Here is a 121,896-nt window from a genome sequence, read left to right on the forward strand (position 1 = left end):
TTGAAGTTTGGGGTATCTCCTGAGATCTTCATACAATTGGGGTTATTTGGATTCAAATAAGAATCTAAATAATCTTTTGTTTAAAAAAATCTCTTCCTCTTTGGGCTATGTACTCAGTTAACAATATGATATAGCTAAATATTTACATATCAGATGTGATATTCTGCATTTTTCAGGATCAATTTCATTTCTATCAAATGACCCTCTTTTTGAGTGATGTTACTCATTTTAGTTCAAGGGTACCCACATTCCACACAAAACTCTCCCCTTTCACTTTTATTTCTTAAAAACAATTTGCAGTAGAAATTAAAACTTGTGGAACAAAGGTTATGGAAACTTATTTGTGCTAAGGGAATTAATCTCACAGCATGTTCAGTTTCCTGCAGGAATGCTTTTTTGTGAGTTCTTCACTTTGGATCTTTGTTACATGTTGCATCCCACATTTGGGTCTTGGCTGGTTGAGGTATGATCAAATGTACTATTGTACCTGTTAAAATAATCTTAAAATAAAGAGTGTTATTTTTTACCTACTTTTTTAAACAAAAGTTGCACAATATGGGTAACACGAGATTGTAGTAAGTAGAACTAAATTTATACACACTGAATTCAGTTGGACTACTCACATGTATAAGTCTTTACAAGATTGCGGCCTATACCATCTCTCTAGCTGTAGCATTTGTAAAGTGCAAATCATTGTATTATTTACTCTAGGGTGCTGATCTACCCAAGCACTTTACCATGTGAGTTGTCCCATAGAAATGAATGTAGCTATTCACATGCTTATGTGCTTGGCTGGATCGGGGCCTAGACCTGAGATGAAAAAAATCTAATTTCAGGTTCTTTCTGAAACACGTTTTTCCTACCTCTAGCCTTGGTACTCTCTCTTATGGACAATTTGGAGGATTTACATATTGTTATTTAGTAGGTGTAGTGGGAAAGGTGGTTTTTTTTTGTTTTTTTTGTTTTAAATGAGGCAACTGGCAGCCTAAATAGCATAGTTTGACAAATAATTACAAAAACTAGAAAGTGAGGTAACTGATTACACATATTTTTATGTGAAAATTAAAGTCCAGCCCTCTGCTGCCTTTGCTCATTGAGTTTAGTTTTTGCTCACTTACACAGTTTTCAGGGGTAAACAGGGTTTAATGTATTCACTGGAAAGTTGCATGTTGTGTAAAGTGTGTTCCCCCCCTACCCCCTTCCTTTCACTGCCTTGCCTGAGACAAATTGTCGAATGCTTTTTCTGCCATGCAGAGTGCATGGTCTCGCGGTTCATGGTGTGCTCTCTTGTGGCTGAAAGGCCACCTCTCTATTACGAACCTGAAGAGAAAAATTGGCAAAAAGTAAGTGCCATGGGATTTCGCTAGAGTAATTACCCTAGTCTTCAATATTAATGAGCAATTAGAGTACTGTCCATGAAGCAGTCCACTGATCCTACGGCTCAAACGATGACAGTCCTGTGGCTTTGCCATTAAGAGCTTAACTATTTGTCTAAGTGGGAAAGCCCTGGGACTGTTGTGGTTACTGCTGCTGTATCACAGGACTGCTCCCAGTCTGTCACTGAACCACAGCAAGCAGGCTCGCTCTGATATAGCATATTTCTCGTCATTGCTTGAGGGAAGGAAGGCCAGGGGAGCCAAAGTCTAATCCTCCACTAGTGTTATTTGGAGGGAAGGGAGAAATTCCTCCTTTTTTTAAAAAAAAGAATATTTAGTCATTTTAAAAAATGATTCTAGACATTGGGTGGGATTTTCAAAAGTGCCCGAATGACTTCAGAGCACACGTCTTTTTATTGGGCATGCATTCCTAAGTCAATTTGGGTATGTCTACAAGGCAAAAAAAGACCTGCGGCAGTGTCTCAGAGCCCAGATGAACTGATTCGGGCTCATGGGGCTTGTGCTACAGGGTTAAAAATAGCAATGTAGATGTTCCTGCTTCGACTGGACCCCAGGCTCTGAACACCGGCAGGGGAAGGGGGGGGAGAAAGAGAAGTTCAGAGCCCAGACTGTATCCCAAGCCTGAATGTCTACCTTGAGGCTACTCTAATTTGTGCCATTTGGATATGATTCCCTAGGGAAAATAATGAATTTGAAGAATCTGGGGTTCATAAAAAGATATGCAAATATCCTCAGTATCATCAAAGTTTTATTTAGAAGAAAAATGGGGGGAAATTCAAATATTTTTGTAATTTTTTTCTCCTTATTTGCCAGCCAACTGTGCTGACGACACAGCAGCCCAAAAAATCTCAAATCTTCTCAAGGGATCTCAGATACCTTGGCCTGTTTCTTTGCCTCATCCACAGCCACAGGATAGGAATGCAGAAGTTCTTTGGACTCCTAGCTGTTCTCCCGCAACCAGCATTGCTACCATGCTGTTTCGTTTGTGCCCCAGGCAATAGAACTAGTAAGTAAACAAATAAATAATGTTTGCAATGAAAAATGGCTTTTCAACCAAAACACAAATTTTTGCGGGGAATTTTTGTTTGGTCAAAATTTCAGTTATTCAATTAAAAAAAACCAATTTTTGGTCAGGTTTTCAGTATCAGGGTTTTTGTTTCTCTACCTCTCCCTTGTCTTCCTTTATTCTGCTCCTCTGAATGGGGGGAAAAGTGAGGGAAAACCATCAACATTTAAAATATTTCATGATGTTTTGAAATGAACCAAAATTCATTTTTCTCAAGAAAAGAAAAATCAGTCCATGAAAAATGTTGTAACAAAATGAATATTTTTGGTTTCTTTCAAAATTCTGTGCAGAAAATACTTCTTATTTTTGACCAGCCTTACCAGATAAAGCTTGGAGAGTAAACATCTAGATTCCATGCCATCAGTGTTCATGGACAGCTCAGTTCAGTTCACACACAAAGTCATCAATTCTGAAAAGAAAGAAATGACATTGAAAGTACAGCAATCACAGATGATGGCAAAAATCAGTTTCCGTGACAACATGACCAGTCTGTAGCCTGTTTTTTTTAAAAAAACAAAAACAAATGAGGTTTGAAACATACCATGTTGAAATAGATCCAAAAATATATTCAGACATAATGTTTTCTCCTATCTTCAGTGCTTAATTGATGCTTGAGTGTGAAATGGAGCACTCCCAACAATTGTGTTGTGTGTATTTGACTCTGTGTCATAGAAATATATTTTGATATCTAGGCTACATTTCCTTTTTGCCTGTAGAAAGTCAGCCACCAGGCTGAGGCTGCTCTCTGGTAATTAAACTATGTTCCACTAAAAACCTGCAGTGCAAATACATGTTAGCAGAGCATGTTCTGTGTACCGTTCCCTCTCATGTGATAAGCGGTGCATTTCTTCAATGGATGCACATTGCTTACATTTTTAGAGCTATTAAGCTGGGATAATTATGGAACAATCTAGGCAATGTTCAGTAGCCCATGCAGATGCCTGACAGGGCATGTTGTCTCTTAATTAGGAATTTGAATGCCTAATGCTTGTATATTAACTGAAATAATTGGATAGATGTTTTACATTTTCTTCAGTTTTACTGACAACTGAGCAAGGGACTGCACAAATCCACGCATCTTTCTAAACCAGCTCATTTTATTTGCACATTCTAGGTGATCTAATGTGGTGGTTAAGTGCGGCTTTTAGGAGAATTGATTCTGACTATTGTGTAAACGTACTTTGTGATGTTTTTTAGTAAGCCTAACATTTTAAATCTGGCATTTTACTGCTTGAAATAGTTGCCATGCAGTATTCAGAATAACTGCCACTCTGCACCCTTTTAGTTACTTGGAATTTAAGTTAAATCATCATCATCATCATCATTATTATTATCATTATTTATTGCTAAGTGCTGACAGTGGGCTCTGCATTGTTAAAAAAAAAAATACGGAGGTTGCAATCTGAAAGCCTGATCCTGTCAACCTTACACACACAAGTAATTCTCATTTCCCATTCACTTCAATGGGACTGCTTCCATGAACAAAGGACTACTCATAGAGTAAGGGCTTGCTGGATTGAACTCTAAAGCTCGGATAAAGAAAGCAGCTCTGCATGTGTAGGCCCATGCCCCTGCACAGGGCCCTGCTGAAGCCAAGCAGGGCTGCTCAGGTTCAGGCCCTAAATGATCTGTCTTATTATTCCTGAGAGACAAAATGGATGAAGTAATATCTTTTATTGGAGCAACTTCTGTTGGTGAGAGAGACAAGCTCTCGATCTCTTTTGAAACAGAAACCACAGTCCTAACTCTATCAACACTTAGGCTATGTCTACACTGGCAATTGAACAACAAAACTTTTGTCTTTCAGAGGTGTTAAAAAAAAAACAACAACCCTGAAAGACAAAAGTTTTGCCGATGCCAAGCACCAGCAAGCCCATCGATAGCAATTCCGAGCCCCAGGGCAGAACAGTCAATGGGCCCCTTAGAAAGGGCTCGCTGAGGTTTTTGGGCGGTGCTGCACCTGCACTGGCTGGTACCCAGCTAGCTGTTGCTGGCTGCACTGCTGGGCACGCTCTTCCGGCATGGCCCGGGCTTCCACATGCCCGCCCAGCTGCCTTCACCGCCGCCGGTACCACCCTGAATGGGCGGCGGGTATGGATGGAAGGGGGAGGCTGTGCCTCCCCCAACAGCCTTGCTTGGCCCTGCCTATGCTCCACACCCAGGCCTCTTCCTGCTTCCCAGGCTGTGCTGCAGGGGGCTCTCCCCCGCCCCATGGCTGGGGCCCCAGATTGAGGCTGGGGGAGATAATGGAGGCCACCCGGCATTCCAGGGCTGGGAAGCCGTGCCACCCACTCAACCTACTGGCATTCTTTCACCCTCCTGGTGTTCAGGGACTGGAGGGGACCATACCGCCTGCTCACCCGCCCAGTGTTCCGGGGCTGGCGGCACTCAGGCAACCTGGAGATGTGTGTGTGTGGAGAGGAGGGTGGGTCTCTGGTGGGAGAGGTGGGGCCATGGGAAGCAGGGGTGGTCTGGGCCAGGGGCTAGCCTCCCTGAGCCCGGGGTTCAGCCACTGCTATTATAGCAGCGGCAGTAGTCGGGGGCCCCCGGGCCCTTTTAAATCGCCCAGGCTCCTGGGCAATTGGCCTCTTTCCCTCCCCTTCCACTACCTGAGCAACAGCGTGAATAGCCCTTTGTCGGCAAGAGCATTCTCCTGCTGACAATGCAAACGCCACTCATTGGGGGTGGAAATATTTTGTCGGCAGGAGAGCAGACAAACAGCAGCTACACTGTGCAACTTTTAGCGGCACGGCTGTAGCAACACAGCCATGTCGCTAAAAGCTGTGTAGTGTAGACATAGCCTTTAGATATGTGAGAAGTCCTGAGGATCCTATTCATGTGCATAGAGTTAGATACATTTACAGGATCAGAGCCCAGTCCCACTCCCTTTGACATCAATAGGAAAATTCCCATTGGCTTCAATGGAAGCAGGATTGGGCCCTGTATAATTAGCTTATTTAATCTCCTCTGCTATATGTGCGAGGAGGTACCAGGCACAGCAGTATATACATTGTTTATATTTAGGATACTTGATAAATATGTGTTTATTCACTACTATTAGTATAAAAGCTCCTTTAAAAGCAACAAATTGCTCTCTATTAGTAATGTGCATAATGACCTATTTCCATAAACATTTTTAGTAAGAGAAATTTGAATGTGAAAAACCCTGCAGACATTTTATGGAAATTAGACTGTATTGTGCAGAAGTACATCATAGTTGTATTTTGTTGTTTAATATTTTGTTTTGAGAGGTGAATTACTTTCTTCCTGAAATATAGTGTGAAAGAGGCAACCCAGTATTGAACAAGGGAAAAATGACTCTTAATATGTTTTTCTCTTCCTAATGTTTATTCACTTGATTGATGTAAGCATGTTTTTGCAGAAAATATACAGGTTATTTATTTATTTCATATTCATTTAAAAAAATGTGTTGGTCATTTAAAAAAAGCCCCAGAAATCTAGTCATTAGGAAAAAAATAAAGGGATGTCCTTTATAGGCAAAATGATGGAAACAACCTCTGAATCTGTAGCTATGGTATTGTTTTTCTATTTACCTGATCTGTGTATCTCCACGTGATTTCCATACCGAAATACTGGTTAAGTATGCAAAAATGTGTTCATATAATACTGTGGTGAAGTTTAGAGGCTGGTTTAGAAATTTAGCCCCAGGAGTTAAATTTGCTTTAACTATGTGTTTTGGGTTGAAAGGCATGCAAGCATATCAATTAGTATTGTGTATAGCCCAAACAGCAGTGCCCTGTGTTTTGTACAGTATGTAGACCTTGCAGCAGAAGAGTTTTTATATAACTCACTTTAACTTTGTTTGGAGTAAATAAGGTTTTTCTTCTTCACCAAAGGGCTTTTAAATTCTGAAATACTAATGACCCATCCTGTATTCTGTAAAAATAATACACATGTGGGATGGGGGGGTCAGATGATCATCTTATCCATATAAGCAGTTTCACTGAGGTTATGCAAGTAAAGTGGACAACATTTGATCCTGAATTAGGTTAACAGCATAACCAACAAACTAGGTAATAGACGGAAATGCCAATACATCTAATGCTAAAAGACTGAGCAATGTTTCAATTGTGTGTGAAATAAATTTTTTTTTTCAAAAGAAACATTAAATTAAAGGTCTAGATATTAGGAATTCGAGTTCTATTCCAGTAATACTGACAAATTTTGTGAACTTGGGAAGGTCACTTAGGTACAATTTTTAAAGGAATTTAGGCTTCTAAGTCACTTAGGTGCATTTTGAAATTTTTACCTATCTAGCTGTGCCTCCGTTTGCCCATCTGTAGAAATATGGCTGATAATTAGAGCCCGGGGAAATTTTCAGCTGAACTTCTTTTCAGTGAAAAATGCAGATTCAGTGACACCAATATATTATGCAAGTTTGTACAATTTTCCCAAAATTATTTGTGTTAAAAAATTCCAAAAATGTTGAAACAAATCTTTTTGATTTTTTGTTTCCAAGTGACTTTTTGTTTCAAAATTTCCTTCAATTTTATTTTGTAAATACATCAGAAATGTTAAACACTCAAAATCAAAATTATTATTATTGTTTCACTTTTTGATTCACTGAACATTTTGGGGAAAAGTGTTTTTGCTTCAATTCAAAACATTATTTTTTATTTTTCAAAATTGTTATTCACACAGTTCTAATGATAATGCTTGCTCCAGCTTGTAAAACTCTCTGAGATCAATAGATAAAACATGCTACATAAGCTTTCAGCTCTATTGAAGATTAAATATTTGTAATGCTATCGAAGAGAAAAGTATATTCTTATATTTCTAATTCTGTGTTACAAAACTGATATGTAGCCGCTATTTTTGTTCCTAAAAATGCATCTGGCAATTGAATGTGTTATATTCATGTATTTGTTTCATTTAAAAATTTGAACTACATAGTTGAGTTGGAGAAATCTTAATTAAAATGGAGATTAATGAGAAGGTGTGTGAAATGTATACATTGTGGACCTGATTCAGTAAAACTTTAACTTTAAGCATGTGCCATTGATTTTAGTTGCATTGAAGCATACATTTAGGCACATGTTTAAGAGCTCTGCTATACTGGGGCCTGAATGTAGAGCTGGACATTACTATTACTATGGAGGATTGAACCAAGGGCACACAGTTTTTAAGCTGTAATAAATAGAGATATCTTTAACCCTCCTGATGTGTGGCCTCCTGCAAAGTGCTGTTGAATGTCTAATCCTCCAACAACCAAGCCAGTTGTAGTATCAACCCATATATTATAGCTCTATCTTTCTCCCATTTTGGTGGGTGGCCAAGCTCCAGTTGACATTAATGGCAGCAGGACTGGCCTTTATGAAGGTAGGATTTTCTTTGCTATTTTAATTAGGCATTCATTAAATACATAGAGGCAAGTATCAGTACCCTGCCATCATTATTGCTGCATACTAAACACAGGGAATAGAAATAAAACCTTAAAAACAGCAACAAAATGGAATCTGAGATGCTGAATTAGTCAAGTGAATTAATGTACATGATCATTTACTTACTGGTAATTTTGCTAAAAGGTAGAGCAGAATGAGCCTGAAAAGTAATTCAAGGTTTTTTTATGTGGGGGTTGTCAAACTGTCTGGAATAGCTCACAACTGTGAGTGCCTACCTTAGGGCAGCCTGTCAGAAAACAAGGGCAGACACCCCAAACTGGTGGTATGTTCTATAGTTAAATTTCACCAACCCAGTTACAAATGTGAACTTCTGGATCACTATACCAGTCTTAACATGGAGTCACAGATGATCCTCTACTCTCCAGTCTATCTTGCCACCCAGACAAACTGAACTTTGTGATAAAAGGTTACTCAAACCTAAAATCACACCACATTTCTCCCAGTTTCTCCCAGTCCCAACAGACCAGTCACTCACCCCAGATCGATTGATACTCCAGATCTTACACCAAAGACAACGCTGGCAGCCAATTCTGTAGTAAATGAACTATAGGTTTATTAAGGAAAAAGAATTAAAGTTATTGAGAGGTTAAAGTGGGTAAAATATATTAACAGGTAAATCACAGTTTGTAACTCTAACGATATAATAATCTGCCAGTTTCCTAAAAGTCTTTCAGGGCTACCAGGAGTAACTCTGGGGATCTCTGTCTTCTCGTTCAGTTATTCTGCCCTGCTAGAATCCAAACAGTCCAGAGAAACAGGATCTTACTTTGAACCCATATTTATATCTTCTCACAGAAAACAAGCTGGCAATCTCTCTACCCACCTGGGCTTTCCCTTTAATAACAGTGAGTGAGGAATATATTTAGTCTTTTGACCTCCGATCATGTACATAATGGCCACTTGCTTTGAAATTAGCATTTTCTGTTAAAGTCCTTAAGTCCTTCATTAGCATTTCATAAAATTTCTTTGATGGGTAATTTAGTTACAAGGTATACATAACATAAATATTTGCTGTTACGTTATAACAGAAATAGATAAGCAAGAACAATACAAGTAAGGACCCATTACTTTTCATGAAGTTTAAACACAGGACCTATTAGTTTTCATTAAGTTTAAATCTGAATACACACATATACATTAACAATTGTTTTGATCTACACTAATACAAGTGAATTGACCTGTGGCCCTGGGCCTGACCAGGTTTCCCAGAGTCACAGCGGTAGCTTATGTTGAATCTAAAAAACCCCAAAAGAGTAAGAAGACGTTTAAGTTATTAGCATTAGCAAAAGAGAAACTGTTCAGTGCTCAGCACTTCTTCCACTTAACAGAACAAAAGTCAAGTCCTATTAATATAGTCAACTGTGCCATAGTGACTCATCAGATGGTATCTGTTGTTTTATGCTTACTATTTTGTTGAAATAGAATTATAAGGTTTTGCTGACAATACTTTTGCATGGCATGCCCTTTTTCCTGAATTATCTACACCCTCCATTTTAATCCTCCTTTATAGTTTAGACACAAACACTTACATTAAGGCCAGAATGAGAAGCCACTCAGTGAGAGAGCATGATTTTCATCAGTTCATGTTGGTACAATAAGTCTGCTTTCCTCATCTCCCCTCCCATGTGAAAAGAATAGGTATTTTTAATAATAATAAAAAGAGATAATCACTTAATGCAGAATTGTCCATTGCACCCGAACAGCAAATCCAGTTAAATGGAAATTTACACAAAGAATTATTTATAGGAATCAATCATAATTACGTTTAATGCATGCTGCAGCTGTTTATAATTGTGGTTTTCCCAAGGTTATTCCCCTCCCACCCTCCACCCCCACACACATGAAATTTGTTTCTGTGGAAATGCTTAGGAAGAATTATAATTTTCCTGTAACTGTTGTAAGGCAGACTAGATCCTGGATGTCACCAAAAGAAAGAGCAGGCTTTTTTTTTTTTTTTTTTTTGACTTACAAAAGAGTTTTATAGAAGCTTAATTAGCAACACCTAATAGGAGAAAATATTTTCCATGCAATTTTGTTGTCTATTTACTGTTGGCTAAAACAAACTGGAGCCCTTTAACATAAGTTAAAAGGGTAATTTTAGGGAAGGATAATTTCCTGACACTGTGGGCCAAATTGAGAAGTGATAAAGTGAATTTCTTTAAAAAGCTCTGTTCTAGGTATTATTTTGGGAAAGTTCTGTGGCCTGTGTTGTACAGGAGGTCAGATTAAATTATCACAATGGTCCCTTCTGGCCTTGGAATCTACAAACTTAGACTCCCTAACATTGTGCCAGATCCCTTGGAGCTATTTACTCTAGAACTGATTGGAAAATGAATTCTAAACAGTTGTAAGTTTCGACATTTCATTAAAAAACAAAAAACGTTAAGAAGTTTTGATTTGAGGCTGTCTGGTTTTCCAATGAAAGCAAATACTTTCTGCAAAATAAATTTGGTTATCTGACAAACCAATTTTCCATCAAAAATGTTTGCCCAGCTCTAATTTATAATACCCTTTATACTTACATGTAAGGAAGTCTTGCCTTCATCTGTAGCATGGGCTGTGGATCACTTCCTAGGATCATCAGGATATCTCTCACTTAATCATTTTCCTGCCATTGGAGGGGCTTCGGGTGTTAGTGCACCTCGGTCCCTCTGTTCTCTCCCTGTGACACACAATAGTTTAGTCTCCTGAGGGCTGTAATACTCAGGACCGCCTGGGGGGGGGGCAAATGGGGCAATTTTCCCCAGGCCCTGGGCCCCTCAGGGCCCCCCGGCTCCCCCCCCCGCCTTCCCCCATCCCCCGGCGCCTCAGCACGCCGCGTTAGGAGCGGCTCTGGACAGTGCTGCAGTGGCCTGGCTCCGGCAGGGCCTGAGCTCCTCCCACTGAGTCAAAGCCACATGGTAAGGGACTGGGGCTGTGAGCTCCGGTCTCGCTGGAACCACGCCGCTGCAGCACTGTCCAGGGGCCAGGGCAGCTCCTGGACATGGCACGCTGAGGCTCCGAGAGAGGGGAGAGGCGGTGGTAACCCAGGAGCGGCCCTGGACAGTGCTGCTGGGGGTGCGGGGGCAGTCAGGGAATGGGGAATGGGGGATTGGATCGTGGGCATTCTGGGGGTCTGTCAGGACTCGGTGGAGGGGTGGATAAGGGTCGGGGCAGTCAGGAGACGGGGGGGTTGGTGGCGGCTGGGGTCCTGAGGTGGTGGTTGTGGGGGCAGTGAGGGGACAAGGAGCAGGATGGGTCGGGGATTCTGAGGGGGGCAGGAAGTGGGTAGGGGACGGATAGGGGGCAGGGCCAGGCTGTTTGGGGAGGCACAAACTTCTCTACCCTAAAGTTCATTCAGCAGTTTGAGGCTTGCAGACAGCTATTTAACACAATGAGCCAAGCTGTTATCTTTTCCCTTAGGGCTACCATCCCTTTCACTTCTCAAAAGTCTACATTTAATTTCAGTGCCATAGGGAGATTCATGTCAGGGGAGGGTAGCTTCATTTAAAATTAGCCACTTTAGATTAACAGTGCTAGAGCCAAGATAGCCATGGGGGAGGGATCACATGAGAAGAGCAATGTCATACACCACCTACCTCCTTCCCAACCCTACCAAGGGAGATCCCCCCCCTGCATTCCCCAAGGCTCCAGAGGGGTTAATTCAGTGGTTCTCAAACTTTTGTACTGGTGACCCCTTTCACATAGCAAACCTCTAAGTGCGACCCCCCCCTTATAAATTAAAAACACTTTTTTATATATTTAACACTATTATATATGCTGGAGGCAAAGCAGGGTTTGAGGTGGAGGCTGACAGCTGGCTACCCCCAGTAATAACCTTGTGACCTCCTGAGGGGTCCCGACCCCCAGTTTGAGAACCCCTGGGTTAATTTAATTTTAGCACCCTATGTCCATTCACATGCATGTGCTATTTTGAGCATTTCAGTTTTCACAACACAGGCTCGTCCCAGATTCTGGAACAAGCTCAAATGCTCAGTTTGTGGAGTATGTACATAAGCTATACTAAAGACAAACCCACAGTAACCGTCTCTAGTTTGTGAGGGACCCCATGGAGCCAGTCTCTAGGAAACAGATAAATTCATGGAGGTTAAGTCCATTAATGGCTATTAACCGGATGGGTAAAAAGTGGTGTCCCTAGCCTCTGTTTGTCAGAGGGTGGAGATGTACAGCAGGCGAGAAATCACTTGATCATTACCTGTTAGGTTCACTCTTTCTGGGGCACTTGGTATTGGTCACTGTCTGTAGACAGGATACTGGGCTGGATGGACCTTTGGTCTGACCCAGTATGGCCGTTCTTATGTTCTAACCTAAATGAACCCAAAGTTATGGAGACAGATATGAGTCAAGGAAGCCAGCAGCGTATCAGAAACCTGGAAAAATCTCTGACTGGATGGGCTCAGGAGTTTGGTCACAAGCTGAGGTGGTTCAAAAGTTTTGGATTTTTTTTAAGCAGAATTTTTTTATTGTTTCTTTAAATAATCAAACACAGCAAGCAGCAAATATTTGGCCACACACTTCAGAAACCCCAAACCATGTTCAGGTTTTGGCAGACTAATTTCAGCTTTTCAATTTAAAAAAACACAACAAATTTTGAAGGAAAGCAGACATTGTCCGTGATTTTTTCTGCTTTTTAAAAACCCCTAGTTTTCGATCCAAAAAAAGTTTTGTCAGAAAATATTTGTCCAACCCTTTTAATGAGCTTTAGTGCCTTTTAGCACTAGCTGATGCTGAGAACCAGTGATACCTTGTAAAGGTGACTTGAAAAGAAGTTTTCTCAAAACTGGGTTTGTGCCGAGATGCGGAAGGTTTTTAAATGTTTATTTTTCCCAGGGCCGCCGTGGGGGAAGAGGAGGCGGGGGCAAGTGGGGCAATTTGCCCTGGGGCCGCAGGGGCCCCCACGAGAATATAGTATTCTATAGTATTGCAACTTTTTTTATGGAAGGGGCCCCCAAAATTGCTTTTCCCCAGGCCCCCTGAATCCTCTGACCTTAAATTCTATGACTCAATGGATATGTCTACACTGCAGTATAAGCTTAAGGTTAGTGGAACTCAAGTCTGTGGACCCTGGATTAGAGAACCTGGGGCTTGAGCATCTACACTGATTGTCAACCCTAGGTTAAGAATGTTCTAACTGGGCCCAAACCTGGGGCTCCAGCATCCACACTGCAGTACACAAACCTGAGTCCAGCCAACCAGGGCCGGCTCTAGGCACCAGCAAAACAAGCTGGTGCTTGGGGCGGCACATTTTTAGGGGCGGCATGGCCGGCGCCAGAATGCCGCCCCTAAAAATGTGCCCTGGCCGCCCTAGCTCACCTCCGCTACTGCTGCCATGGCGTGCGAAACAGCTGATTTGCGCGCCGCTACTCGCCCTTGCCCTCCCTCCCAGGCTTTCAAGCCTGGGAGGGAGGGGAAGCAGCGGCGCGCAAATCAGCTGTTTCACGCACCGTGGCGGCTCGGGGTCTCCCCCTCCCTCCCAGGCTCTCAAACCTGGGAGGGAGGGGGAGATCCCGAGTGGCCGTTTCGCGCGCCGCTGCTCCCCCTCCCTCCCAGGCTTGGGAGCCTGGGAGGGAGGGGGAGAAGCGGTGCCCACGCCGCGGCCACTCGGAGTCTCCCCCTCCCTCCCAGGCTCTCAAACCCCTCCCTCCCTCCCTCCTAGGCTTGAGAGCCTGAGGGGAGGAGGCAGGGCTGCGGACGTGGGAAGGGGCGGAGTTGAGGCGGGGCAGGGGTGGGGTAATTAAAGAACGGGGGCGGGGGGGGCGGCCAAAATTGTTTTTGCTTTGGGCGGCAAAAATCCTAGAGCCGGCCCTGCAGCCAACCATATCCCATATTTCCTAGCGCCCTCCCAAAATGTGGTTGCTCTAGCCCTTTGTTCATGATAGTGTGGAAAAACTTGACTGTTCACCAAACTTGACTCTCCAGAAGACAAAGAAAGTTGGCCTATGGGATCGTGGGATACTTCTAATGGACTCGCAAAGCAAGAATCCAGTGGGGCTGTGTCTATACTGCAAAACAATAGGTCTTGAAACCTGGGTCCCAGCTTGACCCAGGCTAGGACCCTCAACCCCCCTGGGGTCCTGTGACCCTGGTTCAACATGATTTTGGGTAAACAGAAAGGGGTTAGGCTTGATCCTGAGTTTGAATCCTGGTTTATATTGCAGTGTAGACAAACTCTATGACTGCAAGTCAATCTAATTTACGTGCCGAGGAGTCTGAAGAAGGCATAAGTCACCATATCCCACATTCTATTATAACTTGCACATTCTCACACATTCTTCCAGCTCTTCAGCCCATAAATTAAACCATTGTAGATTCCATCACATTTGGATAGAATGGCTGTGCTTTTAAGTAGATCTAGGGGAGTCTAGCTGAAGGTGGGCTAAGTTACACTATCTCATGCATCCCTTCTGAGTTGTGCCCTGTTACTCCAATTTTCGGGTGCCTACGTTAAAGCATCCGGATCGGCACTCTCCAGTGCCCAAATACTACGGATAGGGAAAGTCTAAAGCTCCAGACCTGAACTTTCCTGAGCTTTGAGAATAGTTGAAATTTAAACAACTTTGGAATTTTTTTGGTATAGGTATATCTCTACTAAATATGCATCTTTGCACTCAGATGTGAAACTGGGTAACAAACCTCAGATGTCCTATTATGGAACTCAAGTTTGAAAATTGGGCTCACTGTCTTTCATCAGTGTCATGAATATCATCACATCATATTGCAAAAAAAACCAAAAAACAGTAGCAGGATTTGTCTCAATGGTGCACAATGGAATTTTCTGAAGGTAAAGATAGTACACCCCTTGGGGTGGTTTTATTAACTCATTTCCATTTTATTCAGAGGCACTCTACACTGTACATCAGTCAGGAGGAGAGCACTGACACCCTCCTTCTTCTTATACATATTCCCTGACACACATGGTTAAACTTTGATGTAGGTTATGAGTTATTCGTGGTTAGAGGTTAATCTGGGGTGAAATCCTGACCCCATTGAAATCAAGGGGAATTTTACCATTCATTTCAATAGCTGTCAGGCCCTGCCACCCTTGAACCCAGGTTCATGGGGGCCCAAGGAGGCCTCTCACACCAATCCTCACCCAGCAGCTGGGTGCAGGGTCCCTGAAGCCCAACTGGCACACAAGCCCCACCCTACATTCTGACTGGCAGAGCACCAAATCTTCTCTTTGGGCCATAGCCCCTATTCAAGCCAGAGGTGGAAACAGGAAGTTGTCTGTTCAACTGGGTTTCAGCCTGCCATGGACTGCTGGTCTGGTCTGGTCTGGTCTGGTTTTTACCTGTTTCTGCCTTCTGATCCTGACCTCCAGCTATCTTGACTCTTCGTTGCTGACTTTTGACCTTTGGTTTGTTTCTTTATTCTGATCTTCTGGCTTTCTAAACTGGCCTGATTCCTGGTAATTCACTTCCAGACCCTTGGCCTGCACCTGATGCTAATCCATAGGCCAAGCTGCCCTGTCCCTGGCAGTGGGACCAAGATTTCACTCCTGGACTTTTGGAACATATTTCAAATAGATACAGAGAGATTCAAAAGATTCTGGGTAGAATTTTAAAACTACTAAGGCCTAGATTTATAAAGGAACATAGGCATTGCTGTGCTCAGTGTTGCAATGCCTAACTGATTTAGGAGCCTGGTCCTCATTTTCAAAAGGGATTTAGGAACTTAGGAGTTTAAATCCCACCAATTGTCAGTTGGTTTTTGGCTCCTAAGTATCTAAAAAACCCATTGACAGGAATATAAATCTTACCAAGTGCCTAAATCCCTCTTGAAAATGAGGGTCAGACTCCTAAATCAGTTAGGCATTGCAACAAATGCCTATGTACCTTTATAGATATAGGTCTAAGTGACTTAAGAGCACAAATTCCATTGAAAATCAATGGAACTTGTGCTCCTAAATAACTCAGGAGGTTTTGAAAATCCCATCCTCTATTTCTACAGTCTTTCAAAACTTTTGGCATAGAAACAGGCTCAGACACTTTCCAGCTCAATCCATTTTCTTTCTATTTGTGCTTTTATTTCCTCCCATGTCACTAGAAGCACAGAGTTTAACTATACAGCTCTGAGATACAAAATAAATAAATAACCGCAGGGAGCAATAATAATGGCAATAAGCCTATAACTGTGATACTCTAGTATTTAACATTCTGGGTCAAACTCTGCCCTGACTTACACTCCTTGCAATCCCGCTGAGGGCAGTAGGATTTAATGGGGTATAAATCAGGCAGAATGAGGCTATTTTAGTGCAGGTGAAACTGCTGATGTAACTGCCCCATCTTAAAAAGACTTTTGCAAAAAGAAGCGAGACAAAGCAAGATATTTAAAAATTAGCTTGGAGAGTTTTAAATATATATATATTTTTTCCTTGTGATATGGGTATGGACTTGCTATTTGATAGGGTGGGGGTAAATGGACGGATTCACTGTATCAGTAGCTGTCTAAAATGTTTTACAAAATAAGTGCTTGGGCTGTTTCCATTGACTAGCACTCTACCTGAATTAAAAAATGGTCTGTCTAGTATATCTCTAGATACCAGCTATTAGGAACATTTCTCCTCAGCATCCATGACTGACCAATTTTATAGCAGCATAAGCAATTTAGCATTGACTATAGCTATAGGCAATATGCCTTGAAGAGCTAGGGATAAAATACGTGTAAATACTTAAAGTACAGTTTATGGGCCTGATTTTGCTGAGTGCCGCCTCCCCTGGTGACGAGCACCCTGCAGTGCAATTGATTCTGAGGAGCTGCTCAACACTAGACCAGTAGAAAGAAAATGCCAATTAATTTTTGTGGGATTTTTTTTATTTAAAAAAAGATTTCTTCTAAATTTCATATGCAAATTTTATTTTAATAAAATGCCCAAAGTAAAAAACTGAAACTTTCTGTATTAAAAAAAAATAATAAGTAACTAAATAAGTTCACATAATAACTAAATAAGAAATAATTCACATAATAAGTAACTAAAAATAAAATGTTGGTTTTCAGTTAAAAAATGTCAACTGAATTGAATATTTCACTTGAAAATTTTTCAGTTTGATCGAAAGGCCATTTTTTGTCAAAAAAAAGGGAGAAATTTCAACCGTATCTACTTGACTCCTACTAGTATTTATGTAATGGATCCATTTCCAGCCAACTGATAGAGTTATTAGATGAATTCCCACTCCCCTTTTTTCCCCACTACATGCACCCACAAGTTGAGATTAAAAACCTATTGTTTCCCCCCAAAATAAGCTTCTGCCACTTAAATTGAGTGCCAGTAGAAGTAATAGGTTCCTTATCTTCTCTGAGGGCCAACGTTATAGGGCAACCTCACATACAGACCTGCATAGCTAATACATTGCATCCCTTCTTCTGTGGGGTTCCACATTTTCCCTCCCAATCGAAAGTTGGTCTTTTTTTCTCCTTAGCTCACCAGTCCAGCAAATTCTACTGGACATGGATCTGCAACTTGTGCTGTGTCCCTTCAGCCTTGTACATCTTCACCAGTATTGAAGTTTCTGCCACTGGAATTTATAGTAGTTGACAATTTTGTTGATGATCCATGAGGCAGAAAAAAATTCCCCTGCTCATTCTTCCACAGCTGCACTGGCTATGCAGGGATACCAGAAGAAGACAAATTATCGTAGGCCTTACTTCTCCATTGCCCTGCACTTTGTGTAGTAGTTTCTACCTCTGCAAAGAAGGTTTAAAACCTTATCCAATGAAAATGATAGCATTTTTGTACCCGCTTTGCATTAATTAATTGACTACACACCATGCAGAGCTGTGGAGATTCAGGCCCTTATTGTCAACAAAGTTACGCAAATAGCTATGTCACAGACACACATATATGTTGAGTAAGAAGTGGCCCATTTTATATGGACACTTTTTGACCATTAGCACACTAAATTAACTATTCAAAGAGAATGTTATATTTTGTTCAGAATGTCAAAAATATTCAATATTGCAATGTACTCAGAATTCTAAAGGAAGCATCTCCTAAGTGTGTGGGGGTGGGGGCTTGCAAAAATGACTCTCCTTTTAGTGCAACACTATATTTTAAGAATTAAAAAAGAAGAGCGCTGAAGCCACCTGTCCTATCTTATTGAAAAATGATGCACAATGTTAGAAGGGTCAGATTCCAATAGCTGATATAGTGAAGCCTTCTACCTGAACAATTGTAGTCCAATATTAAAATGATCTCCTCATTTTACATCAATGGCATGCTTATGGGCTTTAGGGTACACATAGGCACATGGCACGTGGCGACCGTAGGTAGAAACTTTTGCTCTCCTGTTTGTAAAAACAGTAGGACAATGGAACAGACTGCCTAGGGCGGTTGTGGAAGCTCCTTCACTGGAGGTTTTCAAAAGGAGGCTGGATAGCCATCTGTCTTGGATGGTTTAACCACAACAAATCCTGCATCTTGGCAGGGGGTTGGACTAGATGACCCTGGTGATCCCTTCTCACCCTGTGATTCCTTGGGACCTGCAGATTTCAGCCTGCAAGTCTTCCGTGACCAGAGCTGCAGAGGGGGATTCTTGGGAAACACCTGGAATCTGTGATTTAGCCTGGATGTAGTTTAGACTTCAACTCCTCTGAGTTACCCAGAACATTTCTAATGCATATGACTCCTGTCACTGGCAAGAATAGTGCGTGTCGTGTCCTTTATGTCAGCAGTGGTTGGTCTGACTGAGTTCTGTAGCAGCATGAGTGTGCATCCGTGTCTGGTGTTAAATAGGGGCCTGAATTTGGCCATGTATTTAGCACTTTATGAACATTTCAGTTTCACTGGGAAAAGGGCAATTTGCACCTCCCTTTACCAAAAGAGCTGCACTGCAGGGGCATTCATTTCTGGCAGAGATCAGATTGTCTTTGTATTACTCTCCTTCATAGAGATTCTGCCAGGGGTAAGCCTTGCTTATAGAAGCTGCCAAGTTCATTCCCACATAAATTTAGGAGAATAGGCTATACCAGTATAAACACCTTTTATACATCCATACAGGGGTGTTTGTACCACATTAACTATTTTGGTTTCTAAACCCATATAGTTATAGTGCTACAAAAACTGTGTAGACAAAGCCTAAAGATACACTAGCCTCTTCCCTTCCCCAGCCAGCCCAACCCATTTTGGGGGCTGTACTGTTTTGCTTCAGGGTCCTGACAGAGTGGGGATTATGGTACCTTCCAACACTGCAATTCCCTTCTTGGTGGACCTTCTGCTGTTGGGGGCCCACAACCATGGTTAAGCCTGGTGCTAAATCAGTTCCAGTCAGTTTGTTGTTAGGTATCTAAAGACATTGGTAATGATTAAGAAGTTGTGGCTGTCCATAAAGATTTTCAAATCTTTGACATGTCTCGTCAAAGAACTTGCTGTGTCTGGGAACTGTCCCCATTGAAGAGCTTGACTTTCTCACCATGTCCTCCTGAAAGAATGTCTAATCCTGGGAGCCTCTACAAAGGATCCCAGCTCATTGGGATGCCCTTATTATCCGAGATGTTGCCCTTTGAGAGAATATAACTCTTCCCCCCCCCCCAAACTTAAAGGTAAGCATTCACTCAAAGGCCAGCATCCTCAAGGAATTTTAACCCAATATGAAAAAAAATCTACCTTGTGTGGGTCATTATAAATGTTATAAACAGACAGCTCCTTTTGTTTGAGAGCATCAAGGCATGGTAAATTATTTATTAATTTGCCCCCCTACAGACAAGTAATCCATACCTCAGCAGGGAGAGGTGGTTAAAATTGAGGTTATGGGTAAAATTTTTAAAAGCATCTAAGTGATATAGGACCCTAAGTCCCATTCTCGACAGAACCAGATTTTCAAATTATTTGGGTGCCCAAAAATACAGACGGAGTTAGGCACCTAACTTTGAAAATCCAACAAGATGCTTATCGGCATCTTTAGTCACCTAAATATCTTTTAAAAGCTGTCCCTTAGTGCCTCCTAAGCAGGGCCAGTGCAAGGAAGTTTCACGCTCTAGGCAAAACTTCCACTTTGCGCCCCCCCCAGCCCTGCGGCAGCTCCCCGCCCCCCCTCTCCACCCTGAGGCACCCCCCCTGTGCAGCTCCCCCCCCCTGCCCTGAGGCGCCCCCCCCCGGCAGCTCCCCACCCCAGCTCACCTCTGCTCTGCCTCCTCCCCGAGCACGCCACCCCCGATCTAATTCTCCTCCCAGACTTGTGGCGCCAAACGCTGTAAAAAAAATTGGGGGCACTGCTTTTTGGTGCCCCCAAATCTTGGTGCCCTAGGCAACCGCCTTAATGGTAGCACCGGCCCTGATCCTAGGTCAGCTAGGCATTTTTGAAAATGTTGCCTTAAATGACTTGTGTCATGGTATATCTACACAGCAAAAACTTAGGCAGTACAGGCCTGGCATAGACCCTGGGTGCATACTTGACTTTCAAGCCCACACTGTTTTTACTGCTAGTGTAACCCATGCAAGCTGGATTCAAGCTAGTTTGGGTAGGCTAGCCCATCTACAACACTTGCTGTGTAGGCATACTCTTGTCAGGAGGTGTGTCAGTGGTAGAACAAGAATAGAACCTAGCCATTATGATTCTCAAATCCTTTTTACAACCACTTTTTATAACTATTTGCTTTGGTTAAAGGAATATTTGAGGTAATAGCCTGTAAGACTGACACTTTTGTGCCTTTGAGGTCTAGGATGGACAAATCCTGCTCTCCTTACTCATGTATTTCATGTGAGTAAATCAAATAGGATTTGGTTTTGAATTTATTTGCAAATGTTCCGCTATGGGAAACAATTTCACATGCAAATTTTGCTGGCAAGTAGAAATGCCCAGTGGAAATTCTTACAAATTCTCACAAAAATTCTGTAGCTCATCAGTAAAAAGGTTCTAATTCACATTTAATGAGATTATTACCTTAATAGAAGACAGGTTGCTTTCCCTTAGATATAAAAGATAAACTCTTTGTTTGGTGATGGACTTATTTTTCCTAAGCAGTGAAAGCTGTGCCAAAAAGTCTCTCAGTCTCAGCATATCCAAGACCAAGGCTGGAAGCTATAAGAATTAGCTGCAGGTGCTTAGAGTTTAGAAACTGCTGAAGGGACGAAAGACCAAGGTGTTGGCTCCAGGTTAGTTCTTATGATCAACTATTCTTTTTATCTTCCCATAAGACCACCTCTGTCTTTTGTTGGAAAGGGGGAGGAGTAGAAAGGGGGGCCAAAGAAGGAGTTTGAATGTTTTATTTCAAATAACAGGTAGAATTCCTCAGAAGATGAGCCTGTAGCAATCAGGATATTCAGATTAAGTGAAGCAGACTTGGGGAGGGAAAAGGGGGGGTGAATTTATTCATGTAATTTAGAGCATTAACAGTAAACTGAGAAGGTGGTCTGTTCTGTGTTTAGACCTATACAAATTCTGCCCCCTTTTCAACACGTTTTTTCCCTTTGTTTATCTCCTGAGAGATGCCCACATGTGTACAATACAAAGAAGCAAGTCATAAAAGCACAGGCCTGTCAGCCTCCCTGAGGACCAATTAATGGTGTTCCAAATCTTGTGGGCAGGCAGATAAAAAGGATACAGAGAGAGAAGGGGAGGTAGATGAATACTCAACTAGAGCTAGGCAGGTTTTTTTAGATGTTGGTAGGAACTTCTTTAGGTATTCTTATCTAACTTATTTGGGATTTGGCTTTCTCTCGCTCGCATCTATGGTCCCCTGGTCATAACAGAAACATAGGGAAAAGTAACACTTCAAAATATCAATTAGGCTTTCATCCAAACCAATAACAGCATGATTCCAGTTTGGAGAGAGGAGAGAAAAAAGGCCATTTAGAATTTTTCTGTCCCTCCTTTCATATATTGGCAGTTTTATTGATAGGTGCTTGAGTTTATATTACTATTTGTATCTCCAAGCTGGATATTACTCTGAATGCAACGGCCTTTGTAGTGCAACCTTTTACTCCAATCTCACCCCCCTACGAGTCCAAAGGCCTTTGAACAGCAACTGAGTGATACTTTGAAATCAGGAGTTGAAAGTGTTTGACATGGAAAGGGGAGCATGAAAGTCTTGCTCTTTGAACCTTTTCTTTTCAAAATCCCACAGAAAATACAGGCAGGACAATAATGGACAGGCTGGGGGCTCTCTGGGTGAAGAGGGGATATGTGGTAATGAGGTTTTAAGTGTTTCGGCAGCCGTTCTATCCTTGCTGTTGCCAGTGAATTAAATCTGCCTCAAGATAGCACTGAAAATTTTAGATAGCCATAGATACTCCCCAATTTAATTAACTGCTTGCTAAACTTCTATAGAGGAAATTGTGCTGATGGAAATGAGAGAGAATGGTCAAAATTCTCCTTAGGTTGCGCCGTAACCTGAAGTAGATCAATTGTACTTATTTGTTTTGTTTTCTAATTAAACAAAGCCAGATGTTCAGGTAAATACAAGTTATTGCATCAAAGATTGGATTCAGACTTCTCCAGACTCGCTTGCAAGCGCACTGTCTCTAAACTGTTAGGGTCAAAAGGGTGAATTAGTAAACCTTCCAGCCGCTAAGATTTGCTTCAGTTGTTTTACGTGAATGTTAGACCAGTTAGAGGAGAGAGAGACTTTGATGCCAGGAAATAAAATGTCTAATTTAAGTGCTTAATTATATTTAAGAAAAGAGGATTTACCAGTCTAGATTCCCAGGCCATGAGATCCAGGATCTTGCCTTTGAGTCTTCAGAGGAAGGCAAGAAAAAAACAAACAAAAACCTGCCATATATGTGCCTTCCCAATTGTACAGTCCTGTACCTGGGAAGAAAATTTCCTTCCCAAACTATATAGCAATCATTTTACACTCTCAAGCGTGAAATTTCATCACCATTATCTTAGCTTGGATGACTGTACAGATGTTATTTGGTCATAAAATAACAGCCCTTTTTAAAATCCAGCCACGAGTATCTGATTTGATGACCTCCTGCAGCAGTTAGTTTCACAGGTTGGCTATATTTTGTGAGAGAGATTTCCTTTTATTCGTTATCATTTTAGCCTGTGATAAGAGAACTAAAAACATGGGTGGGATCAAAGTCATTAAAAGTGAAAGTGGAAATACGTTAATCAATGAAAACCCCAGATTGCTTTGAAAGGCTTATGAATCAAGAGAACCATGCTATCTGATAAAATCAGATCAGGGTCTGGTGGCACCAGTGCTAGAAGTTTCAGAAGCATCGAACAACATGACAGATAAGAAACCTCTTAGTCCTGATACCAGCAGATTATGGATGCGCCTGGGGCAAGTAGGCGTGAAAATATGTACATGTCAACACAACTATTTAATTTCATCATAAGGTTTTGGAAGATGCCTGGAGAAAGAACATGTTAGTACCAATGGTAAAGAGAAAACGAGACATACAAAACTGTAGTAATTATTGCAGTATTAAACTCATGAGTCACATTATGAAGATCTGGGAGAAAATTATTGATAAGAGACTACAAAGAGAAGTTAAGGTCAGTGACAATCTGTCTGGATTCTTGCCAGGCAAATCAACAATGGATGCTATCTTCACATTAAAATTGCTTGTGGAAAAAATATAGAGAAAAGAGGAAAGCCCTACACATAGTATTCATTGATGTTGAGAAAGTTTGACCATGTTCTGAGAAAAAGTCATTTGACAGAGTATGAGAATGAAACAGATATCTGAACACTATATCAGACTCATCCAGGATGCGTATAAGGGTGCTGTTACCACCGTTAGAAGACTTTGTGGAGAAAATGAACAGTTTTTCTAGTAAGAGTTGAAGTACATCAAGGCATAGCACTATGCCCCTTTTCATTCACATTGGTCCTGGATGCACTCACAGAAAACATCCAGAGAGTGACACCCTGGTACATGCTTTTTGCAGGTGATGTAGTGCTCATGTGGGAGAGCAAAGAGGAAGACGATTTAGCAGGATAGAGGTACATACTTGAAAGAAATGGCTGAAAATCAGCAGAAATAGTTCAGAGTATATCATCTGTAGATTCGACTATATCTTGCAGAAAGACAACAAGCCTGTAAGTCTGAGGGGCCAGCCTCTACCAAAGGTGCAGAAGTTCAAGTACCTAGGTTCAATAATACAGGATAATGGTGAAGCCAACAATGAATTTAGCAGCAGACTAGGAAAGTCATGGATTAAATGGAAAGAAGTGAGTGGAGTGATCTGGAACAGGAGAATGCCTATCAAATTGAAAAGTAAAATCTACAAAACGGTAATCAGGCTTGCATTTTCATATGACTCTGAATGCTGGGCACTGAAAAAGAGAGAGGAGCAGATCTTGACAGTGGAAATTAAACTGTTAAGATGGATGCTTGGAGTTACAAGGATGAACTATGTTCAGAAGTGTGACAGTGGTACCAATTATAGAAAAGCTGAAGGAATCCAGGCTTAGATGGTTTGGGCCCATGAAAGGAAGAATGGTAGAATATATAGGAAACAGAGTGTTGAATTTAGAAGTGGAGGGTAAGAGAAGACCCAGAACTAGATGGATGGATGTTATACAAAAGGAAATGATTAGCTGCAGAGTTTCTGAGGAATTGCTATGTTAGTGGCACTGGAATGGAGAAGGACTCAAAGAGCCAACCTCTCATAGATGGGACTAAGGCTAGAAGAAGAAAAAAAAGTTATCAATTTAGCCATTGTAAGAGAGAGAGTTGAATGAAAACTCCCCAGATTCCTGAACCCACTCTTGCTCTGATGTGTTCTCTAATCTATGTACATTCTTATGACATATGCTGCACCCCACACTCTTGGGTGTTATAAATGTGAACCTGGAACGAGATCCAGATTTGGTAAATATTCCCTACCTCTAAAACAGTTTAAATCAAAATCTTACATCCAAGCACCCAGTGTCTAAAATCTGGATCCAGATATGAATATTGCATCTGGAGCCCATTGAGAGGGCCTGTTTTTCTTCCTTATATGTGGCAGTGTGTGGAGTAGTCTGATTTAGTCCTTCATTATTTTAAATATCTTAATCTAATCTAGTGCAATAATAATAATCATCGTACTTTTCATTGGGTGTGTACTGTTTCAACCGGCACTATGTTAAAGTGCACTAGAGAACGATTAGTGTGCACCAGCAGGGGCTACACAGACCAATTAATATGCAACACATTAATGCACTTTAAAAATCATCCCCGCACCCCCATAAAACCCATTACCCCAACAGGGAGCCCTAAGACCCTGAACCTCCAATGAGCTATGCACAGACAGACTCCTATATCCACATAGACCCTCACTGACTTCATGGGAGCTCCACAGTAGTGCACGGTCCACCTGTGTGTAGCTTCTTGCAGGACTGGAGCCTGACTGAGAGGCAGGTTAAAAAATTATTATCCCCATTTGGAGCTGTCCTTTGAGAGCCCATGTACATGAGCAACCCTAAAATAAGGATTAGAAAGGTAAAAGAGAATCTCAGCTTCTATTTTAAAAAAATATGGTTCTAGCCCATTTCTTTGCAAAATTAGTCTTAAAATGTTAAGCAGTACAAACCTATGAAAATCAACCTCTAGAACTGAAAGGTTGATGCCAATTACAGATTAAAGCTGCCCATGGGTGGCTTTTGGGGACAGATCTCTCTCTTAATTTAAAAGGACCCTATATCAGTTGTTGTCTGTGAAAAAGCAGTGCTGTTCAGGTTGTACTTGGAGCACTAGAGGTTCCACATTCTCCCTACCAGCCAACTGCATGCTAAGCAGCCGGTATGATTTCTGGTCACAAGGAGGTGCACAATTCAAAAGCAGGAGAAGCAGTGTGGTCTTGTCTAATGGACTAGGACGAGAGATGGTTATGACTGTTATGTTGTAGTCCTAGTGCGGATAATAACTTCCTCTCTGGCCTTAGTCAAATCACTTAACGTTTCAGCCTTAGATTCTCCAGCTGTAAACTAGGGCTAATAATGCTTACTTACCTCATAAGCGTGGGTATATTCATAAAGTAATTAGTGTTTGTAAAGTTATCTATATATAACTCTCTCTCTCTCTCTCTCTCTCTCTGTATACACAGATACAAACTAACCATCTCACATAAACACACATCAGTTCTCTAGTGCTCAAACAAAGCTTATTTGATTAGATGACTATTCCAAGGTTTTATAAGCCTAAAATATAATTTACATTCAGAATGTAGTGCTTTCTTTTTGTAAGGAGAACTACAGTAACTACATATTACTGCATTTAAAGTGACAGAATTAAGCCTAATAACCCTAATTCCTCACACAATCACTTTTGACTTTGGAATGCTTCATTTTTCAGTGGTTTTCTCAAATGAGTTCATTCCTTGACATGTTTAAAATCTGAACACTTGAAAATGAAATGACCAGAAATATATCTGTGCTAGTATTCTTTAAATCATGTATATTTGGCATTTAAATAATGAAGGACACATAATAACTTTCAATGAATTGCAATAATAGCAACAGTGTTTCATGCAGTATTTACCATCATGATGAAAAATTGAGTAAAAAAAGAACTAAGAAAATGTAATAAGATGTGAATTCTGTTTGTTGAACATTGACACGTGAAGACTAGAGTATGAGGGAACATAGCTGTTTCTAATTGCCTCATTGGATGTATGGAGATACACTTCTTTCTCTGATTGGTATAGTTTCCATCCAAAGATCTCAAAGCTCTTTACAAAAAGTAATGAAATAATCAGAACATTGTTATTATCACAGTGTTGCAGATGAACAACTGAGACAAAAAGAAGTTAATGCTAGGGCTGGTCAAAAATATTTTTTCCATGGAAAATTTATATTTTTGGTGGAAATCTGAAAACTACAAAAATTAACTGAAAATTTTCAATTTGGAAATGGTGTAGCAGTGCCTCCTGGGATTTGTAGTTTGGGTACTACAAGCTTCCATTCTCCTCTATAGGCCAGACTCCCTATAGGATTAAATTTTCAGTGATACACTATGATCTTACCTCTTGTCTGGAGAAGATGCAGAGCATCATGAGAGTCCCTAGCTATGGTGCATCATGGCAGATCTAATCTGGCTAGGGACCTTGGCTCAGAGAGGACAATGGGAACATATGACAACTGAACTGCAAGTCCCATAGGACATGACAGTAGCATTTCCAAATAAAAGTATTTTGGGTTTTAGTTTAAATATTTCCATTTCTGGGCATTCTGTTTTTCAACAAAAAATGGAATTTTCCTGCAGAAAGCAGACACATTTTCCATGAAAAAATTTGTTTAGTCAAATTTAGCCATTGAAAAATAGTTTTGACAGAAAATTTTCAACCAGCCCTTGCTAGCGCACAAATTTTCAAACCAAATTTTGGGTGCTTCATTTTCTGAGTGTCCAACTTAAGACATCTTAAGATGTCTCAAAATGGAACTAAAATTAGGCTCAGATTTTCACAAGCATTCTCTAATGCCCAGATTTTTAAAGGTATTTAGGAATTGCTGCACTTAGCATCACAATACCTAAATGACCTAGGAGCCTAAATCTCATTTGCAAAAGCGCGTTAGGAGTCTAAATCCCATTGATTGCATACAGCTGTGACAGTCCCATATCCTCCATGGACTGACCAGTGGGTTCTACGTATCTGGGGAATGAGGCCGGCCTGGCTCATCTTCAAATGCAAGGGGAGAGGTACTATGGGATCTGAGCTCTGCTATACTCAGACTGTACAAAGACCCCCAAATTCTGCCCTCATCCATGCCCTTGGTTCTGCTGCTAGGGGACACTCTGCATCTGTTTGTATTGTGTACCTGAAAAGTGACTTGATAACATAGTACAGTTATAAGTTGTGTGACATGAATTGGTTGGTGATGAAGAACTTGCATGGGAGTATCCTCCATAAGAAATTCTTTTAAAAATGTGCAATACTTGGCACAACGTGCTAAAAGTTTGCAATTCATTTGCTGATCTCTAGGGATCAATGTCATCTCCCTCAGAGCTGCTTTAGCAGTTTCCAAGGGGAGGTGTACACTCCATCAGAGGCAAAGAAATCACCAAATCTCGCTTCATTTGAGTAGCAGACTTGTAACAAGGGGCTCCCAAGAGCCCCCTGCAGCACATCTTTGGACTAGTTTTAAATGTCCCAAGCAATAGGACTTCCACTCATTGGATACTGTACATTCCACATCCCATTGGGAACTTGTTCTGTAGTCCTACAGATCTCACTGTCAGGAAGATTTTTCTTGGTATTAATTTAGCTTACATTTTCTCTCGCTTGCCTATATCTAATTACTGCTAGTTTAAACCCCTGTCTCCCACCCTAAATCATTCCTCTCCATCCTTGACAGAAGACTAAGGATACATATGGATTTTTAGCATATATCCTCCTTTAATTACCTCCTAGCTGAACCATACATATTTAGCTCTTTTTATCTTTCCTCATATGTAAATTCCTCTAGTCCCCTGGCCATTTTTATTTCTCTTCTCTGAACTCCATCCAATTTGTCAATAACTTTCTGCTAATTATATGCCTAGAACTAAATGCAAGATCCCATGTGCTGTTGCACCAAAGCCAAATAGATTTTCAAAACAGGTCAGCCTACCACCCTCACCAATCAGAGGCAGATTTTCAAAAGTTCTTTGGATGTTGAGATCTTTTGAAAATCTGGTCATAAGTATCATAACAAGAGATGCTGAATGAGGAGCAATTTTGAAAATATTATTTATTTCAGTGTCTCAAGGGGCCAGGGGCTCCTTTGAAAATCTGGCTCCAGTTGTGGGGTCTAAACACTTGGAAATCTGTCCTGGATCTCTTTTTGGGAAACCTGTACCTGTGATGGGGTGAATAAACCCTGTTCTGCAACAGCCACTAAGGAGTTAATGGACAGAGTTGCTACCTCTCTAGCTGTGGCTAATTGGTTGACCAGCAACAGCTAGGTTAAGAGGCTGCAGCCCAGGCAGAAAGGGGGGGCTGCCAGAGAGACTGAGGTCTATGGCTGAGTTAGCAGCACAATATCAGGAAGCTGCCAAGGAGCAAGACCTGACGTTCCCTGAGAACTGAGGTGAGACTGCAGGGAGCGGAAACTCCAGCCTAAGTGGGCTGGAGAAAGACTGGACTCCTGAAGGTTCTGCTACCATGCTGGGTTCGCCGCTCCAGGCCAATGGGGGCTGCAGGAAGCAGCGGCTGGCACATCCCTCAGCCCATCATAAAAGTCATAAAATAATTTTTTTGAAACAATTTTGGAATCTCGACACTTTTTTAAAACTTTTTTTTTTAATTCCCATTAATAGGAAATTTCAAAAATATTTGTTTTCGCTTTGATATGGACCAAAACCACATTTTGATGTCAAAATTTCCTGTGAACCAGAAATTCCCGGTGTTGGCCAACTCTAATACCCTGTTCTCCTGCAGTACAGACAGTGTAATTATTTTTATCTTAGTAGGACCCGATCTTGCAGTTGTTCCATGCACACACAATGCACAGACAAGTGTGGCATTTTCCTTTCTAATAGCTAACCCATACAGGGGAAAAGTGACTGATTCACATTTACATTAAGGCCTCTTTTACACTGTGGATGCAAATTACATTTCCATCCACCTTAAAGTCCTTTTATTGTTACCACCTGTAGCTGGAATTGGAGAAACCTGTGCTTTGGTGCTGAAGGCCCTGGGTTCAGCGCTTGTTGGTGACTTATGTGGGGTTTGTTCTACAAAGCATTCCTATTGAACTCAATTGCAAGAGCAGGTTTGTCATAGAGTTAAATCTTGCACCTAGACTGTGTTGAGTGTAGCAGAATGGATGTTGGTCAGTAGAACTGAGCAAATAATTCAGAAAGAATAACTTTTTATTCAACTTTTTCTGTTTATGAATGATCAGTTTTTTAGAAATCTATAGAACTTGTCTTTTTTTTTTAATTGAGAAACCACTTCTTTTTTTCTAAGTGTTTTTTACATCAAAAAATGGAAGTTCTTTCAAAATCTTTCTTTCTTTTGAATCTTGGAAATGTAGAGATGGAAGGGACGTCAAGAGCAGGACCGGCTCTAGGCACCAGCATACCAAGCATGTGCTTGGGGAGGCACAATTCCAGGGGCGGCATTCTGGCCATTCTTTTTTTTTTTTTTTTTTTGATTCGGCAGTTGCACTCTCAGAGGTTGTTGTTTTTTTTGTTTGTATGTTTTTGGTTTTATTGCTTGGGGCGGCAAAAAACCTAGAGCCGGCCCTGGTCAAGAGGTCATCCTGTCCAGCGCCTCCTCCGTGCTTCTTAAGTAGGATTAAGTATACCTAGACCATCCCTGACAAGTGTTTCTCTAACTTATCCAATGAATCTCTAGTGAAAAGGATACCTCAGCCTCCTGTTCCAGTGTTTAACTGTCATTATTATTAGGAAGTTATTACCAAAATCTAACCTAAATTGCCTTTGCTGCAAACTAAGATGATAATGTCTTGTTCTACCTTGGGTGGCCATGGAGAACAATTGTTCACCATTATCATTATAACAGCCTTTTATGTATTTGAAGGCTGTTATCATATCCCCCCTCAGCCTTCTTTTCTCTAGATTATACATGCCCAATTCTTTCAACTTCTCATTGTACGTCAGGTTTTCTACATCTCTGGTCATTTTGTGGCTCTCCTCCCTCCAATTTTATCCATAACTTTCTTACAGTATGATGCTTTTTGTTCTTCCATACAAAAATTGAAAACCAAATGTCTGGTTTTCAGAAAACAGTTGTTTTTTTTAACCAACCCACACACACAATTTTTCAGTTTTCAATAATTAAAAACCCTTTAAAATGGTATGGTTTGAACCATCTCTATTTGTTTGTTTTTAAATGCTATTCGTCACATAATTTCTATGTACAATTTTTGGCCTCTGACTTGTAGCTCTTTGCAAGATTTCAGTGTTTAGATTTCAGTCTCTTTGGATAGGATGCATAGGTCATACATGATTTTTTGTTGTTCACTCACTGGATAAGAGCAGTACTTGAACCAGGTTTACAGTACGAATACTCACATGTACCAGTTTGAATGTGTTATTCACAAGTATTCTGCAATATTAGCTTAGAATTTGCTGTTTCAACAAACATGGAAAGTAAACACTGCCAAAGTGGATTTGTTTAAGAATAGTTGCAGAAAATGTTCTGCAGCTTTTCCCCAGCTGTACTGGTTGGTGAGGGTCAGCAGACCCACAAATTCTGCTGGTCACAGCAGAATTACAAAGGAGGAGTTGGACTGGAGGGACAATCAGTGGGGTGAAGCCTTCTGGTTCTTTGGGATTTGATCATGCCTGCACATAAGTAATTTTGCAAGACCAAGCTTTAGTGTAATTGTTTGGAAGGTCAGGTGCTTGAAGAGAAGAAGCATGTACCCCTGTTTGCCAGGCCTGCAAAGGCCTTATATTCAACTCTGACATCTTTCTGTCTGTGTGTAACATCATCAGTTTTGAATGTCCCATCTAATCAATTTGAAAACTTCAGAGAATGTTCCAGGCCTCAATGGCCAGCACCCTATTAATTTTGGGGGAAATCAGAACACTGAAAGGGAGAAAATGAGAAATCCATGAAGCCCCTGGCAGGTCTTCAGCATCTCTGCAATCATCTATATATATCAAACAACTGGTATAAAAATACCACATCGCATCTCTGCTCATCCTCCCAACACTTTAACACGGTGATGTCCTGAAAGAGTTAAATCCCAAACAAATAATAAAGGTGGTGGTGGAAAGAGGGAATGAGGGCATTCACACAGCCCCTGACACTGGGGGAGAGAGGGGAGAGAATGGGGCACACACAGAACCCTTGGAAAAGGGGAGACTGAAGGACCCTGGCATGGGGCAGGAGGGCATGCAGAGCCTTTGGCATGGGGAAAAGATGGGATTTGGGGGCACACAAAGCCTGTGCCCTGGGGGCAGGGGGAATGGAGGGCATCAGAGGGAAGTGAGAATGGAGGTGCACACAGAGTTGCTGGCAGGGGAGAAGAAAAATGGGGACCTTAATATGGAGGGAATTGAGTGGAGTTGCAGGGAGTCCTTGAAATAGTCGGATGAGAGGATGGCATACAGGAAGTGTAGTGCGGGGACAGGGGTGCAAGGAGCCCCTGATGCATGCAACAAGCTGCAAAGCAAGCTACCCCATAGTTAGTTCATGGTAAGGATGACAGTCTGTGTGCAAACTGGCCATGCTTTATAGTGTTCAATCTACTTTCCCTTCATGCTGGGTTATGCTGGTTACATAAGAGTAAGTTCAATTCTCTTGAGCACCAAGTTGAAATTCTACTTGTCTTCTTTCTGGGAGTCGGGGGGAGAAGGGGGAGAGCCTCACCCATGTATCTGCATAGCAGAGGGCAGAATCTGGACCATGGGATTTTGTTGTTGTTGTTGTTTTAAGAATAAAATATTGGTTCATGATGTGGAAGTTCCTCATTATACTCTAACAAACCATTCTGGCCCCCAGCAGAATTCCTTTAAATATTTCTCTTAATAATCTTGGTATTTCATTGCCTTGGGGTTTTTCTGTTTGTCTTGTTTCGGGATTTAAAAAAAAAAACAAATAATTGCATTATTTTAAAAGATCAGTTTAAATAATCTGTCTCCTTTTCCACTCTATCAGTAAACATTCACTAGGCCAGTCTAAAAAAAAATTGTTTATGATGTACCTAATAGAGCCATTCTGGTAAATCAGTTAAATATGTATTCACAATTTTTAAAAGGGATATTATTTACCCAGAAGACTGGAAAGTTTCTAAAAAGAGTTTTTCCAGTGCATCATGTAAATATGTATTTAGGACAAGTGCTGTGTGTTCAGTATTAAAAAAAAATCCTTCTGAAAATCCCTTTGAAAAGTTATTACATACGTCCACTGCAGCAGTGCAGTTTTAAATATTAATATCTCAGCTGTTTCCATTTTCAAATTTTTCAGTTTGGTTAGAACTCATTGTGGCTGATGGGCTCTACCAGTGCTTGATATGTTGAACTTCAGATAATAAGTGAGGCCTCAAAGGTTTGTGCATACTAGGGCTACTTGTGTATAGAGTTACATGGGCTAAAATCTTTGCAGAATCAGGGCCTTAGTTTTATTGTGTGAACCTAAACTCTATACCCAAGGCTAGTAAAGAATCTTTCTTAGATAGCCATCTTTCACTTCTTCCCTGCTTGTCTCTTCCAAGATTTGCACATCAAGGAGAGTCTCCATGTTTGGATTTCCTTCTCCACCCTGCATGGAAGGGGCTCATCTCAATCCTCTCTCTACAGCACCCACCCACCTCCTCCTGATCCTGCAGAGACTGCTTCCAGCATTCACAGTCCCTGGTGAGGGCGGGGGCTGAAGGTGCTTGCATTGTTCACCCCCTCTGCCCCACTGAGATTTCTGAGGTGTCTTTTCCACAGAGCTCCACCCAATGAGTTCATAGGCTGCTCTGGGTAGAGGGGAGGCCTTTGTCGAGCAGCTCCAGTGGAGTCAAACTGAAAGGGAGTGCGGGAGAACAGAGAGCCAGGGGTAGAGGTGGTCTTGCATATATGGCTGTGGGCTCCCGCAGATTTCTCAGGATCTGTGGAGACCTACCAGGTGTTGGTTTAGGCAGAAGCTGGTCAGGAAACTGAATTCCACTTCTATGGGGAAAAAAATCCTCCTGAATGGAGACGAAAAGCCAAAATATCTACATTTTTCATGGAAGTTGAAATTCTATAGTATTTAGTTTCAGAACACTGAAATGTTCCAGCGGGGGGAATGTATTGCTGTTTCTGAAACAAAATATGCTCCCCAGGATCCCGGAAGCCCCTGCGGGTTCTCCAGCAAGCAGGCAGTTGAGGAGCCACAGAGGTGAGCTAGCTGGCAGGAAACCAGGCAGGTGTCGGAAATCTGCCTGGATTCCATTGGAAGCTTCATCAAATTCAACACATTCCTGTGGAATGTCTCGAGTTTGATTTGTAATTTTCTAACAGAAAAATATTCCACCCGAAAATTTACATCCAGTTGTAGTGTAGGCCTCATGATCCTGTAAGGAGAGCATGATCGCTGCCCTCCCAGAGTGGAAAGACTGGAACTCTGCTTTGCCCTTTCATGGACCATGCATGGCAGGGAAACTGCTCCCCATACTGTGCATTCACTTAAAGGTCAGGCAGAATCTTCTTAGGAGAATCGTTCCAAAATTGTTTAGGTGAAATGAAGTCCTCTATAAGGAGACATATAGGCACTGAGGCTGTTGCTTTGGGTTTTGGTTTAGATTTTTATGATCTTGTTAGGTTGGTTATTCAAAATTGTTTGAATGGTAACTTTAATCAATAATTATTGATGCTGAGAGTTGGGGGTGGGGAGGATCAGGCTTGATTCTCTCTTGTATTACACCTTGTGTAGTCATTCACACCCGTGTAAACAACTACCAAATCAAAATACTGTAGTAATGTTTTGTGCTGACTCTGCACAGGTGTAATTGATGATGCAAAGTGTGAGGTGATGGAGAGTCAAGCTCATCATGTATAGAAAATTGTTTTCTCAAGGAATATCAATAGCTGACACGAGAACAAATCAACTGCCTTTTATAAGGTCTAATTGCACTGTATTTGAGGAAGATGCCTTTTAAAATATACTTTAGGTTTTATGAGATTTTTGTTTGGGTGGTTTTAGACTTTTTGTTTTTGTTTTTGTTTTTAATCTGTGGATTGCTTTGATTTATGGACACAGCATGTGGAGGGTTCACCCTTCTACTCTTTGCCCCTGCAGGAGAACCATCTTTTTCTCTTTTCATTAGTTTTTGGTGGTGGTGGTTCTGACTAAAGATGATCTTTAACTAGAAAGTTTGGATAGCTATCTGAAGTTCTTCCAAGTTTAGGGCTTTGGAGATCCAAGCTTTTGATGTGGGCCCATCTCTAATTTTTGTCAGATATAAGCACATATGTAGAACGGATTGAAACTGATTTTTTTTATTCCAGCAAGCACTCATGCAACAGTGGCAGCCATTTTGTTATTGTAGCCAACACTCAAGATGCAAAGAAACGCCTTTTTTCTTTTTTGCATCATCTTTGTATTCTTGAGCGCCCTCAGTGGTGTAGGTAGAGTTGGGCTGGAAAATTATGTCTTCCTTTGAAATTTCCTTTGAGTGGAAATGTTCTGACCTGATAGAGGTATAGGTAAGATAAAAGTAACTGTACTCTACCTTCAAATGGAGAGGGTCTCCATTCCTACTGCCACTTTCAGTATCATAGAGTATTATATCATAAAATAGAGAATATTACTGAATTAGTCACTGTATTCTCTCTTCCCTCTCCCCTTTCCCAGTGCCAAATCCTTGGCTAATGTAATTATCACAGCCCTCCTGATCTCAATGCAGGTACACTCAATTTTTAGACCACTTGAGAAGTAACACACACATGTGCTAACCCCTCACAGAGAGATTACATTTCATAATTGGTTCTTTCTATTTCTTGTTGTTCCTTAATCTGAAACAAAGTATATCTAAAATGAAAAAAAAATGTATTTTTACTCTTTGTGTATGGCAAAGTGTAACCCCCTCCAGTCCACTGATATTCAGTGTTTACTGAAATTTTCTCACTGAACTGCTGTGTTGACTTAAGGCCAAATCCGCCATTCACATGTAAAAAGTTACCAAATGGAAGGTATAGGCAATAGAGGGATTTACCTTTGAGAAGTGGCCATATCTTCCATAAAAAGAACAGGAGTACTTGTGGCACCTTAGAGACTAACAAATTTATTAGAGCATAAGCTTTCGTGGACTACAGCCCACTTCTTCGGATGCATACAGAGTGGAATAAATATTGAGGATATATATAAGGACAGTCTTATCAAACTGTCTGTACTGGGCTATCTTGATTATCACTTCAAAAGTTTTTTTTTCTCTTACTTAATTGGCCTCTCAGAGTTGGTAAGACAACTCCCACCTGTTGATGCTCTCTGTATGTGTGTATATATATCTCCTCAATATTTATTCCACTCTGTATGCATCCGAAGAAGTGGGCTGTAGTCCACAAAAGCTTATGCTCTAATAAATTTGTTAGTCTCTAAGGTGCCACAAGTACTCCTGTTCTTTTTGCGGATACAGACTAACACGGCTGCTACTCTGAAACATATTTTCCATGTGTTTTGTTTGTTTGTTTGTTTTTGAGAGAGCAGTTAGTTGGAGTGTGGAAAAATTTGGTGGTAATGCTCTAATAGTGGATCCATGGGACATTCGAAGTCCAATTTTGTGGATCTTGGGCCATTGGTATGCAGTCTTGATGTTCTCCCTGACCTTTCTTCACAACAGTTCTAGCAAAATTGTGCAAGACTGCCATTCCAGGTTGTACATGCATACCCTACTCCTGTGGGAATTCTGCGCCACTGGGTACATGCATAATTAATATGCCACGCATACTTATTTTCCCTGCAGAAAATCACTTCTGCAGAAAAGTTTGCTGAAGTTCCACCTTTTGCCCACTAGTGGACACTGTGGTGCTAGAACAGAGCAGCTGCTCTGTTAGGGCGGGGACTTCACTTCCTGCCGCCCGGTGATTGCAGGGCGGGCCCAACCCCCCCACTCATGGGGCAGTGGGAAGTGGGGTGACCCGGCCCCAGCCCGCTCCACTCTGCTTCCCTGGCTCCCAGCCTTGGGACTGGGGGGTGGGAGGAACTGCCCCTCAGCACTCACCGGTGGCACAGAGTGGGCTGGGGCCGAGCCGCTCCACTTCCCGCCGTCCGGTTAGTGCAGGGCACATCCGACCCCTGCTGCAGTCCCCTGGGACGTTGCTCAGGGGAAAGCGTGGAGCAGGGGCAGGGCTGCGGTGGAGCAAGGGGTGGGAAGAGGTGGTGTGGGGGCGGAGCAGGAGTGGGGGCTTTGGAGAGGAGGCGGGGCAAAGGTGGAGCAGGGGTGGGCGCAGCTTTCCTGGTCGGCTCAGTCAGCCGGAGGATCAGACTGGCCGGGGCCTCTTCTGACTCTGGGCCCGGCGCCATGGTAAACCCAGTACTGTCTAGGTGTAAGAGACCAATCCTTTTAAAAAGCAACAGAGGGTCCTGTGGCACGTTTTTTTACAGATTCAGACTAACACGGCTACCCCTCTGATACTTCAGTCCTTTTAAGATGACAAAGCCAGAAGGGGAGTGGGTGCTACAATGTTTATGGTAGGCAGTCTCCATGTTTGATAAGTTATTTTACTTAATAGTTTTCTTGTAAAATAGCCCAGTGGGCTAGATCCTCAGCTGGTGTAAACGAGCATGGCAGCATTACAATCAGTGGAGCTACACCAGTTTACTTACTAGCAGAGGAATCTGGCACAATGGTTCTCGCCTCCTGGTTGGATGCAATAAAAGGTCTGTGTGTGAACACTCGTTCTGATGTCTTGAGCCTATTCTACAGCACTGCTTCACCTGCTACCTGGTGTTTATAATTGTAAATAAAAACTGGAAATGGGCCAGACCTGCAAAGAGCAGATGTGGATCCAAAATTTCACACAGTCCAACGCTCTTCAGATCCAGAGTTTTGGCTTGGACCCATCTCTATTTAGAGATAGAACTGGTCATTTTGGGTCAAACAAAACATTTTTACATTTCTGTTTTGCTGAAAAAAAGTCAAACAATTTTCCTTTCGGGTTGACTCAAAATATGTGTGTGCGCGCACGAGCTTTTCTCTGCAGTGAACTGAAAAATCAGCTACTCTCACAACTCAAATTCTGGCTATGTAATCTTCATTTGCTCTTTCATTAGAATTAATGGTAGCTGTAGCTGCATCACTGTAGCTACATCACTCATGTTTTCTTGTCCACTGTGACATACCAATGTAGAGGAAGGATGGTCTTGTGGTTAGAGTTCTAACCTAGAAGTTGGGAGGCCTGGATTCAAGTCCCTGCTCTACCACAGAATTCCTGTGTGACCTTGGCCAGTCTCTTAGCCTTTCTGTGCCTCAGTTCCCTCATCTATAAAATGAGGATAATAGCACTTCCCCACCTCTCAGGGGTGTTCAGAGAATAAATGAGATTGTGAGGCACTTAAATACTGTGATAATGGGCACCATATAAGTACCTAAGATACGGAGAGTTTGGTTTGGTTTCTGCAGATCGGTGCTAAATGCCTCATCCCAGGTTTTGCAACCAATTGGTAATAAGCAATGCTTGTTAAGCACTTAGGGCGATGCATCCAAGCACAAGCAAAGCTCTGGTTGTGTTGTAAGTTTCAGGTCTTCCATTCAATACATTTTTGCCTAGTATAGATAGAGTCTCTGAGTTTGCTTGTAGTTGGATTTTCTGTTCGCATATCTAAATGTTTATTTTCCAGCCACTTCACTCACATTGCATGTTTCTTTGTTCTGGTGATTATTTCAATCATTAATTTTTATGATGGGGATTATTAATAATGCTCTTAGCATCTTTGGGTCTTAATATTTTCATAGCCCTTTAAACCTTTATCATTGTTTTAACAATTAATATTTCAACTGTGTAATCCTCTTTTGTGGCTTTTGTCATGCATCTAGTTGTGTTCTCCTCCATGCTTTTCTGAAAGAGGAACCTACAGTAATTTCAAGAAGGTGATGGAGACTGCTTAAGCACAAATATATTGCCCTGTTTATCCAGTTTATCAACCTTGGTTTTTAACCTTAACAGCTGTTGCAAGTAGCCATAGAATATATTAAATCATTTCAGGAGAATATTATACACATAGGACACTAGTTCAGATCCAGATCTGGTTAATCATGGCTGAAAATTGTTTCCATCTGATGGTAAATCTTTCAAGTGGATGGGGTTGTCTGACCAGATATACAGTAAAAAACTTCTCTCTATTAAGATGTGAAGGTTGCCTTTAACATCCATGGGGGCCTGCTCCCAGAACTATTCCATTCAATGCCAAAACTATTTATTTCAGTGGAAATAGAATCAGGATCCTGTTGACAATGAAGATGGAGGTGTATCTTATTGTTATCAGTAGCTTATTTAATTTAGAATGTAATTTACCATTGGTTGACTTGTTCTATGGGACACATGCCTCATTTAAAGTGTTCTACTCTGAAAGCTGACATTGTTAAAAAGGCACAATGACACAGGTTTATTCTCTCACAATTATCCCTGTATAAAATGTCCTCAGTTTACAAGTCAACCCCCTCCTCTCCCCGCAACTGTGTCACAAAGTCAAACTGGACTCTGAAAGGCTCTTTCCATTTTACAAATCCTCTATCAACAATGAGGTTCTACAGGCCAATTTGGTCCTCCCACTGACACCTGAATAATTCCATTTTCTGCTTCATTTTAATATCACTAGTGGCAGCACTGTAACCTCCTTGCATTTAATGGTTTTGTAGAGGTCTAGATTTGAAAACATGTTGTCAAAGGTGCCCAACGTGGAGCAGAATCCAGTTTCTTCATTCAGTCATAGATGAGCTGGTTCTATAGCATTAGAAAGATTAAAAAGGAGTATCCCCAATCTGATAAATGCCCAGGGATTTTTTTTTCTGAAAAAAAGAGAAGAACAAAACAGGCTAGTTATCTTAGGTGCCTGTACATGAACACAAGAAGCCTGGGAAACAAGCAGGAAGAATTGGAAGTCCTGGCACAGTCAAAGAACTATGATGTGATGGGAATAACAGAGACTTGGTGGAGTAACTCACATGACTGGAGCATTGTCATCGATGGGTATAAACTGTTCAGGAAGGACAGGCGGGGGAGAAAAGGTGGAGGAGTTGCACTGTATGTAAGAGAGCAGTATGATTGCTCAGAGCTCCAGTATGAAACTGGAGAAAAACCTGTTGAGTCTTTGGGTTAAGTTTAGAGGCGAGAGCAACAATGGTGATGTTGTGATGGGCGTCTGGTATAGACCACCAGACCAGGATGATGAGGTAGACGAGGCTTTTTTAGGACAACTAACAGAAATTTCCAGATCACAGGCCCTGGTTCTCATGGGGGACTTCAATCACACTGGCATCTGCTGGGAGAGCAATACAGCATTGCACAGACAATCCAGGAAGTTTTTGGAGAGTGTTGGTGTGACACTGTGTACCTTGGGGAACACCCTATACCCCATGTTCATCTTTATAAAATGCATTGGATACCACACAATCAACGTTTGTCATGTTTGGTGTCTTTGGAAGGGTCATGATGCAATGAACATTGTTGTTACAGTAATGTTATAGGTTATAATTTCATGTATGTAGTTATGATGCTGAAAATGTATCCTTGTGGCTTAAAATAAGCCCAGGCAAAAACTCTGCAAGAGCAGAGAGGTAGTTCATACCTCATCAGGGCAGGTATGGGACAAACCCAGCCAAGCCTCACAGGAACAAAGGACGCTAGCCTCGGCAGCAACAAAGGATGTGTTAGACTCTTGAGGGAGTCACCCCCCCTTCCTTTGGTCAGTTTGGAATTGCGATGAGGTAATGCTCACCTAACTCTGAAGGGGAGTGGGGCAAAGCCAAGAGGGAAGAAAGGACATGATAGAGGAAGAGCATGGCAAATGTTTCTCCCTTTTCTCTTCCACCTACATCTACAGACACTACATCAAGCAACTGAAGTGCTGATCAAAGGGGAGAGCCTGGCTGAAGGGCAACCAGACAGCCTGTGGTGAGAAGCATCTAAGTTTGTAAGGGCATTGAAAGTGTTACGATCAGCTTAGAATGTATTTTGCTTTTATTTCATTTGACCAAATCTGACTTGTTATGTTTTGACTTATAATCACTTAAAATCTATTTTTATAGTTGATAAATTTGTTTGTTTATTCTACCTGAAGTAGTGCATTTGGTTTGAAGCATATCAGAGGCTCCCCTTGGGATAACAAGCCTGGTACATATCAATTTCTTTGTTAAATTGACAAACTCATATAAGCTTCCAGGGTCCAGCAGGCATAACTGGGCACTGCAAGATGGAGCTTCCTAGGATTGTGTCTGGGACTGGAGATATTGGCTAGTGTTATTCAGTTGCACAATCCAAGGAGCAGCTTACATGCCAGAGGCTGTGTGTGAACAACCCAGGAGTGGGGGTTCTCACAGCAAAGCAGGGTAAGGCTGGCTCCCAGAGTCAAGGATTGGAGTGACCTAGCAGATCTCTGGTCCAGACAACAGCAGAGGGGAACGTCACAGTTGGGGACAACTTCCTGGCGCAAGTTCTGGAGGAACCAGGGGCTGTGCTCTTCTTGACCTGGTGCTCACAAACAGGGAGGAATTGGTAGGGGAAGTAGAAGTGGGTGGCAACCTGGGCAGCAGTGACCATGAGATGGTCAAGTTCAGGATCCTAACAAAAGGAAGAAAGGAGAGCAGAAGAATACGGACCCTGGACTTCAGAAAAACAGACTTTGACACCCTCAGGGATGGGCAGGATCCCCTGGGACGCTAATATGAGGGGGAAAGGAGAGCTGGCTGTATTTTAAAGAAGCCTTATTGAGGGCAAAGGAACAAACCATCCTGATGTGCAGAAAGAATAGTAAATATGGCAGGCAACCCACTTGGCTTAACAGAGGATCTTCGTTGACCTTAAACACAAAAAGGAAGCTTACAAGAAGTAGAAACTTGGAGAGATGACTAGGGAGGAGTATAAAAATATTACTTGAGCATGCAGGGGTGTAATCAGGAAGGCCAAAACACAATTGGAGTTGCAGCTAGCAAGGGATGTGAAGGGTAACAAGAAGGGTTTCTACAGGTATGTTAGCAACAAGAAAAAGTCAGGGAAAGTGTGGGACCCTTAATGAATGGGGGAGGCAACCTAGTGACAGATGATGTGGAAAAAGCTGAAGTACTCAATGCTTTTTTTGCCTTGGTCTTCACAAACAAAGTCAGCTCCCAGACTGCTGCACTGGGCAGCACAATATGGAGACGGGGTGAGCAGCCATCAGTGGTGAAAGAACAGGTTAAGAACTATTTAGGAAAGCTGGACATGCACAAGTCCATGGGTACGGGTGCAATGCATCCGAGGGTACTGAGGGAGTTGGCTGATGTGATTGCAGAGCCATTGGCCATTATCTTTGAAAACTCGTGGTGATTGGGGGAGGTCCCGGATGATTGGAAAAAGACAAATATAGTGCCCATCTTTAAAAAAGGGAAGAAGGAGGATCCAGGGAACTACAGACTGGTCAGCCTCACCTCAGTCCCTGGAAAAATCATGGAGCAGGTCCTCAAGGAATCCATTTTGAAGCACTTGGAGGAGAGGAAGGTGATCAGGAAAAGTCAACATTGATTCACCAAGGGCAAATCATGCCTGACCAACCTGATTGTCTTCTATGATGAGATAACTGGCTCTGTGGATATGGGGAAAGTGGTGGACATGATATACCTTAACTTTAGCGAAGCTTTTGATACGGTCTCCCACAGTATTCTGGCCAGCAAGTTAAAGAAGTATGGGCTGGATGAATGGACTATAAGGTGGATAGAAAGCTGACTAGATTGTTGGGCTCAACGGGTAGTGATCAACGGCTTGATGTCTAGTTGGCAGCCGGTATCAAGTAGAGTGCCCCAGGGGTCGGTCCTGTGGCTGGTTTTGTTCAACATCTTCATCAATGATCTGGATGATGGGATGGATTGCACTCTTAGCAAGTTCACAGATGATACTAAGCTGGGGGGAGTGGTAGATATGTTGGAGGGTAGGGATAGGGGATAGGGATAGGATAGGAGATAGGGATAGTGACCTAGACAAATTGGAGGATTGGGCCAAAAGAAATCTGATGAGGTTCAACAAGGACAAGTGCAGAGTCCTGCACTTAGGATGGAAAAATCCCATGCACTGCTGCAGGCTGCAGACCGACTGGCTAAGCAGCAGTTCTGCAGAAAAGGACCTGGGGATTACAGTGGATGAGAAGCTGGATATGAGTCTACAGAGTGCCCTTATTGCCAAGAAGGCTAACAGCATATTAGGCTGCATTAGTAGGACCATTACCAGCAGATCAAGGGAAGTGATTATTCCCTTCTACTCGGCACTGGTGAGGCCGCATCTGGAGTATTGCACCCAGTTTTGTGCCCACCCCCACTACAGAAAGGATGTTGACAAATTGGAGACAGCAGAGGGCAACGAAAATGATTAGGGGGCTGGGGCACATGACTTATGAGGAGAAGCTGAGAGAACTGTGCTTATTTAGTCTGCAGAAGAGACGAGTGAGGGGGGGATTTGATAGCAGCCTTCAACTACCTGAAGAGGGGTTCCAAAGAGGATGGAGCTCGGCTCTTCTCAGTGGTGGCAGATGACAGAACAAGGTTGCAGTGGGGGAGGTCTAGGTTGGACATTAGGAAAAACTTTTTCACTAGGAGGGTGGTGAAGCACTGGAATGGGTTACCTAGGGAGGTGGTGGAATCTCCATCCTTAGAAGTATTTAAGGCCTGGCTTGACAAAGCCCTGACTGGGATGATTTAGGTGTAGATGATTTGGTCCTGCTTTGAGCAGGGGGTTGGTTCTATGAAAAGATTTTTATTAAATGAAACACTTAACATATAGTGTGCAGTTCACTTTGACAGCATGTCTAGTCCTCAGCCATAAAAAAGCGATGCATTTTGTACAAAAGAAAAAGCTTGTCATTCTCTAAGTAAAACAAATATACAATAATAGTGTGTCAAGTCTAGTTAGGCCTACCACTCATTTGTACCTGCCTTTAGATACCAATACACTTTTACAAACTTGATTGGTCAGTGCACTGTAACAGATTCTGAAAAACCAATGTAAATGCAGTTTAAAAACACAGTACAATTATGCTTAGTTTACTGAACAGGTATGCAGATCTTAGAAAAATCAGGAATGCTGAATTCAAAATTTTTCTCTTCCATGATTTTGCACTACATTGATGCAAAGATTAATGGTAAAATATTCTCCTCAAGCATAGATTTGAGGTAGAAATCTTGTTCTTCAATTTTAGACTTCAGCTTCCAATTCTGGGCTCAGCCTATGACGTTTGTATGTGAATCAGTCATGCTGGCAAAGTAATGGAAAGGTTCCATACCTTCTGAGTCATTTTTTACTGTTCTTGTGCAGTTTCAGTTCTTTGTTGTTAATTAGATCAAGCCAGCTTTCCACTGAGACTGTAACTGTAGTGTCAGCAGCCTGCAATCTGTCAAGTCCCCCTAAAATCTCTTTCAATTGCTTTTGTAGGTTTAGTGCTTCTTTATAAAGTCCCTTGGATAAAATGCCTGCTGTGTTTTGACAAAGCTCTTAACATGCTCAGTGTAAATTTCAACCATTGCATGGTAACCTAATGCACATGTAGAGACATCTTCCTGAGAGATCCAGCAAGTATCATTAGGAGTGGGGTATCTGGGGCATCCATTATCCATTTTCAATCAACCAATCATAAGACTAGCTGATGATGGTTGTGGAAGAACTTTTGTACTTCTGCAATGTGCTTTAGGGTCTGTATTCAGAGTTGCTTCTTTCTCAGCAATGTGCTGAAGTCTGGGATAACTGTATTTGAGAAATTCTCTCATCTTTTTTATTTTTATTGTTTACATAAATAGCAAGGATCTCCTTATTGTGCTCTTTGCTTCCTTCTTGAATGGCATCTTCAACACCTCAGATGCAATATACTACCAATTTTCTTTTCAAACATAGATCAGTAGCATTAAGGAAGCACTTAGATTATCGTAATTACATTTTAATCACAATGGTGGTACCAAGATGTCTCATTTGCGGAATCACCAGACTTGCCAATGTTCTGCTCTTCCGTTTCAATAAAGAAAATTTCATTCAATAGACAATTTAACTTTGAAGAACCTGAAACTCATTTTCTGTGCTCTTTAAAATGATCCTGAATCCTTTTATTCTTGTTATTTAAGCATATATAATGCTTAAATTTTACTTTAGATTAATTATCTCTTTCCCTTACTTAAATCCATTCAATAGCCTGTTTCTTACCATCCCTTCTGAGAAACACTGTGTTGAGTAAATTAATAAACTGGGATTTGGAAATCACTGAATGCTAATCATCCTTTTGAATTGTGCCAGGAGTAGAGATGGCTGGAAAATGTTTTCTTCATTTTCATGAGACTCTTCTGTGTGTGAGAGAGAGAAATCAAATTGAAATATTTTAGCTGAAAACCAAAACATTTTTTGATTTAGAAATGTTGCTGCTGCAGTTCCTTGTGGGAGTTGTAGTTTGGTGCCTCATGCTCCCAATCTCCTCTACCGGCCTAACTCCCTGGTCTGACTATATCTCCTATGATACACCATAGTCTTGCTACTTGGGAGAGGAGAGGAAGTGCATCAGGTGCAAGCCCAGCCCATACAGAAGAATGGGGACGTGAGGCAACTGAACTACTACCATGGGGCACTATGGTGGCATATTTGAATTGAAATATCTCAGATTTTGACCCCAAACTGAAAACGGGGTTTTCAGGCATTCAGAGTTTTTTGATTAATCAAAAATTTCCTGCTTCCCACAGATATTTTTCATGAAAAACTGTTTAGTTGAAAACACAATTTTCCATTGGGAAAACAATATCAATGGAAAACCTTTCTAGACATGCTTAATTAGGAGCTATCACCTTTACAACTTGTTAGAGATGAGAATCCACCTAGTAATTCCAATCTTTCAGCCTGCAGTGAAATTTGATTCTCTTACTAGATTTACCCCTCTCTTCAGTAGTTCAACTCATTCCTTTTCCCCGTAGGCTTTTACATGGTGCTATAATTTATTTCCTAACAGACATAGCAAGAATCTTGATGTTTTATCACTTCCCATTCAACTTTTTAAAAGTTAGTTTTCATTCACAGCTTGCAATAAGAACCTAGTGTTTCTAGAATCAAAACCTTTCAAAGATACATTATGTTCATAGACACTTCAGAACATCATACAAGTTCAAAATATGAAGGGGAAAAAAAGTTGGATGCTCTTTCCTCTTAACCTCTCCCTGCCCGCAAACAAACATGCTTCTCACAACCCCGATGGCAGTCCAAACTTATATGTCTCACTATCTTAATTAAATTAATAGATTTTAAGGCCAGAAGGGTCCACTGTGATTATCTAGCCTCCCTTCCTGTGTAACACAGGCCATAGAACTTCTCCAAATTACTTCCTAGAGCAGATCTATTAGAAAAACATCATATCTTCATTTAAAAATGGCTAGTGATATAACCCCGATTGCACAAAGGAACTTATCTGTGTCTTTTTTTACATAGTCGCTTTACTGAGTAGAGTTGCACTTTGTTTTCCAGTTTTTATTATCTTATCATTCACCATATCCATTAATCTTTTGTTTGAAACACGTCTGAGGTTTTTTTTATCCCAAATTAACCCTTATGCCATCATTGCTTATCATCTTAGCTTATGTATTACCACTGAAACACTCGCAAGTGTTGCAGCTACCTCTAGCTTCTCACTTAATTCAAGCAGTAGGTTTGCAGCTCTTCATAATATTTTAATATTTTTCTCCAGTTCAGTTTTGGGTAGACCTCATTTTTATTTGTATTACTTTAGTGCATAGGAGCCCTAATCATGGACCAGGACCCCATTGTGCTAGGGGCTATACAAATACTGAATGAAAAAGACTCTCAGTCAAACAAAACATGATCCAGTTGTTAAGGTGGAAGCCTGGGACTTGGGAGACTCACATTCAGTTCCTTGTACTGCTATAGACTCCTTATGTCTCCTGAACCAAGTCACTTAGGCCCAGATCCTCAAAGGTATTGAGGTGCTGAACTCACATTGATTTGTAGAGTAGACCAGCAATCCATGTCTTATGATGCACCATGCTCTCACCTCTTGGTGAGGTGAGGTAGTGTAATATAGGAGTCTCATGCTGATGATTGGTGTCAATGGGAATTAGGCACATAAATACTTGTGAGGATCTGGGTCTCAGTTTTCCATCTGTATAATGGGCATAATACTTTCCTATCTCACAGGGGTATTGGGGATAAATACATTCATTAAATATTATATTGTGCTTAGATCGTAATTAGGTCATATAAGTATTTAAGATAGGAGATACGGCCTTGAAGAAAGTACTAGCATATGCAGATTATTCCAGTAGACTCCAAGATATAGCTGAGTAAATATAGCCAAAAACCATTAGTCTTGTGAATAAAATCCACCAATTTACTTTGCTGGTGTTTATGAGCCATTTTATCATTTGGCAGGAATTTTCAGCTTTCATTCACAAGAATGTTTTGTAAAACAAAAAAAAGGAATCAGAAATACCAGCACAAATATTTATGTAATCTTATTCACCAGCAGTGTTCTTTCAGCCTTTTAGAAAGTTTTTCAAACTTTATTTGCAAAAGACTTTAACTGAACAATTCTAGGTAACATGTGGAAAAGTTTGACAGTAATATGCCAACAGAAAAAGGACTGATTCTTCATGTCCCAATAAGGGACATGATATTGCATAGCTTAACATACATACCACAGATACCTGATCTCACAGTGCAAGTAATGAATAGCAAGTACTCAGTGACCAGTTTGTGAACAAAACATAGACTAACATTTGTTTGCACAACTATTCACTGAATAATTGTGACTACCTAAAAATAAAAATTGCAACTAGTATTTCGATAATTCACAAGCAGAAAAAAGAGTGAAATTAATCACAATGGATAAGTTGACAAGCTCCACTCCATCTACTCATTCCTCTTAGTTTCTAATGCTTAGTGTGTGTTGCTTTCAGTTATAGGACCCGTAGCTAGATTCCAAAACTTAGTTGGTCAACAGAAATCAGTAAAGAACCAGTTAATTTTTTTAAAATGTAGTTTCCCTTAGTCAACGTGTGGAATTTCTTTCAATAGATGGGCCTAGAGAGTTAAACAGTAAGTGAATTTTTAAGAAGTCTAACTTCATGATCACTTGTAGTAGTTCCAGTCCTGCATTCATTGTGAACCCAACATTCCCACTGACTTCACCAGGAGAGAATGGGGGAAAAAAAGAAAAAAAAAAAAAAGAAACAGGTTGGACTCATCCTTTGTTACTCTCCCACCTAAAACAGTAAGGGAGTGCTGACCTCACTTCAGGCTATAAAGTCATGTAGGATTATTTTTTCCTTTTTGCGATTGGTTTAGATAGATTATAGGGCTGTTTTTGCTTCCTCTGTAAAATCAGGTATTGGCCACAGCTGGAGGTAAATCATTAAGACAAGATGTCTGATCAGCTATGACAAATTCTGTATTACTTGAAATGGTTTGATTTGGGGATAGCCCCACTTCCTCCACTTATTCTATTTACAAATAACATAAAATCCACCACCAATGTTAAACCCTGTTGTTTTTTCCTTTCTAATCTTAGATTCAATATTTTTTCTTTCTTAAATTCAGTGAATGAGATCATATCTCTCTAACCCCTGCACACTATTGTCTCTGTGCCAGAAGGTGATAAGTCATGGAGAAATGACCTATACTATGACTTACAAAGCAGTGCAAAAAAAAGTACAAGTATCCAGGCTTATAACAAAACTGTATTGTCCCGCGGCATTTTGTTCATTCTGACAAGTTTGCATGTCTGGCCGTCTATCTAATGGAGTGCACAGTTGATAAAGTGTTTGGTCATACTAAAAGTCAAAGAGCTCTCATAAGCACAGGACCTTCACTGAACCAGCTTCTTATAAAATTTCTACTGACAAGACTGCAAGGCTTGAGAGTATTGGATACTAACAGCACAGTTTAAAATGACTTTACTGCACAACTGTTAGGGTTTTGTTTTGTTAACCATTGACAAGTGGAATCTGTGAATGCTTAGCAAACCCCTTTTTGTCAGCCACAGGAAAGTACTGCAAACAGGTTTGGTTTGATATTTACAAGAAATCTCCCTTTGGTTTCTGTAACAAGACACATATATTCAAATCCACCCACCTGATCCTTCGCATTATATGCCCTGAATCAGTAAGTAGTATAATAAAACTGCATTAATTTACATTTCACCTATCTGCATGTCCTATACCTCTCACACGAAGAACAATGGTTTCTTTCTCATTTCTCAGCAAAGATTTAATAGCAGACACAGTGCTTGTGTGAGGTCTCACATTACTAAGACTTAATTACTTTTATAAAATATATTACTGAACATTTACGAGTATACTACAGTGTAAAGTATGGATGTAAATAATTAAATCTAAACTGCATTTGTCAAATGAATGTTTTGTGATGCAGAAGCCTTGGTTTTGTGTGAGTGTTGGGAAACCAAGTCACAAGTCCACCCAATTTAGGCTTAATCAACAATCGCCTTTATTTATACAATTTCAGACAGAATTACTGTCATTTATTATGTCTGGACACACATTTATGCCAGACCAATAATAACACACTAGATGGAATTCCTAAATGGGCCCAAGTTGCCACGTTCTGGGGCATCGAGCAGTCCTTCCTCTTTCCACAACAGTCATCACCTTTTCTGATCCCTTCATCTGGTCCTTCAGTCCGATTCTTCAGTTTCTGGTCCGGTGTTTCTCCAACTTTGGCTCATGTTCACTTAGGTCTTTTATACATTGCTACATTACACATTAAGCAATCTCTATTCATTTGGCTTTTAACCAGGCCTGCCGACTGGGGCGAGGGCAACAGGGGCAATTGCCCAGGGGCCCAGGCGATTTAAAAGGCCCAGGCGGGGTGGTACAGGTAGTAGCGAAGGCAGCCGGGCGAGCATGTGGAAGCCCTGAACGTCGTAGGCACCGAGTTTCTAATCTGCCGGGTAGTGCTCACCCCGACTCCACCCAGGCCCTGCCCCCACATCACCCCTACCCCAAAGCCCACCCCCACCCTGTTTCGTCCCAACCCCGATCTGCCTCGCCTCTTCCTGCCCCACCCCTTCCCCACCCAGTTCCGCCCCCTCCCCCAAGCAAGCTGCGCCCTCCCTCCTCCCCTTTACCCCCCCCCAGTGACTCCAGATACTGTGAAACAGCTGATCTGTGGCAGGCTGTAGGTGCTGGGGGGAGGGAGAGGCGTTAATGGGGGCTGTCAGTGGGTGCATAGCATAGCACCCACCATTTTTTCCCATGGGTGCTCCAGCCCTGGAGCACTGACAGACTCGGCACCTGTGTTGGCTGTGCCGGAAGAGCACGCCCAGCAGCGCAGTTGGCAGCAGCTTGCTGGGCACCAGCCTGCGCAGAAGCAGCACCGCTCAAATATCAGGTGCACCACATCTGTGGCTTGTGCATGCACCAAGTCCGCACTTATGTGGTGACACCACGCCGGACCAGCAGCAGTGTGGGGCCCGGCTCCAGCCCACCCTGCACGAATCAAACCTCACCCATCCCTTTCTCAGGGGCCCATTGACCTTTCTGCCCTGGGGCCCGGAATTGCTGTCGGCGGGCCTGCTTTTAATACATCAGTCTTTTAGGTTTTTTGTAACCTGTACATTATGCATGTGCAAGTTTCAATTACCCAATTTCTGCATTTTGCCTCCTAGTTTTGCAATTTCTGGATCACGTCATTTTATGTCACCCTGCTCTGGGTTTTCCTAGAAAAAGTTATTTGTTACAGGTTTGTATGTTTTTACCTCAAAACATCCAGCACACTAATTTACCTTTATTCTGTCAGCAATAACATCATTTTAAGGAGATCAATAATTCTATGTAAACAACCAAACTTATGCCAGCAAGGCCTTGGCATAAGTGTTACCTCATCTGTACTCATCACTGTCTATAATTACAAATAATTAAAATGTAACTAACAAAGCTTTTAATTTTACCATTTAGCAATCCTTCATTTTTATATTTCGGTGCCCTAAATCAGTCTATATTATCCCTTTAATCTATTTGGGGAGGGGAGTTTGAAGAGAACGCCATGATTCTGTAATGTCAACAATTCTTATTTTCTTTAAAGGTGGGTTTTTCATTCAAAGTCCAGTTTTATTTGTGAATCATTACAAGGAAACGTCATTAGATGTTTTCCTGTGAATGCATTTTGAGGAGTAAGTCAATTTTAAACGTAGGTATTCATTTACTTTTAATGGTATGCCAACGTGTGTGTTCACTTGTTCTCCAGTTTAACAAATTCTGTCAGCTACAGTGGATCTTCCAGTGCAAAATTTTCACAAGTGACTTAGGCTCTCAAGAGACTTGGGGGTATGTCTCCACTGTGGTTTCAAAACTTGTGGCAGTGAGGCTCTGAGAGCCTGGGTCTACCGACTTGGGCTTGTGCTCTGGTGCCAGCAACAGCAGTGTAGGTGTTGTATTTGAGCTGGAGCTTGAGCTCTGAAGCCCACCATTTTCCCTGGGCTTCAGAGACCAAGCTCCAGCCGGTGCCCATATGTCTATGCAGATGTTTTAGAGCCATAGCGCAAGCCTCAGTCTGTAGAGCTGGGCTCTGGGACTCACTGCTGCAGGTTTGAAAATGCAATGTAGACATACCCTTAGACTACTTAAAATATTTACCCCCCAGTCGATAGGACAAATTAGTGAGGCTTTGCTGCAATAAGAACACAGCTACAGGCTATCGTTCTAGTAGTGCAGAAATCCAAATTAAGTTAAAGGGGCCTGTGCATTTAGGTCCCATCTCAGGTGTTGTAAAGTTAGCATATGCTTAATTGTTTTACTGAACAGAGATGGCTACCATGTGCTTAGGTGCTTTCTTGAATTAGATCCTGAGGACTTCATATGTCATATTGCACTGCACCTTGAGCTGTTTTCATTGGGCCTTGAACCTCAACTTTATCTTAGCCACAGCCTTTTGCCATGCTATAGCCCATCCACACTGGCTGGCATGCTCCAGTACCCTTCTTTTTTCCCAGCAGCTGGGCCCATTCTCCAGCTTCTTCCATTCGCTGCACTGGCTGTATACATACCTATTGGTGTTAGTTTGCCCCTCACTCACTTCAGAAATTGATGATTCAGTGATTGCCTTAGTGAATATGGAGTCAGCCATATGGTAGCGGGGCTGGCACAAATCTCTCCCAGACCAGGGAAACCAGAGAGTCATTAACCTGAATGGCTCCCATTCTAGTGTGAGCCCTTTAAGACAACAGGATGGCTGAAGCCTGAGGACCAATTTGACCACATCTGGCTCTATGGAGTGGGTTTGGAGTAGTGGAATTTCTCCAGTCAAAGGAACAAAGAGATGAGGTGTTGGTACAGCCCTTTAAAAACATAGAGGCTGAGTCTAGCAGAGAGGCAAAGCTTTTAGGTTTTAGCTATGTATCCTGTATTGACTTCAGTTGGAACCCTGCAGTGAAATCCCTATTCCTTGCTTTGAAAATGTACCCCTTAGTATTTGATGTCATATGCTGAGATATGAAGCACTGATCCCAGGTCCAGAACCATGGCAGGCTGCACTGTGCTATGTGTTGAAATTTTGTGAAGCAAAACTCTGTTAAAACTGTAACTTAAAATGACATCAAAGGCATTCTGAATTAAGGCTACTAAGATGTTCTTTCCCCATGCCATATCATGATGGCCGAACCGCCAAAGCTCCGATATGTGAAGTTTTTTCTTCTTCTTTTCTTTCTTGCCCTCTATGTGATCTCTTTCCTAATTGGAATATATCTTGTTTTTCAATAATAGAATTTCCCCAGGAGATAGTCCGTTTTTTAGAGCTGAAAATTAATTTACGGACACTGCTTGATTGTATGCATCGGAATGATATGTTTGTCTTTTACTGTTTTCTGACCTTCTCCCCTTTCCTCTTACATTCTCATAACTGGTACTTGTTATAGAGTCTGATGTGCCTTTTCATTGTGTGAAAGAAGTATTTGTGCTTTTATTTTCAACTCCAAAACTGTTTGTTTGTTAATACTGTTTATGTAGAGTCAAGCCCCAGTCAGAGGGCCTGATTTCTGTTGCCCTGTGCTTTGTGAGGTTGATTTCACTGGTGCAAAATGCTGTCATTCTGATTTTGGTAGCAATTTTCACTCTGCACTGGTGTAACAGAAATCAGGCTCAGATTTGTATCGAAACTTCGCCGAAGTTCATTGGTTTGGATAGAGATCCAGTTTGGGACCCTCTTTTTTTTTTATTATGGGGTTCTGGTTGTCAAGAGTAGTTGTCTGTGCAGTTGCAGGTTTCAGTTATAATGGCTATTTAATGTCTGATTGTACCAGTTCACAATCTATTCCAAGGGTTAAATGATGTTCCTACACTTTCTACCCCTGTGAGCAAATACAAACACAGCCCACTTATTGTCAAGTCAATAAATATAGCAGCTCTGCGACTCATGGTGGGGGGGGGGGGAGTGCAGAAGGACTCTGCTAACTTTTCTGCACTGCAGAACCTCATGCCAGATCATCGCTCTCCAAGGCAGAGTGGCTGGGGGTGTGAGGGACAGTCCATGTGAATTTGTGGTGTCAGTCCCCTCAGATGACAGACAGGAGTGCCAGTTGCTATTACAATCCATGAGAGCTGTATTAGTGATGGGAAATATTGCTCAGCGGCTCTGTGACAAACTGCCATGTTAGGGCAGAGGATTTCTTCCCTGACAAACCTCTTACATTGAAGTGACCTATGTCCTGGCTTTACTGAGACAGTCCCTTCTTCCCCCCTCCCCCCCCCATGATGTCCCAGGAACGGATACCTGAAATGTCCTGGTTTTTCAGTATGTAAGTTACAATATTTGTTTTAATTACTGCAAAATCTTTATTCAAGACATAGTGCTGTACAGAAGAGAACTTGTTCTCTGTTGTCCAGAAAGGCAGTCCAGTGGAATGTGTGTTCAGTGTGAAGAACCATGTTTGAAGTTAAAGGCTGAACGAATGTGACATGATCCAGAGCTGCTGTTCTGCTCACAATTAATGTTAAAGCCACTTATTCAGTCTTGTTTTATAAGCTCATTCAAAACACTAAGTTACAGGGAAATAAATCCTCCACTCTGAGAAATATGTAAGGTGTTTTATTTAACCCTAAAAAAGTTACCACAAAAGTATCCTGGTTCTTGGTTTGGAAAAAGGGGTCAGACACTTCATCTGACAGCTCCTGCACAAAGACTTTATACAGGGACAACATTTGACCTAAGGGAGGAATATTTTTCAAAGTAATATGTGGGGACTAACTCCATATGACTAATGTATGCAGTACCCCATGAAATAGTTCATCTGGAAAAATATGTTCGGACAATATGATGCTTGGAGTGTATGATCAGCCAATGATTATGTTCTGGTGATGTACTTCTTGTAACACTAATATGCAAGGTAAATCCAGGTGTGCATACACGTGTGTGTGTACACACACACACACACACACACACACACACACACACACACACACACACCTGTTTTACTAGCAGAGCTGCAGTAGACTGCCACACACAAATAGTGTTTCCTCTAAACAAACAACCAGCAATGCCAGATCTTAAAGAAGACACTGTTCCAATAACCTGGTGTTTGATATGCTAGGGATAGAGTTTTGTGGGAGATCCACAAAATGTCTTTCTGTGATGCTTTTTAATGCAAAGACCATTGTATTTCAAGGCCTGATTCTCAGCTGGTGTAAATCAATGTAGCTCAATTCTCTTAAATAGAGCTATGCCATTTTTCACCAGTCTTCATTTTAAAGTAAGAGAATGAACAGACTAAAAAGCACCATAGTAAAATCTCCAGGAGAAAGTACTCTTTAGTTTAGTACTGCATGGCAGAGAGCACAAAATGGCTGTCTTTCTGTAGACAGTGGAGTCATTAGAGATTTAAAGGTGCAGTTAACAGGAAAATAAGGCATTTGTTGTAACTAAATCCACCCCATATTTGCCATCAGGTGTATTTCAGTTCAACTATAGTTAAGCTTATTTTGTTTTCTAACTTGCACTACAAACACAGCAAGGATGTTCATCAGTGGGACCGTATGAGGAAATCCCCTTTGCACTTTCTCCATGCAGTCCCTTATGTGTAAGGAAAGCCCCCGTCAAAATCTGTAAAACCATTTTTTTGTCCTTCAGACACATCTTTGAGACCGCTGCTGTTGTGCTTTTAGCATCTTGCCATCTGACAATGTTTGTACAGATGGCAAAATGAAACTACTACTTTTTATGCAAAAACATGGTTGTTTCCCTGTTATCTCAATTTCCCACCTGCCACCTTCCCAATTGTCCATTTCATCCACCTGTTCCATTTTGTCATATAGACCTAAAAGATCTGCTCTAGGAATTATTTGGGGGAAGTGTTATAGCCTGTGTTACACAGGAGGTCAGACTAGATGATCAAAATGGTCCCTTCTGGCCTTGGTATCTATTCATCTAATTTTGAGCTCTCTGGGCCACGAGTTGTCTTTTTATCACTTATTTGTACAGCACCTAGCACACTGGGGATCTGATCACTGATTGGGGACTCCAGGAACTACTGTAATAGAAATAATGCATAATAAACATGTCTACTGTGCCATTTGGAGAAACTATATTGAGTAACTTCAGAGCTGCAGCTTTTATAATTCCATTTTAATTGCTGTGGATAAAAAATACCCCTCCAAATCTACGTGCTTTACGTAATTCACTGTTAGAAAATATTTGCTTCTGGGCTGACAATTTGTATGCAAATGGAAACAATGGAGTTATAGCTGCTGCTCTCCTCTAACCTTTGTAGTGTTGCTTACTGGGTGCCTCTACAATGAAGTCTGATGCTATGGTCAGAATTACAAACATTTTTAGAAAAGTAATTTTGAGTAGAATTAAAATGACCTCCTGTATTGTAAAGGGCAGTGGAGAGGGAGGAAAGGGAAAAGAGAGAGTAAATCAGTACATTCCTATTCTTTGTTATTTTAATCAGACTGCTGTGCAGAATGAGACACGAGTTAATACTTTGTTGCTAGTAATGAACAATTCCCATGAGTAAGGGTGTTGTCGCAGGTGCCCTAGACAAATTCCTCTGAGTACTTGTATTCTTTCTACATAATGCATCCCACCCTTCTCTACCCTCAGCTCTCATTAAAGTCAATAGAAGTTAAAAGGATGCTTAGTTCCTCACAGAATTTTGCCCTTTAAAAGCTGCCACATGATGTTCCAGAGGTGGCTGCACATCAGTGTTGAATTGTGTCTTTATAAACTGTAAAGCACTTTGGGTTTGGGATGAAAGAATAAAATACATTATCAAAAGTTTGAGGTCTTTTTTGATTTTACCTAATTTTGTCTGCTCCTTTCCAGTCCTAGTTTTGTCTGAGCTGCAAGTACCACAAGAATACCCTTTCTTGCTTTATTTTACTATTTCCATTTCGGGTGTAAACCAGACAAATGCACTGGGGCCTGTGGAACTAGTTGTGAAGATTTTCAGCCACTAGTCCCGAGGAGCACTGGGGTTATATAACAAGGAGATAAGTCTGTGTAAACAGGAAATAAAGGCAGTTTGGCATTCATCCTGATACCAATATTCTGGGTCTCTATAATCTCTACAGGGCTGAGAAATATTTATCTACAATGTTAATTTCACATTCTCAAAGATTTGGGTTTGCTTTGAGTTCATGAGGATGCATTGCTTTATTTCAACCAGTTTGGCCCATCCCAAGATTTTACTTGAATCACTCTAAAGACAGCAGACAGGCCACCAGACCTTTCACTCAAGAGAGGTTACAATTGTAACCCCCAATAAAAACACCCTGAAATTTGTTAGGGTTCTAAATCTGAATCTACACTCAGTGCACTATGATTTATTTATTGATTTGATTGATTGATTAAATTCAAGTTAACACAGGGACTCTTATGTCTTGGCCCAGCACCTAGCTCAGTGGAACCTATTCCTGGTCTGTATGTGTGTAAATAAGCCAGTGAAACCCAATCAAAACTACCAGCCTTGATCCAAGTTCACGGTAAGGATTGCAAACCTCATGGAATGTGGCCCAAATTTCAGATTTGCAAAAAAATGAGTTTTTTGTCTGGTTTCAGTCTTCATTACAAAAATTATACTCAGCCCTAGTAACAAGCCCATAAATTGACACAAGCATTGTATTATTGGGCTAATCTGTTTTTAACAGCTAACTGAAAAGCAGTTCTGGAGGGGAGAGGAGAAAGAGGGACTAGATTTGAGTCTTTTTTATTCTCCCATCTGACCTAGAAGTTTTATATAGTTACAAAGGTGTTCACTTACCTATTTATTCTTCATAATAGTAAAGTTCCAGCCAATATCTTCTGTTCAATATTGTCATAAACACATTATGCATCGTTGCACCATACACAGACTAAATCATAGCATGTTAATGAATTCCTGCAGTGCTTTTACATTTATGCTGACACCCAGTGGCTGCCCACCATAACTACACACTACTTTTTACAGCACGCAATGTCCTGATTACCAATAAAATAATAAAGCTACAGCAGCAGTTCCAAAGAACTCTAAGACCCTTGTCAGTGAGGATGTCTGCGCTTGTTTTTTTTCCTTCAGTCACCTGTTTCAGTGAACAAACACTCAAGTAAAGGGGAAAAAAGTCCCATTTAAAATATATGGGTGCAATGAACCACCCCCTTAAAGCTCTTTGATAATTTGAATCTGGATCCAGACCTATAATGTGCAAATGGGCCAAATGAAAAGATGGGATGAGAAGATCCCTTAGTTTTTCATGGGAGGGGAAGTAAGGAATGGTTTTGTGATTGCAAAAAACAGTTGACCACAAACTAATTTTTCACAGTACAAAATGCCTCCATCACCACCACTTCCCAAATCTACATTTTCATGTATTGTTAAAAAAAAAAACAAGCAAACAACAAACAGCTTCAGTTCGCTATAAAATAAGGCAATTTTACTATAGCAATAAATATCATTCCATGTCAAGTGTAAGTATTGACCTCCAGGTATGAAAGCTGATATTAATATTCTCATTTGGGCTGAGTCCTGGAGTCCTTGGTCTTTACTCTAACAAAATTCCTACTGAAGTAAAGGAGCTATGATTAAAGATCACAATACTGGCCCATTAGAGCTAATTTAAAAATTAGACCTTTCTGCTTTAAAGATCAGATCCTATACCTAGATCCACACTGGCAGACTCCGTCCCCTGGCACAGAGCTCCAGTGACTTGCAGAATCTGTCTCTGTAAGTGTAAAGAGATACTAGGGAAAGAGCTAAGTCCTACTCCAGTAATATGATGCACATTAACAGCCTGTCTTTAAGCTCAGCAAAAGCATAGTATATGGAATTCTGTCAATACACCTGAGCACCCAAATATATTAAATGTAGTAAAGCATAAAATAATAAAGTAAAACTGAGCCAATGTTAAACAGAAACAAAATATCCAAATGGCAATTCAGAGGCTAAACAGTGCAGAGAGTTTTCAGGCACAAGGAATGATCCTACACATCGTGTGTTTAAGTACTGCAAGCTAATATTTCCCCCTTTTTTCCAGGAGCCATACAGTAAACAGATAGCACTAACAAAGTCAAATATTAATAACCAAGAACTACACACCTCCAAATCCCCTTCCCCCAACCAGCAAAACCCATAGAAATTTACACTGACCAAAGCAAATAGAAAATAAAAGTCAAACCACTTAAATGGTTGACATTTAGGGATAGAACCAAACACCCTTTCCATCCTCTTGAATTATCTAAGTTATAACATTAACAGAAAATAAATACACATTGAAATAGACTAACTCAAGATCGTGACATCCTGTTGCTGAGAAGTTATAATAAAAGCATTTTAGAACATCTCAGGAAGAATTTTTTAGGGTGTCTGTTGACAGATGAGATCATTTTAATATTTTGTTCCAGTCTAAGTGAGGTGCTTAGCTTTGACTAGCCATGGCAGCATTCTCAATATAATAGAGCAGCATGTTTACCACTGTCCCAACTCTGTGTCTGATTTCTTGGGGGGATGTAAAAAGATACTGTTTGCAGAGGAATGAAAAAAAATATGAAAAGGTTGAAGGAGGGGAGATGACCCAAAACCTGAATTATTTTTTTATAAAATCAAAAAGTAATTCTTTTCACATTCGTCTCTGCATTTCTGGGTTCAAGTTGGCATCACAAGTAGATGTGCCCAAATCGATCAAGAAAAATGGTGAAGGTGGCTCCACCCAGCCAATAAAAAGGGGGTACTAAAGATCTTGTGAGACAGTCTGTTCACATATAACGTCCCTTAGACACTAGAGATTTGGCTAAGTTCTGAATATCAACTCATCTCTCTTTCCTCCATCCAGCTCTTTCTTATGCACCTAAAGCTTACTCCTGGCCCATATGACAAAGAAAACTGCAACCAGACCCCATCCTCCTGCTTTCTCAGTTGTCTTTGTGTTTAGATCCTGCCCACAAAACTTTCCTGTGAAAATTTCAGTAGCTGCCCCAAATCCCCACAGCTGGTGCCCTGAGTAGTGCATAAGAGAGACTGGGCAACCTTTGATCTTTCTGCCCCCATCCCTTTTAACTGAAACATATAGGCTTGGCTAAAAGAGAATCCAGATCTGAACCATTTCCTGGTTTGCAGAGTCAAACTCCAAGCCACCTCAATTTAATATCTTCTTCTAGCTCAGCACACCTTTACAGATGGGGGAGCACAACAGTGTCACCATACATTTCTCTCTGTGTCTTGTTCCTCCATTAAGCCCAGCCCGGTCAGATCCCTATATACAATGTTCCACCATCTAGTTGGTGGTTGGCCTTTACATGAGACTGACCTTGGTTGTGTTTGCATAATTTTCTTTGTGTTCTTTCACTGTTTGCCTTGTGCAGTGTGCCCACCACTGTGATCTTGTGAAATCAGGGTATGGGATTGGCTCCAATTTAAAAGACTACAATTTAATATACATTTAATTTATAGTATAGAGTTTAAATCTTAATGAAGGTTAGGCTGCGAGCCCTCAAATACTATTGAGAAACTGTTTTGATCTTATTTTTTACTTTCCTTTAGTTATGACTTACCCATTTTTTTTTTAAAAATCTGTTTAACTCTTAACAAAGAGCTGTTAATTTACCAATAAGTAATGCAATAATTGTACTGGTTATTGGTACTCACTGATAACACCGATGTTAGCTCAAGTAGCTGAGAGCACAGCCTTTACAAATAGAGGCTCTAAGAGAAAAGCGAGAGTTTCTGCCCAGATCTGCCTTTGAACTATTTTTTTAAATTTGTCTGTCACTCCGAGTCTGCCTGTGAGAGGGGCAACTTCCTTTCAAAGTTGAGTGAAAAAAGAAGCACACAAGTATTTCGACAAACAGTTGGCTATGTTTTTGCGAAAGGGTGCTAAGTTTTGTTGATGTGACAAGAACTCTCCTTTCTATCTGTTTCCTCCTTAATATTGAAGAGAATTTTTTTTTTTTTAATAAAAGGTTTTAAGCCATCTTGACTTGTGGTCACAGCAGTTTTTTTTTTTTTTTGGTTTATTTTTTGTTTTGTTTTGTTTTTTATTTTTTTGGCTGGATTGCTCTGGTACACTGGGTGCTCCTCTTATCACTGTCTATATTATTCAGGGAAGAGGGATTTATTTTACAATTCATTAATCATTCAAAAGCAGCTAGATAATAAATACAAAACAAAACAGTGCTGTGCCAGATACACACAGGTTTTATATGCCCCAACTCCATGTACGGAGTACATGCCACTTGCTAATCTGTATTGTTATGTAAGAACTGTTAGAGAGTCTATCCAGAGCAGAGTTAAGAAGTATTTTCTTTCTCACTTTTACCTGCTCATTCACTATTATTGTTCAGCTTCCATGCTGTAGCATTGGTAATATGTGCTTGGTCACCTAAGTTGAACGGTATTGATCTGCTCCTTCACTGAATGAGTGTAAACTTTTAAACAGAAGAACACTGAAATACAAATAGTGAAAAACAATTCTCTTTGTCATGCACAAACACCCTACTTCATCTGCAAATATGAGTTTTCATCTGGGGTGAAATTCACCCTGCTACAGAGGGCCAGAATAAGGCTGATGCATGCATAAGTTCCACTTAAGACCTACGTTGAGAGTTTAAGTGGAACTTTTGTTGTGCTGGCTCTCTATGCAGAAGAGAATTTTACCCATTAAGAATAGCTGTTTGCTAACCGGTCATGCCAGCAATCACAGATTTGTGTGAAAGTTTGCAAATAGCAAAAATAGGAGCAGTATAAAGTTTAAACTGAACAGCCATTCAAAATTCAATTGAATATCCATGAACATTGTTTCCACAGTGTTCAGCCAACTCTAGTTTGATTTTGCTTCTATTTCCTGCTTTATAAATGCAAATACCACAGCATTTTGACACTTCCACTTCTAGTCTTGACCAGTAATGTACAAAACAAAAGAGCAAATAGAATTGTTGGGTTCAGTTGAAGATCTGGGCCAAATTTCAGGAGATTTTTATTTAACTTCCTTCCCTGTTGCTCTTTGCATTTAGAACGTTCTTCTCTTCGTGTCCATTATTTATTTATTACTTGTATTGCAGTAGATCCTAGGGGCCCCACTCATGAACCCCATCATGCTAGGAACAGTACAAGCAGAGAACAAAATTATAGTCCCTATCCCAACTGTCTTATAAACTAAGACAACAGGTGATAGAGACAGACAAATAGGGGAGAATAAGGAAACCATGAGATCACATTGGTGTATCAGATGATTCATTGATACATGATGCTTACCTCCTTCTACTTAAACACAATACTTAATCTGGATTTCCAGTGATAATGCCCAAGTATTGTAACATCTTGATTCCATGAAAAAATCCCCCACAACATTTGCAGAAACATCTATGTGACACATTCATTCAAATTACATTATGGGCTAAAGTTACAAAGTGTGAATCCAAATTGAACTTCCACAAAGTTTTGGGGTTGTTTGGATGCAGGATTTAGGTGTGGACCCACTGTATTAATTAACATAGTAATTAATATATGGGCCAAACGTGTTAACATAACCCAGTTACTGGGTAAATTTATAGGCCCAATTATTACAACAGACCAGTATAAATTCTGGCGGCAAATCCAGATCCAAGCATCGGACAAACTTCACCATAGTTCCAACTGAGGGTTTGTGCTGGGCTCATATCTAACTTGTCTGATGTAGTTTGCAAGGTCTTTGGGGCAGGAACTGGGTTTTGTATCAGAAGAACTACAAGTGCTAAATAAATAATGAATAATTTATATTCAAACTGGTTTGCCTATTCTCAGTTAGCTAAGATAAGAGAGAGTTATAGTTTGGAAAAATATGCTTAATATATATCCAAATATTATGGGAGGAAAATGTATGTCTGAAACTGTATTGAATGTGCATGTCCCCAAACAGGTAAAGATGTGCACAAACACATTGGATAATTGACACAATTATCCAGTTGAATGTGTCATTTGTACATACAACAACACTTATATTTTGCATCTGCAACAGTATGCTTATTCGTTTGAAAATGTGTCCCTATAGCACTAAATGACTGGTGAAACCAAGTGTGGAAGGGAACTGGAAAAAGCAACTTTAAATTTTGTGGTGAATTGCTCTGCGGTCCTGAAATAGTACATATACTGTTCACTGGACTAATATAATAGTTAGTGCTCTATTTTCCCTGACATGACTGAGATGTCTGATTGAACTGAATGCATATTATTTCAGAGCTAAATCAACAGAGAACCTGTGTTCTGGGTTACATTGCTCAGGCAAATTAATAATAATTATAATAGTAATTTACAGTCTATGTAAATTCATTTATTCAGATGGATCCCAAAGCACTTCATAGATTAATAAAAGGAATCGTTAAACTGCAGCTGTTTAACACTCTACAGCCATGCTACACAGAAATTTGGGGTGAGCAGTGAATAATATCTTCTCTCAGTGATTCTTCTACTGCAGTCCATGGACCACCAGTAACGGATGCAGGCCTTTCTCCCAGCCTGCAGATTTTTGGCTAGATCCTCATGTGGATGCATGTGAGCACAGCTTATAAGAGCCTGGTCCAAAGTCCATAGAAGTCTATGGAAAGATACTGACTTCACTGGGCTTTGGATCAGGTTCTAAGTTCCTTTTAATGTCAAAGAAACAATGGAAGTAAGAGATCACAAGATTTGGCCTTCACTAACAATATGCAATTCAATACAGCATGTATATACTATATAAACTGTAGCGCAAAAATGTTTTGATTGTAAATAAAGAAGTGGTAGCGGGAGAATGAAATTATGAGATCGAGGTCTGTATAAATTGTCAATGTGCTTGTCTCAGAAAGCATAGTCCAGATGCCTGGAGCAGTAGAGGAGAATGGTCTTGGTGCAACAGTGGTGCCACTATGAAGAAACAGAGGACAGTTCAGTTATGGCCTAGCAGTGAGAGCAGGAAAGAAAGCAGAGAGTGATAAGGTCAATGAACAAGGAGAAACAGCAGTGCTGTAGTTATTTTTTTAAGTTAAGCAATTTGCCCAAGTACTACAGACAGTACCTAGGAACAGTCAGACAAATTAGAGACCTCTTCTCATGATGTCTGTTGCTATAGGTGCAGCCATGAATATAGCAAGCGTGCTTACTCAAAACATATACCACATCTCCCCTTTGAAACCCTTTTGATTTTATTATACTTAAATCTAGTTACTAATTTTTCTACTCTGATATCAGTTCTAACAAATCTGAAAGGCTGACGGCATTATCTCACCTGTAATACCTGTGAGTGTTTGTGTATAAGTACATTGCCCTTCTGTCAAAATGATCAGTCAACTTCTTGTTTTGGAAGTTAAAATGCTCTGGAGGCTGTAGATGAAAGGTCAGAGTGGGAGCTGGCTGGGAACTCTCAGTTGCTTCTCTAGGTTCCCTTTGCCTTTGGAACACTTACAATGTAGAAGTTACTGCTGGAAATGGCCGTTTTCTTTCAGGAAGTGGCCAAGCAGAAATATCAATGGAGGCTACTTAGACAACTACTATAGTAAGATAGCTATTAATTGACAACTTCCTTATTTTCCATGTCTGAGCTGGGAGTTTTAGGTTGTTCCTCTTTGGTGGAGACAGGACTATAAATTGGTTATCTTTGTCTCTTCGAAAGTGAGTAATTTCTCTGCAGATCTCCTATTCAGAGGCTTCCTCTTATCCTTGAATGGTTGGCTTTGTGTCAGTTTGTATGTTAACTCAGGCAAGGTGGTCTATTCCAGAGTGCAAAATTGTAAACGGTTCCCTCAGTATAGTGCAGGAGGGAGCAAAGGGAATGCTACAAAAGAACACTAAAGGGAGCTTAGGGCAGATGTCAGCACAAGAAGAACAAGATGAGGTATGAATTGGCAGTTTAAATATACTGAGTACATGCTTACGTTAGACAAAATATTACATCATGGCAATGAGGCTTGTTTGCCTTAATCAAAAGCAGGTATATAAGTACAGTAGTGTGTTATTTAATAGTTATTCAATTTTCTACCCTTTCCTCCCTCCACTCCCCTTTGTAAATTTAACAAGAGTTCTGTAGATGGTCGGTACAGAAAGTGGTCTAGATTACCAAACCCAAGGGGTGCAAAGGCTAATGTGTTTTCACACACATATGAATCAGTTTATCCATCCCTGTTTTAATGGTGCCCCAAACTCAGTTGGGGCTGTTAGGAACTACTGTAATACAGATTAATAATAATACAGTTCCTCTGGCACCTTCATTGTCCCAAAGAAAGGTATTCAGCTGAGACACTTCAAAGCTTTCCTTTGGCCATTGTGAGTTTGGTGAGACTATCTACGCTGCTATCTACTTCAGGTACACGCTTTGCTCTAGAAATGGGGGCACTCTGCTTTTACTGCAGCTTGTGAGATTATGCAACTGAAGGAACCATTGTTTTCTGAAGGATAAAAATCAGTGGAAGGCTCCTTAAAAGAAAAGTACAACCTATTCTCAAACAATGTCAGAGAAAGTCCTTTCTTTGTAGTTTGAGTGGTAGAAGGTCAGAAGTGTCCTACTTAGAAGTTAAAAAAGAAGAGGAACGTTTAGGCACAGAGATGGAAAGGAAAAGTTGAAATACAAATCAAGCTTTAATGGTCCTTCTAGTATGTCTTTTGTTTTTACAGTGTGAGCCTTTAAAATGCTGAGCATCCAAGCTCGTCCATCTCAAGGTGTCTCCAATAACTATGGTATCTTACTGTATTCTTGTGGGATGGCAAATGTTGAGTTTTTAATGCGATCCACTGTAAACTGTAAGGGTGATATTTTCAAAGCTGCCCAGAAGATCTGATATACCTAATTTTCCATTACTTATAATGGAAAACAGGCATCCAAACCCCTTGGGCAGCTTTGAAAATTTCAGCCTAAAGTTTTAGAACACAAAATTTTATCCATTTAAAGAATGCTTTAAATTAGGAGTAATTCTGGAGCATACGGGTTCTACTATTTTCTACAAAGACTGGTGAACTTAGACCTTCTCCTGCCCTGTGCTATATTTTAATGCATTTCATAAGTAGGGCTGGGTGATACTTGACATTTTAGGTCCCAGGGGTTTGTGCACAATTTGTTTGCTTTATGGAGGCTTGTCTAGTGCTGTGGCACAGTAAGGAGCAGCAAGAACAGGGTTCTAACAAGGTAACTGGTTAAATAAAGATAACCCAGAAGCGATACAGAACAGTCAGCACTCCTTCTAGGTACAGTGAGACACCCAGTGTTAATTCTTTCAAGGTCTGATCCAGTACTCATTGAAGTAAATGAAAGAACTAATATTGATTGAGTGAGCATTGGACCAGATCCTCTTGGCCCAGATTCTCAAAGAGGGGTGTGCAGGTGGGTGTAAATAACTTTGAGGATCTGGGCCTTATTGCCTTCTGGCACAGTTTTTACCCACTGAGTTGCACTTCTGGGATCCAACAAAGAGAAATACGACTTGGTGAAAACCATGCAAAACTAGAGACTGAAAGCTGAATTTGGTCTCAACTGGGAATAGGGTCCCACTGAATTTCCCAAAAGGTTAATGAACTTCATTCTATATTCTATAAAGGTTGTTATACTTCAGTAATCACTGTAGTATCTGAGTACCTTTCAGTAGTATATTAAGCAAAGTGATTACAAATCTGTCTCATGATGTTTGTTCTCTTATCCTCTCCCCAGAAGAAGTGCATACAGTGGAGTGTCTTGTTTTGGAAATATATGATGGTTGGTTGGTTTAAAAATATGTATTTGTTGCTATGTATATGTTAGAGAAGGCAAGATCAAAGCAATGTACCTTGCCCTTGGAGCCAAAGGTGGCGAGGTTTGTGATGACCCTATTTCTTAAGAGAAATCATTCCACAGTCTCAGACCAGCCGCTGAGAAAACGCTCTCAGACAAGCTTTACTCTTATTGTTGAGAGCAGTTGATTCCTGGGTTTATGAAGAAACTTCTGCACAGTTTTAGTCATTGATTACAGTACAGGAGTCTGAAAAGGCAGCAGTATGTTGCCAAAGCAAACTCAGTGTTTGGGTTTGAACAGGCTCTAGTTTCTATCCTGAACAATTCATCAGGATCCTAATTTAATGTTGATTATTGCTTTAGATTACTGAGCTGGGAGTGCAAAATGTTTAATACACTGTATTTAAAGAATTTTTCACAAAGTAAACTTTTGATTCTGCCTCACTGTATCCCTGTCACTTTAAATTCATGTTTTATTTTTTATATCAGATAATAGTTAATTTCAGTGTTTCTAAAAAAGCACTAACCTGAAAGCTTCCCAGAAATCTAACATCTCTTAATAGTCTTTGCAAGTAGAATTGCTTACTGCAATTTAAATATTCAGAGCGCTTTATTTTAAAGTTAATATTGTTTATAGAAAGCAAATGCAAATAAGTGGTTAAAACCTTTTGGTATTAGGTCATTAAAAATCCATTCTTGACTTCCTGCCCACAACTATATCTTTTTTCAGACCTGTCACCCATTTCATTTAAGCACTTAGCTCTTTCCTAATGAATGAATTGGCATTTCATATTACCTTATTATCCTATAAAGCAAAATGCATACTCAATAACATTAACGGTAATTTCTCATAAAGACACATTATTGATCCGGGTGCTACCTGTAAGCATTGAAAATTGCATCCTGCACACAGAGCCTTTCACATCTGGGCCTGAAGAATTAAAGAAAAATTAAATTTGACAGCAGTAAATTCACAGGCACAATCTAGGCACCAATTTATATGCAAAATGAAATGCTTTATGAAAATTTCCTCTATTTTCTCACGGAGATTTGGGAAAAAGATTTCACTAGATGCTTCTTTCTCTAATATCCCTCTACTTAAATATTATACTGCAGTCACTGCAGACTCCCTTTGATGTATAAATAATCAAGTTAAATTATGTGCAGCAAGGAGACTAGTGCTCTGCCATTCTTATTTTACAAAGTAATTTCTACCCTAGAGGGTCAAATTTCCCTGACAAATTCTTAATTACTATGTTGCAACAGAAGCAGAATCTATTTGTGCATAAATCCTGGGCATTCCCAAGTGGTAAGTAACTAATATTACCAACCATTTCACTTGGCCTGTTCACTGAACTCCATAATTAGATAATACTTTTGATGATGGTACATTTGAAGTCTTAATCCATTTAATTTTTTATGAGATTTTTTTTATTTTAATAGGGATATGTTAGTGACCGCTGCCTATTTAAAAATCATTAAAATTCTGTCCACAGCAGTAATAAAGATTAAAGATTACTAATATGGCATTCATAACCTTGCTGGTTTTCTAGAAATCCGGGGCTTAAGGTAAATGTTAAAGGTCATTTAATATGTTAGTCACTAATTATAATCCTGGGTAATAGGTTCCTTTTCTAATTATCCTGGTATAAAAGTTCTATTGTTTGGGTCTATACTTCTGATTTTTCTATTTGGTTTTTTTGTGCGGATGAGTAATCCTGGAATTAAGCTTCCGAACATTGATGAAAGTAGGTAATGCACAATGATTAACTGGATAAAAGCATATGTTTGAATGCTGCAGAATAGCTCACCTTGAAGTTACTTACAAAAGATGCAGCATCCCTTTTCCAGTAGAAATAAAGCAGAAAGGTGATTGCGAAGATTAACACCTTTTTTTTTTTTAGTATTAAACATTGACAAATAAGATAAAGGCCTCCAGAGCATATTGAGATGAAAGCAGGAGCAACTAGAGACAAAAAGGGGAGTTGGGAGAATTTAAAAAGAACAACTATCTTCCCGAATTCAGGAAAGCACTTAAACACATGCTTAACTGAATAAGGATGGATTTAAGCATGTGCTGAAATGTTTTCTTGAAATAGGGCTTAGTTCTGCAGTAAACTACTCCTCAAAGATTCAAACAAACCTGACCTACTTACATTCATACAAAAACTTGGTCTTTCCCTTCTGCTCACCTGTCATCTTCCTGCCCAGTGGCAGGTCATCTGTGATTGACAAAAAGCTCTAGGTAGTTTTGCCTGTGAAGTACATTTTATTATCTATGTGATTTCTCTTCTGGTACCACCCAAATGCCCAATCAGGGCCCCATTGTCTATACAACCACATAGGCATTGTCCCTGCACCACAAAGGCTTGGTCTACACTACCCCCCTAATTCGAACTAAGGTACGCAACTTCAGCTACGTGAATAACGTAGCTGAAGTCGAAGTACCTTAGTTCGAACTTACCTTGGTCCACACTCGGCAGGCAGGCTCCCCCGTCGACTCCGCGGTACTCCTCTCGCCGAGCTGGAGTACCGCAGTCGACGGCGAGCACTTCCGGGTTCGACTTATCGCGTCCAGACTAGACGCGATAAGTCGAACCCAGAAGTTCGATTTCCAGCCGTCGAACTAGCGGGTAAGTAGCCAAGGCCAGAGATTACATACAGAGGCCCCAGTTCAGGAAAGCACTTAAACCGAGTCAGGACTTAACATTGCTTACATCCCATTGAGTTAAACGGGATGCTTTCCTTAATCGGGGTTTACAGCTCTGATCCTGCAACTAGCTCTGTCTGGGAGGATCATTGTGCCTGCTGGGAGTCCCACTGAAATCAATGGAGGCACCAATAATCGACCTGCATATTGCAGGGCAGAGGCCGGAGACTAGATGCCATAAGTGAGTGCACTAAATCAGTGCTTCTCAAAGCCGGTCCGCCGCTTGTTCAGGGAAAGCCCCTGGCGGTCCGGACCGGTTTGTTTACCTGCCGCGTCCGCAGGTTCGGCCGATCGCGGCTCCCACTGGCTGCGGTTTGCCATTCCAGGCCAATGGGGGCTGCGGGAAGCGGCGCGGGCCAAGGGATGTGCTGGCCACCGCTTCCCGCAGCCTCCATTGGCCTGGAGCGGCGAACCGCAGCCAGTGGGAGCTGCGATCGGCCGAACCTGCGGACGCGGCAGGTAAACAAACTGGCCCGGCCTGCCAGGGGCTTTCCCTGAACAAGCGGCGGACTGGCTTTGAGAAGCACTGCACTAAACAATAGGAGGAAAAGAATAAGAGAAGACAAAAATAACAGTAATTGGAACGTGAAAGGTATCTAGCCACTTAACTCCCACTGAAATCAATGGAAGTTGGGCTCTGAAGTAACTTTGAGGCTCTGGGTCCAGGTGTCTTAACCTGGGTACACAAAAAATGGAGATAGTGAAAATACTGGCCTTATCATCTCCAACTGAACATGGCAATATTAATACTAGCTCCCTTCGGCATAGGGGTACTGTGATATTGATTTAGTTAATTCTTATAAAGCATTTTGATGGTAACACAGAACTTAAAAACGGACATACTGGGTCAAGCCAACGGTCCATCTAGCCCAGTATCCTCTCTTCTGACAGTGGCCACTGCCAGGTGCTTCAAAGGGAATGAACAGACCAGGACAATTATGACATGATCCATCCCCTGTCATCCACTCCCAGCTTCTGGCAGTTAGAGGCTTAGGACACCCAGAGCATGGAGTTGCATCCCTGACCATCTCGGCTAATAGCCATTGATGGACCTATGAACATATCTAATTCTTTTTTGAACCCAGTTATGTTTTTTTGTCTTTAGAGTATCCCCTGGTAATGAGCTCCACAGGTCGACTGTGCACTATGTGAAGAAGTACTTCCTTTTGTTTGTTTTAAACCTTCTACCTATAAATTTCATTGGGTGAACCCTGGTTCTTGTGTTATGTGAAGGGGTAAACAACATATCCTTATTCACTTTCTCCACACCATTTATGACTTTATAGACCTCTATCAGATCCCCATTGAACCATCTCTTTTCAAAACTGAAAAGTCCCAGTCTTTATAATCTCTCCTCATATGGAAGCTGTTCCATACCGCTAATCATTTTTGTTGTCCTTCTCTGTACCTTTTCCAGTTCTAATATATCTTCTTCTTTTTTTGAGCTGGGGAGACCAGAACTGCATGCAGCATTCAAAGTGTGGCATACCAGGGCTTTATATAGTGGCATTATGATATTTTTTCCTCTTATTATCTATCTCTTTCCTAATGGTTCCTAACATTCTGTTAGCTTTTTTGACTGCTGCTACACATTGAGCAGATATTTTTAAGTAATTACTCTCTCTCTCTCTCTCTCTCTCTCTCTCTCTCAAACGATATTTCTACACTGTTGTATTAATTTAGATGGAATATACAGGCCCAAAGAATCAAAGGCATTGACAGGTCTATGTCACTGTCCAACATTAAACAGTTTTAAAGAGGGTTTGTCGTTTGGTTTACAGAGACCTCCGCCTCCTTAGTACCATAGCAAACACACCATTAAAAATCCTTTTGACCTTTTAGATACAAAAAAGAAGGGGAAAAACAATTAAAGCATTAGCAATGTAAAGTATTAAATAAGGCTTTCATTTAACAACATGTTGGGACACAATCAGAAAGGCTAAGGCACAAAATAATTTACACCTAGCAAGGGACAGAAAAGGTAATAAGAAGAGATTCTTTAAATACATTAGGAGCAAGAGAAAATTAAAGGGAAGTATAGGTCTTCTATTTAGCAGGGAAGGAGAGCTAATAACTGATGTCATCAAAAAATAAAGATTTTGCTTCAGTCTTTATTAAAAAGGTTAATGGTGACCAGATACTCAACACAATAAATATTATCAACAAGGGGGAAGGAATGCAAGCAAAAGTAACTATCTGAAGCTATATTGGAAACGTTAGCAATTATTTCTGAGAACTCCTGGAGGAGGGATGAGGACTCAGAGGACTGGAGAAGGGCAAACATAGTACCTATCTTTAAAAAAGGAACCAAAAAGGACCTGGGGAATTCTAAACCAGTCAGACTAACTTTGATACCTGGAAAGATACTAGAACAAATTATTAAACAATCAATATGTAAGCACCTAGATGATAATAGGGTTATAAGGATCAGACAGCATGGAATTGTCAAGAACAAATCATGCCAAACCAACCTAACTTCCTTCTTTGACAGGGTTACTGGCCTACAGGACAGTGAGGAAGCAGTAGCCGCAATATATCTTGACTTTAGTAAGGCTTTTGACATAGTGCCACATGGCATTCTTAAAAATAAATGAGGGGAATGTGGTCTAGATGAAATTACTATAAGGCAGGTGCCCAACTGGTTGAAACACCATACTCAAAGAGTGGTTATCAATGGTTCACTGTCAAACTAGGTGAGACATACCTAGTGAGGACTCACAGGGGTCAGTCCTGGGTCCAATATTCAATATTTCTCATTAATTACTTGAATAATGGAGTAGAGAATATCCTTATAAAATTTGCAAATGACAAAAGCGGGGAGGCACTTTGGAGGATTAGAATTCAAAACAACCCTTGACAAATCGGAGAACTGGTCTGAAATGAACAAGATGAGAGTCAATAAAAATAAGTGCAAAGTACTTCACTTAGGAAGGAAAAAATCAAATGCACAACTACAAAATGGGGAATAACTGGTTAGGTGGTCTGAGAAGGACGACAGTGTGATGCAGTTGCAAAAGAGGTTAATCTAATTCTGGACTGTAAGACATGGTAGTTAACTGTCCCACTCTGTTTGAGAGTATTGAGACCTCGGCTGGAGTTCTGTGTCCAATTCTGGGCACCACATTTTAGGAAAGATTAGAGAGAGTCCAGAGGAAAGCAACCAAATGATAAGAGGTTTAGAAAACCTGACCTATGAGGAAAAGTTACAAAAAAACAAAACAAAACTGGACATGTTTAGACTTGAGAAGAGAAGACTGAGTGGGGACCTGATACCAGTCTTCAGATATATGAAGGGCTATTATAAATTGTGATCAATTGTTTTCCATGGCCACTGAAGGTAGAACAAGAAGTAATGGCTGCAATCTGCAGCAAGAGAGATGTAGGGTATGTCTATCCTGCGCACATTACTGCGCAGCCGCGGCAGCACTGTGATGTGGGCAATATAGTCATGCTTTATCGCTGGGGGAGAGCTCTCCCGGTGATAAAAAATAACCACCTCGAATGAGGGGTGGTAGCTTTATCGCCGGGAGCCATGCTATACTGGTGCTTTTCAGTGCTAAAACTTTCATCGCTCAGGGGTGTGTTTTTTCACACCCCTGAACAACTACAGTTTTAGCGCTGAAAGTGGCAGTGTAGAGACAGCCTTATATTAAATATTAGGAAAATCTTTCTAATTAAAGGAGCAGTTTTAGCTTTGGAATAGGCTTCCAAGGGAAGTTGTGGAATCCCCGTCACTGGAGGTTTTAAAAAATACGTTAGACAAACAAGGGTCAGGGATCGTCTAGGTATCATCTATACTTGGTCCTGTCTCAGTACACAGGGCTTGGCTAAATGACCTCTTGAGGTCCCTTCCAGCCCTACATTTCTATGGTCCCATGATTCCATATTCCCTTTTCCTTTAGTCAGAGAGAGTTTTTAGATGCACCCTCCTCCCCCCGCCCCCCCCACACACACCTTGTTTGACAGTTTCTTAGATGGTATCAAAGATGGTAACTTACAGGCCTTTGGAGGAAAAGAGAAGTTAGTTGAGTTGGGCTGGAACTGTTGTTATTGTGTTGTTGTTGTTGAAGTCTGATCCTGTTTCCCAGGAGCCAAAGCAAGACAAAATACACAAAAGGGAGGGGAAAAGAATAGCAGAGATAGAAAATTTATCTTCTGTCTCTGGTGTTGACTCCCACTTGCAACCTCACTGATGGAAAAACACAGGCACAGCATCTTGTTTTCACAGATACTCTGAGATCTGGGAAACTTATACCAGGACTGGGCTATTTAGGGCATTGTTTTTAACTGCCTCTTTCTGGTCACAGGCATACAGCAGTATTGCGAAATATGTCTAAGCCAGATTCTCACTAGACAAAAGGAAAAAGGAGAGAGCGATAGGAAAAAGAAGCACTAAGGTTGGGAAGGAAAAGGACTCATGTCTCCCATGCTGGAGGTGGAGTAGAAAGCACATGATGCCAGCTGGGGAACCCCACTCTCCTTACACTGGGTGTACTCCCGCAAGACCTTCCCCAGAATCACTTCCTTGCACAGCCAGAGCAACATAAAGGAGCAATAGTGTAATTAAGAATTTGGCTCATAAAGTCTTGCTGCTGTGCTCGCTGTTTAGACCCTAAAGAATCAAGACTTGCCAAGATTTACATGCTTCCTTATATCTTCCATTATCGTAGAGAGTGGAGGAAGAGAGAGCTTAAATGTTTTTTATCACTTGATGGCCCACCTGCTAGCCCCAGAGGTGTAAATAAGAGCCTAAAGAGGAGTTTATGAGACTGGGGAAGAAACACTACACTAAATAATGATGTAGCACTGTGGAGATGTTCAGTGCTCTCAGAATCTTCTATCCACTTCCACTTGTGGGTGGACCAGAAGTTGTGGATTGACTTGCAATATGACCTTCTTCACTGCAATGGCATTGCTTAATGACCTCCATAGAAACTGTTTTATATTGCTCAACAAACATATGTGCTATATTTCTGTGACTTATTCCTGAATATTTCTATATTTCCGAGTTTATGTACCAAAACTGTACTTGAATTTGAGCAGAGGTTGAGTGTGTAGCCTTGTGCAATTCTACCCACCAACTAACCTGCAGCAAGTTTCTGATGAGCTAAAAATTAACAGTAGATTTTACACTATTAGCATCTCCCCGGGAAGACTGAGAGAGCAGGTCTTGTGCCTGGGCTGGTGAATTTTCATAACAATTTTGCATGTTTGGCAGGAATTAAGGAGATAACGCATAAATATGCTATTTTTTCCATAACTTTCTTCCCATAACCGGCCTCAAAAACCACTTTAAATACTTTAAGCAGAGTCAGAGGGTGGTAGTCCCCTTTAAAATATTCAGAATGCTGCTTTAATTGAGGAAATCAAGGATGGTATGTTCTCACCACACACACAACTTTCTGTCCACTATTTTCAATATTTCTTTTTATAGCCAATAATGTGATGTGGGGAACATGATAATCTACTTTAAGTAAGTGTCATTCTCACCTTGCTGTAATACAGCACAGTACACATAGACTAGATACGGTCCAATACTACCCTCTCTGGGGCTTTTGTTATTATTATCTTAAATAAAAATAAGTTTCCTAGCAGAGTTTGCTCCTAAGCGTGGATGTTTCTAGATGTTTTAGTGGCTAATAGGACGTATTTGATCTAGTTACCAGCATGAGCCAGCAGATCTGTTCTGTATCTTGGTACAAGATCTTCACATCTTCCTATACTTTTTCCTGCTTCCCATCCTTGCAAAATTGTCATAGAAGTTTACTCACCCAGGCACAAAACCTAGCTGGCCACCCATGGTGGTTAAACATGGGTCTTGAAATTGATGGGGTTGCATTGGTATAACTCAGGGGTAGGCAACCTATGGCAAGCGTGCCGAAGGCGGCACGTGAGCTGTTTTTCAGTGGCACTCACATTGCCCGGGTCCTGGCCACCGGTCCGGGGGGCTCTGCATTTTAATTTAATTTTAAATGAAGCTTCTTAAACATTTTAAAAACCTTATTTACTTTACATACAACAATAGTTTAGTTATATATCATAGACTTATAGAAAGAGACCTTCTAAAAATGTTAAAATGTATTACTGGCATGCGAAACCTTAAATTAGAGTGAATAAATGAAGACTCGGCACACCACTTCTGAAAGGTTGCCGACCCCTGGTATAACAGAATACAAAACATCCCACAGCCTTCAGATTTACTTCAAGTAAACAGTAACACATATTAGGAACTATCAAAATATAAAACATGTCTTTGTCATGTGCTTTCATTTCACGTGAGAACAGTCATAGCATGGAAAGGAATACATATGTGTAACCAAATAACCATGTTAAGAGGAGGCATGGTAATGAGTACCACCATGAGGAAAAGTGGACAGCATTCAAAGGGGGATTAGAGATTAGGATGTGTGGTAAAGTTTAGAGATGGGCCTGAACCAAACCCCTGGACACCCTTATACTTGAGGTATTTGAAATCTAGGTCTAGATTTCACCATATTACTTTTAATAAAACTAGCTTTAAAATGGGGATGAAAACCTTGAAATAAAAAAAAATCCTGGTTTTGGATTTGAAATTTGAAATTGTCAATGTAAAGCTTTTGAAAATTGATGGACTCAGAATGGTCAAAACACTAGAAAAATGCCATCAAACATTTGTTCTCCCCCTCCCTTTGAATTATGATATGCCAAAAAAATTGACCAGCTCTACCTTTTAGTACGTCTTCCTCTGTGAAATTGTTTTCGCTTATAAATTTCCTCTTCAGTGACCCTGTGTGTGTGTATGTATTGCACTTCCAAACACTCTGTGGGGCTAAATCATACCTTTAATTACCAGAGCCAAACCTGGAAGACTCAGAAAACAGTGGTACCAGGCAGACACTGGTTACCAGATCCAGCCTGCTGGTGCAGAACAGAATGGCTAGGAACAGTTCGGGGTTGCTTGAACATAATAACTATGTGAGGCTCCTCGCAAATGCCGTAATGTGTTCCTCTCGTTAGCATGTGTACTCTTCCCCACACTTTGTGTTAGCTAAGGTTGTGAGCCCCTTTCCCTTCGGACTGTGGACCAATGGCAGGCACAAGAGTCTTCCTATTAGTATTCTTGTGTTCTCGGTAGGTATCTTGTCCTGCTGCAGTGCAGGTACAGTATAGGAAGTCAGTGAGAAGTGCCTCCTTACCACAAAGGGCAGGATTTATATAGTTTATATAGTTTATATCCAGATTGGAACATGTAAAGAGTGAAGTTCAGTATATAAAAATTTCTAGTTTTTACAAAAAACTGAAAATTGTTGCACATTTAAAGAAACAATTGCCCTAGAAAGGTAGTAAATACAAAGTGCATTCTATTGCATGTTTGGCACAAGTGAGGAATGCCAATTTGCATAGACTCCTACTAAACGTAATCTACTCTACTGCCAGGGGACCTATCGTTTGTGTACTGGGACCCATCTTCAAAGTGTATTGACACAGTTAATTTGGGGTCTGATATAATATTAAAATTCCTGTTGACTTCAACAGGAACAGCATCTGGTCCCTAGTCCACATCCAAAATTTTTGACACCCACATATGAGACTATGACTTGTCAAGTCCTCTGTTTCTCTCTGCACACCCATTTAGGAAGATAAGATTTGCCATACTGGCATAGTGGTTCAGACCCATGCTCTGTCTTCAACAGTGGCCAGTGCCAGAGTCCTCACAGGAAGGTACAAGATACCAATAGTAGGTAAATGTGTGTAATTCTCCACCATGAAGGTCTCAGCATAATCCCAATGAGCTATAGATTGATTTTAAACCCTGAAGCATGAGATTTTTATCCCTTCCACAACTTGTTTGCATTTAGAGTTGTAATTCTGGATATTCTTATAAGCCATATAAACATCCATTCTATTTCAGAATCTTACTAGGTATTGGCCTCAGTGACATCCTGTGGCAATGAGTTCCACAGTCTAATTAGGCACTAAGGAGGGAAAAGTATTTCCTTTAATCGGTTTTGAATGTGCCACTCTTTAATTTCCCTGACTGTCCCCTTTTTTCTTGTTTTACCTTCACTAAACCATTAATTTTATATACATATCACCATTAAAAAAAACAAAAAAACTATTTTAAACATTTTTGAAATAAAATCATTTTGAAAATCTTAATTAAAACTTTGAAAAATATACAAAACCTTCAAATGATCATTTATAATTGTTTCAGCACTAACAGTGTACCTGGAAAGCAGGAGCTCCTCTAATCCCAGATCTAATTCCAACTCCTTCAGGTCTCAAATGCTTTCTATAGTGCTAACTTGGGACTTTAGACATAGCCCTATTCCAGGGATGTTGCGTAACTTGCTCTTTCCCAGCAATAGCCTTGGGAGGCATTGTGGCTCAGACACACCCTCTGGGGTCATAATCCCTCCTCTGCTTCCTCATTGCTCTGGGGTGAGTGTAGTAACTTGCCACTGGCCTATACCAGCAGCAAATTGCAGTGCCCTCAGCATTATCTCAACTGCACTGGCCAGTGCATGTGGGGAGGAGGGGAGGAGCTATATTATGCATGGAGGAATAAATGGACCCCTAGCCCCTATCTACTCCTACATGCCTAGACAGGAGGTCTGCCTCAGTTTTCCATCCATAAAATAGGGATGCAATTACTTGTTTTGCTGCAGTGTCATGAGGGTTAATTCAGTGTTGATAATATCTTTTGGATACACAAAGTGCTAAGTAGTATTCATATGCAAAGAATTTAAAAGTGTGTGTATTTTTAAGTAAGAGTCGCCCTTTCACTTTTGATTTGTATTTATTATTACATCTGGAGCAAATCAGTAAATATATTCTAGAGAGAAAACACTTGATGGGATATTGTGCTGCATGGGGAAAAAACAGTTACCTTAGGTATAAGCAGATGTTAATTAGAATTAATGATGATTTTAAATAACAGAGGGACCTTTCTGCTTGGCAATACCAATACATATACACATACTTTTTTTATTTATTGCTGTCTTCTCTTTCAGCTAACCTTTGAGTGAGAGAAACTTCTGCTGATGTCAAATGACCAGGAGGACATTAACAACTGATTTTGGTGCCTGTCGGGTGCCGTTGGGTATGTCTCCCCATTACCAAGCTGGCTTTCCTCACTACTGCCACTGACCTTGCAAACAGCTCCGACAAAGGTCGGAATGGATTCATTGATCAGCTAGGCCAAGCATATGACAGTCTGTGCCTTAATTGAATCCCAAAAGGGGGCAGACTGGGTTTTTATTACAGAGGCCAGACGATAGCACTCATTAAAAGCTCCACAGACTGTGTGGTTTACTAATTAGTTTATTATACAGACACCTTGACGATGGGCAAAGTTGTCATTTTGCCCTTTATCGCACAGGGGATGTTGTTAAAAGTTTAATCAGCTAACACTGACCAACTCAGCTTGGCAGGCTGTGGATGGTCATTACTGAGGTCACCCCTGCTGTAGCAATTCTGACAGGGTCACAGCATGAACCTCCAATAAAAAGAGCGTTACGTAAGGTAAGAGTGCACCTGAAAGGGAACCAGGAAAAGAGATGTGCTCAGCAGGGAGTAGGAAACAGATGGACTGTTAGGACAAGTGAATCCTGTTACAGTTTCTCTTTGCCTACATTGTTTAACGTATGCTTTTTGGAAATATGGGGAGCACTGAACTATTTCTTTGATATGTCCATTAGACCTCAAGATAGCCTGAACCAATTGGAGTATTGTCAGACACTGAATACTGCAGGGTAGGAGGAAGCAGGGGTGATTTTGCTACTCCGGCAATACTTACCACCCAAACGATGGGAGGGTTCATCTGCAATGTTTATGGGAATTTGCACTAGAAAACCCCCTGGAAGGGGCTGTTGTAATCTTGGCTTTCAAGCTACTATTCTCTCCTCCTCTCCCCCACGTTACAGGCAGTTCTCCTAATGTTTTATGAATGTCTTCAGTTGTGGCAATAAGTTATAATTTTGGGAAGCTTTTTTTTAAAATCAGGAGGTTGTTATTAATTATTTGTGTTACTGTAGCACTTGTAAGTCTCAGCTGAGTGCAAAGACACCTTGTGCTAGGTTCTGTACAAATGTATAGTAAGAGGCAGCCCCTCTCCCAAAGAGCAGACAATGTGAAGAGACAAGACAGACAAAGAGTGACAGGGGAAACAGAGGGGAAGGGACTTGCCTACAGTCACCCAGCAGATCAGTGGTAGGGCTGGGAATAGAGCCCAGGTCTCTTGACCTGTAGTTCTGTGCTCTAGCCATTAAACTACGCTGACTCTCTTTTTTTTTTTTGTCATGAAACAATGAAATCTCCAGGTAAAATCCAATCTAATTCCTGAGAAGGAACTTGAAAGAACCAAAGTACAGAATCTGTTTGAGTTTATATCCAAGCCCCAGGGTTTACAGAGAGAGGTTACTTTGATTATTAGTTATACTGCTGTAGCACCTAGATGTCCTAACTGAGATCAGGATCCAATTATACAAATACTAAAATGAGTGGTGTACAAATACACAGTAAGAATCCAGTCCTGCTCCAGTTTGGAGTTGCAGACAGGGCCGGCTCTGGCTTTTTTGCCGCCCCAGGCAAAAAAGCCTCCCGCCGGCCACCCAGCCCAGCGCGGCCAGAGCGCCAGGGGGAGGGTGGAGAGCCCGGCTGGGGCTCCGCTCTCCCCGGTGGCCAGAGCGCTGGGGGAGGGCGGCGAGCCTGCTGCGGCTCCACTCTCCCCAGCGGCCGGAGCGCCGCTGGGAGGGCAGCAAGCCCAGTCGCAGCCCCACTCTCCCGGACGGCCAGAGCCGGAGTGCCGCGCCGCCCCCCTCCAGGTGCCACCCCAAGCACAAGCTTGGTGGGTTGGTGCCTGGAGCCGGCCCTGGTTGCAGACCATTCTACAGAAACACCCAATCAAAGTGGAAGTGTTTAATAAAGATGATTAGTTCTTTACCGTAGTAACATGTGTTGGTATATTAATTCATGGTTCGAAGTGATCTAGAACACAACAAGCTGAATATAACTGTAGCCTGGTATTGCCTGCAAAGCCCTGTCTGTATTCTCTGTCTGTACACTAGCTTAGGGTCTCTCATTTCATACATCATTCACAACTCATAGCAATAGTTCCACAACATCAGTACATATTCTTAATACAAAGAGAAAAAAGAAAAAGAATTGCTATGCCGTGTACGTTTCTCTTTGGGAGCTAGAGAAATGTGTAAGTTGCACTATCTTAGACTCTCCTCTGAATTTAGTCCTTTGGGTTTGTACATATACAGTGGAGGGAATTAGAGCCCTGCCTGGGACTTTTTTTTTTTTCTTTTATCCTGCTCATTTCCCGCCCTGCAATACCCACTCCCACCCGATGCCGCATTGTTTCTTTCATTTTTATCCCACTCCCACCCACAAAAACCTTAGGTCCCGCAAATCCTGCAAGACAGATTCCCCCATGCGACAAAATAAAAATAAAAATAAAAATGGTTGGTTAATATATTATCTATATAAATGGAATTCAGCCACACTTTTTACCACTAAAAGAATAAAACAAATCTTGCTGAAACCATGTAAAAAATACTTTAACTCCTGTTATAATAGATATCAAATCTCTTTCTATCCCTTCCTTAAATTTAAGTATTAAAACCCTTATTTTAAAAAAAGAAACTTGCTTTACATTGCTGAAATTCTATTTATGACAAACTGACAAAATCTTCCATGTTTTCCTGCAAATTACCACAGTCTGTTTTTTTGCCCACCCAGTTCTGCCCACAACAAAGTACATTTTACCTGCTCCTGCTATTATGGCAGTGGGTCCTGCGGGACCCGCAAGATCCCAGACCCCCTGTAGGGCTCTAGATGGAATACTGGCACAAATGAAGAGAATGGGAATTTTGGCACAACTGTTTAGGACAGGAACAGACCCTTAGCTTGTACTAATCAGTGTAGCTCCATTGATTTTAATTTCCACCGGCTGAGAATCTGATCCAAGCATTTGAAACGGTAGAGTGAATTTAGACAGGAAGGATGTATTACACACACAGGAATCTGGCCAGGGCACATCGGAACACCTTGGCTAACAACGGGTCTTGCAAAATGGAGGTACCATTGCTAGTTAACATGTTTTGGTAGTCACCCCAGGAACCTTTTCCCAGTGACAGATTGCTCTGTTACAGCCACGCAGGCAGACACTCTGTCATGAACTCTCTTTAAAAAAAAAATCTGCCTTAACAGTAAAAGTAAAAGACTCCAACTTTTTCTTTTGCTGTAGCTCCCTCAGGCAATGAAGGAATTTGCGATGTGTGTCAATGAGACATTTGAAATTTCACACATTTAAATCGTCCCAACTTCAACAGCATTTTAAATACACTGAAACCAGCAGCACTCTTAAATTCAAATACTTACCAGTCTCCGTCCTACAAACTTGCTGCTATTAGCCTCAAAGGCAAAAGAAAAAAATATGGGAACAAAGCCACATTCTGTAATCAAATTAAATATGAACCAATTTAAAAGAAAGAGTTGATATAATACTAATGAATAATACCTTCTACTTCTTTAGCACTTTCCGTGCAAGAATCACAGTGTGCATTACTAATATTAAATCAGCCTCACACCACCCTTTATTATCCTCATTATATGCATGGGGAAACTGAGGCACCAAGCAATGTGGCTTACCCAAAGTCACAGTAAATTGGTGGCAGAGCAGGGAGAGAACTTAGGAGTCCTAACTTCCATTTCTGCAGTTTAGCTGTCACTGTTACAGTATCTGCAGTGCTACAAAACAAACCGACAATAGGACCCAAGCATCACAAGACTAACACAAAATGGAAATACCAGTCACTGAAATGAAAAACAGAAGTTAACCTCCACCCCACAAACCCTAGCCCCAAGAAATAAGACAAATGACTCACTGGGAACAAAGCATGCACTAGAAACTCTATACAGTAGCCACTGTTTTAAACAAATACCCCCACTCATCATATCATGGCATTTGACTCTATCACATTCTTAAGTCCATCCCCAAACCAAATATCATAGCAAGTAATTTTCCTCCTATTCAAGTAAGTTGATAATCTCCCATGGACTGCAGTGGTGTAGGATCCCAATCCTTAGCTGCAACTAAAGAGCATGTAGTGCAGCTCAAAAGGGTTGTGGGGGGCGGGGGGAGTGGATGATGAGATCCATTCTGGTCAGTATCAGGGGCAACAGTTTTAACAGCTGAAGATAAAGACAATAGACTGCCTTACAGGGAGTACCCACCACGAGGGTCTACTGGAATAGTGTAGCACCTTTGAGATCTAGATCTGAGATCCTGCCCAGGCACAAATTTGGGCTTCAATCCCACAAGAGCTCCATGTGGATGGACCCATTGTCTCCATACGGACCTGGGGCACTCCCCATATTGCAGAATCAGGGCTTTGGTTGCTGCCCAAAGAAACCAGAAAAGATTGAGCATTTCATTAACTGGTCATTCCTAATCAGCCCAGCAATAGGTCTACAAATGAACAAACAACTTAAGTGAATCTCTGTTCTAAAAATGAAAGAAATTGGGTACCGCTCTGAATATTGGCAGACATCAGAGTTCCCTTTTAACTCTGGAGTCATTCAACTTTTGTTGGAGTGTTACATAAAAGCTTTTAATTTACTGAGTACCTTTTTGTGAATCGAGGGGATTATTTGTGACTAATGAAGAGCAGAGAACATTTTAATAATAGCGACAACTGGCTTTGATATTGATATTGTCTCTAAAAAAGTCCGTTTTGAAGTCTTTGAGATTAGGAAGCCCCTTTGTATTTTATCCAACCGTGTTAATAAAATTCCTTGGCTACATAATGCTCTCTGCAAAACAGAAGTAATTTCCCCCCTCCCGCCCCCTCACTTAGCTCCCTGTGCTATCCTTTGGATTTTTTTTAAACACTAGTCATTATTCTGTACATCAATATTTATAAATTTTCATTAAGTAGCTTTCAGGAATAATCTTCAAATGAAAACCCAAGTGCAATGTTTTGTTTCTTCCAAGACACTGAGCATATTTCACATCTTTATATTTGTCTGCAGTTTTGCATTTCATAGACATCTCCTAGTTTTTTTGGGTTATGTGTTTGGACTCCTCCCATATTTCCAAAATCCTCTGGGGTCTATTAAAGCATCAAAAAGACAGGTGGCCCAGTAACGATACCACTTCAGGGATAAATGCCTTCCGATATTACAACTAGACTAGGTGATCTGGTTAAAATTTGCAGGGATCTGCCCCTATGGTTCATTTTGCAGAATCTGAGTCTAAAGTAGTATGCACCCACTATTTCAAAGGGCTAAGGGGCACTGTGTTAATGGAGGTGGTATTTTCAGATAATAAGCTATAAAACTGAGGTCATCCTGGCCACTTGTGGTTATTAATGATCACATTACAATCTTCCAGAATAAGGGTAGAGATCCCAGTATCCCAGCCAAATTCCAATTTAGGTAATTACATTCTAAATTCTCCCTAAACTGTACCTCCTTGAATTCTCTGTGCAGTCCCAGTTGGACTGTATTCCTTTCCCCTTCCTGCAATCAATTGCTGCATAGTGTTTCAAGTTTTTAACTATCTGCCATGTTGCTCTTCAGAGATGGCTGCATTTCAGTGGTGTGTATAAAAGCTGGAGGATAATGAAAGAATCAGAAAATGCTCATTTGACTAACTTGAAACATTATGCAGGAATGTATACATTTTGTCAAAATTTTCAATGAAAGATGATCAAAATAGGGTTAAAGCATTGTGTTTTGACATGACACGGTAGTCAAAATATTTTCACTTTTTATTATGTTATAAATGAATGATAAATTATAGCATAATAACAAAAAGTTGAGTTGATATAGTTTAAACAAAATGCTTTTGACCTTAGGCAAACTACATGGTTTGGACAAGCAGTAGCTTTTCAGGTCAGTCTCCAGGGAGCTGCTTGCCTAGTCTCACCTGGAGGTACCACAACCTAACCAACCTTATTGATTTAGTTTTATTAAGGAGCTAGCTAGTCAAGGCCTCTCCAGAGTCCTTTCAGCTCTACTGCTATCCTCTGTATCATATCTCAGTACCTTTCACAACAAAATTCTCATGGGAGGAGAGTCAAGCGCCTTTAGAATTCTTAAGCAGAGTCCTGACTTCTTAGAAACAAACTCTTTGCCATTCTTCCCCCCCAGAATCCAAGCCCATATACATTTATGGTGACTCCCCACGTGTCACTCAAGGAATTGTGGGTAGGTAGGCTATGCAAACTAAGCTCAATATGGTAGGGCTTTTCCCTTTTAACCAATAGAGAGGGTAGAGAACTCTCACATGTTTGGAACTTCTGGCCATAGGTCTTACATTGAAAGCAGCTTTGGCTGGTTGGGATTGAAATGTTTCATATAAACGTGAGATGGTATTATATCATCTATTTAAGTTGATGTGGAGGGAGGTGCAGTTGAGAAGAGGTTCACCTCTGTTTTGTTCTTAAATTCTATGTTACTGCATGTTTGATTATTTCACAGAAAATCTATTACCAGGTCAAAGTGAAAACTACCTCTGGTCACAGAGGTCTGGTCTACACTAAAAAGTTATATGGTATAATTACATCAGTCAGAGGTATGAACAAACCACACCTCTGTCCGCCATAGCTATGCCAACATCAACGCCAGTGTAGAACACTTGTACTGACCTAACGTCACTGCTCGGAGGTGGTGGTGGTGTTCTGTAGTGTAAACATACCCAGAGTCAGAATAGTGCTTTAATTCCACAAAAGTGGATCATCCATTAGGATAGAGTGACTGCACTTCACATGAATAATGATTGAAATGAGAAAAGTATTTCTAGTAATTATTGAAAGCAATATAAAAGGGAGGGTCTAAATTATGCCCTGACTTAGGCCTCAGTTCAGCAAAGTATTTAAGCACATGCATATCTTTACACATGGGTCATCCCTTTGTCCTCAGTGGGACATATCACATGCTTAAAGTTAAGCCATGCTTAAGTATCTTGCTGAAGTGGGGCCATAGCATATCACAGTTAATGAAACCATTTAATACAACAGAAACAATATTTTTAGGGCTGTCAGTTAATCACAGTTAATGCCTGCGATTAACTGAAAGTAAAATGAATGCGTTAATCGCATACCTGTGGGTGGGATGGGAGGCATCTACGGCAGGAGGCTGAGGCCTCACACAGCAGCTCCGTGGGTGGTGGAGAGCTGAAGCAGCTCCTGCCCACAGCTCCAGAACTGGCAGAGGGACTGGAGGAGCCCCAGCCTGCAGCTTCCTGGGCTGATGGGGGGGGGAGCTGGAGGCAGAGGTGGATTAGGGTTTGGGGGGGCCCTGGGCCAGAGCAAGTGGGGACCCTTCTGCACCCCTTCCACCTGCAGTCCTCCCCCTCTGTAGTCCCAGCCCCCAGCTTCCTGGGCTGTAGGAGGACTGGAGCAACTCCAGACCACAGTTGCCTGGCTGGCGGGCAGGGGAGCTGGAGCCCCGAGCCCCACGCCCCTAGAGGGGCTGAAGCCCCGTACCCTGAATGGGGCTGAAGCCCTCACCCCCAGGGAGGCTGAAGCCCCGAGTGGGGTGGAATCCCAGAGTCCCCAGTCCTCACCCTATATTTGAAAATATAGAATCCTCCCCCATAAATGGTATTCTAATATTGTTTAACAGTGCGATTAAAACTGCGATTAATTTCAATTAATGTTTTTAATCGCTTGAGATCCCTAAATATTTTGTTTAATTTCTTTCCAACTCCACGATATAATCACATCAGCCCTCCGCCCTCTCTCCACTAGGAAAAATAATTCACCATCAGTTCAGCTTTTTCCTACTGGTAGTGCCAATGAGGGCTTTATCATAGACAGGGTTCAGGCCACACACCATGTAACCCTAGGATATGTTACTTTAGGACACAAAAGTCGGCCTTGCTCTTGGAGCCGTTTCCAAGGTTTAGATAGCATGGATGGCAGGCTCATCCAGAGTGCAAGCAGTGAACAAACAAAGGCTGCAGTCCTCCACTGTGCCCAGTCTTGCACCCTTGTGGAACCAAATGGGCCTCTGTTCAGATACAGGGGCCATCTGTGTGGCACTCAATGAGGGATACAGAAGAGCGAACTGCCTTCCCATCCCCCTGAGGTGATGCTTGCAATGGCACATTTTTCTGATTCCTCTCACTAAACCTAAATGCAGTTACTTTTTTTGGTTAATTATACTCACATCAGTTTTTTTTTACATCCCTGCATTTTAGAAAGCTCCTGGGCTAATTTTAAATGTATATAATTTTGAAAGAGAGAGAAGTAAAACTGGGATGCTAAGTTTCAGCCTGAAGCAAATATTTATGGCCAGGTTTTTCAACTAAATATTTATAGAATGAAAATGCTGACTCACCTTTCTGTCTATATATTGATGTTGTTGCTATAATAAAAATAACCAAGGAAAGTTATAAGGGGCCACAGAGGCCCCTGTGATGTGTAGCAGCTAGTGTGTCCATGGAGAATGATGCAGTTCCACAGCACCACAAAGTGTAAGGAAGAAAGGAACTTGGTTGAGGATTCATTCAGTTGAAGAAACCTTTTATGGGAGTTTCTATAATGCTTCATCTTGAACAAGTATGTGGAGACTAACGCTGGATGACTGTATAATAAGGCTCACTGGCTCTCTGATAGAAACTTTCATAAAGGAAAAAGTTACTGATGAAAGTAGATGGGGGTTTCTGTGTGTGCGTGTTTTGTGTGCAGCTTGAGGTTTCATCTGGCTTTCAGTGCCTGTAGAATGAGGGACAACAGGGGAGCAGGCCGCCAACCTGAACTCCCTGTGCTCTCTTCCTGAAAGTGAAAGAAGAGCATCAAAGAGAATGAGAGCGACAGACTATCTAACTGAAAGGTATTGTATATTTTTGCTTTAGGTCACAGCCATGGTTGGCATCACAGAGCAAAATCTTTCTAATTTAACATTTATGAACTCCTTATTTCCAGGGTGCAGTTGGGGAAGGTGTGGAAACTTGGGGTGACAGTACAGGGTAATATAGTCATTCTTAGTCTTTACTTTTCACAAGTCTAAAACTTCCCTGTTATGGCTGAATGCTGAATCTTCTTTTATTACAGTTCCTATTTTTCTTTTAGCTAGAGCTGGCTGAATAATGGATTTTTAGTTCATCTGCAGTTCCAAAAAATAAAAAAATAAAAATAAAAAAAAAGTTTTGGGTCAACTCAAAACCAAAATTTTTGGTGAATCAAATTTAAAAAAATATTTTGAGTCAAGCAAAAGTTTCAATCAACCCAAGATAAAATATTGTGTTTAGATATTGAGTGGTCAATTTAAAAAACAAAAAACAAAAAAAAACCTCAAATAAATTTGAAGAAAACTTTTCATTTAGAAACTCTTTAAAACAAAAAATTGGAAATGTTTAGTTCTGACTCTTTCAAAACAGATTATTTCAACTTTTTTTCAGTTGGGTGGAGGACAGATTCAACATGAACCATTTGACAAAACGGACACCTTCGCAGAACGTTTTGGTGTCTCCAAAAAAAATTTGGCCAAAAATTTTGCCCAACTCTAGTCTGAACCTGTTTTCTTCTCTGCTCAGACTGAAAAAAAGCAAAAGAGTTTGCCATGCCACCAAGTTTGCACAAATACTTTCCAAAGATTCAGATACATACTTAATTCATTTATAAGAGCCACGAGCTATATGCCACTCATGACATACACTTAGGCATAGAGAAACCAGGAATGAAGGATTTATGAATAGTTCCCACTCAATGCAGCAGAGGATCTGGCTCAATTGATATTTCCACATTGCTTGGTTAGTGTTAAATTTACATATGGCTAAAAATCACTCCTGTATTATAATGACTGTAGAGAATTGTAATTACTCTATTTGAAGTTGTGTGAGGAAACCTAAATTAGGATTTTCCCTACCTGTGAACACTTGTTATTCATGTCAGACAGGTGTTTTTAGACTAAAATACCCTTCCCCCTCCCCCCAACAACTCCAGCTTTCAAACTTATTCATCTTGTTGTTTATTTTAACACCCATCAATAATAGTTTTCCAGGCCAATATGCAGTATGTAATTTGTGATTGCTAGATATCTATTTGGGGAGGGGCTGGATTTTTTTCCGAAGGGGCTAAGTTCAATAACTGTTATCATTTGAAAAGCACCAGTATTGTGAACGTGCTATGTTTCTGTCCTGCCACAAGAGGGTGCTAACAGTAGATTTTACCGATAGGTTTTATTGTGGGAGAATCCTGTACATTTCAATATGTAGGCGCTTTTTTTTTCTTTCTGGAAAATCTGTTCACAATCTGTTGTCTCCTGTTTGTATTTGAAACATTTTATAGGTAACCACAACAAAGAGATGTTAGTTTGTCTATTATACAACTTTCCATGTCAGTTATGTTTGTAACCAGATGCTTTGCTTACATTTTGCCTGCAATAAGAAATGCTTGCCAGTCTCTGCCCATACCGGTTTTATTCGGAGGAAAAACTCTGAAATACCATAAGAGCTGCAGCCAGGGAGCTTTAAAATTCCATCTGTCCAGCAAAAAAAGAGATTTTTTTTTAAACAGGAACTCAGTGTTATCCAGTAGAATTCACAGATGAACTTTCAAAGTTCCCTGCACATGTGAACAAAGGGTTAACAGGAGTCTAAAAGATCAATTAGTTTACCGTACTGCACCTGGACGGTGTGTCAGGATTGGTTTGTTATTAGACCCAGTTGGTGGGGGAGGAGGAGCTGGGTCTTCATAAAAGAAGGAAGTGAAAGCTACAGGGGAGGTTCAGGAAAAGGACTCTGACCAGAGACACAGGGCCGGTGCAACCATTTAGGCAAAGTAGGGGGCTGCCTAGGGCGCCTAGTGGTTGGGGGCGCCTACAAGCCCGCTCAGGCGAGGAGGTGGAGTGGAGGTGAGCTAGGGCGGGGGGGGGGGGGCGCGCGGGGAGGGCCGCCCGCAGTAACGGGGGGGGGCGCACAGGGGAACTGCTCCCCGCCCCAGATCACCTCCACTCTGCCTCCTCCGCTGAGCACGCAGCCCCCACTCTAAGTCTCCTCCAATCGGCGCCGCAAGTCTGTGAGGGGAGGAGAATTAGAGCGGCGCTGGCGTGCTCAGCGGAGGAGATGGAGCCGAGGTGAGCTGGGGCGGGCTCCCCTAGCAGGGTTAGCTTCCGCAGCGGGGGTCTCCCCAGGCGGGGTTAGCTGCCGCAGGGAGGGGGGAGGCTCCCCGGGCGGGGTTAGCTGCCGCGGAGGGGGGATAGCTGCTGGGGGGGGGCAGGCTCCCGGGTGGGGGGCTGGGTTAGCTGCCACGGGGGGTGGGGTTTGCTGGGGGGGGGCGCAAGGTGGAAGTTTCGCCTAGAGCAAAACCGGCCCTGCAGAGACACCCAGGAGAGCGGAAGGGTAATGAGGTGATGCATTCTTTAAGGTTGGAGATGGCTGTCATATATTTGAATGTATTGAACAGAGAGTTGATTCTGTTCATACAAGTTTGCAGTTACTAAGCAGTTACTTATGTAACTAAGCAGTTTCCTAAGCAGTTACTTATGTAAAATCTGTTGTTATATTACAGTTACTGTGTTTTCTTCTCTCTCTGCAATACAAGAGGTCAGTCAGCCATCATGGCTCCCACCATGTGCACGTCTGTGTTTCTAATCAGGGTTTTGTGGTATATCCGCCCTCAACAGCAATTGGCGATGAGGATTTCAGGAATCTTCTTTGTAGAGCCCTGCATGGATACAAATGTATATCTGTGGATATAAATCGGTATCCGTGAAGCTGCAGGGCTGTACCGGGAACCGTGAAGGAGCTGCTCGCAGGAGCCAGTGCCATGTGCCAGCAGTGCCCCCAGTGTGGCTGTACCGCCCCCAGCCCTGCCCACTGGGGCGGGCACCAGGCTCACCGGAAGCTGTCCCTGGTCGCACTCATGTGTTCAAGTGGTGCGCACGCCCCCGGACAGGAGAGATAGATTGCTGCTTGGAAGGGATTGGGGGTGGTACAGCCACTCCGGAGGAGTTACCGGCATGGGACACTGGCTCCTGCAAATGGTAGCCTGACATGCTGCTCCTTTGTGGTTCCCGGTAGAGCCCTACAGCTTCGCGGATACCAATTTATAACCATGGATATAAACTTGTATCCACGCAGGGCTCTCCTTCAATGCATCAGAGTAGCAAAACCATATATAGCCTTTCTTGCTGCTCCCTGGGAAGAGAAGGGTCTGCTACAACTGTAAGCACTCCAAACTACTAAACTAACAGCAGTGAGGTGAAATGGTAGGCTACGTTGGAAAAAATGGAAGGCTTTGACAGTGTCATGGAGGGCTGGTCCACATATATAGTCTTTTGGAGCAAATAAGATTCCGCCAGAAAAACATGTAGCAGCGTCACTGAGTATGATGGGAGGAAAAACATACAGTTTAGTTCGCAGTCTGATTGCCAGAGAGAAGCCAGCAAGCAAAACCTGTAAAGAGAGAGTGCAAATTGTTCAAGAGCACTTGGCGCCCAAGTCCCTGATTATAGCAGAAAGGTTCAGGTTTCATAAGAGGAATCAACCTGAAGGTGAATCTATTTCCTCCTTTGCGACAGAGTTAAAAAAGATTGTCAGAACACTGTGCTTTTAAGAATAGGCTTAATGAGGCCCTAAGAGACAGATTTGTGTGTCGACTGCGTAATGAAAGCATACAGAAAAGGCTCTTCACGCAGGCAAATCCTACCTTTAAACGCGCAGTAGAAATTGGAGTAGTGATGGGGACAGCAGCAAGGCATGCAATAGAATTGCATACCGGAGCTCAACCAGAAGTAGGACTTCATAAAGTATCTGTGACCCAAGGCAGGACAGACACATGTTATCGGTGCAGGAAAGGATTCCACGTGCTTTCTGAGTGCCGATTTAAAGATGCATATTGCGTAGGCTGTCATAAAAAATGGCATATCAAAGCAGTTTGTCACACTAAGAGAAATAAGGAAGTGACCAAATCAGGGTATAGAAAAAGGAATATCAACATGCGCTCTGTAGACAGAGGCAATAGTGACACAGACTGTAAGAGTGGAGTAGTCAGCCTGGATATATGAAGTGTCAGCAATCTGGTTGACACCCTGGGTGATGGGGAAAGCACTCAAAAACGGAATTGAACACAGGATCTGCAGCGTCTGTTACCTCACGTTGAGAACGTGAGACACTCTGCAAGGAAGATGCTGATGTTACTAAAAACATATATGGGAGAAAAGATCAACTGGAGCAGTGCGAGTGAGTATGGAGTTCAACAATAAGCACTGTTTGTTAGATTTATGTCATTGAATAGGGGAGTGGGTGGGAGGGGACAGTGGGGTGAGAAGAAGGGTTGGGGGAAATTTGGGACGTGCAGGGCTGCGGCGTCCAGAGAAAGAGGCAACTTTCCCCAGCTCCAGGGCTGCTGGGGAGAGACAGCCCTCCTTCCCAGACCCAGCTCTGTGGCTGCTGTGGAGCGGGAGAGACCCCGCTTCTTCCCAGCCCCAGCTCGGGGGCTGCTGCAGTGGGGGAGAGAGGGAGAGACACACCCCCCTTCCCAGCCCCAGCTCAGGGGCTGCCGCGGCGGAGGAGAGAGGGCACATCCATCCATCACATTAGAAAGGTAAGACTACTGATATTAAAATATGAGTTATGTGCTTTTATTTGTAGAACAAAAAAAGTTGTTTATTATTGGGGGGGGGGGTTTATATAGCGTTTTTATCCAAAGCGCTTTACAATAGTTAGCTAACAGTACAAACACCATTTGGAAAGATCATTAAGTCATCCGCCAAGACTCTCAGCAATTTTCAAGTGGTCCGTGGAAAAAAAAAGTTTGAGAACTACTGGTCTAAAGCATACCTCACAATCAACAAACAAAAGGATCTGTTCCAGTACAACAGGCTAGTGTTTGGCATTGCTTCAGCTGCTGCTATATGGCCACGGGCAATGGACCAAGTTTTGCAAAGTAGTCCAAAAACAGTGTTATTTGGATGACATTATTGTGACTGGCGGAAGTAATGAAGAACATCTGGAAACCTGAAAAGGGTATTAAAACATCTAGAAGAATATGGATTATGAGCCAATCACATAAAATGTGAAATTTTCAAGGACTAGATAACTTATTGTGGGCATGTTATTGATGCACAAGGCCTACCTATGTCTCTGGAGAAGATTAAAGCAGCCCTGAAAGCTCTGCCTCCAAAGGATGTGTCAAAACTTAGATCATTTCTAGGATTTACAAACTACTATGGACAATTTGTACCAAACCTAGCAACTGTATTGCATCCTCTGAACTGTTTACTGCAGACTGGTCAAAAGAGGATATAATCACATGAGTGACAAAAAGCTTTCCTGGAAGCAAAACTATTGGTCACATCGAACAGCGTGCTTACTCACTTTAACCCATCTTTGCCTATCGAGTTAGCATGTGATGCTTCCATACATGGAATTGGGGTGGTTATATCGCACACCATGCAAGATGGCAGTGCAAGACCCTACCATTTGCCTCCCGATCTCTCACGGTGGCATAACATAACTATGCACAAATAGACAAGGAGGCTTTAAGTCTGGTATGGGGTGTGAAGAAGGTCAAACAGTATCTAAATGGGAGGAAAATCATCCTTGTCACAGATTACTAATCCCTAATAGTAATCTTTCATCTGAGGAAGGGAGCTTCTGTGACAATGGCAGCACGTATGCAATGCTGGGCTCTCTTCTTAGCTGGTTATACCTGTGACATTGAATTCAAAGGAACAGAAGTGCTTGCAAATGAAGATGGGCTGTCCCACACTGCCTGTGCCCGTTGAAGGGCAATCTGTAATAGTGACAGAATCTATCAAATTTGTCAACTTGTTTCAGGTTGAGTTCACCCCATTGGATCAGGCAATGAGGGATCCCACACTAGCTCAGGTTCATGAAGCCACTCTGAAGGACTGGAAATATACTGATGACCCTTTTACACACACAAAGCTGAGCTTACCATACATCAAGGATGTGGGGATTTGTGGTGTTCTACTTAGTAGACTGCTCACAAAAGCCTTTGAAGAGCTCCACTTAGGTCACCTAGGGATAGTAAAAATGATGGCACTCACCAGAAGTCTTGTATAGTGGGCTGGTATTGGCCAACAAATACATCAGCTTTCTTAGGAATGTTTGGGATGCCAGCAGGTACAGCGCATGCCTAAACCAGTGCCATTACACCCCTAGGAAGGGTCATCAGCTCCCTGGCAAGAACTGCATGTTAATTTTGCAGGATTATTTTTGGGAATGGTGTCTCTAGTAGTGGTTGATGTCCATTGCAAATGGCCGGAAGATTTTTACATGAAAACCACTACAGCTACACAGACTGTAGAATATCTTTGAAGTTTGTTTACAAGAACTGGACTGCCAGAACAAGTTGTGAGTTTGGGCAATTCATGAAGAAAAATGGTATTAGATATATCACCTTGACACTATACCACCCAGCCACAAATAGCTTGGTTGAGAGGTTTGTACAATTTTTCAAGCAAGCCCTGCATAAGAACATGAGAACGGCCATACTGGGTCAGACCAAAGGTCCATCTAGCCAAGTATCCTGTCTTCCAACAGTGACTAATGCCAGGTGCCCCAGAGGGAATGAACAGAACAGGTAATCATCAAGTGATCCATTCCCTGTCGCTCATTCCCAGCTTCTGGCAAACAGAGGGTAGGGACACCATCCCTGCCCACCCTGGCTGATAGCCATTAATGGACTTATCCTCCATGAATTTATCTACCGGTAGTTCTTTTTTTGAACCCTTCAATCCATGATAGATGAGAAGGGGTGATGACAGCAGAAACCAGCATGCTTCTTGTTAACATATTGAAATGCGGTACGTGCCATGATACACCTAACATACACAGTGTATTTATGGGCCAAAATCTCAGATCACACTTGGACTTATTAAAGATCTATGTCTAGAAGTCAGAAGTTGTCAAATAAGGTAAGCTATAGCAAGAGGAACCAGTGCACCTTCTCAGCTGCAAGTGAGTCAGACAGTGTTGGCATGTGATTATTGGGAGCCTAGTATTGGCTTCCAGCAATTGTTAGTGCATCAATGGGTCCTTTCTCCTATACCGTGCACGTGACAGCACCAAAATATATTGGGTGTCACATTTAACCAGTTGCAAGATTCGGGGGTGACTCCCTCCATGGCTGACAACAGAAGTGAAATTTGGGGAACTGCCAGTTATTCCTCCATTGGTGCCCCAGCTTGAAACAGCAGTCAATAATATTATACTGGAAAGCAGCTGTATTGAACAACAAGCATCATTGGAGGGAACATCTGAGTAAGATATTACTGCAGAAATGCCATTTCCTCAGAGAAGTGTTCAAAATGTTATCAGACACTATCTAGAAAGAAAACACAAGCCACCTTAAAGATTTGACTTATAACTGGACCTTGAGTTGTTCTCCCACAAGTACTTCTGAAGGTGTAGTGCCCATTTCATTTTAGAGGGATAGGACAGATGTGATATATTTGAATGTATTGTGCAGAGTGTTGAATCTGTTTATGAATTTGCAGTTATAGTTTCTTAAGCAGTTGCTTATGTTGAATCTGTTATATAGTGGTTACTGTGTTTTTCTTGTCTTTCTGTAATACAAAGGTCAGTTAGCCACTATAGCTCCAACCACGTATACATGTCTGTGTTTCTAATCAGGGTTTTGTGCTATATTTGCCATACACAACAATGGCCTGGCTGTACAATTCGCCTTGCTTGCCACACCTAGGATGGTGTGTGGGGTTCAATTAGCAGAATCAGCTGGGTATGGAAGAGCTGAGTCTCCTATAAAGCACAAAAGGAAGTTGCAGAGAGTGGGATACACAGAGAGAGACAGTCATAGTGAAGCTGGAGTAAGGATTTCAGCATAGACCTCCCAAGGCAGGGAATGGCTGTTGGGAGTGAGTAGACTCTAGTAGATAAACCTGAGTTTTCAAGGGAAAGGCTCTAGGCTGGGAAGGCCTAGGAGACTCCAGCGAGAAGATGAGGAGCATGGACTTGATGGGAATTTGTTATTAAATCCAGCCCCAGGGAGGGGTATTGAAGAACTTGAGAGAGTTTGTTCTGGTAATTTGATTGAGAGAGTAGGATTGCCAGGTGTCCGGTTTTCGACCTGAACGCCTGGTTGAAAAGGGACACTGGCGGCCCTGGTCAGCACCGTCGACCAGGCCGTTTAAAGTCCAGTCGGCAGTGCTGCGGGTCTAAGGTAGGCTAGTCCCTACCTGTCCTGGCACTGCACTGCACCCTGGAAGTGGCCAGCAGGTCCGGCTCCTAGGCAGGGAGGTCAGGGGGCTCCACGTACTGTCCGCGCCCCAAGCACCGACTCCGCACTCCCATTGGCCAGGAACCACAGCCAATGGGAGCTGGGGGGCGGTGCCTGTGTGTGAGAGCAGCGTGCGGAGCCTCCTGGCCCCCCACCTAGCAGCTGGACCTGCCGGCTGCTTCCTGGGCGTAGCGCAGTGCCTGGACAGGCAGGGAGCCTGCCTTAGCCCTGCTGTGCCACTGACCAGGAGCTGCCTGAGGTAAGCCCATACCCCAACCCCCTGCCCCAGCTCTGAGTCCCCCCAGTGCCCCCTCTTGCATCCCAAACACCTCATCCCCGGTCCTACCCCAGAGCCTGCACCCCCATCCCAGGGCCTGTACTGCATCCTGCACCCCAACCCCCTGCCTCAACCCACAGCCCCCTCCCACATTTCAAATCTCTTGGCCCCAACCCGTTAGCCTGGAGTCCCCCTCCTGCACCCCAAACCTCTCATCCTCAACCCTACCCCAGAGTCTGCACCCCCAGATGGAGACCTCATACCCTTCCATACCCTGAACACCTCATTTCTGGCCCCACCCCAGAGCCCACACCCCCAATTAGAGCCCTCATCCCCTCCTTCACCCCTGCCCCAGCCCAGTAAAAGTGAGTGAGGGTAGGAGAGAGGGAGGCACCGATGGAGGGGGAATATAGTGAGCAGGGGTGGGGTTTCGGAGAAGGGGCAGGGCAGGGGAAGGGGTCTCGGGGAAGGGGTGGGGCTAGGGTGTTCACTTTTGTGCGATTAGAAAATTAGCAACCCTAGGAGAGAGCCTTGAAAAGTGAGGCAAATGAAGCAGGGCACCTGCAGAGTGACTTCAGGCCATGAGGGGGAGCTTAGGAAGTGGCTGACCCATTGAGAAGGAGGTAGTGAATTTGCTTTCGCTGGGGAGAGCCTAGGAAAGGCAGACAGGCTCTAGGATGGACTTAATCCCTGTGGTGAGCTCTGGAAAACGGGGAAAATCCAGAGAGGCAGTTCTGAGGGTCTGGCATTCCAGCAGAGAGAGATGGAGCTGGGAGGACCTAGGGACAAGCCAGAGGCCCGGGAACCATGGGAGAGGCTGTGTTAAGCAGTGGCTTCAGGGAAGTGTGCCCTGACTGAGTCATGAGAAGAAAGATCACCACAGGACTGGAGTGACTGTCAGTAACCAGTGCTAAAGCAGAAAAAGCTGCTGCATTACACCCAGTGTTAAGGGGATATGCCAGAGATGACTCAGCTCTTCCATGGGTACAGATTCAGAAAAGCACTTGAAGCCCAATTCAACTAAATATTTAATCACAAGCTAAATTTAAAGCATGTGATTAAATCAGTTACTATTCAACCTGGTCTTAAGCACATGCCTAACTTTAAGCCCTGTAAATAGTGCTAGTTCTTAAAGTTAGGCACTGCGTATACCTTGTTGAAGTGAGGCCTAAATCACGACTTGAAATTGATGGGACTTCACATATGCTTAAAGTTAAGTACATGCTTAGGCACGTGATTGCTGAATCATGGCCTGGATTCTTACAGGGTTTTTACTCACTTTTCATAGAGAATGATAGAGATGGACCCAATCCTCAAAACTTCGAATCTGTATTTCAAAGACTACAGTTTCAGGGTTGTTCAGATCTAGATTTTTTTGTTCAGACCCTTTTGGTTTCTGTGTATTCAGGATCTTATCCTGCACCATTTAAATCAATGGGAGTTCTGTCACTGACTTCTGTGGGAGCAGGATCAACCCTGTAAATAACAATATTATTACTGTACTGGGTGGGGAAATTCATGATTAGGGGCAATTTTACCAACTGAACTTCTAAAATGGTGGACATGGTTTTCCACACCCCAATGTTTGGAATTTAGAATAACTTGTATTTGTGGATTCAGAATGCATTTGCACATGAGATTTGAGTAGTTAGGCATCTGACTACCCAAATTTCACTGGTAAATGCAGTGTGTGCACCCATCAGTGTTTGCACATGCAGAAGTGTGATCAGGCAAACTTTGTCCAAAATTTGGGAGGCTCCTTCTGAAAATGTAGCTATTGAAATGTACAGTACTCTCCAAATGTTAATCAACTCACTGGAGTTTGTTTTGAATACACTTAATGCTGCTTCTTATAATCGATGAATGAATAATACAGAATGTTGCGAGGAACTTTAAAAAGCATTTTTGCAGTATACAATATAGTGAGTAAGAGCTGAATGGGGACTTGGACTACACACCTATGAAGGCCATAATAGGGAGTAAGAACCCACTTATACCCCTTTATGGGCTACCTGAACCTTGTGTCTAAGTACATGGGAGCAGGTGTTGCACCACTCAATCTTCCTTCACTGTGTGGGGAGGGCCAGCACAGCTGAACCACAGATCTGATCTGAGATCTGATCACCCCATCTCAAATAAGATATACTGGAATATAGATACAGAATACAGAATAGGATACAGAAAAGGGCAACAAAAATGATTAGGGGTATGGAATAGCTTTCATATGAGGAGAGATTAATAAGACTGGGACTTTTCAGCTTGGAAAAGAGACGACTAAAGGGGGATATGATAGATGTCTATAAAATCATGACTGGGGTGGAGAAAGTAAATGTTATTTACTCCTTATCATAACACAAGAACTAGGGGTCACCAAATGTAATTAATAGACATCCGGTTTAAAACAAACAAAAGGAAGTATTTCTTCACAGAACACACAGTCAACCTGTGGAACTCGTCATAGGATGTAGTGAAGGCCAAGAGTATAACAGGGTTAAAAAAAAGATCTAGATAAATTTACGGAGGATAGGTCCATCAGTGGCTATTAGCCAGGCTGGGCAGGGATGGTGTCCCTAGCCTCTGTTTGCCAGAAGCTGGGAATGAGCGACAGGGGGTGGATCACTTGATGATTACCTGTTCTGTTCATTTCCTCTGGGGCACCTGGCATTGCCATTGTCGGAAGACAGGATACTGGGTTAGATGGGCCTTTGGTCTGACTCATTATGGCTATTCTTGTGTTCAGTAAGTATGTCATAACTTTGCTGATGCAATAGATCAGCCTTCCCTCCTACATGCATCCTGCCCTGAGCAACACAAAAGCGGGGGGTAGCTGGTCCTCAGAGAGATGTCTCTGAGGGTACGTCTACACTACCTGCCGGATTGGCGGGTAGTGATCGATTTATCAGGGATTGATTTATCGCATCTACTGTAGACACAATAAATCGATCTCTGATCGCTCTGCCGTCGACTCCTGTACTCCACCACAGCGAAAGGTGAAAGCAGAGTTGATGGGGGAGCGGCGGCAGTCGACCATGCATCGTGAGGACGTGAGGTAAGTCGACCTAAGATATGTCGACTTGAGCTATGCTATTCTCGTGGCTAAAGTTGCGTATCTTAGGTCGATCCCGCCCTCACCCCCAGTGTAGACCAAGCCTAAGGTACAATGCTACTCCTGGAGTGCTTCTGATTACATACTCACTCTTATTCAGTCCTGTGCATAAAGGAACAGTCTAGCCTTAAAGTATTTTGTATTGGGTATTTCCAGGTGTATTACTAGAAATAGCTTTGGGGTGCAAAGTTCCCATCAGGAGAACAACTTTCCCAAAGTTTGGGGGTGTTTTCCTCTTGGGGATTGGTTTGGACTTATAGTACTTGTTTAATTGTTTTGGGCTAGTTTCTTCATCTTGAATAGTCCTTGTCCCCTTAAAGCCAGCAGGGCCTCTTGTGTCGTAAGGTACTACTTGGTGTGAATAAGAATGCCAGAATGCAATCATTAAAGTTAATGCTTCCTGATTGGCATAGTTCTCTAAATCCTTGCTTTGTAAACCCTAGGAGTTAATTGTACTGGAAGGTATTTATTTTATTTTTTTTATTTTGCATGATGTATTTTTATCATTCTCTTACAGAGAATCCAACCTGATGTGTGTTCATGCTGCAGGAAAATTACAGTTTATCACGGCAAGTAGGTTAGACCCTCATTGTCTACCTTATGGTAAAAGATCATTTTCCTACAGTGCAAGCACACATTAGGAACCCCCACTGTACTTATCTTGTTCTACTTTGCTTTTTCGTTTAATATCAGTTTAACACATTCCTACAAAATGGATATGAGGGTTGGCTGGTTCTTTTGTTTGGTTGGTTTGTTTATGTAATTCAAAATATTTCTGGCTGTTTATTTCATTCTGAAAATTATTTTTTTATCAGACTCTATGTGGTATTGTCCATATTGCTCTCTCCAACGTTCTGTGAGTTATATGAATGCTGTCCATCATATGTGACAAAAATATTTATTAATCAGAGAGGCAAGTAGTTACCACAGGCCAGTTATAACTTAATAGCCATGCTTGGAGAATGTGGGTGGGGATGGGGACATACATGGGAGTGGAGACTTAGAGCCAGAAATTCAGCAGGTGTAAATTCATATTTCTTCATTGACTTCAGTGAAGCGACATCACTTTACACTAGCTGAGGATCTAGCCTTGAGAATCCAGCCTCCCTCAGCAGAGCCACTTCATGGTTGCTACCTCAGCTTAGAGCCTGCTGTAGCTGAATTGAAGCTAATGGCACAGTGCTGATTTACCCCAGTTGAGGATCTGGCCCCCAGTCTCCACCCTATGTGTGGTCCCATCCCCACCTGCATTCACCAAGCACTGTTACTTGTAGCTGACACAGGATAACTATTGCTCCTATTGGATTAATAAATATTTTGGTGACATTTGTACTGCCTTGTAGGAGGGCCGGGGGGAATGGCCACTGGGTTTGCGTTGCCATGGATTCACGAAGCTTGTAGCCATCTCCTTGTCTCACCTTCACCCACTCTGCCAGCTGAATTTAGACATGTTTCTGCCTGCTTCAGCAGATAGGTCATAATAATCAAACAATTGAGAGTGTCCATTTTAGATTACAAGCCCCTGATACTAAAATAGCTGCCGTATCTTTTGGGAATTGACTGACTTTTATTTTTATACTTCCATCATCCAAGCATGTGTTTCCCTCTGTAAGGAGTTACCTGGGCTTCTTTTGATTGATTCTGATTTTTAAAAACTCTTTTGTTTATTGGATTTCTATATTCCTTATCTTATCCAGTAAAATAGATAGAGTTCCATACGTAATGTGTGTTTTGATTAACATGTGGTGGCATTGGATTTCCCAGAGTGTACCGTAAGAGTAACAAATATACTAGTACAGTACCATATTAAGACATACAGCATTTCAGCACTTTTGGGCCTGCCAACAATTAAATCAGTTTGTACTGGTTATGGTTTTGTGAGGAGAAAAATTACGTTCCTGTATGACTCCAAGATGTGTTAAACCTGTATTAACTAAAGGTTTTCCTGAGAAAGCCATCTAAAATTATCATCTCCTCTTCCACACACAATATAATTATGGCCCCTATCCAAGAATGGAATTAAGCATGTGCTCAACTTTTAGCACATGTGTAGTCCCAGTGAATTTAATGGGATTATTCATGTGTTTAAATTAAAGGCACGCTTAATTGCTTTGCTTGATCGGGGCCTATATACAGCATAGCTACATAGCATGAGGTAGACTTCTCCCTCCTTATCCTTAATTTAAAGTGGGCCTGCTTCTGTGTCATTCTCTTTTAGTTACTCTTCATGCATCCCCAGAATCTCCTTCATAGTCAATTCTGCAGGATTGCATTGACATTGGGCCTCAATCACAACACTCAATTTTTTTCATTATATTTTTGCTGGGAACCATCTGTTTCTATTTCTCCAAGTTGGTTACATTTGAGTCCATTCAACAGATTGTAAAAGATTTTAAAGGATATTATTTCGTACTGGTGACTTTGCTCCTAAATGTTTGTTTATTTTAAGTGAAAATAGTGCTGTTAAAAAGGTACCAGAATAATCACACTGAAGCATGATGTTCTCTATATATCCTCAGAATAAGTGCATCGTGGGTAGTAGGAAAGCAAGCTTCATTCAATCTACACTGCCCATGTTTCAGACCTCTGACCTGTAAGGCTGTTTCTATGGATTATTCAGTTTCTGGCCATCTGAGTCTGTAGACAAGGCGTGACAATTAATGTTGCTTGATAACTTCTGTGATGCCTAAGAACCTGGACAGAGGAATGTTAAATTCTTTCACATGAGGACACCAAAGAGTAATTAAACAATCAGTATTAGCAGTCTCTGCTGGACTGGAACTGTGGGTTTGTAACCCATTACTAACAGCCTGCGCTATCCAGTTGCACTTTTCTTTATCTTAAACTAAAGACGAATTCAGTAACCAAAACATGTTTTTTTCCTGCATCTTGCTAAATTTACTAGGTTTTTCCACTCTTTTTTTTAAACTATCTTTCAGGTGGTTACTCATGAGATAAAAACCTTTGGTGCTTTATATCTTAATGACAAGAGGAGGCAGTACATTGAAGAGAAAGAAGAGAAAGCAATGCCAACAAACTATACCTAGCTCCAGGCAGGACAACCATGTCATTGATGATTTGAGACCCAATGTAAAAGTAGTCCAACTGGCCCTTTTACACCACTCCAGAGGCATAAATTCAACAGCTCCCCCCACCATAAAATACCTGTAGCCTAGGACTTTGCTTGGACTGCATAGAGCCAATATAGCTGGGTTGATGGCACCCCTCTCCCCTTGTAGCAGCCCTAAATCTAAGGGGTTTATCTAAAATGTTGCTGTGCTCTGGCTAGTCCTGTCTGGCACCACTGCTCCGAAGGTCATTCTAATTCATATCTATTAAAATGCATTGGTGGGGAAGCTAGCAATGACACTGATCGTGTTGCACCTTTTCTTTTTATAAATAGAGGCTTCGCTTTCCTGGACTGTCAGGATGACACATTTCATGAGCACTAAATTCAGATGAAAATTTTAACACCAATCAAAAAAATGTTGAATAAACAACCGCATGGCTTGTCGTCTTAGCTTTCCCACCTACTGCTTTTCCTTTTGAACTTGTATTAAATCCTTAATGTAGCTCTTCCCCATATTCTCCTTCTGGCTGTCAAATGTTTCCCATACCCAAATGCAGTAAAATATCCCTTAAGTCCTGGTGCCACATGTTCAATGTAATCAAGAAGGAGGTTGGCTTGTGTTAGGCTAGGTGCATTATGTTAAGCACACCTGGTGTTTGTGTGGCTGTCCCATATTGAGGAGCCATATATTTCACAGTAAGGCTGGAGCACAGAGAAATAAACAGCCATATGGCAAACAAACTTCCTTTTTACTGCTTCATTTTATTTGTTTCAAAATAGTGCAATGCCACAAATCCAGAATATTAACAATGCTCCATCTGGAAAGAGGAAAGTTTTGCTGCCCTGCACCAGCGTCTTAATGTTCTCGCAAAACTTTAATCAACACCTCATGCACCAGGAATTGGCCATAGTTAATGACATCAGCAAGGATCATACATTCTCTATTTGTTTCTCCTTGCCCTATTTAAAAACATGCATGCCAGAGGTCATATATAACACATGTAAGAGATGAAAACAAGTTGTCTCTATTACGTGACTAATTCTGCACTCCTTCATTATCGCTTTCCCCATTGAGATACATGGAGAGTTATGTGTGAATGAAAACTGCAAGACTGGATAATGTCTTGGGTCCTATTCCTGACTCTGCCATTCACTCACTGGGCTACCTTCGCAATGCAGTCACTGAACAGTGCTGTGCCTCAGTTTCCTCATTGTAAACATGAGATGCTGATATTTATCCATTTGAGTGTGGATAAAAAGTGTTATTTAAGTGTAAAAGATTATTTATTCTTTTATTGTTCTTCTTATTCTGTAATATACCAACACTTAAGAGTCCTGTGCTTAGCTTAAAATGGTATTGTTTATTTCATTAGTTCATCTTCCCCTTTCTCTCAGTTGATCTGTGTCTTTCCAGTTTTAGAATACACCTTAAAACTTTCTCTGCTGGTCTGTATTTATTGCCTTCATTATTTGTATTACAGGAGTACAAGGAGACCCTAGCCATCATCATGGCCCCATTATACTAGATGCCATACAAACATATGGTAAAACAGTCCCTGCCAGGCAGCTTAATCTAAATAGAAAAAGAATCACCATTTTACAGGTAGGGAACTGAAGCAAAAAAATTAAGTGACTTGCCCTGGGTTACACAGGAAGTTTGGATGGGTAATTGAACACAGCTCACCTGAGTCTAAGTCCAATTCCTTAACCACACAATCATGCTCCTTTTCCTTTAATCCTCCCCTGCCCCCTTAGAAATCCTATCATTGCTTCTGTATTTTAAAAGTGTGTTTTTATTACAATGTTCTAATTGTACTTCATCATGTTTTTAATATGTTCAGTGCCCCTCACACCTGGGGATGGGAGATGCATTCTAAAAACTTTTGCAGTGATGAACACCGCATTTCTAATTATAGGGAAGTGTCATGCAATAGCCAATCTGTCAGCAGTTCTAATTATATACTGACATCAGATTATATTAATAAATAATGAAAGTTACTTTAGAAGAATTTCTGCTAAATTCCAATGATATTTTTACATACAAGAAGAAAATACTGGCTGAGCTAACAAATGTTCTCTGTAAACTTTATAGCTGTAATTATAGCATGTGAACACTTTGATTTGATTTTTCACAAAATGTACGGTACTTCTAGGGAGTTCATATAGACTACTGTATTTTTAACTTGTAATTTTAAGCTCCCCTTCAGATCTTCTCTTGTTGAATTGTAGAGATGGATTCAAGCCAACATCAGCTTAAAAAAACAAACAAACCAGAAACCCCACCAAACTTTAGAAAAGTTGTGCTTTGGCCAAGAACTTTACAGCATGAGCCTATCTATGTGGGTATGTTTACACTGGAGCTAGAGGTGTATTTTTCTAGTTGCTGCAACTACGCTTCTAATTGGAGCACACTAGCTCAATCAGAGCTACAGTGGGTATGTCTACTTGAGATGGAAATTACACCTCCAGCTCCAGTGTAGATGTGCTGTTTGTTGATCATTCCCATTCAGATGTAGAATATGTTATCAGGGGGTATTTTAAGGCACATGGACCACACTTTCTTCACTTGACAGACTGGAATCTTCTCTGATCAAACCAGTCTGTTAAAAGAAATGAGCTATTGTGCCAAGTGCTTTGTACCATCTCTTGTCCAAACACAAGTGTTTTTTTTATGCATCTTTGTAGGTGCTGTCCTCCTGCCCTATCTTATTTGTCAAACCCCACCATTTTCTTTTCTCTCTAAACCCAACCAAGGAAAACACTCCTTGACAGAGGAGACACCTTTCTGATTGCTGCTTCATCTGCTAATTTCATTTCCTCACTACAGAATTGGAGCACCAAATAAAATCCTGCCACTAGAAACAAAGGCCATGATTTGGAGTGCCTTCAATGTTCGGTGCCCAGTGATTTTAAGAGGATGGAAGTTCAACATTTCCTGGAAATCATTCTCCTTTAAAGTGCTTCAAGTTTGGCAACCAAAATCATTAGTCACTTTTCAAAGTCTTGGCCTGTTGGCCAAAGCCTGGTCCTATTTACCTCAATGTAAAGCAGGCCTCAAAACCATATTTTATTCATAAAGGTCCCAGTCCTGTAAGGTAAGGTGCTCAGCACCCTCAACTCCAGTTTACTTCAGTACTTTGCAGAATTGACATTCAGACTACTGTGGCATCATCAGCACACAGCAGGGGTATGTTTGACCTTAGCACAAAGGTGGGTAAACTACGGCCTGTGGGCCACATCCAGTCCGTGGGACCATCCTGCCCGGCCCCATAGCTCCTGGCTGGGCACCTAGGCCCCGGCCCCTCCCTTGCTGTCCCCCCTCCCCCACAGCCACAGTACCGCACAGGCAGCGCTCTGGGTGGTTGGGCTGCGCACTCATGCAGGGCAGTGCAGCAGCATGGCTGGCTCCGGCCGGGAGATGCAGCTCCAGACATGCTGCTCTGAGCAGCATGGTAAAGGGGCCAGAGCCGGGGGGTTGGATATGGGGCAGAGGGTTCTGGGGGGCAGTCAGGAGACAGAGAGCAGGGGGAGGTTGGATGGGGCAGAGGTTTGGATGGGGAGCAGGGGACAGGGAATGGGGGATTGGATAGGAGGTTGGGGCCCCGGGGGGCCTGTCAGGGGGCGGGGGTGTGGATAGGGGTCAAGGCAGTCAGGGGACAGGAAGCGGGAGGCGGGTTGGATGGGGGGGGGTTGGATAGGAGGTGGGGTCCTGGGGGGCGGTTAGGGGTGAGGGTCCCGTGAGGGGATGGTCAGGGGACAAGGAGCAGGGTTGGATGGGTTGGGGGTTCTGAGGGGGGAAGTCAGGAGGCGGAAAGTAGGAGGGGTCGGATAGGGGGGAGGGGCCAGGCTGTTTGGGGGGCACAGCCTTCCCTACCTGGCCCTCCATACAGTTTAGCTCCCCGATGTGGCCCTTGGGCCAAAAAGTTGGCCCACCCCTGCCTTAGCAGCACCCTTAAAGGCAGGATTTAATCTTGTAATTCTTAAGAATTAAGCAGGAAAAATCTGTTTTAATTTTTCCAGTTGAAATGGGTGAGAGGATAATGGGAAAAATTTATCGCAGGATATGTCACAGTATTTCATTTGTCTTCACAGTGCTTTGTCTCAAATGATTAATGATGGGCTGAAATCTGCAAGGGAGGATCCTCTTACTACATCTTTACCAAACATGGTGCTCTGTGTTTGTGGCATGAGTGTATTTCAAGGCGTGCTGACAGTAGACTGGACTAAAAATCACTCTTAAGTTGTCTCACTGTAGGTCATGATTTTATTAAAGGCTCAGCTTCTGGAGCCAGGTAATGACAAGAGAATCTCAGCTTTAATAATAATAATTGTAAGTTTCTAGCCCTCATCTGAATCCCTTTCAGTGCTGTCACACGTTTCTTAGGGCATAAAAGAGGCTCCACCATCCCTGTCTATTCTAGGCTGCTCTTTGTATGTCCTCTCTGTTAAGTCTCATAAGTTATTCCTCTCCAGAAGTACTGTTCAACAGAGGAATTCTTTTGGTCAGTCCCTGTTCCATGTTCCTCTAGCTGCCCGATAGCATGCCTGTCATAGCAGATTCTCTGGCTTCATTCTTAACACACATCCCAGGTATTTCCATCTTCTTAACTTCAAATGTATCCAGAAAAGGAGTTGCTGAATTTTCAGAATCTTGGCATTTGTTATGGTTGCGCAGAAAAGCTTGAAAATGTGACCAATGTGTGACCTACATGGTCAAAAGACCAACAACAAAAAACCCAACCCCAAAACACCGTACCCAGATTTCAGAATCTCCTGATTTATAAGCCAATCTCATGACTTTTGTGAGCCTGACATGATTTTGAATGCTTAGGGTTGGCTAAACTGCTGGGAGGCATGTGGGTAAAAGTACTCATTCATTATCTACAATGGTAGTGTGAGTTAGGGCTGGAAAGTCCTTTGATGGCTAGATCCTGCACTCACTGATGTTAGGAGAGAGTCAGGCATTTCATCAGGACTAAATTCACTTATCAATTACAACAGAAAAGATATGTCATTGGAGGTCAATGGCATTTACCTTCATCGAGGGCCTGATCCAAAGATGCCCACTGACTTCAGTGGACATTGCATTAGGCTGCTAGACTCAACTCCACGAAGGGATTTAGGTGCTACTGTGATCAGGGCCGGTGCAAGGAAGTTTCGCGCCCTAGGCAAAACTTCCACCTTGCGCCCCCCCCACCCCAGCTAATCCCGCCCCCCCCGCGGCAGCTAACCCAGTCCCCCACCCGGGAAGGCAGCCACCACCCCCTGCCCAGGGAGCCCCCGCCGCAGCAGCTACCCCCCTTTGTGGCAGCTAACCCCCCCGGGGAGCCCGCCTCCACGGCAGCTAACCCCACCTGGGAAGACTCCTCCCCCCCCCCGCGGCAGCTAACCCCGCCTGGGGAGACCCCCGCCGCGGAAGCTAACCCTGCTAGGGGAGCCCGCCCCAGCTCACCTCAGCTCCGCCTCCTCCACTGAGCATGCCGGCGCCGCTCTAATTCTCCTCCCGTCACAGGCTTGCGGCGCCGATTGGAGAAGACTTAGAGCGGGGGCTGTGTGCTCAGCGGAGGAGGCAGAGTGGAGGTGATCTGGGGCGGAGAGCGGTTCCCCTGTGCGCCCCCTTCCTGTTACTCGGGCTGCCCTCCCCGCGCCCCCCCCCAGCTCACTTCCACTCCACCTCCTTGCCTGAGTGGGCTTTTAGGCGCCCCCAACCACTAGGCGCCCTAGGCAGGCGCCTAGTTTGCCTAAATGGTTGCACCGGCCCTGACTGTGATCCACAAAACCCCTGTCCAGCTGTCACATAATTCTATAGGTGCCTAAACTCGGCACTTACATTTTCATTGTAACAGTTCCTTAGGTGCCTATGTTTCTGTCTCTGTAATGTGCACTGAAGCAACAGGTGTGCAGGCACCTATCCTCATGCCGAAGTACCAGCATGATCCTCAAACCAGGGGAAGATAGATAGGGAAATGCCTGTCTCACCTGTGGGATCCATTCGGTATGAGCATGCCTAACTTCACACAAAACAGGAGAGGGGGAGGTAGAGTTTTAATACCTTTAGCCCAGTGGTTAAGGAACTCATCTGGGATGCAGAAGGAACTCATCTGGGATCTGATTAATTCCCCCCTCTGCCTGAGGAAAAGGGACCCCACCACTCAGATGAGTGCCTTAGCTTAAACACTTCTCGCTCTAGCATGGTGGCTTTTGTAGATCCTACTCTCAGGTGCTTCTCTCTCCATGCATTGTTAAGCCCCATGCTTTGTGGATTCTAGTTATTTTCAAGGCGTTGAAAGGATAGGGGCTGCAATGCTCAGCATTTTCAATGCCAAACTCTCTTTGTGGATCCATGCCCCAATGCTTCCTGGTGCATCTGAGATATGGCATAAATTACATCAAGATATGCTCTCTCATAAATTCCATGTAGATAGCCTCTCTGTGCTTCAGAAACTGAAATATTAATACTTAACTCTCTCACAGGATTATTGTGCGAATTAACCAAAGCATGCACAGTGCTCTGAAGATGAAAACTTCTGTATAAATGCTAAGTAGTAGGATAACTTATTGATAATATTCATCAGTGCCATTGCCACAAAAGATCACACGTGCGATCATAAGTGACGCTGAGCACCTGCATCTGACATTATATATATATATATGGATTTGTGGTTGTTGAGCGCTTTTCGGAATTGGCCCAATTTTGGAGCCAACTTTGGATGCTGCCCTGATCAAGGGCAGAATTTGGATCTAAATTAACAAACAACAGATGATCTAGAGAATAAAATTATCATTCAAGAAACTTCAAGGAAGAAAAGAATGGGAAAGGACTAGATTTATGGAAGAGAAAACAAATCACAAGTAAACACAAATTCCTGTTTCATTTAGTTTATTTATCCTTCTGCATTTGAACTCAGTTTTGTATTTAAGTAATTTACCAGATAGTAGTAATATTCTTTTATTTAATTTTTCTAAAATGTCTTTAACCCACATTATATATCAGGCACTTATGTCTTTCTCTGTACAATAGTGGCCGAAGACTAAGCAAACAACAAAAGAGTCTAGCATGGACATTTTACAATGTGGTTTACTGTGTGTGTAAATGTAGTTTGTAATTGAAACCTGGCAGGGGGAGCTATTACACTTCAATAATATTTGTGAACCTAACTTGCTGAAAGCTCAAGCCAAGCGTTTCACAGTATCTATTTTGAAAAAAGAAAGTAAAATCAAGCCAGATGACACTGTCATGCACTCTCCTTGCCTTGTGCTGCATCATCTAGACTAACTTAACTACAAGCTGATTCTCTTCAAACAGGGATTTTAATTTGATTTTTAGCCTTGTAGTTCAGCAAAATTAGAATTGTGCTATCCCTGTATTGGTTATATTTATATCTGGCTTGAAAGCAGCAGGCAAAAATCTGTTTGGTACATTGTCCATTTCATCTAATTTGGACTGAATAACTCTCAAAAGCCACATATTTGAAATGGTGGATAGATGTTACGTAAGTGTGTCTGAAGTGTATATCAAAATTAGAAATGAAGCCAAATTTAAAACTATTAAACCAGTCATTGAACTGTCGCCAAACTTTGGGAAATTTTGGATTTGAATTTTGCATCTTGGCCCTGTCACAAAACTAGGTCTGGAACTATGTCCCTGAATCTGAATGCTCACCGTACTCATGAAGAATTTCCATAAAGATCCAACCTTCACATTGTGAGCCTATCTTTAGTATATATTAATAAATAAAGGAATGAATTGTGAACTCACAACAGAATGAGTCAGCTGAAGTCATATATAGTTTAATAGGACTGGGAGAACATAATGGGATCTGAGGTCTTGTGAACATTGCAAACAACTTTTAGAGCTCTCAAATTTTGTTTGAGTTTAGGAACTTCTTCCCCCACTCAAAATTAAATCTGTGTTTTGACTAGAATAGAAGCTCACCCACTCCTTAGATCCACCATACAAAAAGCTAATTTGGCACAAATGGGTGCCTCCTTGGGCCAGGTGACCATTTTGAAATAATGATATGGCCAGAGAAATTAGCCCCTCTTTCTCCTAGGAGATTATCAGCACACCCTTTTACATTTTTTTCAGATTTGTACATTACTAGCCACCAAACTGTTAGTTATTGCTCACAAAGCATTTATAGCAGCTGTTCAGCCAATTATTCACTACTTGTGTTCCAAGTCACATGGTATCCTTTTGATAGCTGCTTGGCAAACTTAACTTTTATGAAACATTTCAAGTGGAAGCAGAAGTGAGTTCATTAAGTCACTGGACACAAATACTTGCCCCTTCCTCCGTCAGGAGAGTTTCTGCACTCAGAAGTGGATACAGTGCAGTCTCATTGCAGAAGTAAAGGGAATGATACTGTAGGACCCAAAGTTGTAGTGTACTCTCTGCACTGTGCAGAAGCCTGCCATGTGGAAGCAGCACACAGGGACGAGAAGAGACAAGGACATGGGCAAGATGGTGGTGGAGATATGCTTGCACATCTTGTTTGAATAGCTTCAGCAGAGGAAAGGATTCCTCTGCTTACCACAAGCATTTGCTCAGTGCCTGACCAAGCTAAAAATCATGAGCTTTTTAATAAATAATAATTTTGAGGTTTTTTTCTTTGCCTTCTGTGGTCTTTGAGCCTTTAACATGAAGTTGGGTCATGTTTTCAAGCCTTTCTCCACAACCTTGAGGGCTAGAAACTTATTTTTTAATCAAAGTTGAGATACTTATATAATCCTTTGACCACAGGAACTGTGATTTTAAGGAAGAGACCACATATAACACTCCCTGATGAAAACAGTGCTATAGACAATTACATTTCCTTTGAGCACGATGGAATTTAAAAGTTTAGTTAAAAGGGGATTGAAAAAGGAATGGCAAGAATTGTGGACCAAGAGAAGAGAGGAATAAAATTTTATGAAGTATGCCCCAAAATAGAGACTAACACACTACTCCAAAGTTATGAAAGGATTAGTGAAGCGTTCATATTTAGACTGTTAACTAGTCACTGTGGTTTGAATAATAATTTCTATTTACTGAATAAATGCAAAGATGGGTTATATAACACATGTGAAGTTAAAGAAACGGTTGATCATCTGAAAGGGGAATGCAGAGCATCTTTCCAGGAAAGAAAGGCTCTTTGTGAAAAACTTAGATGCTTTAAGGTGACAATATTCTCTGAGGGGTTTTAGTGAGAGTATTGGGAAAGTGGGATAACATTGAAAAAGCTCTACTTTGGTTTTTTTAGGACATAGAGCAGGGTAAGAGAATCCGATGGCATGAATTTATGAGGAATATTGTAGGTGGCAGTTATAGACACAGTAGATGAGTCTGGTTTACCACAAAGCATAAGAAGAAGCTGCAGCCCTAATGTGCCTGTTTTGCAAGTAGCTAATTTTGCATCACTCTCTTTTTTCAGTTTGTAAGTACTCTTACTTCTTGTTGTGTGTTCCCTTTTTTATTTCTGAACAGAAGGCACATTTTCTGAATGGAAAAGAGTCAGGGTCAAATGTTCAGAAGTGCCTTAGCCACTTGGGACTTGTCATAGAAATGTTGGGCTGGAAGGGACCTCAAAAAGTCATCAAGTCCCAGCCCCCTGTGCTGAGGCAGAACCACGTAGACCTAGACTATCCCTGACAAGTGTTTGTCCAACCTGTTTTTTTTTTAAAAAAGCTTTCAATGTTGGTGATCCACGACCTCCCTTGGAAACCTATTCCAGATCTTAACTACCCTCATAGTTAGAAACTGTTTCCTGATACTTAACATAAATCTCCCTTGCTGCAGATTATAAAACCAGTACTTCTTGTCCTACCTTCAGTAGACATGGAGAACAATTGATCACAGTCCTCTTTATAGCAGCCCTTAGGCACTTTTGAAATATGTTACCTTCAGTGTCTTGGAAGAGGGATATTCAGATAGGTGGGAAGCAGAAGTGAAAAACCATCAGCATTTGAGATTTGTAGGGGACAGAAAAGAGGCCAAGGCTGGAAGAGTTGGGTTAGTGAGTGGAAAAAACTGATAGGGGCCTGTGATGGGGTGTCCACCCCACATAGGTCTGGATGGGATAAGGTGGCCATGTAGGTCTATTAACTGCCCAGGCTGCACCTGAAGGAAAAGCCAAGGAGGGCTGGGACCTAATTAATGACTGCACCTAGAACAGGCAGGGCCTATATAAGCCAGGAAGCTGGCAACAGAGCAGTCACTCCCAGGAAAGAGGGTTTGGAGCTGGTACACACAGACAAAGGAGAAGAACCTGGCAGGGCCGCCCAGAGGATTCAAGGGGCCTGGGGTCTTTGGCGGCAGGGGTCCTTCCGCTCCGGATCTTCGGGGCACTTTGGCAGCGGGTCCCGGAGTGAGTGAAGGACCCGCCGCTGAACTGCTGCCGAAGACCCAGAGCGGAAGAAGCCCTCGCCGCCGAATTGCCACCGAAGACCCGGAGTGGAAGAAGCTCCAGATCTTCAGCAGCGGGTCCGTCACTCGCTCCGGGTGTGTTCGGCGGCACTGAAGGACCTGCCGCCAAAGACCTACCGAAAACCCTTGTGGGGCCCAGGGCCTGGGGCAAATTGCCCCATTTCCCCCCCCCCCCCCCCCCCGCCCTCTGGGTGGCCCTGGAACAAGCAGTCCCGGAAAGGAGCAGTGAGGGCTGGGAAAGGAAAACCCGGAAGTGCTGAGTTGAGGCTCCCTGGACTGGAATCCAGAGTAGTAGCAGGCCCGAGTTCCCCTCCTGGCCACTGGGGAAGTGTCACCATCAGATCAGTACTGGAGAAGACTGCCTGAGACTGTTTGTGCAGAAGGACTTTGGGTAACCCCCGAAGGGGACACTATATAGTGACTGGTCAGAGGGCTGAATCGTGGACAGGAGGCTGTGGTTCCTAGAGCGAAAGGGGCTTCAGGGAGATATGATGACAGGAGGGATACTGCTGGAGGAGGATGCAACACCTAGCCAGAACTAATCCCCAGAATGGTCAGGAGGAAGCGCCACCTGCAGTTAGTGGTCCCTGAGACAGGGCCATAAAGAGAGGCTTGAGGAGGCTATGGAAAGCTTTGAATGGGAGGATAATTTTTGTACTGAATTTATTTAAGAACAGGACATCAGTGAAGGTGATGGAGAATGGAGGAACTGAGAGTGTAATATGCCTGCAGCATCTTGAACTCCTGAAGTTTAAAGTGTAGGAAATGAGGAAGACTATAAAAGAGGCAATAGCAATAGACAAAACATGAAGTGATTGAGATGCTGATAAGGATTTTAGAAGAGAAAGGGTCAAGGTAAGGACAAATTCTGGAAGTACTCTGGAGGTAGTGATAAGCACTTTAATACAGAAGCTCTTTTCTTTCTGTGTGTCTTTCTTTCTTATGACACAAGGCCTCTCTAGCTAATAATGTATGCACCTAAATGCAATGGGAAGTGGTGTCAGCAATTCAACAAGAGTTGGCTAGGGGCACGCCTTGTCCTGAATGGTTGTGTAGTGTTACTGTGTACCTTAAACAGTTAATGTTTCCCCCTGAAGTCACTGTATTTTCAGTGGTGGCTGTAGTGATTCTGACATGATAATTACATATATGTTGGTGATATCATGTGATAAATTGAATTACCTGTACCTTTTACTACTTGTCATTCTGCCCTTAATCCATAGGTTTGGATTATTTCTAACATTCCAAACCACTGAACAACTCTAGATAGGTGCAATTTTCTCTGGTTTTCCCCCTAATTTTGGAGTCTTCCCCATACCGAATTTAGTCTGTCTCAAGGTGCAAAATTTATAACAATTAGTCCTGGACCCATAATATATTTACAGTTGAATATCTCTCAACTTTCCAATGCTAAAAACAGCAGTTTCATACCACTGGAAAGGAGAGATCCCCAATATTTGACCAGCAAACATAGCAGTTATATCTGGTCTTTGGGTTTAAAAGCCCTGCATTTTGTCTGAGTAAGACCACAGGTTTGGGTTTTTACAATAGTTTTTTATAGAGGATGTTTTCTTAGATAATATTGAGTAAGTATTACCTAATAGAGTTGGGAGTCAGAATTCATAGTTCCTGTCAATGACTCACTGTGCTACAGTTTACCCATCAATAAAATGGATATAAGGATGTTGTGAGATATATAAAAAGCAATTTAGGATAAAAGATCATGAATGATGTATTGCTTTAGCTGATATGGTCTCTATCATAATTAGAGTGGGAATTTCTTTTTCCAGCAAAAAATCAAAACCTCAAAATTTTCATCTGTAAACCAAGAATTTTTATTAGGAAATGCCAAAATGGTGCTCCTTGGGAGTTCTAGTTTGGGTATTTCGTGCCCCCTTCTCCATCTTTCATGATGCACCATTTCCCTATTGCTGAGCCACCATAGTTTGCTTAGATTCATAGGTTCCAAGGTCAGAAAGGACTCTTGTGATTATTTAGTCTGACCTTCTACTGTATAACACAGACCATAGAACCTCCTCAAAATAATTCCTAGAGCAAACCTTTTAGAATAACATCCAATCTTGATTTAAAAATGTTCAGTGATGGAGAATTCACCATGACCCTTGGTAAGTTGTTACAATGGCCACATTACTCCCACAGTTAAAAATTTACACATGGTTTCTTTTTCTACTAGATTGAAAAGCCCATTATTAAATATTTGTTTCCCTTGTAGGTACTTATAGGCTGTAATCAAGTCACCCCTTAACTTTGTTTTTTAAGCTAAATAGATTGAGCTCCTTGAGACTATCACTAGAATGCATGTTTCCTATTCTTTTAATCGTTCTCATGACTCTTCCGTGAACCATCTCTATTTTATCAACATCCTTCTTGAACAGTTGATGCCAGAATTGGTGCATCATGGGAGATGTAGTCCAGCTGTGGAACCTGGATGATACTGGAGAATGGAGATGTAAGACATTGAAATTATAACTCCCATGAGGCACTGCAGTGGCTTTTCCAAAGAGAAGATTTTTGAGGGCTGGACACACTTTTTTTAACTTTTCAGCCAAACACCAAAAACTTTTTAATTTCAGGTGTGCAATTTTTGTTGTTTTTATTTATTTATTTTACAAAAGTCAAAAATTTCCACAGAAAATGTGCATGTTTTACAAACCGTTTCATTTTCTCACACAATTTTTATCCGGAAAACAGCTTTGTGGGAAAACCAACCCTATTCATGATGTGTCATCTCCCAGAAAGTGAGGTTTAAACGGAAAAAAGCAACTACTGACTTGACAGGATGTGAATTAGTAGTTGAAAGCAATGGATATTAAGAACATTCAGACACTTGCAAGAATAGCTAGGCAACTCACAGGATCAAACTCTTAGTTTGTGAATAAGAGTAAGAGGAAATAAAGAATAGGGAAATTAGGTGCTATTCCTTTCTCTCACCCATAATACAAGAATAAGGGTACAAATAATAAGCTAATATATTTATTTCAAATAGAATCTAGTCTCATTCTTTATTCAAATCCCCAAATTAGCTCTTACAGAGGAGAGATCAATGCTAGAGCCAGAGGAGTTGCCCAGGTGCTACAGGAGACTAGTAACTTTCCTTTCTTTATTACAATCGGCAGTAGTGTGAGGAGGGAGTCCTTTACACTAATTAATAGTCCAAAACAAATGATAATTATTTGCACTTACATAGAGCTTTTTATATAAAGCCTTCAATGCCTTCTCCAAAGGTGGGTAAGTATTATTATTGTCAGTCTACAGATGGAAAAATTAAGGCACATAATGGCTGTAATTTGCCTGAGGTCACATGGTTAATTAGTAGCAGAGCTGAGAACAGACTCCAGGTTTGGGACTCCTAGTCTTCTTCCCTAAGCTCTATGTGCTGTTGCCTTTTAATTTTTTTTCCCCATCTCCGCATACAGTATTGTCAAGTGTGCCATATAGGCTTGTTGTGAGGGATTTTTAAATAATACTTTGGGATGACCTTTCAAACTTTTTAAAGGCTCGCATATATTTTATGAAGACCATGAAAGGGATCCAACTCTTATTGAGAGTCAGAGTTGCCCTACTAGTTGGCCACAATCCAAGTACAAAATTGAGTAATAACAAATCACTGTGCAACCTGCTATAAAATGCAGTTACATTGCATGGGGGGGGGGAAATGTCTGTAAAAATACCTTTGTGGGGTTCCCTATTTATTCTTTCTTGATGATTCACAAATCACATTTTTCTCAGTTTAAATTTCAAGAGATTGTTTTTCTGTTAGCCCTTCAAATACAGTCTGGCAACTGAAAATCCAGCTGGGTTCTCCCTGCCTCTTAGGCTTACACTAGACAACATTTTTGGGGAAAAATAACACTACTCTACAGCCAAAATGCTTCTGAAATAAATGTAGTCAAACTTTACTAATTCTGGGTCACTGAGAACGAAAATGATGCTTAAAATTGTTGATTGGTTCTAGTTTTCAAGATATGCTATTGGGTCAGTATATACGACCCTTGACTTGAGAATGGCGGAGGATAAGTGAGTTATAAAGGGAAGGGATCTCAATTTAAACCAGAAATGACTAAAATACATCTTTGACTGGATCTACGAATAAATCTATGACTGGGTTTGGACACTACTTGCTTTTTAGGCAAAACAATGAATGATGCAATCTGAAGCTGGTATTGCATCATACATGATATGAATTGCATCATGTTATTCCTAGAAGTCATGGATGATGCAATTATAACAAAGCTTACATCACTCTGCTGAACAAATTGCCCTATATCAGCTCTAGAAATCATACAGTGTCGTGCTCTCTTATTTGTCAGTGTTTGTTTTTGCAAAGGGACACATTTCTGTTTCGCCAAAGTGAGCAGAGATGCCTCGTACTTGTGTGAACAGTGCAGATAACTTCTGCTATGTTTGTGGTGAAGTGACTTTTGCATCACAAAAGCGCAGTATAACCACTTTGGTTAAGAAAGCCTATCACCTTTATTTTGGCTGCAAAATTGGAGATCAGGACAAGAGGTGGGCCCCACACATATGCTGCAACACTTGTGCAACAAATCTTCGCCAGTGGTTGAACAGGAAAAGGAAATCTATGCCTTTTGCAGTGCCAATGATTTGGAGAGAGCCAACAGATCATACCAGCAATTGTTACTTCTGCATGGTGCCTCCAGTTGGGAAAGGTGTGTCAAAGAAGAAAAAGTGGACTGTGCATTATCCAAACATTCCATCAGCTATACGCCCAGTATCCCAAGGAGAAGGACTGCCGGTTCCTGATGCACAAGAATCATTCTCACTTGAATCAGACGAGGAAGAGGATGAAACTTCTGGTCCTGAACCATCAATGTCACAGGACCCACATTTTCTCCCATCCTCCTCCTCTGAACCACACCTCATAACACAAGGTGAACTGAATGACCTTGTCAGGGATTTGGAACTACCCAAAAGTAAAGCAGAGCTGTTGGGCTCCAGACTACAGCAGTGGAATCTCCTGGCAGGTGATGTTAGGGTTTCCATGTTCCGTGACCGTCCAAAGGATCTTGTCCCATTCTTCTTCATGGAAGGTGATCTTGTAGCCTGCAACAACATCGATGGTGTGATGGCAGCCCTCAACATCGTTCACGAACCAGATGAGTGGAGACTGTTCATTGATTCATCGAAGATGAGCCTTAAAGCTGTTTTACTGCATAATGGCAATGTTTTGCCATCAATTCCAGTTGGTCATGCAGTCCATATGAAGGAAACCTATGACAACATGAAACAACTTTTGAGGTGCATAAACTATGATCAACATCAGTGGCAGCTTTGCGGCGATTTGAAGGTTGTTGCTCTCTTGCTTGGTCTGCAGACTGGATACACAAAGTACTGCTGTTTTCTCTGCAAATGGGATAGTCGTGCAAGAGATTCCCGTGCAAGAGATTCCCAAGAAAGATTGGCCACTCTGACAGTCATTGGAGCCTGGGAGGAAAAGTGTTCAGCATCCACCACTTGTTGAATCAAGGAAGATTTTGTTACCACCCTTACACATCAAGCTGGGTCTGATGAAGAACTTTGTCAAGGCCGTTGACAAAACACAAGCAGCTTTCAAGTACCTCAGTGGAAAATTCCCAAGGTTAAGTGAAGCTAAGATAAAGGAAGGTGTCTTTGTTGGTCCTCAGATTCGTGAACTTCTTCGAGATGATGGATTTGACCATGCACTGCGTGGCAAGGAAAAGACGTCATGGAAAGCCTTCCAGTTAGTGGCAATAAATTTTCTCGGAAACAACAAGGCAGACAACTACAGGTTGTTGGTGGAAAACCTCTTCAAGGCATACAAAAGCCTTGGTTGCAACATGTCACTAAAGATACATTTTTTGCACTCTCATCTAGATTTTTTTCCACCGAACTGCGGATGATGAGCGAGGAGCATGGCGAGCGATTTCACCAGGACATTGCAACAATGGAGAAATGCTATCAGGGCAAATGGAGCCCATCAATGCTTGCAGACTATTGCTGGACAGTGACAAGAGATGCTCCATTTAATGAATACAAGAGACAAGCCAAGAAGCGCGGAGTAGATACTGAATAGGACTAAACTATGTACATAATAGTTTTTTGCCTTTTGTTTCATAATAAATTTTATTTATCTAACCCTTTTGCTGATTTTTAAAGTGTTACATAAACAGGACAGGTGAAATATTATCATGTAAAGCAACCATAAACACATGAAAAAACCTAGGTTTACAATTTATGATTAAAACTCTACTATCTACACAATATACATAGACATAAAATGTAAAAACTTAAATATCTTAGAAATGGTAGCCAATCAGTTGTTTTAATTGTCATATTTGAATTCAGCACACCAAAATACATAATAAATAGCACATTTTATCTCTGAAGCAGCCGACTTCTCAAAAATTGTAGACCAGTGTAATCCCACCATTAGTATCACCAGTTCAGCAGAACTAGTGTTGAGAATTTGAATCCTAGTATAGATATCTCTTCTGATTTTCAGAACCATGTTGTCTAACTCTGCTGGGAGCAAGACTAATCAAAATGATCCTGAAAAAGGCACCAGTAGGTGAAGATCTGCCTACATTTAGGCTTCTAATGATGCTAATGCTGGTTCAGCTGAAAGATGTGTTTAGCAGCAGTGAGTTTTGAAAACATTTTTGTAAACAAGTCTTCACCATGCCACTAGTAAAGTATCGACAGTCAGAGCTCAGCTGATTTCAGTTGATCACTTGGTTGATGTCATGTTACTCTTACCATTTTCATGTTTTCTTTTTTGCTTCATTTTAAGAGATTGATTTTTGCAGTCTAGAAAACATTGAGCAGCAAAAGAAAACTAAACTGGTGAAATGTTTATCACAGTATCAGTACACTTGGCTACATATTAACAAGAGGAAACAGACTGAGAAAAGATGCATGTTAGCAAGCGAGTATCTTTGTTTTTGTGCAACTGTGCTTTGTACTTGCATTATGGACAAGGAACTGGAAACATCTGGGAGAGGCACCTGGCAACTGGATCTGAAAGTGAAATAAAGTATGGGCTAGAAAGATCAATTCTTAACTGAAACCTAGATTTGATTAGAAGGGTGAGAAACCTTCCTTTAATGAAATCTAGGAACTCTGAGTGCAGCTGTGTCAAAGAAGAGAACATCAGAATGATTCCTTACCAGCGACCCACTGACTTCAGTGTGACTTCACACAAGTGCAGAGGTCTGCCTCTGTAGCTTCCATTGCAAGACTGAGGCCCTCATGGGGACAGAAGTTGGGCCTTCCATCTCTAAACACTACATGCTAAAATATGGTCTGAGGTTTAGGTGAGCTGATTTGGATGTTATAAGGACCAGTAAGAACCTCTCATGAGATGTCTATTCAAATAGTTTCTATTTCAAAAGTTAGTAACTAAAGTCTGAAATGCTAAGTCCTCAATGAGTCACTTACAAGCTCAGTGGATGTTACCCCAACTGAGACCATAAAATCAGCAATTTGTGTCCCAATTCCCATGAGGTACTGAATACCCTCAGCTCATGGTGAAATCAATGGGAAGTGAGGGTGCTAAGCCCACTTCAGAATTAGGCACTTTGTTTGGAAGTAACTTTTTTACATTTTATTTTTAGCTGGCATTATTTTCATAGAGAGAATTTTTAAAAACATCACGGTTTCCCTTGTGATAGAGAGGAAAACTTTTTTTTAAAGAGTTTGATTTTCATTCTAAATTAAACATCAAAAAAGGGGGGGGAAGAATCATGTTTTTATTTTTTTAAATAGACAGTTGAAAGATTTTGTTATTAATAATTGACATGAAAGCCTTTCGTCTTGAACAGTGGTGTATGTAAACCTCAATAAAATCCTAAAAGTGCTTTTGTAGAACAAGAACAGTCACAAAAATCTGAATAAAGCCACCTTTTCAAAGAACACGATGAGAAAGGGTATAACTCTTAGATGTGCAGAGCAATACATTTTACATGCATGCCCTAGTTATTAGGAGGCTTTGAAGTGTTCACTGTTATTCAATACACTGTGTACTGTAATTCATTTACTGCCTTCATGTAGAGCTGAAAAAGTTCTAGCCAAAGTGCTTTGGCTGTTCAGAGGAAACTAAAAAAATCTTATTTGGGGAGAGGGGCTTTTTTTAAACAAAAAATCATTGCATTTTCTGTGTTTCTGTTCTTTATTGCTAAGGGTGGGTATAAGAAAACATTTTAATGTGAAATTAATGTTCATAACAAGTGATAAATTGATAGTCCTTTTCTATCCACAAACTACATAGAACCATATTCTGAACTCGGTTACACTGGTGTATCTCCATTGAAGTCTAGTAAACGACTCTAGCTTTACATTAGTTGAGACTGGGATTTAGCCCATGTGTTGTAAATTGTGCAAACTTCCCCTACCCTCCACTAGTCTCTGTAACTGTTACACAGAAACCAGTTCTAGTGATGACACCAGTATTTTGGGCTGCATCTCTATTTAATCCTTAATCTCTTTGCTGAAACTACACTCTGCTAATTCTTGTAGTGGCGGTTTTGTATGTGTATGATGAATACAGACCTCTTGACATGGTGGTATTGAGACCACCACACATATCTTACCCAGGCCCCTGAGTAGGCATCATATGATTCCTAATGAGTAGGGCTGTCAATTAATCACAGTTAACTCAATCAATCAACATAAAAGAAATTAACTAGATTAAAAAAGTCGCAATTAATTGCAGTTTTAATCTACCCCTGGGGGAATTCTGCACCACTGCACAATGCAGAATTTTGCAGAAATTAATATGCATGCAGAATTCCCCCCCGAAATGGGCTGCAGAGATATTGGCTGCTACCAGGAGCCACTGGACCCTGCAGAGCCTAGCTCACAAATAGAAGACCTGGCCGGGGCAGAGGGAGGGAACTGGAGGGTTCCCAGCAGCTGCAGTTTCCAACATGCCCTGAAGGAAGGAGGCAGCATCACGCAGGAAACTCTGTGCAAGCCCAGAACCCAGCGTCAGGTTTTCTCTCCCTCTGGATCCCTGGGATCTGAGGGGTAGAGGGTGTGAGTGTCTGGGCGGGAAAGCTTGCAGCTGGCCTCTGGGGTGTTGGGGTGTGAGGGGCTGGGCTGGGCTGGGGAGGGCCCCGAAGCTGACCTCTGGGGGTAGGGTGTATGAGTGTCTGGGTTGCGGGGGGCGTGGTTGGGCTCTGCGGAGGAGGGTGTGTGTGTGTGTCTGGGCTGGGGGGGGGGGGGGGGGAGTGTGAATGTTTGGCCCCATGGCTGGGCTCTGTGGAGGAGGGGGCAGAGAAACAGGAACTTTCTACTCCTGGGGGAAAATTTGTGTGTGTCTGTATTGTTACTTGCTGAAAGGTATAGTGAAATAAATTTCCAAAATAATTAAAATTGCTGTGATTATGTGATGTTATTTTCACAAATAAAATGTACAGAATTTTGCAGAATTTTTAATTTTTGGCACAGAATTCTCCCAGGAGTATTAATCACACCACTAAAGAATAATAGAATACAAATTTAAATTAATTATAAATATTTGTGGGTTTTTTCTACATTTTCAAATATATCTATTTCAATTACAACACAGAATACAAAGTATACAGTGCTCACTTTATATTTTTATTACAAATATTTGCACTGTAAAATATAAACAAAAGAAATAATATTTTTCAATTCACCTCCTACAAGATCTGTAGTGCAATCTCCTTAACTGTAGTGCAACTTACAAACATAGTAATTTTTTTTACATAACTGCACTCAAAAACAAAACAATGTAAAACTTTAGAGCAGGGGTTCTCAAACTGGGGGTTGGGACCCCTCAGGGTCATGAGGTTTTTACATTGGGGGGGGGGGACAGTGGCATAGCCAGCTTCTAAGAGGAGGGGGAGCAAACATAAAAAAGGCGCCCCCCTCCTTGGCTGGCTCTTCCGGCCGCACTGCCCCTCCCCCCCATTCCACCCCCACGGCCCGCCCCCACTCCTCCGGCCGCGCCCGTCGTCCCCCCTCCTCCGGTCACGGTAGCTGGCCGCGCTGTGGGCCGCATGCTGCCCCCCGCTCCTCCGGCCCGCAATCCCCCCATGGCTGCCGGCCGCGCTTTGGAAAGGCGCCGCTTTTGGCAAATTTGCTGAGGGGAAATTTGCTAGCTACGCTTCTGTGTGTGTGTGTGGGGGGGGGGGTTGTGAGCTGTCAGCCTCCACCCCAAACCCCACTTTGCCTCCAGCATTTATAATGGTGTTAAATATATTTAAAAGTGTTTTTAATTTATAAGGGGGGGGGTCGCACTCAGAAGCTTGCTATGTGAAAGGGGTCACCAGTACAAAAGTTTGAGAACCACTGCTTTAGATCTACCAGTCCACTTAGTCCTACTTCTTGTCCCAGCCAATAGCTAAGGCCAACAAGTTTGTTTACATTTACAGGAGATAATGCTTTCCATTTCTTATCTTCAGTGTCACCTGAAACTGAGAACAGGTGTTTGCATGACACTGTTGTAGTCAGCATTGCAAGGTATTTACGTGCCAGCTATGCTGAACATTTGTATGCCCCTTCAGGCTTTGACTTGTAGATTGCACTTTTTTCCAGTGCAAATATTTGTAATAAAAATAATAA

General features: G+C 41.7%; 1 long non-coding RNA gene across 1 annotated transcript; it reads left to right on the plus strand.

Moving 5' to 3' along the window:
* The first annotated feature begins 20,841 nt into the window (after positions 1-20,841).
* On the plus strand, positions 20,842-101,550 carry LOC135983821 (uncharacterized). Its single transcript, XR_010601645.1, has 3 exons — positions 20,842-20,976; positions 77,235-77,323; positions 100,771-101,550. It is a non-coding gene; the product is annotated as an uncharacterized LOC135983821 (long non-coding RNA).
* The last annotated feature ends 20,346 nt before the right edge of the window (positions 101,551-121,896 follow it).

The sequence above is a fragment of the Chrysemys picta genome, chromosome 1 (assembly GCF_011386835.1).
Source record: "Chrysemys picta bellii isolate R12L10 chromosome 1, ASM1138683v2, whole genome shotgun sequence".
NCBI classification, from domain to species: Eukaryota; Metazoa; Chordata; order Testudines; family Emydidae; genus Chrysemys; species Chrysemys picta.